Here is a 144,035-nt window from a genome sequence, read left to right as displayed (position 1 = left end):
CCGAACGGGCAATACAGACAAGACAGAAAATAGGGTAAGCTTATGTAATTTAATTAATTCAAAAAGTATATATTTCACATAAATCTGATATACATCAACAAGTCAATCATGCAATCATCCAATCATACATTTCCAACCATAATTATACGTCAATACATGCAATGACCGACACTTTACTCTAACTGTCTGGACTGTATGAATTATGTGTAGCTACGACGTTTTTGCACCCGGGTGATGTAATAGCTGGGATGCCCTCAACAGCTGCCACCTGAGGTTAGTCTGTTCCGTCCAAGTTCACCTTATGGACTAAGACCTCCTGCCATTCTCACACATGACTTACTCCTCTCTACTTGAGAATGAGTAATCACAGAATATCAGGATAAACACCAGCTAAGCTTTGTCCACATTCATACTCTACCATTCAATAACCAATCATGAGATATTCCTTCCTGGAATACTCTTTCATTTCCATATTGTTCCATTCATATACCATAATACAATCAAACCGAACCAATAGAAACAGATCCCATCTGAAACCAAAACTGAACAATAACATCCATCCCAAAGACAACACCGCACGATTCGAATGCTTTCTAGACTAACACAACTGAACACTTAGTGTAAGACCGAGCGGTCTTCCACTTATACACCGTATAGGACCGAACGGTCCATTCTAGATAAGACTCATCATAAGCCAAACACTCTTGATAGTATTTGGACGTTTACTTGTTACTCAAGAGTTACTACAGAACGTTATTTTACTAGACAGAACTTCTAAGAATGTACCGATACTAAAGAATACATATATTTTAAACTTAACTAAAAATCATGATAACTATTGATGAAACCTAAGAACTTAAACCGAACCCTACAAGCTTAAACCGAATACTATTGACTTGGACCGAACACTCTTAGTTCAAATATAGTACCCAATGGAGTATAATATAAATACCGAGCGCTTGGTTAAAGACCAACCACTATTGAGACCGAGCGCTTGGTTCAAGACTGAGCACTACTGAACTTATATCAAAATGAAGGAATATATATATACAATTACACAACACTTATTTTCAATGAAGGATAAAATAACATCTACGACTTTAAGTATTATAAAATACATTAACTAACTGATTAGGAAACTTAAAAGGGGAAACTATACTCAGACCGAACGCTTACTTGCAAGTATACTAAGAGGAAACCGATCAATCATTAACTGAAATTCTCCACAGAAGAAGAATTCAGTCCAGACCGAACACCCAAGGATAGACCGAACGGTCAATAATGACTCTCGCTAACAACACAAAATTACGCAGACTACTACAAACTCAAAAATCAAACCCTACACCTACCCAATTCACATTATTCATAAATCATCCTCTCATATAAACAAACATGCAATAACGCCAATACTTCATATTCCTCAAATGAACAAACAAACATACAACCATTCATAATAAAGAACCATAATCAAATTATATAAGCTTCTCTTACCTCTAAACATAGTCGAACACTCACAGATGCAGTATATGGCTCACCACAACCAGGAATCTTAGAATTCTACGGTCACGATTTATGAAACTAAACCAAACAAAAGACCAGAAATGCTCAGAATAAGATGATAAACTCATGCAACCAGAATCTAGGTTTGCATGTGACAAAAAACGAACGGTTTAAGAAGAGAAGTACTCACCAACTTAAACCACAACTTGATCGGTCCAAAGTGTAGCTCTTGGCACCAAGAATACTCAGGCGTTGCCTAAATGATGATCGAAAGAAGAAAAGGATGAGAATTTTCATAGAGAAGATGGAGAAATCTAGAGAGAAGGAGGAGAAAATGAGGTTCAGCAGTTTGGAGAAGAAGGGTGCATGTAGAAAGTGGGATCGAATTTCAAAAGTCAGCTTTTATACTTCCTGCACAAACCGATCGGTCCACTCTCCTGCAGTCACCTGTCTTCCACTTTCTGAAATTCTGAATCTTTTCATTGACACTTGGCTTCCACTAAATTGGAGTTTTTAAGGGTTTTGACAAATCTTAAGTATAAAATTTTAATTAATTTTGTTACAAATATAGTTATTTAAAACATTATACCCGTTACTATGTAAAAATGATTAATGTTAGGTTTTTTATTAAATAATATCACTTTAAAATATACTCATGATAAAATAAAATAAAATTGTAAAAGAAATTTAATACTTTAAATATATGTTATTCTATAACAATTTATCAAATGATCAAATAATTACAACTTATGAAAGAAAAAAATTAAAAATGAAAAAAATAGCATAGAAAAAAAGAATTAATAACTTAAATGTAAGTTATTCTTTAGTAATACACATATATTGAAAATACATTGAGAATTTTTTTTAATAATAGCTAAAATGTATGATGTAATTATTTATTTATTTTAAGAATAACTATTTCTTTTAAATAACTTTCACTTTATTTTATTTATTTTAAATATTTATCCACTTTTGAGTCTTATCTAATTTTGTCCTTAACATACAAGAAGATGAATAGAAAAAAATATTTAATTTATGTTTGATCTCGTTTTAATATAAAATTATTGGACATGATTAAAACAAATACTAAATAATTATATTTATGTTTATACAGTAAATCAGTTTAAAAACCAATGAAATAGATAAATTAAAAATAAAAATAAAATAAATAATAATAATACTTTAAATTTAATTTATTTGTAGTAATTTATTAAATGAACAAGTAATTAGAAATTATAACAAGATAAAATATAAAAAAAATATAGTATAGAAAACTAATTAATATTTTTAATAGAAGTTACTCTTTAATAATAAATATATTGAAAATATGTTAAAATTTAATGATGATTATAATGTGTCTAAAGACACACGTGAAAAATAAACATTTATTTATTTATTTTAAAAATCAATTAAATTTTTAAATAATTTTTAAGAATGCATAATTGTGGTTTTGAATATTGATATGACGATTTTAAATTTGAAAAACCAATAATTTTATTTAGAAACTAAAATTATAATTTATTAGATATTAAATCATAAATTTGAAATATAATTTTAAGAACAAAATTATAATTTATTAGATATTAAATCAGTATAAAAACCAATCAAATACATTAAAAAAAATAAGTATTTACAGAGACCATATTTTATATATGACCATGTAAATAATTTGTATTATTAATAAGTATATATTATTTTTTTAAATAATATTATGTTGTTAGAATTGAAATAAAATATATTTTAATAAATTTTATTTTATTAAATAATAAAATCATTAAAAACCATAAAAAAATAAACTAAAAATGAAAAAATAGTATACAAAATCAATATTTTAATTATAAAACATTCTTTAATAACTTATTAAATGTCTATAATTAAAAATTATAAAAGAAAAAAATTAAAAATGAAAAAAGTAGTATAGAAATAGATTTTCATTTTTAGGACAAATGATTTTAAAATTAAAATATATAAATAAAAAAGTAAAATATCTTTTATGTCCATGTGACAACAAAATAAATACAAATAAAAAAGAAAAGTAAAAATTTCAAATGATTAAAAATCTAACTTTTTATATATTTGTCAATAAAATAAACATAAATAATAAAATAAATTTTCTAAAATCTTCTTTTATTATATTATAATAGATAATATATATATATATATATATATATATATATTATAATATACTTTTATTATTAATAAATATATATTATTTTCTAAAATGATATTATTTTAAGAAATAAAAGTCAAAATATATTTTTTAAATTTAATTTTAGTGATCTAGTAGTTAAGAATCATAAAAGAATAAATTAAAAATGAAAAAAAAGTATAAAAAATTATTATTTGAAATATAATTTATTCATTAATAATTTATTGAATCATGAATTAAATAAAAACTATAAAAAATTAAATTAAGAATGAAAAATATAATATATAATATTGTTTTTATTTTAAGATAAATAAATTTAAATATAAAATAAATAGATAAAAAAAGGTAAAATAACTTTTATGTAATGCGATAGAAAAATAAATATAAATAAAAACAATTAACCACGTTAAATAACTAAAAAGCTAACTTTTGAAACAAAATAAATATAATTAGAAAATTAACAATGTTAAGTGACCAAGAAATCAACGTTGAATACCCTTATCAACAAAATAAGTATGAATAATAAAATAAATTTTCTTAGTATTACTAGTATTATTATTTAATTTTAGTTTTTACTTATATTATTATTATTATTAGTATTATTTTTTTAATTATTTTAGTATTAGCATTATTATTAATATTACCGGTATTGCTTTTAGTATTGGGATTACAAATTTTGTTATTATTAATATTAATATTATTATTTTATGTTATCATTATTATTTATTATTATTATTGTTTATTATGTTTTATCTTTATTGATATTAGTATTATTATTTATTAAAAAATTAGCACTATTAAATGACTAAAAGTTTATTGTTTAAGACACTTGTTAAAAAAATAAACCTGAATGATAAAATATTTTTTTAACATCTTATTTTCTTATATTATAATATATAATAGATGATAGAAGTAAAATAACTCTATAGAAATACGTGGCAGAGTAAAATGAATAAAAAAAAATTTAAAAATGTAAAATGATTGAAAAACTAATAATTAAGATAATTGTCAATCAAATAAATATAAACAAGAAAGTAATTTTCTTAATATTTTCTTTTTTTATATAATAAAACAAAAAATAAGTATCAAATAATTAAAAAAGTAATAATTTAAATGCTTGTCAAAGAAAAACATAAATGAAAAAATAATATTTTTAGTATTTTCTTTTCGTATATTTATAATATATTTATTATTATTAAAACCTAATATCTTTTACAAAAAAATGTGGAATGAATGGGAGTGAGCCAACCCAAGACATGTGATCCAACAATTGCGTGACATAAAGAGTGAAGAATGAGAAAAAGAAAAGAAAAGTAAAAAAGGTGTAAGAATGTCCCGTTTTAAAAGTTGGCCACGATTTATCTTCTCAATAATCTTGAATTTAACGACAGCAATTCAATTAACTTAAATTTTATTTTTTTTAAAATTAAATTGGAGAATATAATAAATCGAGGATTTAATTGGAAAACTTTCACAAATAAAAACTTCTAAAAGATTTAAACCTTGATTTTAAAAATAAATCAGATATTTTTAATTTTACTTTTATAATATGAAAACTGAAAATAAATTTGAAATTAATGTTTTAGTCGTGATAAAACAAAATTGTCATAATATAATGAATTGGTATAATAATAATAATAATACATATATATGATAATTCTAAATAATATTCAAATAATTACTACAAATTACATGTAATCTTTTATATATATATATTAAGATATGTCACGCTGATTCTGATTATATGCACACCAAACAAAATTAGTAAATAATAATTCTAAATTTTAATCCGAATAATTAAATAGGTTTGACTTTTAGTTTTTAGGTGACATTATAATTTTTATTTTTTTAATATATTCTTTGATTGCTGCTGGTTTTCAACCTAAAAGAAAAAGTGCGTGAAGAGTTGTTGAATGGCCCTTTAAACAACTTCTAATGTCCTACATCAAACACTTTCTCAACCACTCTTATTATTTCTTCAAGAAATATTTCATAGATTTATAATTAAAAGTAGTTTAAAACATGTACTCAAAGGAAAAAGTAGCATACCAAATGTATGGTTTTGTTTGGTGGAACATTTTAAATAATACTTTCACATCTTCTTTAACTTTTTTCTTTTTCATTTGTTTCAAGTTACTAATTTCTTTTTTTTTTTCACTATCTTCTTCTGAAAAATAATACTTTAAAACACATAAATATTTTATATTCATTTAATATTTTATTATTTTTTAATATAATCATTTTATTTTTATAATATACGATAAATAAATATAAATACATGTCTCTTTATCGTTATCTTTTATAACTTTAAAATGTTTTAATCTCTATATTCATAATTTTTTTCTTTAATCAAAGTAAAAATATTATGGGAAGCATCATCGTTACATTTTCTCATACTCCGTCTAATACTTTTATAATAAGTTAATAATATTAAATTTATCTTAAATTCATATGTTTTCTCGAGACTATTTTTATTAGTTACGAGACATACTTTTTAATTGTTTTTTTTTTAATTTTTTGTTAGTTTTACTTTTTAATATGAATTCAATGTTGTATATTACAAAGAAATGAAGAAAGTGAACAGTGAGAATAATACACAAGTCTAAATGTCATCGTCAGAAAAGAAATTGAAAAGGTTTATCACTGATTTAATTTTCTAGGTTTTGGATTAAGTGGGTGCAAAAGCCAATATTTGACTTGAATTGCTTAACAATTAAAATATAATTATCTAATAAATGAATAGTTCATCATTTCAACACAATTTGAGAAAAGATAAACCACTTTAATTATTTGATATTTATGTTTAATATTTTTATCATTTTTTTATGTTTTCGGATTGATAATAATAATAATAATAATAATAATAATAATAATAATAATAATAATAATAATAATAATATGTATGTATGTGTGAGAGTAGGACTAAGTTTACCTAATGTTTAAAAAAATATAAATTAGGAATATAAATAACTAATATTTATATTATTGGCTAAATTATTTTAAAGGGATTAATATTCTGAAGGATGTATTAAATTTGAATCAATATTTGTAGGTGAGTCATTAATATATGAGTTCAGAAATAAATAAGTAGGGTAAAGCATGAAAGTGAGATGTGTTTTAATAAGGACTTATAACATTGCAATGACTCATCTTTTGAAGACTGCTTCAAATTTTAGGTATATATATTTTTTATTTTTGTGAAATTTTTTATGTATAAAAGCTATTTATGAATAGATTTAAATTAAAATGATATGAAAATAAAGAATAATTGTGTGGCAATGAGAGGCTGTGCGCATCCTTCGGCCTTAGACACCGTTCATTGTTTCGCTCATTCAATGCCTCTGTCTGGCCCCCTCTTAATAATAATATTCTGCCTTTTACTTTTATTATACTCTTAATAATAATAATAATAATAATGTTAATAATATTAATAATGTTACATTTTTATGTGGATCATCAAATCATCACTGTAGAGATTATTTTCTTCATTAATATTATAAGACATCTTTGTACTTAAGATTACGAACATTTGTTGTATGATAGCTTGAGATACCGTCTTTTCTAAATTCATGAAATAAATATTATTTATTTATTTTTCTAAATATGATTTTTAGGAACTAAAATAGTGGATTTTGATTTCAGGAGAATGAAAGCTAAAGAAAAGTAATTTATAAAAAATAAAATAAAAATTCAACTATTTTATAAGGATTAAAAGTAACAATTTAAAATTTTAGAAGAATGCAAAAATTACAACTAAAATCAAAACATTTTGTGTTCTGTAACAACCATAAACACATTTAAATCATATTTTATTTCATTAAAAGTTTATGTTTCTGATGAAAGTGGGCATAAGTGTATGATAATGAGAAACCAAACCAAAATGGAATTGGGTGCTATAGATTTGGATTTGGTCCTCTCTGACAATGGAAGAAACAGAATAACCATATCTATCAGTGTTCTCTTTTCAATTAACTTTATTCGGTTCCTTTTCACTGCTCAATGGCTAAGGCTTAGAATCCATATAACGAATAAAAGCATTCTGATTTCAGTATAGTTATATTGTTGCCCCCATTTACCATTTAGTTTTCTTGATTCGTCCAGCAATATTAAAATTTTGGAGGGATAAAGTTTTGATGTGAAATAGAGAATGTTAATGACGGTCACTGATGTGAAATAAATCTACTTTTACTAGGACCAGATGAGTAATGATGATTGTTCTACAATATCCTCAAATTATTGGTTAGCAAGACATCAAAATAATTAGAGCGACTGCAACCTTTTTTTCAAATCCAATTGTGGCTATTTACAAGTTAAAATATAACCAATGCTACCCCTGTTGAGTCCTTGTATCCCATGACTTCATGCAAAGTCGATCAAGCAGAAGCAAAGCACTATGGTCATTGTGATGATATTAAAATTCCTGCTGCTCCCTTTTCTGATGATCATCAGAAAAATCTATCTTTCCAAAGAAGAAGCTCATCCAAATTTACGCACTAGCATTTAAATTCAATTTGTTGGTAACGCGTCCACGTTGTCAGTGAACATGCCATGTAGGTACCACCTAAGTTTCAAAAATTTATAGCCGGCAAAAATATCTTAATAACTTTGATACAGATTATGTCACTAAATATTTACTGACAACATATTGTTTCAAACTAAAAGTAGATGAAATTTAAACAAACTTGAAGCAACACTTACACTGTTTCATGTCATACGCCATACAATGGTAAAAAAGTATTGATTAAGTTGTATGCTAGAGCACCCGTGAACAAATAACTGTCTGCTCTGTCTAGTATTCCACCTGTGCATTGATTGGAGTTAATACAATATCCACTACCTCTCAAGTACTTTCTCATGGAAAAAAAAAAAACGTGGTGGGATTCTAACAAATGGTGTTCGATTTGGTGGCAATTTTATCATCAGTAATTACTTATTAATGAACTTGCACGGCTAAAAGAGAGAAAATTAGATTAATAAATATTATGAAGAGAGATAGATGCAAACTAATGAACATATTATTGTACGTGTATCACATCTTCGACCAAAATAACAATTTATATATTACTATTTCTTCAGTCTGCAGTAAAAGTTCCCGCATCAAACGATAATAATAAATAAGGCAAAGAGGAATTACCATGACCAGGTATTAGTGTGCCAGAGTCTTTCACCCCCGCGTCACGTTTAATCATTGATTCAGTGAGATCACCAAAAACAGAACCAAGGAAACTCAGAACACCAAGTGCTATTACACTGAAAAAATCCATGTAAAAACCACAAATTACCATGAATCAATAATCGTCCACAGGATGTAAAGATGCATGGTAAATGTATGAATGCTCATCTTAGAATAGAATAAAGTCTATTGATTAACAGATGACAAGTAACCTTGTAATGAACAAAACAACAATGATACTCAAACTTTTAATTCAACAAGAGGAACAAATCGAATAACACACTGACATTAACTTCATGGACAGGAAGGGGGTACCTCGATAAAGAAATTGGCCAGCTGAAAACTTTTGACAGTACTACAGAAGTAACTATACATCCACAAAAGCCTATAATAGTACCCTCCCATGTCTTCTTTGGACTTATACTGGTGAGTGGAGTTCTACCAAATGCCTGCATGACGGTACAAAAAGAAATTTCATAACTAACACCAGATTGAGGGTTATTTTTTGAACAAATAACAAATAAACTGTCTGAAAGGAGTCAAGGAAAACTAATAATTTGTATCATGACAGATTCATAATAATCAGTTACACACCAATTTCTTACTTAAAAATACAATAGCCTCCATTAAACACTGTCGTACAAGGAAAAAGATAAATTGTTTTTTCACTTTGTAAATGCAAGTATTAGCTCCACCAAAAGTCAGGGTTTTGTTTACTGCCAACCTACTATTGTCACTCAGAACTGTGATGCTCTAATGTTTCGCAACACAAAGCTTCAAACTTGTATCCATGAAGATTTACTCACTTATCTCATGTTTGGAGTAGAATTTTTTTAATAAAAAGAATATCCTTCAAAACACTGCTGTGCATGCCACTCTTCAAACTATTTCACACAAGATTACTAAAAGGTGAAGTCAAACTTGAGATATTGAAATAAATTATATAAATTACGTGGAGACATGTAAGACATTAATTTCTCACCAATAAATTGGGAATAATTACTATCATAGAACACTGATGACAATCAGTTATTTGGACTTGTTACCCAGACTTTAGTATATGTATATCCATAGTAGAATTATTTCGTTTTCCAGCAAATAAAATCCATCCGTAACTTCATTCTGTGGACACGCTCCAGTTGATGTGATATGAGAGGTTGTGTAAGACCAGGACATTCACTAAAAGCAATCTAATTTATACTAATATTAAGACAAAATTTTTGAACACCACTGATATCATTTAAAACTTCGTTTTGAAAAAATCTAAAGAGTCGGGAAAAAATGACAGGACAACTTGACAATCATCAAGTTGACAAGCTGAAAACTAAGTTGCATACCAATACGCTTATATACCTTGCCACCAAGGAATGCAAATGTATCAGCTGCAATTACACTACTTATGGTAATCAAAGTTGCCACAAGACCAACTGTCCAATGAGCTTGGCCACCAAGAAGTATGGGCCATGTTGCTCCTAGTCCTGCAAAATAATAATCTCTTAAGGAGATGCACTAATTCAAGACATAGAAAATAGGGAGTACAAAATTATGCTATATATAGGCATTTGATTCATTGTTGAATTCAGAGCTGCTACTGCATGCAGATAGTCAAATTTGAATGCACCTCACATCAGCATTGCACATGAAAGCGGAACAACTAGATATATAACTAAATACGTTTCTAATTCCTAAAGTAGAGAAACCCAGGTACTTAATCTATACAAGGAGGAAAAATATTAGACTTGTTCCAATGTTCCTTAAGTTCATACTATTATACTATTTGAAGTTTAATATCCTTTCAGCCACGGGCAATGACACATTTCAAACAATGTATTTAAATTTTGAACTAAACAACTACAATGAACAAAGAGTGCATTTGGATCCAGAAATTTAGGTTCAAACATGGAATCATACACAAATAAATTACAGGCACACATAGTCACACATTTCAAAGGTGAAAAGTGAAGAGTACAGTGATAAACTACATTATTCATGTGAAATGGACCTTCAACAAATGGTTACCAACAATACACCCAAACAAGTGTCTAAGCTCAATTTCCATGCAATAATAAAATTAAAGAACACAGTAGCATAAAATTATCAGAGTTAAAATGGAAAGACTACTGAAAAAGGGAAGCAAGTAATTGAGATAAAACAATTAACAATAAGAATATTGTATAGCAGCATCCAGATTCATAACCATTTTGTGAAAAAATATAGTAAAACCAAGGTTGATGTCTACAACTACTACTACCAAGAGATATAACCAGCAATGAAAGGTAGAACTGAGGACTTCAATTCAGCAGATTTCTTTTATTGCTTAAGAAAAAAAAATGATCTCATCCTCCCAGCCCCACAATCGCAGAACTAAATCTGAAAGAGGAATTAAAAAAGTTAATTACTTGTGTTCAAGGCTGGAGCTGCTAAACCACATCGAAGTTTCACCCAAAAAGAGGGAAGATATCCACAATAAAATAACCCAAAAATGGCACTACTTAGCTGTGCAAAACGGGGACTTCCTCTTTGTAAGAGCAATGCTGTAGCCAAAACAAAAGCAGCAGAAGTCACAGAAACATCAACATGACCACGATACCTGGCATATATCAGAAATACAAATCAATCAGCAAGCAAGGCCCATCAACCTTACATACCAGAAGTTATGGACTTGCAAAATACATTTTAGATGATCTCCACATAGGTGTCCATAGACATAGGTGTCCATATTACACTTATGTTTGGTACACAAACTTCATTTAGTTGTACATAACCCCCCTTAATGTATAGGAACGACTGAAATCATCACACCGGCTGTTAGAAATGACAGAATTTGGTAACACAAATGTCTCGCATGTCCCATGCAAGACATACCAAACCATCTTCATCTTCTTCCTCAACAATAATAAACAAAAACACTTCTTGAACTAAAATCCTTAAGGGTAATTTTCTTTCTCAATATAAAACACGATACTTTGTTGGAAGGTTGATATCCCTTGGATATCATTCAATAGACATAGAGGGTAATGTGGGAGAAACAATCAAGATAAGTTGGAAAAAGACACTGCCTTACAGGTATAGGTAATCTTTAGCAAATAATTTATGGCCCCCAGAAATGTGGGTTTGTGGAAGAAACAGAAAACTAGAAAATAATTGAGAGAAAGAGCCAATATTGAGAAGAAAGGGTGACATAACTGACATCATTTTTGGCTTCTACTATGGTAAATATACACCCCAAATGCAAAAGATTACTAATTTAGATTAGCCGCTGAAAAATGGATACATCCTTGACGATTCCTTGCTACTTCATCCATGTTACTCCACAGTGAAACATGAACGCATAGCAAGCCTAAATGGGCTATGTTGAACTATTTAAGGTAAGGAGGTTTATGATAACAGGTTTCAAGGGTACAGCCACTAACAAATTTCAGGTTTCCCATTTCATTCATTCTTTTAGTTTGTAGCAGGAGGGAGAGAGATTTCAGATCCCAAAAGTATGCTATTTTCTTTAAATATGCATAATGCAAATTTCATCATCACCCTTCCCTCTACCATTTTTAGTTCATTTCTATCTTAGTTTAAAACATAGACCACAACGAGCATATAAGCTACGAAATAATCAGACAAGTATAGTGATAAAATCCAGAGAACGAATTGTACTCGACATGTAAAATAAATGTCAATAACTTTTCATTGTTAAATGCACATACTAAAAATTAGCAGATGCAAGCGCTAATAGAAAATTAAGGTGCACTAACCAATCTTACATGACAAACAATGGCATCAAGGCACAAATAACTGAGCAGACTCGTGATACATAGCGTGGAGGTGGAGTCATTCCTTCAGTAATTCCACGACTCCGAACCAATTCAAAATATTCTCGTGCACCAGTGAAGACAGCAGCGGCAATGGCAGTCGCAAAGACCCATCCACCAGCCAAAACCACACCACCCACACCAATCCCAATACCAAGTCCAAAAACAACCCGATTTCTAAGCTGACTACCTTGCTGTTGAGATTTTGAGGGCAAATCCTCCTACAAGGGCAAATGAAAACCTCTGTAAACTCATCACAAATCACAATCACCCATTTCACTGACCATGTTTCGTCCACATGAATACTCAAATTGTTTACATCATCCCCTAACACAATTTCTCAATGGTTCTTCAAAGTTCTAAATAATAAAATACTAAGAAAACCTCGACCATAGAATTAAAACTCAACCAACTTCAAAACCAAAACTCGTACTTCCTACAACACACTATTCAAGCCCACAAAATCCAAACTCACCACACGATTGCAGTATACAGCATTTTACTTTATTTCCTCAATTAAAAAAATTAAAATCAATTCCACATAACAAATCGCTTAAATTTCAACTTTGTTTTTCAAAATGTTGACTCAACACACTAATGGACAACGAGATTGCATACCATAGATCCCTAAATTCAACACTTGACTGACCTAATTAACGGAATTTATAAACATACACAACCAAATGAAACGAATTCCATTCAGTGAAAAATTCCAGTTCCTTATTCTTTTGAATACCTCCCCTCCAGTACTGCAGCACACGGCATTGTATTTTACTTCTTCAATTAAAACCTTAACACCAATTGCCACAAAAACAAAAATCGCTTAAATATTAACCTCATCGGTTAAAATTATAAACGTTACTGTTTCCACGAACCGGCTCCGAACTCAGATAAGATATTTTCAGGGACGACGAAATTGCGCATAGTATAACCTAAATTGACCACGCTACTGGCCTAATTATCCGAACTCGTGAACAGTTATAAGTCAACCAAACGAAACGAAATTGCATTTGAACGAAATTTGATGTTAATTCTGGAATTGAATACCTCCTCTTCGGGGAGGACCTGCGGAGCATTGGTTTGAGGGAGGCGGTTCGGTTCGGCCTGGCCGACGGCAGCTAGGACGAGCGGCGGACCAGTTCGGCGGGCGAGGCGGATGAACGGTTTAGGTTTGGCGAAGTAGAAAGGGTGGTGTAGAATTAGGGATTGGGAAGAGACGGGAACGAGTTTCTTGGGAAGGGGAGAAGAGAGCGAGTTAGTGAGTCGAAGGTGAGCCATGAGAGCGAGTTGATAAGAGAATGGACTTCAGCTCACCTCACACAAGACATGACGGATTTTGTTGACATTCATTTTTGACGTATACCATTCGTATCGTAGGTATCGTATTGTCTTGCGTTGGTAGTACCTTACTGAGTGCATCGTATCATCTCGTTTTGGTCCGTTGACAATATTTTTAAATTAAAAATTAAAAAAGAATAATTTAAAAGTTTAATTTTTTATATTACATGGAAGAAGAAGGACTCTATTATCGTGAAGATGGTGTTTCAAATTTGTTTTTTCCTTTTTTAAAGTTTTGTAAATACGTATATATATCTTTCTTTAAGTTTTGCATTTAGACTAAGATCTATCCATCCACAAAGTTTACTAAATATTAACGATTTTTAAAATTTAACTGCATATAGTTTAGAAGTCCAGAAAATACATGTTTATATTTAAATGAAAATTTTTTAAATCTAGTTTCCAACAAAAAAGCAATCAGCTCATTCGGAATTTCATAGAAAAAATTATGAATGAAACAATCAACATAGGTCAGAGTTGTTTGTCAATTAGGCTAGTTTTTGGGCTTGTAGCATCACATAGGCCTTGGTAAGCGGGAGCGCCCCTTTTGGCTTGCTTAAGTCTTAAGTTACATTCTAGAACTTGGTTAGTTGAATGGAAAGGCTCTCATGCATGCATTTGGCTAAAGATTCAAGGGAAGGCTCTCATTCTTTGCAATTGAACATGAGAAGCTTCAACAAACTGTGTTAGTTCAATGTACCTCCTTTAGATTCATGAACTTTAGTTCCTTTCTAGAGTCACCCCATTCATCTATAAAAGCAGTGTTCTACAATTTGTAAAATCAACTTGGAAATAAACACTAGAGACATTATGTCAAATTGCATTCTATCTTCTTCTAAGTTTACTTAGGTTGTCTTCTACAAAGACTCTTTCTTACCTTTTTACTTATAGGTTGGCCTAACCTCCTTCAAGAACATCCCAAAACCCACTTTACATGTCTATTTTTCCTTCATCAGTTCATGGCTTCTGCTTATCTTTCTACATCTCCATGGAGGCTTCATCAAGTTTCTTGAAGAGGTTTCCATCACTTCAGCCCCACGAAACATTGATCACTCCTCAAAACAGTGCTTCAACCATCACTCAAACAATCTTTCTATGTCTGGTCGCAATCGCAATAATCAGGGTCGCTTTGGTGGACATAATCAACATAGTGGATCTCGCTCAAATGGTTCATTTGGTTCATCTGTTTCTCATCTTGTAGCCCATTTTCCATCATGGTAGACCTTAGTTTATTCCTTGGGATTGGACTGCCCCTTCTTAAGGCATGTTTCCTTGTCTTTTTCCCACATCTCATGGACTCACCCCATAATACCTTCAAAGCAAGTCAATATTTTTGGTTAGCGGACCCATATCGCCACTGCTTCCTTAATACCTCCAACATTATGCACACCATGTCCTTGACACCTCTTGACAACACGTGATACATGGACACTGGAGCCTCGTTCCACTCAATGAAATCATAAGGTAATCTCACGTTGTTAGAGCGGCTGTAACGGAATGGTTAGCGTAGAATAACAAACCGAGAAGGTTTTTAATACAAACGTGTGCCTTTTAATTTCTACTCAATTAAACTTACCAAGCAAATAATAATAACAAATAAAGAGAGTAAGGTTGAGAGAAATTTGCACAGATGATTTTATCCTAGTTCGGATCTTACCAATCCTACGTTCAATCATTGATCTCAAAACAAGATAAACAGTTCACTACTCACAAAACAATTACAAATTACAATCACAAAGAAACAATTTGTAAAAGTTTAGAAACCACTTCTCTTGATACCACAAGAGATGAATCTGCACCTCCTTTGAGTCTTCACAAAGGATTAAACACTTCCTCCGAATACTTCATGAAGGATGAACTTCCTCTTCCGAACACCTCCTTAGACACACCACGGATGAACCGACTATTTCCTCTGTCACCGCAGTAGCACTTCACTAGGTCCACGGGCACGAGTTTCACAAGCCGAACAAGAACACACACTTCTTAAGAGTTTTTGAGTTCTAGAGCATAAGGGAAGAGTTATTGTTGAAGGAAAAATGAGAGCCTATTTATAGATTCAAGAAAATACTCTTCCATTCTTCGTTTCCAGCCATTTAATGCTTTTAATCGATTAATATTATTGTTAATCAATTAAAATAAGTACAACGACTAGTTTTAACTGCTAGAAAACTACAACAGTCACCTTTAATCGATTAAAAGGTATTTTAATCTATTAAATCATAGAAAGTTTGAGTTTTCAACTTTTACTCTGTTTAATCGATTAATACTAGTTTTAATTGATTAAAACAATGCGATTTTGACTCTAGACATCAATTATATAATATGAAAGTACATGGAATCAAAATCACTGAAAATCTAAGTCCTAGACACTGAACTAAAATTATTACAAAAGCTTTCCATTGCAATACAAGTCTTCATAACATCTTCTTAAATCTTGATTTCTCTTGACTTGATTTGGACATCATCAAAACTTCATCTTCATCATTTTGCTAACACACGTCATATTCTAATTTGAGTCATTTAAATTAGACACTAATTGTTGATATTGGTCAAGGTATTCTAATTTAGGGTTTTGGTCACACAATCCTACTTATATCAAATAGTTATAAACATCTCAACCTTAACCACGTCCTGCACATACCTCATATTATAAAAAAATTAATTTGTGTCATAACTCACTACTAATACTTAAGTTTTTGTTTGTTTTTACCCTTTTGGCTTCTCTATTGCTAATTTTAATTATGGATCCCTCCTATGAGATGTGATAGTATTGGCAACCTATATCCAGTCACCAGCTTCACTCCTTTTGTTGGTTTAGGTTCTAGTGTTCGACACATTCGTCTTGGCCATCTCAATTTTTTTGTTTTGCAAACATATGAATAAGCTCATTCTTTGCATATTTGAATTCAAAATCTATTTGTGATTCATGTGTGTTTGGAAAATATGTTAAATTTTCCTTTTTGTCATCCAATAATGATACTATGATGATTTTTAATATTTTACATAGTGATCTTTGGACATCACCTTGTTAAGTTCTTGTGGTCATCACCTATTTGTTTTGTTTTTGGATTATTACTTTGATTTACTATGGACGTTTTTTTAGGTACTAAATCTCAAAATTTCAAAATGTTCACATCTCTCACTAATCAAATTCAAACACAATTTTCACAAAAAGTTAAATGTTTTCAATGTGATAACATGTGTGAGTACGACAATGGGTTGTTTCATTGATTTTTGTGATGATAATGATATCCTTTTCTGATTGTCTTGTATCATAATTATTCTCAAAATGGAAAAACAAAACATAAAATTCAAACCATTAACAACATGATTTGCACTATCCTCGCTCATTTGTTCGTTCCTCTTTCGTTTTGGCATCAAACCCTTCAAATAGTCACTTATCTCATTATAATATACTTCCTCAGAAAGCCTTGTCTAATCGATCTCCTACTCGACTTTTGTATCATCGTGATCCCTTTTATACATATTTGTGAGTCTTTGGTTGTCCTTGTTATCCTTTGTTCCTTTATCCTACCCTTAACAAATGACAACCACAATCGACTCTGTATGTTTTTTTAGGTTATTCCCCTATTCACAAAAGTTATAAATGTTTCGATTTGTCCCACAAAAGGTAATAATATTGTGGAATGTCATTTTTAATGAAATACAATTTCCTTTTGCCCATATGCCTTCCTCTCCCATCTCTACATAATAGTTTCACCAATGGCATACATCACTCCCTTGTTCATACTTGACCCAACCTTGACTAAAGTCTTTGCCTAACCCACAACCTGCAAGAGTACCTTCCCCTTCTTACAACACATCAACCTTCATGGCCAACCTATCTACTTCATACCAGCTTTGATAGCCTCCTCCTGAAGCTAGGTTGGGTCAAAGCAAGAAGATGAGTTTATAATGGAGAATTGTGCGGAAATTGGTGGTGGATGAGAATATATGTCTCAATTTTGATGTGTTTGTGGTGGGATAGAGGTGGTTGATGGTTCCCTTGAGAGGTTGGGTCAATTCTAGATAATGATGACTAGAGGAGACCACATGAGATGTTCTAACCTTGACTTTAGAGATAACTTTAAATGGCTTAAAATTTTGACATCATTTCATTACTAATCTCAAAGTGGTTTTACATGGGGAAACACATATAAAGGAGGTGTCTTCAAAGTGTCTAGACAAAAGACCCTAAAAATGCTACCTTGATGCAAAGCCTAACAAAAGATTTCATCTTGGTGAAGGGGAGGATAAAAGGTCATATGGCCACTACTCTAGCAAAAGTTTCCCCCATTACATGACCACTTCTCCTAATGTGGGACGCGTCTCCTTGCCTTGTCCATCAAGTTAGGTTAAAAACTTAATCACCCAAGATTAACTTAAGCTAGGCACAAATTGGTAACCAAAAACCCTATACTACTTGGCTCATGATACAAGACCTAAAAAGAAATTCTACACTACTTGACCTTTAATACAAGGCATAAATATTCCTAATCTACAAGAAGTGCTCCAGGATGGCCTAAGAGAAAGAGCTTTGCTTCACCTTGCATAGATGACTCTAACTATTCTTAAATGTGTTTGGGTCATAGCTAGAGGGTATGACATCTGTAACACCCAAATATTTTAAAGGGTATTACTGATAGTAGAGACTAAATTAATTCGATATCTCATATAAACAATCAAACTTTATTTCAATTACTCCAAAGTACAATACCAAACTTACAAACTTTAAACAATATAGTCTTCACCGTTGACATTTCAACTTTTAAATTTTACACAACATAATCTTCCCAATACAAATTTATTCTTTTTACAAAAATCCATGAAAGGTTTTCCCCGCATCTCTCTCATCTCTAAGCTTTTTCAACCACATCTGCAACATTATCTAATCACATATAACATGAGTTATATGATCATAGCATAAACAAATAAGGGTAAGCCAACCATATCAAATCAATCATTAAACTTGTAATAAGAATAGTTTAATCATTTATTTCTACAATTACTCAAATATCATTACCCCGATGTCATTAATTCATCATTATCAAAATCATCTTCCTCAATTTCATAAACCTTACAATTTATACTATGCTTACTCACGAAGCCTTATGGTCAGACCGCTCTCTGCCTGCTTCCTTAAGCCTCACCTGTATACTATGTCTTACTCTCTGAAGCCTTATGGTCAGACCGCTCTCTGCCTGCTTCTATAAAACTTATGAACCACATATTTATGTCAAAGCCTTATGGTCAGACCACTTGCTGCCTGCTTTCATTAACCTCAGGTGTTACTTTGTTCATACCAAGCTCTCATGGTATAACCGAACATACTACTTCCCGTAGGAAACATCATTTCATAAGCAATAATTTCTTATATCCACTCCAACATTTCATCACATCAACATTTCATACTCTCTTATCCACTCCAACATTTCATCAAATCAACAATTCATAACCTCTTCTCCACATAACTCAATCATGTTCATTCTCTAATCATAATTTGACAATAACCTATTTTGGTGTCAATAAATTAAACATATCGCCAGCTATCATACTTCATATTATAAACTCATTTTTGACCATAACGAGTATAACTCAACATATTTTCACCAATTAAAGATTCATAGATCAGCCAAAACATTTCATCATATCTTAGCCACTACGTATTAAAGTCTGAGCTCAATGTAACGATAAATAAAATATATATGAAGTTTTTACCATGATAACTTTATGCATCTCCAATTAACTTATTTTATTTTAATTTCATCCTATTAGAGATCTTTCTTTACCCCAATTGGTCACCGGAGAGGACCCAGATGTCTGAACGCATCAAACTCACCTTCGACGCCAACACATATGACTAGTCACAACTGACTGGACCAGGCCAGGGCTGCTCTATGATCAGGGATGTGCCAACTCAGGTTTTTTAAGGTTCCTCTATCCTATCAACAAAGGGAGGCCTTCAATAATTAACAATTTATTTATTTAAATTATCTACCTTGTTCGCTTATGCTCTAAATCTAAAATGCCTAATTTTAATATTTTTACTTCCTCTTACAACAACCTCAAATAGTATCACTACATCTATTTAATACTCATATACAAGTTATTACAGAATCCTTACTCCAGACCTTCCAACAAGATCAATTTCAGCCAAGAAACTCATTCATGATAGAATTCATACAAGATAATTATAAACAATTACCCATAATAAGATAGTACTATAAATGGTCATAGAAGAATACAATATTTGACAATCATAAGAATAATCTTAATATAAAAATTCATGGGAAACAAGAAGTTGAATCTGGCAGAGCCGGTTAGACAACTTCTAATCCATCCCAAAATACAATATAATTAAATAACAAGAACAATACATGTATGGGGAAATAAGAAGTTGAATCTGGCAGAGCCGGTTAGACAACTTCTAATCCTTCCAAAAATGCAATAAAATAAATAAGTAAAGCAATAAATAGTTTGGGGAAACAAGAAGTTGAATCTGGCAGAGCCGGTTAGACAACTTCTAATCCTTCCAAAAGTGCAATAAAATAAATAACTGAAGCAATAGAAAGTTTGGGGAAACAAGAAATTGAATCTGGCAGAGCCGGTTAGACAATTTCTAATCCTTCCAAAATACAATAAAATTAAATAAGGAAAACAATAGAATGTTTGGGGAAACAAGAAATTGAATCTGGCAGAGCCGGTTAGACAATTTCTAATCCTTCCAAAATACAAAAAAATAAACAACTGATAACATACAAGTGGCATAACATAATCAACATTACATTTTACAACTATCACACTTGGATATCAACACAAAGTATACTCTCATTTAAAATTTAAGATCATACAGAAACAAAATACTCCATATTCAAGATATAAGATCAGAAAAAACAAAATATAGCATATCCAAGACTCAAGATAATACAAAAGGAAATACTCAAAGTTAGCTCCCCTTACCTCTATTACAGACTTAATCCCCTCGTCCTCTGAAAACTTCCAGAATATCCCCTTTGAAATTCTTCCAACTCTCTTCTCTCAAAAATTTTCTAAGTTCTTTGGTGTAAATTTTCAGCCTCCCCCCCTTGGCTATTTATAGCAAAAAAAAATTTACTATTCATTTTTACTATTCATTTTAACTATTCATTTTTTTATTCATTTTACTATTACAAAAATAATTTTTTATTTGCAATTTGATAAATTCTGATCTCAAAGCTACGTGGAACACTTATCCTTTCCAAAAATATTTTTTTTTTTTTTTTACTATTCACTTTTTACTATTCACCTTTTACTATTCACAATTTACTATTCACTTTTTTTTTTTTTTATCTAGTATTTAACTTACAAATATTTTTCAAGGATCTTACAACATCAAACTTGCCCTACCTCCAAACCTTACCCCTTTATTAAGACTTGCCCTTCCTACTAGAACCATGACCACCTGTAGCATGATTGGTATCTACAAACCCAGAAAGTTCTTTAACCTTTTTGTTTCCATTGCCAACCTCGACGATATCATCTCTTTCCAAAAAATTTCCATTTGCTTTATCGAATCCTGATTGGAAATTTGTCATGCAATATGAATTTAATGCTTTAATTAAAAATAATACATGGGATTTGGTTGTGACCTTGTGATGTTAATATCATTCATTGTATATGGATTTTCAAACATATAAAGAAAAATAATGGTTGTTTTGAACATTATAAAGCTCGTCTTATTGGTGATTTAGTCCCATTGTAAAACCTACGACCATTCACATGGCCTCGTGCAAACTTTTCGCTACTCTAGTTGATACCAAAAATAAGCTCAGTACATTCTTCGACACACCATTTGAGGATCTCACTATATACCAGAGTCTTGTCGGTGTCCTCCAGTATCTACACTCGCCTTGACATTTCATATGTTATTCAACATGTTTGTCTTCACATGCATGCCCCTTGTGTCGAAAACATGCTAAGACTGAAACTTATTTTGTGTTATGTTCAGGGTACCCTACAACATGGTTTACACCTATATGTGACCTCTATTGAAAAACTTTTTTCTTATACTGATATTGATTGGGGTGAAGTCCTATCACTAGAGACTCCACATTTGGTTATTGTGTATTTCTTGATGGCAACCTCATCTCCTAGTCTTTGAAGAGGTAACACACTCTTTCTCATTCTAATGTAAAGGCTGAATATTGAGGTGTTACAAATTTTGTTAGTTGACTCTGAAATCTCCTACTAAAGCTTCATTTTCCTCTCTCGGGCTACTTTGGTTTACTATGGTTGTGCCAGTGTCATTTATATATCTGATAATCATATGCAATATCAACATACAAAACATATTTAGATGGATATCACTTTGTTCCAAAAAAGGTAACATGTGGTCAAACGCTAGTTTTTCATGTCCTTTTCCATCATTAGATCGCTGACATCTTCACCAAAATCCTATTTTGAGTACTTTTTGATAATTTTCAGACCAATCTAAGCGTTTGAGTCTGCCGCTTAGACTGCAGAGGTGTGATAAAATCCAAAATATTTTTTTGAAGTTAAGCCAAATAACAATTAATATCATATAATTAAATTGATTCAAAATCCTATAATTAAATTATTAAATCTCTTGTAATTATATTGTGGATAATTATATACTTGATTTAGATCACACTATTATGTATATATACCTATCTCAATATACAATAATACAGACTTTCAAATTATCTTGCTCTCTACCTTACTACAAGAAATTGCTTTTTAACAAAAATTAGCCTTTACTATATATATATATATATATATATATATATATATATATATATATATATATATATATATATATATATATATATATATATATATATATATATACCAAACAGTGTAACACCCCGATTTAGGCGTTACAATTTATTTTCCACAAAATACATATGTAATTTTTTTTTTTAACAAATTTCAGCACCCATAAAATATTAAGTTCTTTATTACAGCACAAGTCTTCTAAAAATAAAAGTCCACACAGTTCATAAACCTTCTGAAATTTAAAATTTCACACAGTTCGGAAATTCAAACATAGATCTATTTTAGAAATTCCCCATGTCTCCTTTTCCCCGCAGATCTCTCATCTTCTAAGCATTTTCAGAACCATCTGCTAATTCATCTGAAATAGTTTCTGCTCCCGTATAATATCACACATTATACGATCATTGCATTCACATACACAAACACAAACAATAGGGTGAGCTAACCAATTCAAGAAATATACATCATCCACAATCTTACTAACATCACAAGTGTGGCAATCAGTCAAATACATGCATCTCAAACATACTCAAAAACCAACTATTACACTGATACTTTATAATATTTCTCCAGTCAAAATCATCAGCCGATTCACTAGAGTCAATACAACATATTATTAATCTGCCTACTTACCAAAGCACAGCAGTCAACAATCCTTCTGTCTACTTACCAAAGTAGTATAACCATGATATACTGATTACTTACCAAAGTAATCTAACAAGGCGATCTACTTACCAAAGTAGTATAACCATGTGATACTGACTACTTACCAAAGTAATCTAACGAGGTGATCTACTTACCAAAGTAGTATAACAAGGTGATATTGTCTACTTACCAAAGTAGCACAATAATGTAATATTATCTACTTACCAAAGTAGCATAGCGTGGAACACTCCGCCTACTTACCAAAGCAGTGCGGTTTATGTCAAATTCACCTCTCATTTTCCCACCTACTTACCAAAGTAGTGTCCGACTTCAAACCTCTCCTCTCCCGACTTACCAAAGTCGTAGGAAAATAAATAAAATTTCAGATTTACAATTATGGCAATAATGCCTATACCACCCATCCAAATTTACCATCAACTTATTTACAATTCATGATTTAACTCAAATAATTATTACAACTCAGAATGTTCAATATAATTAAATTTTCTAATATAGAATATATTATATTACTCGTCCTCCAATCTCCAAAATACAACTACACATACAATTTAAGAATATAATTATCCAAGTTTTTACCCAATACAAATAAATTTACTATTTCGTGAAAATATTACTCTTCACTCATATCATTAATTACAGATCTGAACCAATCAAACTAATAAACAACATGTTTAACTCATATGGTAAAATTTTCAGTCCAATCCAACGGTTAATGAGGCGGAAATCATAATTTATGTATAAATGATCCAAAAACATAAATTAAGCAATATTAAGATCCCTGAGAAGATACGAAATTAATATCTATAAATCTGTATCTCCGATTTCAAATCGGAACGGTCCAAGTATGACACTATCGTTTAGAAACAACATATTAAAATTTCAGGGTAATCCAACGGTTAACTAAGTAGATATGGAGGTTTTACCGAGGTAACTCAGAGACAGAAACTTAAGTGGTTCTCGGTTAAACTCAAAATGCGGAATGAATTCCTCTAAGCACAGACATCTAATTCCAAATCTGAACGGTCAAGATCACCTAATATGTCTTATGAACTACATACTAAAGTTTGGGCTCAATCTAACGGTAAATGGAATATATATGAAATATTTACCATTATAACTTAAGAACAGAATTGCAGTGTTCATCAAATATTTCAAACTTTCGAAATTTCTTTCTCTAAACAGAGACCTTCAATTCCAAATCCGATCGGTCAAATTGTATTAATATGTCCTAAGAATCATATATCAAATTTTGAGGTTGATCTAACGGTTAGATATTAATATATTAATTTTTTAAACTGTAAAATTACTGTTAGTATTTTAGAATTAATTAATTATAATATTTGATTAAAAAGATAAGATGAACATTTAATATACGATGAATATTTTGATATTTGACAGATTTTACTCAGTTTTAATTTTAAGATATTTCTTTTAACAATGGTAATATTATATATTTTGAAAATAATATTTTATAAACAATACACTTATTTAAAAGTAAATTCCCTAAACACAATTTAATATTTCTATTAGAATGTTAATCTCTTCCAACGTAGAAATTCTCTAAGTACCTTTAGTTGTAACAAGAAATTAAGATGTTTTAATTCTTTTGGATTCAAATAAAAAAATATAAATACTCAATAAAAGCAAAGGCTTTAATTAAACTAACTTAAAGTGAAATAATTCAATTATATTTTTATTTGCCATAGTATTTCATAACTCAAAGAAAAGCAATTCAATAATCCAATTATAATATATATTGTAGAAAAGAAAGTCCAAAAAGTGAAGTACTAGTATTTTGGCTTAGGCGAGTGTAAAATGTCGTACATGCATGGATCATATACATATACAAATTTAATGGAAATAAATAACACAAACCTTTACGTCATGTATTAGTTAATTAATTAAAACGAAAAAACATTAAAATCTGAATTGAAATGTAAACCTTTTTTTAAAGAAAAAAAACTAGTTTTAAATTCACGACTCACCAGGTTGATATTAGTTCGTGTGCTTATTAATATATATATATATATATATATATATATATATATATATATATATATATATATATATATATATATATATATATATATAAAATAATAAATATTTTTAAGTTTATAATTAAATTTTGAATAGAATTAACCGTAAAAATAATTTATATATTTAGAAAGTCAATATATTTATAAAATGTAAATAGTAGATTTTGTGAAAATATAAAGAATAAAACATGTGTAAAATTATAGTAGATTTTCTACACATATAAAGAATATGGAAAAATATATAGAGTTGACTCGTTAAACTATAGATTAGTATATGAATAGACTAATATAATATGAATTTCTATACTTGTTTAACCAAAGTAATGACAAACTCATTCAATATATGTTGTTAGACTCATCTAATCAATATATGAACATATTTGTCTAATGTGTATTATTAGACTCGTCTAATTTGTATATGAAGAAACTTGTGTAATGTATATTGCAAGACTCGTCTAATCATAGAATGGACAAAGTCGTCTAATGTACATTAATAGATTCATTTAATATGTGTATGAACAAACTCGTCTAACATATATTGTTATACTAGTGTAATTAATGTACGAATACACTTGTCTAATGTATGTTAAGAGACTCGTTTGATTAGTGTATATAAAGATACTTATCTAATAATGTATATTCTTAGACTCATCTAATCGATGTGTGAAATTGTCATCTAATATTTTTTTTTCTATACTCATCTAATTAATACATGGATAGACTCATTTAATGTGTATTGTTAGATCTACTATTTTTTGCTATACTAATATAATCAACGTATGAATAGACTTGTCTAATGTGTATTGCAAGATTCATCTAAGCAATAAATGAATAGACCTATCTAATGTTTATAATAGACTCGTCTAATTTATGTATTGAAAGATTTTTCTAACATATATTGCTAGAGTTATCTAATAAATAAATGAGTGGCTCATCTAATATGTATTGCTAAACTCATTTAATCAATACATCGACAATCTCATCTAATGTTTTTTGCTTTGCTTATCTAATTAATGCATTATCATACTTGTATGATAATTTTGTTACACTCAACATATGAAATGATTTGTCTAATATTTTTTGTTATACTCACTTAATTATTATAAGAACAAGCTCGTGTAATTTTTTTGTTATATTCTTCTAATCAATATATGGAAAGATTCATCTAACATGTATTGTTATACTTGTCTAATTAATATATCAATAAACTTACATAATATGTATTACTAGACTTGTTTAAGTAGTATATAGACATACTCATATAATGTGTATTACTAGACTCGCCTAATAAATGTATATTCACACTTGTGTAAGGTGTATTACAAGACTCGTCTAATTAGTGAGTGGACAAACTCGTCTAATGTGTATTAATAAACTCGTTTAATTTGTGTATAGACAAACTTACCTAATATATATTGTTAGACTTGTGTAATCATTATATAAACATATTCGTCTAGTGTTTTTTGCCAAAATTGTTTAATTAGTGTATAAATATAGTCGTTCAATCAATGTATCTACAGACTCATTTAATTGTATTGCAAGACTTGTTTTACTAGTGAAATATCAAACTCGTCTATTGTGTATTAATAGACTTGTATTACGTATGAAGAAACAAACTTATGCAATATATATTGCTATACTTGTCTTATGAGTGTATAGACAAATTAATTTAGTGTTTGTTGCTAGAGTTGTTTAATTAGTATATGAACATACTCGTCTAATGAGTATTCTTATTCTCGTCTAATCAACGTATGAAATATTTCTTCTATTCTATAATAATTTATTAAATAAATAATTAATTAAAAGTTATAAAAAAATAAAATAGAAAATAAAGAAACAATATAGACAAATTAATTTTGAAAACAAAATAAATAGATTAAAAGATAAAATGAATTTTATGTATATGTAATAGCAAAATAAATATAAATAAATCAAATTAAAAAATAAAATAAAAAAATAGAAAAATGAAATAATTTGTATGTGTAACATCCCAAAAATATAGCATAAAACTATATACAGGAGTCATCATTTAATAATATGATAGAACACTTATAGGTCATAAAGTTAACCTTACAGTTATTACAAAATAAGCATAAAATTTAAACATTTACAGAAACTTCTTATACTACTGCAAAATTATACCCATAACCGATCGGTTAATTCAAGAGTATAGTGGTGATCGAACGGTTCACCCAAAACTATAAACACTAATATGACCGAACAATCATAAACTAAACAGCAGGACTATCGCCGTCCAACTCCTGCTCCAACGTACACTCCTCTCCTTTTGCTCACACCCAAAGGTGATCATCGCAAGAGAAAAACTGAACAGAAACATGGACAAACAGAAAATAAGGGTAAGCTAATATAATTTAATTTACTATACATACATACAGTTTCTCCAAGTTCAAACAATGCAAAACCGAACGCTACCTCAAATTAAAACCAAGCACAGGCAAACATATATAAATTAAACATTTAAATAGTTAAGACCGATCGTAATACTCATGTATAGACCTGACATCTGACTCGACCATCCGGATCGTATGAATATGTAGCTTGAGGCCGTTCATGCACTCGGGTGGTGTAGTAACTGGAAAATCATCAGTTGCCACCGAGGTTAGTCCGTTATAACTCATTCATGAACCTATGGGCTAGGACCTCCTACCATTCTCACACAATGCATTACTCATCTCTACTTGAGAATTGGTAATCATCAGAATATCAAGATGAACTCCGTGAATTTCACTGTCCATATTCATACTTTACCACATCAATACACATTTCACTGAGACATTCCTCCTTGGAATTCTCTTCCACATTACATGAAACATATACCTTATTTGAATAACAATATAATTTCTCATACCCAATAGATCAATACAACTATCTCGAGCAGAGTCAAATAGTGAAATTAGCATTTAAAGACTAAATAATAATTCATAGAAGAAGACCAAACGGTAACAACACAACCCCTGAATATGACCGAATGAAAACTCACTAATTGTGACAAAATCGAACACTTAGAGTTTAGACCGAATAGTAAGAACTTAGACCAAATACTTATAAATTAAACTAAACACTTAGTGTAAGACTGAACGATATTTCACTATCCACAGAATAGGATTGAGCAGTCCATACTAGGTAAGGATGACGAAATGGCCGAATACTAAAACTAAATATAATACTAACACGAAACCGAGCGCTATAACCTAAGATGACCACTAACAGTTTAATCTGAACACTTAAGATTGATTCTAAATACTATTTATAAGATCTAACACTTTTAAGAAACCGAGCGTTACAACAATATAACTGAACTATGTACAGGAACTACTATCCAATTATAACCGAATGCATTTAAGCCTAATACAAGTATTAGGTCTAACACTAGTATAAGAACGATCGCTAATAAGAGACTACCCAACCCGATAAGACTAATCACTATTACAGAAGCATATAAAACTAGGAGGTCAACCACTCACTTAAGACCGAGTGGTCATGAACAGATAAACTAAAGAAATCTAACCCCATTGATGACCTAGTGTCTGACCATGACCGAGCGGTTAACATCAAACGCTCAGTTTTCTGCATAATTCTGCAGAACTTCTGCAGAATTATACAGGATCATCAAACTCATGAACATAACATTTCATACAAACATCACCGAATCATCAAATCATTCAATTTCACACACACATAATCATCAACAACCTTTTCATACATCATCACCCAAACAATTAAATTAAATAGCTTATTTTACCTCTTAACTGGACAGAACGCTCATAGTGAAGAACTCGCTCACCATCAAAAATCTCAGAAACCTAAGATTCACTGATTGAGGAAAAAAATAGACCAACCACAAGACAAAAAATGTGATAAAAAATTTTAAAAGAAGAAGATAAACACATGCAAACAGAAACTTGATTTGCATATGCCAGAAAATAGACTTTCTCAGAATAAGAAGGACATACCAGCTCAAACAACCACTTGATCGGTGAAAAGAGAACTCTTGCCACCAGCCAAGCTCAGACACAATCTGATTGATGATCAGATGAAGAAGAATGTGAGAATTTGCAGGAAAAAGGAGGATAATTTTATAGAGAAGCTAGAGAGAATGAGGAGAAAAGAAGGTTTTAGAATTTTAGAAAGATGAGTTGCTTGCAGAGAGTGACACCAGATTTTAAAATTTTCCTTTATATACTACTGTAAAAAATCGATCGGTCTACTCTACTGTTCGCACTTGTCTTCCACTTTCTGAATTTCAAATACCCTACACCTACACCTGACTTCTACTCTCTACTGAAATTAAGGGTTCTGACACTATGCATGTATAGTAATCAAATTGTTTCTGCTAAAAGGGACCGGGGAAAAACTCCTGCTGCAACCGCTTGGGAACACTCCTCCTCTACCGATCGGTCCTTCTCACTTCCACCTTCTTTCTTGTCTCTTGTTCTCTCAATCTTAAAATGGGGTGACCTGCAAACAACTACTCGATAATGACCGTTACCTCATTGATTACGCATTCATGAACATTCAAACGCTGTCTCCAGCAAACAACTGGAGAGATCCGATTGGATAGATTGGGTTGATTGGGCTGTCGTTCCCACATACTCGATATTGTCTAAATGCGCCCGGTCGGTCAATCCTACTTGGTAGTAACACAAATAAATATATATTAAAAAATTAAAAATATAAAATGAATACAAAAATTAATTTTTAAAATAATTGTCGTGTAAAATAAAATAAATAATAAAATAAATTTGGTAATATCTTTTTTCCTTATATTATAATAAAAACGATTAAAACGTAAGCCTAAAGCAGTGCTCATTTACTACATCGGTGAGGTTAAATTTAAGAATGTTTTTGAAAACTATGTTAAAAGAATTTACTTGTAAGTGAAAGATTGAATATAGATAATCGATCTGAGAGTCCAGTACCAAGGGCAATGTGAATGGTACTTTGCTTGTTTTATTAGTCTTCTAATATAGTCTAATCATGTGATTAAGTTCAACAATCATTCCTAATTAAAAAAACACCATCAAGAGAATTTGGGATTCAACAAAAAAGTATAAAAAATAAAAAGTAAAAAAACGCGAAAAGAAGACGGAGTCTCCACAATTTCCCAATTCCTCGAGGACCTCGCCCTAGTCGCCCGTCCGATTCCTCCGGCGGATCGCCACCGTTGCCGGCCAGAAAATCTGATTGCCGCTCCTTCGCCAGCGCTCGTCCCGTCCACTCTCCCTCGCCGCCGGCGAGCCAAGTCGAAGAAAGCAGAGCGAGAACAAGTGCAGTCTCTTCGCTTCATTTTCTTCAGTTGGCTGCTTCAATCTCTCGGCGAATCGAATCGAGACAGTTCTGGAAACAGTGGCATCGCCTTTCGCTCCATCGGTAAATTCCGCGTTTGACTAGAGTTTTATCGAAATTTTAGCTTTGACCGAGCGTAACAATTTACTTGTGTGAGTTTGCAACTGCGGTTCGTCGTTTTTACATCGCTTTTAACGGAGAGAAGAAGAGGAAAAAGTAGGAACGTTTGATGTATAGTTGCTGCTGGTTAACGGTTAGAGAAAAAATTGTGATTTGTTTTCTCCTGTGAGTTTAGTTCAGCTCCCTGAGCTGGATCAACTCCAAGTGTTTATTTATTTATTTTTTCTAGATTAAGGAGTTTTGGTTATTTTGAGAAAACTGCCCGCTAGTCATGCGGAACAAAACTTAACTGTAGTTGCGTTTGACTTCATAAACTCAGCTTGATTGAGGACACCGATTTTGCGTTAAACGAAACTTACTTTCATCTCGATGGGACAAATACTTCCTTATACGTTTAGTGCATGGGAAAGTAGGAATTTATGTTTTAAACCTTTGAAACAGTAATCCAAACACTTTTTCTTTTTGTAATTAAATTAGTGCGTGTCTGGATACACTCTAGCTAAGCATGTATATGTAGCTGTTCACGTCAAACTGATTCAAGAGTTATATTTTCTTCGGATGGACGCTTGAAAATCTTACTTTGATATGTGACCAAACACTGTTGAATTTTGAGTGTCTTGTGTTAATCCTACTAGCCTAGATTGCTTTAGCTTGACTCAGGTGGTGTTTCAAGTTCTAGGTAGAGTGATGTTACTTCGAATGCCAATATATATTACGAGATAGAATTGTCATGTTATAGTGATGATTGGTGCATTTGCACGGCAGTATGATAGTTTCTGGGTAATAACGTTACAAGATCAGGTAGGAAAGAGGATGCACGAGCACGAGTCACATTTTTGTTTGGTTTGAGACGGGGGCAAAACCACTACTTGTAGTCGAGGGACTCCACTCTTCTCAAATTGGTATTTAGGAGTGGCCATTTCACTGTGGCAATTGAAAATTTGGAACCGCCGTATGGTTTGTTTAAATTGAGTGGATGTACCGTTACATGATGGGGTTGACACTGTGGTTTGACTTATAATAGGCCTTAATTGCCTGTCATTTAATACCAGGATCTCTTTTTCTTTCCAAATTTCCTTATTCCAATGATATCCTTATATGTCGATACATACTTAAAGTTTGTCATCTTGCTTATTACTGATGGGAAGAAGAGGCTAGTATTTTTTTTTTGGTGATAAGGGGTGATGGCTGATGAAAATGGAAAGTGGCTCGCGTTTCCTTTGGGTGAGAAGGGTATTGGGACTGCACCCTATTTGATCCACTGTCCACCACAAACAGTTGTAAATGGTGATAAGACATTTTTGTTGATTAGACCAGCATTGTTAGAATCAAATTTCAGTGTTAGAATAGGGGAGAAGGAGGGGGGTGGAGCTCTAGGATTGTTTGATTGTAAGTTCCAATTAAATTCAAGAATGATATGTATGCTCTCTAATATAATACAAATAAGAAAAATAACCTTTAAATAACAACAAACATTTGATTAAGCCTAAATTGAATGTATTTTACCTAAAGGTCATACTTTCACTATTTTTTGGGATTAATTAGAATTTTCTAGCTAATGCTGTTATACTCAATTTGCAATATAGAAGTTAAATGAACATTTATAGATCGAGAGCTGTTTCCCTCCTTTTCTTGTGTCTACATTTACTTTATTATTATTGTTGTTATATTATATGCAGGTCTTATGGAGATATCATTGTTAAAAATGATAGTAAATGGCATATCCTCGTTTTTGCATTTATCAATTTCTGGAAACAAGAGCTCTGAACCTGTCTCAAAGTATTACCACAAGGCAGAGGAGATACTTAAGCTGTTGAAGCCAATCATTGATGAGATTGTTAATTCTGAGTTAGCTTCTGATGAAGTGCTTAATAAGATATTGGAAGAAATTGGTCTTGCTGTTAATGAATTAAAGGAGCATGTCGAGAACTGGCACCTATTGTCTAGCAAAGTATACTTTGTAAGTCTCATAATATCTTAACTCTTAGTTTCTAGATACAAAGGTCATATTTGACTATGTTGTTACTTCAAAGTAAAGTGAACTAAGCTTCCATTAAGGGATGGTGAATGTGATGACGGAGAACATGCAGTTGTGGTGGTGAATGTGATAACATGTACCTTGTTTTATTTAATCAAATATGTATTTGTATTCAATCATTTCCTCATGTTTCTTTTGGTTTGGTTATGATTCGGCAATATTATTTCTAAACACATGTTTGGAAAAATAACTTATTCTGTTCTCTTTGAACATGTGTTCCTGTCATTTTATTTAACATCTTCAGAAAAGATCTAGTTTTTAAGACTGCAACTCGCTGAACTTAATTCACTTACAGTTTTCCTCCAGATTATAATTGTATATCTTGTTTGATTCAGTGTGAAGTTAAGATGCCATTTGGCAAGATATACTTTTCTTATAATAATTTATTGACAGATGAAAGTCCCTGATTTGATGGTTTTCAAATCATGATTGAAATTGTGAATCACCATGCTAGTGTTTGATTGTGAATGATACACTGTTTTGAATGTTTGAATAATATTGAAAGACATAACTAGAAGGCTCAATGTAATACTTTTGAAATAGGAATTGATAATACAAGTTAACCATTACTTTCACAAGACAACATGTCATAAAAGCCAGAACGGAATTAGGTGCATTGGTATGCTCCCTCAGTTCCAAACAGTATAAACTTTTTTGACTTTTGAAATTCTTTGACTGACCAGAATAATTGAAAAGAATTGCATATGGAAAAATGAAAAGAATAATTGAATTATGCATTTGATATTGATCATATGGAATCAACTGATTCTTGCACATATGGAATGATTCAAACCCATCTGAGATTTAGAATATTGAACCATTCAATTCAAATTGGGAGCCGTGTAATTATCAATAGAAAAATCTATCCATTCCATGGACCTACTTGCCGTAGATAGTTCTTATTATCTGATGTTTCTTAGGCCTTTTATTATTAAACAAATCATGGTCATGGTTTTCATTACTTTGGAAGGTTTGTTTTCAAATTGACTGACAAGATAAGTTGAGTCTTGGGAGATAGTTGGATTCAGATTTGACTTGCCAAATGCATGGATTAACCGTATACTTGGTTGGTTATTTAGAGATAGTGATATATTTCTTAAGGAAACACAATATCTCTAGTCAATGTTGGATCTTCAACATACTTCTTTGGAGCATGAGATTAGATATTTGTGGGTGGTCTGATATCTGTCTAGTAGCCCATAAACTTGATTGAAATAGACTCATACTATCTTAAAAAGTGAGTTTTAAATTTAACTATCAAAAAAATGATTTTTAAAATGATGTTTCCACATAATTATATACTATAATTTATCTATATTTCTAGTAAATGTGGGGTCTCCAACAATAATGAAAGTTTACTGCACAGATGTAGAATTTTAATATGTAAGTGTACATAAATACTTGTGCTTTTATGCAGAAAATGTTGTTTATATAACATTATGATAAAATGTTAATTGATGTACTAATTGAATATTATACTTAACACTAGAATCACACAAACAACGATATGCATATTGTCCGGAGACAAAATCAAAATCTATTCTCTGTCCTCAAACTACAAATAGCAATGCACTTGCTTAATTAATAGATAAATTGCCATCCGTTATTTTCTGTGCATAATTTTCATTGTGCGCTTTCTAATACAGAATTGTTAAATACAGATAAGTTATTTTCTATCACATATACTCCTAATGATTAACTACCTACAATTCCTTTAATAGATCCGTTTCTACTAGGATGGGTTTCAGTTCTCATCATCACAACCTGCTAAAAGTCATCCTTGAGGGAAAAAAATTTCTTCCTTCTTCTCATCATCTACCACAGTAACAATTACATCCCCATCATTTTGGCCTTCATTATCTCACCAAGTCTCCAACCTTGACTATTTTTCCTTGTATTGGTGCAAAGGATGGAATCCCTTCTTAAATTAAAAACATAAACCTTTGATTTTTCTCTCCATAAGTTCCTGATAAGTTAGATGTAGCAGTCCCTCATTTTTTTTGACAGAATTCATGTAATACCCCTGATATAAGACCGCTCATTAGGAAAGTGTATGTGTGAAGGCAGAACAATAGTAATGAGAATGAGGATTGGGATACAAATACAGTTGTAACAAACTAGGATCATTAGAGTAGTTATAACTAACTGAGATATACATTTGTAACTATCTAAGCATAGTTACAACTAACTGTTCAGTGACTAGTAGAATAAATAGGAGGTTGGCCAGACAGGGAAGGTTGTTGTTGTGGTTACTGGGAGACTGTCTGTGCACTCTCAAAATGCTGAGTTGTGCACCATTTTCTCTTGGGTCAGACTGACCTGGAGAAAGAATAATCCTATAAGACAATTTATATTCTTTCATTTTGTTTGGAATCCCTAAATCTTTCCCCAATTACCCTGTGAGTCTATCACCCTTCCGTCTCTCCTCTTTGTTGACCCAAAAAAGTGAGGTCTCTATTTCATGAAAAATTTGGAGTTAATGAACCAGAATCCATTATATTTTCTCCCTGCTCCAATAAATCTACAGAATCAGAAACTATTGCCAAATGATCAACTCAGTGGCCTAGCAGATCTCCCTTTCTAATGATCCTGCGTGTTGGACTGAAAGGATAGAATATCAATTGATAAACTAGTGAAATATGATACAGAGCACTGAAATTACATAGTACAGCAATACACTTGCCGTCTCAGATACAGTTTCTGTCCACAAAAGTGTAAATAACTACACATTTCTCTAGTCACGCAGCCTACTATCAGATATACTCCAAATACATAACTACCACTTGTTATTTTCTATGAATAACTTTCATTATGCAGTTTCTAATGCAGAACTGCTTTCTAATACACAACTGCTTATACAAGATGAGGTATTTTATATCACTTACTCCTTACAATTAACAACCTCCAATCCATCCATTTATGGATCCTTTCCTAATCCACTTGGAACTCAGTTCCCGTCCATATTACCTTTTTCAAGGAAGCATAGCCAGACATCAGTCCTTTCTAATAAGGTTTCTGTTTCTTTGTCTCCACCTTAGTGAATGTGGTTATGTTAGAATTGAGAAGCATGCAAGTATCTTCGGATGAGTTGGGTTGCCACTTGCCTCCAGCGACCAGTTCTAGAATTAGAATGTATAGTAACTCTTTTTGTTGTTCCTGTTTCATGGTTTGAATTTTTTCATGTTGATTGCATGTCAAGATCTCACTGCTTCCTCTTTCTTGCTTTCTAGGTTTTGCAAGTTGAACCCCTGATATCAAGAATTCGCACTTCAGGGCTCAATATTTTCCAGCAGCTGAAGGTTTCTCAGCATTCTCTCCCTGATGAATTGAGTTCTGAAGATTTACAGGTAAATATTCTACTGATCGAGTAGTTAATTTAAGATCCTCCTTCAGTTGGATTTATATTTATATCAAAAAAATAAATTGGATGTATAATTAATATAAAATTGCAGCAATGTTCACATAAACTTAAGCTTTTGGGGCATGAAGAAACCTCATCAGTTATTAAGGAAGCTATTGCAGCACAACTGGAATATGCAGGACCCAGTCCAGAGGTCCTGACAAAAATTGCTGATAGGCTGGACCTCATGTCTAATCAGGATGTTCTTATTGAGGCTGTGGCCCTTGAAAGATTGAAGGAAAATGCTGAACAATCTGAAAAGACTGATGAGGCAGAATACATTGATCAAATGATTGCTGTCATAACACGTATGCTCGAGCGTCTCGTTATGGTTAAGCAAGCTCAGAGTAGCAGCCCAGTTCCAATACCGGCTGATTTTTGTTGTCCACTTTCTTTGGAGTTGATGACTGATCCTGTGATTGTGGCATCAGGACAAACATATGAACGAGCCTTCATCAAGAACTGGATTGATCTTGGGCTAACTGTTTGTCCAAAGACACGACAAACTTTGGCTCATACCAACCTAATACCTAATTATACTGTAAAAGCTCTAATTACAAATTGGTGTGAATCTAACAATGTGCAACTAGTTGATCCCACAAAATCCACAAATTTAAATCCACCATCCGTCCTTCATGGGTATATGGAATCCGGTACGACCAGGGAGTCTCCTGTTTTTGCTCATCCCAGGAGCAACCAGCCGTCCTCACCTGAGTCAGCACGTTCTCGTTCTTTTAGTTCACCAGGTAATAACATAACTTCTGTTGGCATTCAGCTAGAGGAAACAACATCACCTTTGCATCCCCGTTCTACTTCAGAAGGTTCCTTAAGTGGTATAATTAATGGACAATACATGGATCTTGCAAGAATATCTCCCGCTGGTTTGGATGACAGGTCTGCTAGCTCTGATGAAAGTACTGCGGATTCAGCTAGCCAGCCATCGATGTCACCATCTAGAAGGGAATCATCCAGTGCTTTTAGCTCTGAACAATCTCAAACCCATATTAGAGCTGTTTCTGACTCCAGTGCACTTTCTACTGCAAACTTTCCTCAAGAAACCCAAGATGATGACAACAATGCTCGGCTATCAATAAGTCCAGGCCACAGTAGAGATGCTTCTGGTGAATTAAATGCAGGGCCAGAAACTGCTAGTACTACTGTCATGCCATCAACACATAGAGAAGCTGAGTCCCCAGCCCGATTGTTAGAGGCAAGGCGAAATCAAGGCATATGGAGGCGGCCACCAGAAAGGCTTGTTCCTAGGATAACATCTCCTGCTATTGAAACAAGAGCTGATCTTTCAGGTATTGAAGCCCAGGTCCGGAATTTGGTTGACGGCCTGAGGAGCTCCGATCTTGATACTCAGAAAGAGGCAACAGCAGAACTCCGCCTTCTTGCAAAGCACAATATGGATAATAGAATTGCGATTGCAAACTGTGGAGCCATTAACTTATTAGTTGATTTACTTAGATCAGCTGATATAGCAATCCAAGAAAATGCTGTTACCGCACTTCTAAACTTATCAATCAATGATAACAACAAAACTGCAATTGCAAATGCTGGTGCAATTGAACCTCTGATTCACGTGCTTGAGACTGGGAGCGCAGAAGCCAAGGAGAATTCTGCTGCCACTCTTTTCAGCTTATCCGTGATTGAGGAAAACAAGATTTTCATAGGGAGGTCTGGGGCAATTAGACCACTGGTAGATTTATTGGGGAATGGAACCCCTAGGGGAAAGAAAGATGCTGCCACTGCTTTGTTTAATTTGTCAATATTTCATCAAAACAAGATTTCGATTGTGCAAGCTGGTGCTGTGAGGCACCTTGTGGAGTTAATGGACCCAGCAGCTGGAATGGTTGACAAGGCAGTGGCTGTCTTAGCAAATCTTGCCACAATTCCAGAAGGAAGAAACGCAATTGGTGAAGAAGGTGGGATTCCTGTGCTGGTTGAGGTTGTTGAGTTAGGTTCTGCGAGAGGAAAGGAGAATGCAGCCGCAGCTCTTCTACAGCTTTGTTTACATAGTAACAAATTTTTAGGCAAGGTGCTTCAACAAGGAGCTGTCCCACCGTTAGTAGCTTTATCTCAGTCAGGCACCCCAAGAGCCAAAGAAAAGGTGTGCTTTCTGTCTTTGTAGTTTCCTATTTTTTAGTTGCCTCTTATTCTTTCTATTATTTTAAAAAAAGTGATGAATTTTCTTCTATGTTTAGGCCCAGGCTCTCCTCAATCAATTTAGAAGTCAAAGACATGGGAATGCTGGGAGGGGCTGATTTGAATTCCCAACCTTGTGTGGTATCCAAAGGTTTTGAATTAACTCCTATAGAATGTCTCCAATTTATACATTACATGGTGCAAATAATGTGTGTAAAGGTGTTTTGTATTGATTTTCACTTGCTTGGAAAGGAAAAAAAAATTCATGGAGGATTGATTTTGTCCCTCCTTGTGAAAAACTTTTCTGTGATGTAAAATTTTTTACATGTAAGTCTAGCTTTTGTATAACAAAAAAGGTCTGGTTTTTGTTGCTGTGGTAGGGCATGACGTTTGTGGACAACTAAAACATTTGGTTTATTAAGTGACGCTTTAACTGCCCCTGTCATCGAGATAATGTAAACTGTTATGTTCATGCGTGGATGGTTTTAAACAGGCGTGGCAAGCATGTTGAAGAAAGCATGATTATATTTCTCCGTTTGATGCCTGATCTCACATGTAGTGTTGCTGACACTTCTCTTGTAGTGTTGCTCCTCATGTTACAATATAAATAAAAGAGTTCAATCAAGAATTTCTCCTGTGCCCCTTTTTGTAGACACGGCTTCTCTTTTTCCATTTCAATGCAAGATAGTAGTGGTTCTACACATTTATTGCTTTTGGAAATTGAATTTTAAGGGAACTTAGTCAAGAAAAATCTCCATTCCGGAAATTACCAATACCGACAATCAACACCAAGCACTCAGATGATACAATAATTAACAACAGCAGCCCTAAAAGATTGAAAAGAATAATAATCTAATTGTTCATATGAAAAGCTCAGCCTTATAAAAAGGGCATGAAGATCAGACTAAAAAGTTAAAAAAGAATGCAAATGAAGACACAACTAATCTCGCAATGACCAGTTTCTCCTTTCCAAATTAACGGCAATATCACCCGTTACTGAGCCTTGAAACTTATATATTAGGAGGCAGTGTGACTTTACACTTTTCTTTATTATTAATAATAAAAAGGAATTATGGGCGCAAAGTTTGTCATAAATCCTTGGGAAGTTTACGGTTTGATTTGATTAATCCGGAACTTTTTCAATGGATTATAACTACTCTTGTTTTTACTGAAAAGAGAGTGAATCTTTCAAGGTGGAGAGAACGGTGTTTTGGAATATTGAGTCACTAATTCAGTGATCTACTTATAGAAATTTCTTTGCTTAATACGGAGACAAAACCAAAGATAATTTAAAGTCTTTCTTTTCAACAATCGGATATGTTTTTTGAAAACAAAATTGTGACAACGTTTTAAAATTAAAAACAGACAGTATTTCAAAGACAGTAATTATTGATTATAATAATCTTGTTTTAATGGAATTGAAATCGGAGTAACAGATTTTCTTAAGCTAGTCATCTTTAGTTAGAACATGGAATGAATTAAATGATGTCAGTATTTCTGTGAATTTTAGAACATTCATTACTTATGAAAGTTATTAACTAGGACTGACGAATCGACGACACAAAAGAAGTCGAAGAGAAAGTTGTAAAACAAACATAGAGAAGGAACACAAACGAATTTTTATATATAACTTACGGTCGTGATCCAGTGACAAATTGTAGTATTGGTGATGATCCACTATAAGATATACAGAAGAGAGTATGTTCGATGGGTCTAAATTGGCTAATTGATTGATTCAAGTAATTACTCTGTACAAGGACATGCAAAAGGGTAATCAAACTTTTAAGTGAATTGTTAATTTCTGCATGCATTTCCACCTAGTAAAAAAGGAAAAATGCATGAAAAATAATCCTTTATATTGTAAGTATTTTTGAGATATTAATATATGACTTTTTTTATCAGCAAAACAAATATGTAAAATTGGATATTAGGTTGTTTTAACTCATATGCAAAGCAAAATATATATACAACTATCAATGTCATATATATAATTCCTCTCCATCTCTTTCACTGAGCAAGTTAACTCAGGTTTATGTCAGTACAGAATATTGTAATACTACTTTCCTACATCATTTCATGATATTTTCTTTCATCTCTCTCTAGGATGTCCTTTGAACTATGTATTTCTTTGTCTTGTGTTTGTTTTCTTCTTGCTAAATGTCTTCTTGAATATGTTTGTTTCAAGAGGTTGCCATTCCTCATTCTGAGTGTCCTCTCCCCCTTATGCTACAGGATGTACTCGAGCAAACATATTCTGCACATATTTCTTTTTTATTTTTATCAAATTTTATCCTTCGTTTAAAAAATTTAAGGTTATTAAAATTGTATAGTGTTTCTGTAATTTTACTTGTGATGATATGAGCCTGTTTTTGCTAATTATAGTACGAAACATGAATAATTCTCAGATTCACTTATTTCGCTGAAGACTAAAATATCATAATTAATAGGTGATGTTAAATGTGGCTTTCATGATTGTCAAATGTGTACTATTGAGTGGAACACGACTTTAAGCTTAGATAAAGGACTTGATCCAATGCACATGGTTGTTTAAATGTCACATTCTGGTATGAAATTTGCTAGGAAAAACCACTGTTATTCACAAAATCAATAATACTAAAAGTGTCTCAACTAAACACAGACAAAATGATTAATTGCTCATACATATAATGGAAGGAAGAGGAGGGAAGTAATAGGATAGAGAAGAACAAAGAGAAATACCAGATAAGGCAACCATGTCTCAGCAGATAGTCCTTCAGTTTTTAACCTTTTTTTATAAGGTTGGCGAGGTTAGATGTAGGAGGTGGAATAAAATTGATCAGATGCATCATTTCTATAATAAGGGAGTCGTAAAGAAGATGTATAAAGAAATACAAAGTTAAAGTTTTAACTATTGAGCAAGTTTTTCACAGTCTGCAATAGTAAGCAATACAAGATATTATGTGAATTTAACTTTTGATATGACCTTATTACATTACATTTTATCTGTGAAAAATAATTTTTGACTCGCCTCAATTTTTACTTTTTACTCTTTTTTTTCTTAAAAAAATATAAAATTTTATATTTTTAAGACTATTTTATTCTTATACTATATGTTAAATGAACGTAAAAATACGTTATGTTATCTTGTTTATTACCAGTGTCAAATCAATGGACTATGAAAGGAGGTTGGATGACACGGCAAAATAAAAGACGTGGGACATATAATACTGTAACATAAACAGTATTTTAATTACTAAAATCTAACACATGACTTCTCAAGTTATCTGTTTATTTGAAATCAACCATTCGAAAAACTGGTCCTACAAACCTTAATTAAGATAGAAAGACATAAAATCACACAAATGTTCATTATATATACACGTAAATGAGAAAATTACATCATATAAGAGGCCAAGAATAGATGCAGATTTTACTAGACCGTGAAGCAGCTTGTAGCTCTCATACCCTAACCTAATCATTTTGACAGCTTTACGTTACATGTGCATTCGTTTGACCCACTGATAAACATCAGTTTTTTCTTATATTGGGAAACAAAACATGCACATTCTATACGATGATGTTCAACGAAGGTCCGCAATCGTTAAACGTTGACTATTATTAAACGTTGACTATTATTAAACGTTGCAAAATGCTCATGTGGACTTAAAAATTGTACTTTCAGCATTAAGAGAACATAGAGTGCATGGTTCTATGGTGTAGTGGTTAGCACTCTGGACTTTGAATCCAGCGACCTGGGTTCGACTCCCGGTAGGACCTTTTATACTTTTTTATTATTATCCAATCTTGATATTTTTAAAAATTTTAAAGATATTGAAAAAAAAAAAGTAGATGAAACGAGAGACAAATACATAAATGCCCGAGCTTGGTTGTCAAAAGTATCATTGTCTCACCCTCGTATGTTTATCTTGGTTGACATGTCTCACTCTAACTTGGTTACAAAAATATTTGTGAAAATATAGATTCTTTTCTTGCTTTAGAAATTGGAATGTGTGTGGATGGATCAAGAAAGTGAAGTCAAATAAGTTTAACCAACGATCCTGAACTTGGTTGAAATTTAAGAACTTATGGATGAGAACGACGTGTGTTGATGGATTATGCATATGGCTATGTAATTGGTTGCAATGTATGGTTTGCATATATTACTAACATTAATTAACCAAATTAAAATATTAAGTTGAAATTAACGTGTGCTGAAAAGGATGTTCTTGGTCAAGTTTGTTGTATTTATGTCAGATTATTCTTGATCGAAACTGCTATATATTCTGTATTTTATAAGACAAAGATGCTCGCACTGCAATCTTGATTATGTTGCTGGAAACAAATCAAACTTTCAAATCAAAGACATCAACATAATATATTAGGGATTAAGATGCCATCTTAGATAAGCAGTGTAGTTAATCTTAAACAATATAACTTATTTGAGTATCCTAAATGTTTCTATGACATTAAATAATAAAATTCATTAAGTCTTTTTATTATAAAACAATCAAATCATATCATAATTAATTTCGACAATTTGATAATATAGTTATTATTTATGATGAGATAATTATATTATTATTAACTACACTTATATTATATATTTTGAGATAAATATTATTTTAGTGATCATATAGGGTTATAGTTTGTGTTGATTTTATAAATACAATTAGTATTTTATAAGTATTAGTTAGTTATAACTCAGTATTATATTTATAAAGATCTAAACTCTATTACTAACTTAAGCATCAATGTTATGTGTGCCACTTATATGTGATGATGTTAGTGCTATGTGTGTCACTACCACATAACATTTTCTTGTATTCAATTTAGTTCCTATATTTGGAACCGATTCAATTTTATTTAAAATGAAACAATATTGTCCCTCTCCAAAATGAGACAAAATTAGTAATTAAACTTAATTACAACTTATATATACTTGTTAAAATAATTCTTTGGCTTTAAGAAAAAGGGAAAAACAAGCTTGAAACACCATCTTTCACAAGAATAGAAGTCCTTGAAGTCGTGCTTCTTCTATCATTCACCTAGCTCTAGTTCAAGTTGTAGTTCCTTGGATGGATCTCCATTAAGCTCCTTAGATGTGTTTCCATTAGATATTCCATCATGCATATGAATAATAAAGATAAAACATATATAAGAGTAATAAAAGATATTTTATTGCATAGAAAAAACTACAAGGAGTTTAGGTACATTACATACAACCCGAATGAAATGGAGTTTAGCTACTCCTATACATCTAGAACACGGGAGGAGATTGAAAAAGCGAAATGGATGAAGAAAGATGGATTTTTAACCCGAAAAGTGCCTCAACCTGTGTCATGTGTTTCATATGTGTTCCCTCACTAAAACTCTTTTTTCTTCAACTCTTGATATTTTAATAGTTTTTCAAAAAGTGTTTTGTTGCTGGGCGAGAATAGCCTCTCATTTAACGTGAGATAACTTATCTTACACGTTGGATTGCTCCATTTGCTGGGCCACAAGGCTTTCTCTTTAGGCGAGTGTCCATTGGTCTCACTAGGCGAGGGATTCTTGTAGCTGGGCAAGAGACTCTAAGCAACAACTCTCAATTTTTCTCCAATCTTTCATTTTTCTACAAAATAATCCATAAACAAAAAGTTATATTTATTCATCTATGAAGAATATATATAAATCATACATCTTTTCGTGGAATGAACACAAAACACAATAAAGACAAATAAGAAGTTTTAATAAGTGTGAAAAATAGATAATTATCACTCTTATCAATTTTACCATGATATGGTCAAAGTTCAAAAACAAAAACTTTTAACATCCATTTAACTGATAAATGTTTCCATCGGTAATAATATATAATTCTAAATTAGCACAAATTTTATCAACAACTTTTAATGATGAATTTATTATTAGTTGTTATTCTTTGATAATAATAAAAATTTAAATTTATTAACAATATTTGTTGACAAATTGATTACTAACTAGATGTTTTCATTAGTAATTAAAATTTCTTGTAGTAAAGAGCTTCTCTTCTCTTCAACAAATTGTTTTAGTTAACAGGTTTAGATACATTATGTAAAAGACATGAAAGACAAAAATTGTCTTAGATAAGAATTTTATTGTAGGTTTTTGAGACATAGTGACACTAGTAAAAAAATGGCGTTTTTAACTCGTACATTACGTCTCGGTTTTTATGGAACCAAAGCATATCAAAACGCGGTGACAGTCTCGTAATTTTAAAAGCACTATATGCCTCGGTTGTTAAGCAACCGGTGTCTAAAGAAAATACTGCCTCGGTTGCCAGGATGAACCAAGGCATAAACTTCACGTAGCAAAGATACTATCTCGGTTGGCAGATGGACCCGAGGCCTATTGGGCTTGGACTGTTGGGGCTTAAATCCAGAAAAACCTAGTCTGGGTAGCAAAAACTTTTCCCCCAAAACCTAGCACCTCTCCTTTTCTCCTCCTCTTCTCCTCCTTTTCTCCTGCGATGTGCGACGACAGTGGACACGGCGAGGCAGCAACGGCGGTGGACGCAACGAGGACGCAGTGGCGAGGACGCATCGGCGAGGACGCGTTGGTGAGGACGCAGCGACGAGAACGCGGCGACGGCGGCGAGGACGCGACGGTGGCAAGAATTCCTCGATCTCCCTCACCATCTCCGTTTTCTCTCCTACCGTCTTGCCAGGAAGAAAAGAACTCGTCCATGCTTTACTTTACTTTCACCCTTTTACTTCTTCCTTCTATATCTTCTTCAACTACATTTTATTTTTTATTTTCTTAATACGTTTGCTCTTTCCAAATTTGCTTCCTTTGGATATTAACCTTAAATTCTTGCAAGAAACACGCTTTTCTTGCAGCAATAATGGAAAAGAACAGGAAACTCAGCCGATTGTTGGATCTTTGTATAGCTTCGCGCCTTGTGGCGATTTTTTTATTGTTTCAAAGTTTGGGTTTGTGTTGTTCTTTGAATGAAGAAGGTACTTCACTAGTGGTGGGATTTTTGGGTTTGAGGAATTTGGATGATGCTGAAACGTGGTTTTTGTGTGCAGGTAATGCAGGTACTTCCATGTAATTTTTCTTACCTGGTTTCATTTCCTATCTCGGTTCCTTTCCTTCATTAATTCTATTTTGGCCTTTGATCGAATAATTGGAGGGTGAATATCAAATGTTTGTATTTGAATGCAATGAAAGAATTCTAGAGATTTATGACTGGCTAAAGAAGAAGAAATAAAAAAAGGACCCTACTGCCTCGGTTCAAGCTCCAACCGAGGCAGTAGAGGGGAGAAATGACTTCGGTTCATCAGGAACCAAGGTATAATCCTACCATTTTATGCTTCGATTCTGAATCGAGGCATAAAGTCTACCACCTTTTACCTCGCCTGAATATGCCTCGGTTCAAGAACCGGTGCCTATCAGCGAAAATAACCGTTGTCGTTTCTCCTGAGTGCACTAGTGTGATTAGGTTTGATTTTACATTTGCTCTCTTATAATGTGAACATATTTGTAATTTTATATATATATATATATATATTAATCCCTCTCTTCTCACTTCAATAAAGGGCATTTTGGTATTTTATTAAAGTTAATTAAAATATCATAAAAGAGGAAAAAAGATGTGACTACGGTTGACAGGTTAAATTTCTGAAAAGAGAGAAAGAAAGGTTACGTTCTCTGGAAAAGAAAAGATACTGTGACATCCCTCAGAATTTCTATATCATCAAGAAAGCATTAAAGAGAAGTAAGAGAAGGGAGAACGTTTGACAGGAAGAAACTATACAATGGATCCAGGTAAGTTCTTTTCTACTGTGTATGAAAGAATAGTGAGTATCATAAAAATTCAAGATCCTCTGTGTGTTTTTCATTCAATTGAAAATTAAAGAATTGCTTAATATATATATATATATATATATATATATATATATATATATATATATATAAGTTTGGTATTAAAAGTCAACAATAATTAATCTCTCACTTTACATATTACACTATATCTCCACCAAAATATATTAAAAAAATAAAACATGAAAATAATTGCTCATACATTTACCTTTTTTCTATTAATGACTTTAAATATATATACTATTTTAAAAACATCCCAAATAAGAAAATTAAGTTATATATTTCCAAAAATGTAAACTAAGAAATAACTTTTTACAATTAATTTACTAGCTTTTTTTTATCCCAATAAGAAAATGCATATATAATTAAAAGAAAAGTCCCAAAAGAAGAAAATGTTTTGTTCATACAAAATATTTAAAATTTTAAATGATAAAGCATCTCATAAAAGAATTAAAATATTTGTAATATTTATATTATATCAAGTTTTAGAGTAATAAGTTTATAAAATTAAAACAAAAAAGAAATTTCTAACATTATCAATATGTGTCCATTTTATCTACAGATGCAGCTTAAATATATAGGCTAAACTGTCCAAATGTCTAAACCTAAAAAAAAATTAATGAAAACTTATATAATGCGTATTATAATAATATAAAATGAAATAAGTAATATCATGTTACCAAACTTTTAAATAATGAATGCTACTTAGTCCGAGAAATCACTCAACAAGGTGCATTTCAGTTTGTAAGAGGGCAAAGAGCCTTACAATTTATTCCACATTACATTACAGTAGCAATTGAACTAAACAAACCAGATTACAATTTTCCAATGCCCCAGAAATCACTTAATCCCTTGTATTTAATTCACTCTCCTGCAATTCTTCCTAATCTCTCCTCGTGACCCAGTTAAGGGTTTGATATCTCCCATCTTGATCATTGCTGTGACAAAGTCAGAATCAAAGACATTGTTATTCTGACTGTAAGTTCTGACCAGCGAATCAGTGGATCCACCATTGAAAAGCACCTGATCAGAATTCAGGAGTCCCTTTTTGTTCAGCAGGTTCTTGAAGTAGTTGTTGTCAAAATGCTTCGGAGTTCTCAAGTCTAGAACTGCTAGATTATTGTCTCCTGTGCCATTAGTTCTAGGACACTTTCTCTGCCTCAGCAGTGCAAATTTTCTGTCAATGTTAGTTCCATTGTATATGTGATCTCTAAAACTAGTACATCTTGCTTTTCCGATCGTGTGAGCTCCTGTAAAAATACATTTTACACATAAAAATATTTTACTTAAAATTTAAAAAATATTTAATTCTATAAAGTTTTTAGTCATTCAAAGATAATGAATGATTCTCAGTAGGTTACATGTCCCTTTCTTAATGCTTAATCGTGTCATTATGTGCATGACATGACTTTTAAATTACAGGGAAAAAAATACTTGACCTCCAATAGATGTAGTTGTTTAAATGTCACATCCTGAAATGAATTGTATCAGGAGAACGTGTCTCTCCAAAAGGAGACAAGAGTGGATAAATCTAACATAATAGAGCAAGGAAAAATACCAGATAAGGCAACCATGTCTTTAGTAGAGAGTCCTTGAGCTTGAAACGTGTTAATAAGGTTGGTCAGATTAGAGGTAGGAGGTGGAATAACACCAGTGTTAGCAGCAGTGAAATTTGCTGTTCTAGAATCCCTTCTTCCAACCTTCACTTTCCAAAATGGTCCTCCGAGCTGCACCAACAAATCACACTCTAAGATAGTTATAGTAAAAGTACATGAAGATATATATGTATATATGGTTGAACAACAGTGTAAAATAATGCAGTGTTTATGAACTCACAAGGACGACAGAATCACGGGAAGCAATGGCCAAGATATCAGCACAGGAGACAACACCAGGGCACAGTTTCTCCACCCTAGACTTGATGGCATCAATTACTTCAAAACCTCTCACTGAATTGTTGTTAGCAGCTGCAGTTTTCTCTCCCAAGAACGATGCAGTGTCATCAAGCAGTAATGACCCATCACAACCCTGTTTGTTTCCAACAACACCACCAACCAATAAAAGATAGCCTTTTGGATGAATCTAAATGACAAGTTTTGATTTGAATGTTATGTTTGAACATGCAATTATAGCATGTCACACTTCCTTTTTATTTCGTAGTGTCAAAATCAACCTACTGTACTGGGTGATTTAATGCCACTGATGAAAACAAAAAGAAGTGGGACATATCTTCGATGGTTTAAATCATCATCAAAATAATTTTCATTTTTTCTTACAGGAGTAATGGTATAACTATATATATAAGAAAAGATGCACCATTTTATTACAGAAAGCGACACATGGCCAGTGACTCGATATATAAAAAGAGATAAGAAGATCAGATGAAAAAAAGTTGAGTCATTTATTTACATGAAGTAGTTTCCTTTGTTGAAAAACGAAACACATTAACTATATGTACTTGGCATGTGAGATGAAAACGAAAATGAAGTTTTGAAAAGTGATGTATATGAGCTACATGTAGACGAATAATAGAGATAAAATGAACAGAAAACACAAAGGGTAGCAGAAGATTACATTAACAAAGCAATCATGGAAGAAGAGGCGAAGAATCGATGCTCCAATGCGAGGTTCTTTTGCCACAGCAGATTTAACGACAGATTTGACTGTGTTGAAAACATTGGGACATCTCTTAGAATAGAAGTTGTTTGAGAGGTTAGCCGAAGAAGTTCCTGCAGTAAGAAGCAGTAATAAGACAGCTAATGCAACAATGTTAGCTAATGAAGAGAAAGAGGAAGCCATGTTTTTGTGTGATGATTAGAATGAGAAACTGTGGATGTGATATCTCCAATATATAGAGATGATGAAAGTGGTAGTTCATACTCCCAACTAAGCATTTTAAAAGCTTTACGTGAAAATGTGGATTGATTTGACCTACTGATAAAGATTAGATTCATTTATTTATTTTAAATAAGATGATGAAATGAAGCTGATTTGAATCAGGGGTGTCCCGTGTCCATGCTTTTTATTTTTCTACGTTGTAGGGTCTGCATTTGCTACAAAGGAGCCAACGTTGACTATTCAAAGGTTCTAATGCAAAAAACCCCGTGCTATTCATTTATAGATATACTAACAATATTTTTTTTATTTTAATAAAAATATTAATGATATTTTAACTTAAAGTTTATTAAAATAATATCATTATGATGAATTATTATAATTAAGATATTTTTATTTTACAATTCAAAGTTCTACCATCTATATGTCTCGTTGTCTTAAGAAGATTAGATCTTGTTTTTAACATTCACTAAAGAGCAAAATAGAGCTTAGATGTCGTATCTATATAACAATTACCCCTTCTTTCATATATCCACCACATTGCTAACATATAAATTTGTTAAAAAATTTACTTTTAACAATACTAATATATTAAGTTATCTTTACATAAAAGAAATGCAAATACCATTAAAGAAATTAATGTCGATGGAAAAACAATTCTAATAGCTTTTCTGGTGAAGGTTGAATCTCGTGTCGATATTATTATGAGTTAGTTAAAAGGTTTAAATCTCCATTTATGTTTGAGATTTGAGAGATTAAATATTACATATATTTTCCTTCTCGATATATATACAATTTTGTTTTAGACAAATATACACTACAAAGCTATGTTTAGTTTTAAAAAAAAAAGTAATTAAAAAATTAAGTGAAAAATGAGACGCTTTTTAATTATTTAGTTCGTGCATAAAAAAATTAAATGTGAAATTTCTATATATATATATATATATATAGGGGTTTGCTAACGCGTACGCCTGTTTTTCAGTTGGTACATTTTAGCAATGTGTACCGGATTTTAGTAGACAAAAATATCCTTATATATTATGGATTCCAAGTTTTAAAGTTAAGGGTATTTTAATAATTTTCATTCTCAAAACTTAAAAATAAAAAAAAAGAAACCCCCAAACCCTTACTCACCTCTCTCATTCCTCTCAATCCTTACTCTTTCATCTCTCTCACTCTAACCTTTTCTCTGTCATCCCTACTGTAGCCCCAATTGAAAAAAATCAGAAACACATGCCTTTAAAAAATTTTCTTTGTAAAGAGTTGAGTCATTGACATATTCACCTTCATTCATTCAAGATCTCTTCAATTTCATCATTTTCACTAACCTCTCTAATTTCATCATCTCTATTTGTTGAATCATCATCTCTAAAAAAACCCTCCAGCCCAATTACCAATTCTTTCGTATGTCATTATGCTTGTGAAAATTAGATAAAATTATATACGACAAAAATTATAAAATGAAAACTCATTATAAAGTCATTTTTTGTAAGAAATTGTTTAACAACTGAGTGTTTCTGATTTTTTTCCAGGCCAATTACTAATTCCTTTGATGTCATTATACTTGTGAAAATTAGATAAGACAAAAATTATAAAATAAAAACTCATTATAAAATCATGTTTTGTAAGAAATTGTTTAACAGCGAGTATTTCTGATTTTTTCCAGGTCAATTACCAATTCCTTTATACTTGTGAAAATTGGATAAAATTAGATAAGACAAAAATTATAAGATGAAAACTCATTATAAAATCATTTTTTTTGTAAGATTGTTTAACAGCAAGTGTTTCTAATTTTTTCAATTAGGGCTACAGTGGGCATGACAGAGAAAAGATTGGAGTGAGAAAGAGGAAAGAGAAAGGGTTGAGGAATGAGAGAGGTGAGTAAGGGTTTGGGAGTAGGGATGACAGAGAAAAGATTAGAGTGAGAAAGAGGAAAGAGAAAGGGTTGAGTGGAATGAGAGAGGTGAGTAAGGGTTTGGGGGTTTCTTTTTTTTAGTTTTGAGAATGAAAATTATTAAAATACCCTTAACATTAAAACTTAGAATCCATGATATATAAGGATATTTTTGTCTACTAAAACCCGGTACACATTGCTAAGATGTACCAACTGAAAAACAGGCGTACGCGCGTTAGCAAACCCCATATATATATATATATATATATATATATATATATATATATATATATATATATATATATATATATATATATATATATATATATATATATATATTTTAATTATTAAAATAAAATTTCGGTTTTGCCCAAAATCTGAGGGGTACTACTTGCACAGAATTTTGTTCATTCTTTATATATATATATATATATATAAATGCAATTTCCATTAAAGAAAAGAGTTCAATTTCATATTTTGGTTTCCTCTTCATCTGTATGCTTAGTTAGAGAAGAGAATAGAGAGAAATGAATAAGTGAAAGAGAAAAGATAATAGGACATAAATATGGGAGGATTAAATACGTTTTTAATTTTACGAAATATAAATTTATTTTTATTTTAAAATTTTAATATATTTTGTTCTTTAAACATATAAACTAAATTTAATGACATTAATTTTTTAAAATACATTAAATAGTGTTTAAGTTGAGTTGGATGCCAAAAGGATACAAAATATTTAAATGTCATCTAAAACAGATTTGACACATTAAAAGAAAATTAATACATTTAAATTTGAAAATTAAAATATATAAAAAAATGTGAGTGGAATTAATAGGTAGAGACTTTTTCCTATTAAAAAAGATATACTTTTTAGATACCTATTACCTACCTTTTCCTTCGCTTTTATTCATCTACCTACTCTGTCATATCAAATATTTTACTTTTTACTTCAAACTTTACGATAAAAGTAAGAGACGAAATCTTAATTGCTCACCTTTCTCCTCTCACTTATTTCACCTGAAGCAAGGAATCATCTAAGTTAATACAATATTAATTGATAGTGTCAGAAAATATTAACATAATAAATTTATTTCGTAATATCTTAGTAATAACTAATAAAATAAAATTTGACTTTATAGTACTAGGTTGGATATTGCTACAAAATAGAATGTCAAAACTTAGTATTAAGTCTCATTTGGATTAATGGGGTTGAGCTTTTTTAAAGCACATAAAAGGGTTAATTTTGAATAATGTGATTAACTAAAGTTTTAATTTTTGTTACAATATAGGAGAGTTTTTCATATTTAGTAGTCGTGTTCGTAATAAAATGTTTCAAAATAAAGATACGAAAAATATATGAAAATAAAAATCTAATTTGAAGCTTATTAAAGAAAAGGGAAATTATTAAGTTCGAAGTGGTGGAGTGGATAATCACGCATATACTCTTCCAGCGTCACAAGGTAAAAATAAAACCCTAGTTAGATTAGGTGGATAAAAAGGTATTAAAAAAAGCCTAACATTACCAACTTTTTATATGTGAATTAAGTAGTTTATGTCATTTTTTTTTTAAATTTGGTTCTTAATATATGATATAAGGTGACAAAAAAGTTAGATCATTAGATCTATTATACTAATTATCATTGTATCATGTTGACAAGAGTTATCATTATATTTAAAATTGTTAGATATTGGTTGATTTAATATGGGTTGTGTTAAAAATGGTCAATTTAATTTGATTTATTTTATAATGAAAAAGAAATTTCCTAATCTAATTTAGATTTATTACGTGTTAGTAAATTAGGTGAGTTACTCAATTAAGTTATTTTATTTTTTTATTGTTTTTCAAACATTTACAACTATATAATCAAAATGTTTAAATATTTTAGCATTACTATTATAAAGATAATAAGTAAAAAATAAACTGCCAACTTATATAATTACAAACAAAATTGAACATAAAAACTATTTGAACATTATTGAACAATATTTTAATTAATAAATCAAATTATCAATCAATATAATTAGAAGATTATATAATAAATAATTACAATAAAAAATAAATAAAAAATTTATTTTTGATAGATTATGATTCAATTCATCTTCTACTAAACTTAAATTTATTTAACACGAAAAATAAATTAGTCAAACTTAATTTAAATCACATTTAAAAATCTATATAATTTCAATTTAACTCAACCCAAACCTGCTATATGTTAAATTCACTCCTAAATTTGAACTCAATTTAACACAAGTAAATATATTACTATTCTATGTATAATATTATGTTTTTCATATATATGCTACCTCATGCGAAAGAGAGAGGTTTGGAATAATATACAACATAAAAGGAGGTGGTTGTTATCACTTTTGCTTAGACTTCTTTTTGAAGTTGAAAATATTAGTGTTTAATTATCTAATGAACTCAAAGTACAGCAAAAAGTATTGATTCTCTGAAGATAACTTTCATTTGAAGAAAAGGCCATTTCTCTCACTGGATGTTCATTTAACTTTAAATCTACCAATAAATTATTAAAGCCTTCGTGAGTCGAAAAAATCTAACCCACTATTGATTAACAAGTTAAACGAGTTGACTCATTAGCTTACTTAAGTTTTATTATAAATAAAATAAAATTATAATTTTTTAATTCAAATCTAAATAAATTTTATTCTAAAAAGCATAATAAAAAAAACAAACACAAAAGACGAACAAATAAAGTTTTTAACATTATAATTTTTGTATTACTTGTCCATTTATAATATTAGAGTTTTGAATAGATAAATCTATAATTTTTTTCTCTCTTGAAACATCTTTTTTTTATTCCTATGTACAATATAATAAAAAAAAATGATAACTAATAATATTGAAACACAAAATAATAAATAATTAAGTTAAATTAGATGAGTTGGTGAGCCAGGGTTGGTGAGCCGAGGTTGGTTCACCACGGGTTCAACCCGAATGAGCCGGATTGAAAACTAACCCACATAAAAAAATTACATTTTTTCAAACCAAACTCGACTCGAATATGTGGTGAGCCGAGTTGGTCCACGAATTACAATCCATTTTAACGGCACTATAAATAAGTTTGATTATTATGTAACGGGTAGGATAAGAGTATTTTTTTTATTTGAGTAATATTTTTATAATATATATATATATATATATATATATATATATATATATATATATATATATATATATATATATATATATATATATATACTGGAAAGATTATACTGAATACTGTTAGCCAATTTTAATTATAAAAAATATCAGTTTTTATATTTTGTAACAAAATATCTATTTATCATCAAATATAATGACTTGAACGTTTGATGAAAAGTCCATGTGAGTATAGATGGAAACACCTTTTGTTAGAGCTTAAAGTTGTTGTTCTTAAATCAGCAGGTAACGGACCAACCAAGCTAAGCTCAAAATCTCAAATATCTAAAAATTTAAATGAACTTTTCCTCTCATACATAGACTTTATTTAAATTACCATATAGATTTTATTTAAATGAAAACTTTCTATGTATAAAAAAATAGATAACAGGCTGTTTTTATGTTCTGTCAATTTATAATCATAAATTAGAACTTGATTGTAGCTGTGAACACCCAATTTCGTCCGGGTAAGTAAATATTTAAAAATAATAAAAAAATAGGATAATAATAATTAATGGTGGGTAAAAAGGGACAAAATAATGACTTTACTACAATATTTTTGAAATGTTAGTTTAATATGGTAAAAATTTGAATTAATATTATGCTAATAATCATGAACAATAAATTAAAATAGTATATTAACATAATTTGTTGCATCAGTTGCTTTTAAAGAGGAAATTATGATTTTCTGACAATAATGATAATCATTGTTTTTAATATTATTTAATTTGTTTTCTAGCAACCATGGCAATTATTTCTCTATTTTGTTTTATTGTCAATTAATTCACAATTAAGGCAAGATTTCCATAATATTGCAATGTGTATATAAATATGCACTCTGCCATAGAGAAAGGAAAGGAGAAGAAAAAATAGAGGAGAAAAATATTTTGAAATAATAGACATAGCAAGAGTATTGAAGAATATAGAGAAAAGTAAGTTCTCAGGTTAGAGGAACTCTTCCAAAAGAGATTACCAAGGGAAAACTAGGAGAATCCTTAAAGCTAAAAAGGTATGTCGTCTCTGCACCATTCTGTTTTCTCTTTTTATTTGTACTCTGAAGTCTTTTTTTAAAAGGTACGTTTTTTCCTATACACAAATAATATTTTTTTAAAATCATAATTTTTATATAAGTATGTGTTGGCCTATAGTCGGTTTCTTTCTTTTTCCCACCATTTTTAAATAAATAAAAAATATTCAAAACCAAAAAAGATGTCAATCTTGTTTAAACCAAATCTTTTTTTCGTGTCTACTTTTCAAAAATCCAAATCAATCTATAATATTTTTTTAAACAAACTCACAAACCTTTTCTACATAAAGAACTACGTGATCCTTGATTGTCCATTAAATGGATGTACGTAGGACCAAGGTCAATCTTGTCGGGTTCATAAAACAAAAAAATATTTTTTTGTTTCTTAATAGTTTTTTTATTTTATCTTATTTTATTTTATTATTTTGTTTAGGGAAAATTAACATTTTACAAAACCACGTCAACTTTATATATTTAATTAAAGGTACTGCCTTTGGGCAGGCGCGATAGGGTGCTAACACCTTCCTTACGCGTAACCGATTCCCGAACCTGAAAATCTCTTTTCGTAGACCATGTCTTATTTTTTGGTTTTCCATAGTTTTTTCCATAATAAATTATGGTGGCGACTCCACGAATCTTTTTCTCAAACCCGTTTGTTTTTCGGGTCGCTGTCCCGTCGCGATCTCGGTTGCGACAGTAGGAATGACCTACTTTATGGATAGGCATACCGATGAAGTTTATACCACTAATTAGTTTAATCTTTAGATATTTTCCCAAAATAATACTTTTTACATAAACATTTCTTAAATAGATATTTGAAATATTATTTCTCCAAATGAATAAGTTTAGGGTTAAATATGTTTTTAGTCCCTTAAGTATCAGACGATTTTGTTTTTAGTCCCTACTCAGAACTTTGATGGTTTTTAGTTCTTATTGTTTTGAAACTCTGACTATTAGTCCTTAAAATTGGACGGTGTTAAGTTTTAGTGGATGTGGCAAACGACGATGCCACGTGATCACTGATATGCTCTCTTCACTCTCTGCCACGTTGGATGTTTAAGTGTTGAACTAAGATTAAGTCAGTTAATTACGTTGTTGATTGAAATAAGATATAGGGTTCACAATTTGTCAAAGTAAATTTTTGAATTGGGGGGAAAAGTAGTTTTACTCGAAGCATTATAGTTGAAACCTTTCACAGGAAGCATTGTATCTTGGTGGTCCTTGCGGTGGTCCTTGCGGTGGTGGTTGCGGTGGTTGTTCCTATGGTCGTGAAAGACAAGCGTAAAGGTAAGCTAAGCTATTATTTTTCTGTTTCGGTTATGGTTGTTCCAATTTGTGCGTAAAGCGTTGATGTGTGAATGTAGGTCTAGAAATGGTTTTCGACATTTGTTTGCATCACATGGGGAAGTTTGTTAGTAATAAGGGGCTACAGTATGTTGGATGAGAGATCTTGATCCGGATCGTTGGTCGTATTTTGAAGCAGTTGTTTCAGGTATCACACGACTACCATTTAAAAAATTTAAATAATTAATCTTTTTGTAATAAACTTTTATAATTACAGTTGCATGTGTTTGTGGCGGTTCAAGAAAGTGGAAAAGTTTGAAGAAAAATGCTTAATAAAAACTAGGGTAGTGTTAAAATTAGTACAATTCAATTTAAAATTAGTATAGTTAGTAGTTCAGTTTAGTTTATATTGTAGTTTAGTACAATTTAATATAGTTCAGTTCAGTCCAGTTTAATAAAACAAAAAACAGTTCAGTTCCGTTTGTTTGAACTGTTTTACAGTTCAGTTTAGACAAATAAGTTTTTAGTTCAGTACAGATTTTAGTAATGCATTGCAGTTTAGTTCTATTTGTTCACCCTTAACTATAACTATGTTGCCATTCTCTACTACGCTCACTCTTTATGAGGAAGAAGAGAGAGAGAGAGTAAAACATTAAGTTTACTTTATAAAACAAGTCATATGTTATGAGAAGCTGATTTTAAATATCTTGGTCTTAGAAATTTTGATTTCAAAAGGTGTTTCGGTGGGGATTTGTGTAGGGTTGAGAGATGTACCTTTCTGACGTAATCTTCCTATCCTTTGAGGCCTAAATCACTTATACCTTTCAATTGCACTCTTAATACCGCTCGATTGCACTCTTGACGGGAGAGGTATTTGCAAAAGGCACTCTAACGCTCAAGTTATGAGTGGTTCAGTGAATTGTTTATTACAATTGAGTATTTGAGTTCTGATCGAACGTACCTGACTTTTGGCCCTGTCATTATATTTATAAGTGTTTCATAGATCAAATAAAAACAAATTCACCTTGAGATTTAGTTAGTTACTTATAAACGGTTTATCAATATCTCTAATAAGATATTTTTGATTATTTTATCGTCTGCTGGACTATTGGCCAAATAATAACTTAAACGCTGGTCCAATTATGGTCCAACATTGTTGATGTAGTGGATGGACCGAACGGTCATAGATGTTAACTGTTTAGTAGGTATTATATACAATACAGAAGGCTTGTTCTAAAAAATTCATTATTTGTTTTGAAAATCTTATTTTAAAACTTTCATTTAGAAAATTTTATTTCAGAAATCATATTTCAGAAAAATTTCAGAATAGGTAATCCAGAAGTCACTGTTACAAAGGGTAAAATGATCTTTTCAAAACTTATAGGATACAATTAGGAATTATGGAGGTGCAGAAGCAAAAGCGAAGTAAGGCCATACTTAGGCTTTGAATAGATACTTTGATGTACAGCCTAAAATGTACATATCTTTAACTAATATAATAAAACATAAATTGTCATGATTTTGTCTTACGATTAATGTGATCGAACTATAGTCATTATGCAATTCCTTATAAAAGAAACTCCAATAAGATAATTTTTTTATATATTTACTAAAAAAAACTATTCTAGATAAAACTATGAAAGACGAGTTAGAAAAAAAAAAACAAAAAAGAGCAAAACAATATTTAAAATTGAATCATAAATAAATTACTTTAAACTCTCCAAAGCAGTTACCCTATAACTCAAGTTGTACCTTCTTCCAAGCTGCAGTAATTCATCAAATTTTTGCTGGATGATTTATGAGATTATAATAAAAGGGTCATTCTTTGATGTTAAAATATATTTCCACAATGATATGTAAATAATGACATATTAATGAATAAACATTAAATTAAAATTAACTTACTACTTTTTTTTTCTTCTCATCAAGTCGAGTGTAATAACATAATATCACCTCATTGGTGTAAATTACGCTCACAAGCATTTTGTTATGTTTAAATTTAAGCCTTTTAATTACAAATTGTATAATATTCATATTTTAAGTAATGAAAACACATTGATTATAAAATCAGCATTAGTGTAAATTGATGTTAATTTAAATAAATGTTAAAAAATTATATAAATGTTAATTAAAATGACACTAATTTAAACTATTCAAATTAAATAAAATTATTATTGACTCAGTCAATACTAAATTAATAAATATTTAAAATAAATGGAATAATTATAAAAAGAAAATTAATTTTAGTTACTCGACACTTACTTTAATAAATATTATAATAGATATATTAATGCATATACTAACTTTAATAAATGTTATGATAAATCATATTAACTATAGTTAAGTTAATAATAATTTAAACAAATATTAAAAATAAATCACATTAACATCAACTAAAGCCGTATTTACTTTAAAATATAATAATGAAAACACAATTTGTGTTTACTTTTTTTATGATCATAAATATTAATAAAATTATTATTATTATTATTATTATTATTATTGTTATTATAATTATGACATTAAATATAAATAATTTTTATAATTTTATTGTAAATAATTATTTATCTTATAGGTAGTTTTATAATTAAAAAAATGGTTAAATTTTAAAAAAATGATCAAATTAAAAAAAAATTAAATTCAAGACATACAATCAAACAAATAATTACTTTAATTTAAAAAACTTGTATTTAAAAGGTAAATTTGAAAAATAAATGAGAATAAATAAAAAAAGAATCTCTTTGTATATAGATATAGACAAATATTAAAATTAAATACAAGTTGGTATTAATGATAATATAATTATTATTGTTTATTCTAACATCGAACTAGAGTGTATAGAGCCAACTCTGTAACACCTCTATTTATTTCAATCATATAAACAATAGTATTGGTTTGCACCAAATTTCTAATATTCTTATAATGATGGAAAGTATAGGCTCCACGATCATTATATAAATGAAAAGAAAAAGGGAGACTTGGTGGTGGCTGAAATTATGACACAATCACAATTAACATTAATTAAGTTAGATAATTTTATTTAATTTAAATTAATTTTAAAAAATATACTAATTAGTTTAAGTCAAGGTCAACCTTTTCCATAAAACTAAGAAAATATACAGGCTGATTTAAAAAATTTGGAAAGAATATAAAAAAAAAATTTAACTTTTTTTATCATTACTAAAATACTAACAACTAAGATTTACGAAAAAAAATAAATACTAAAAAATATTAAAACTTCATTCTTTTTTAATATTAATTCTCAGCTTCATTTAGTAGCAATTGAATTTCGTAATAATATTAAAACTTCTCATTTTGGTAAACTTTAGATCTTTCAACGTTGACTTTGGACTTCTAAGAGTTGTTTAACCGTTTGCTATTTACTATTTCAAAATAGACCTAAAATTTTCTTCAATTGCTTAGATTTATTCAATGAGTTGACATTGCAATGTCAAAAATAATAATGCAGACATTTCCTATGGCTCATAAAGCTCATAATTGCCTACAACTAAATAATTCGTTACTACAGGTGCAAAAATAAGGAAAAAAATGATTTTGACTTTTTTATAAAATAAAATTAATTTATATTAAAGTTAAAATTTAAAAAACTATAAAAGTATATGAAAGAATTGGTACGAATGATGATATTTTAATTCATAGGATAAATAATTTGAACTTTTTTTTTCTCCTTTAAATTTTTTATGAAAAAAATCTCATCCAAATACACTATATATATATATATATATATATATATATGTATATATATATATATATATATATATATATATATATATATATATATATATATAATAAAGTCATTTTAGTTACTACTCCAATTGTCTCATGTCTTACTCGTCTAAATTTCAACACTTTCTTTCTCTCTCTCTCACTATAGAATGAAAACGGCATTTATACTTTTTTGTGTTGTTTAAGAACTTGTTGATCGTTTTCAGAAGCTAGGTATAAACTTTTTTCTTTGCAATGATGATACCAAATTGATTAATATATTAGATATATGTACAGTTAAATAAAGAAATTAACTCAAAATTTCTTTCGCAACTTAAAAAATATTTCCCTTATTCAGAGAAAAAAAAATTAGTAAAAAAGAATCACCATTAAGAAAATAATACAATCACCATTAATAATATATATCCAAATTAGAGTACACAATGGTAGTCTCAAATAAAAAAGAAGATTTCAAAATGTTATATTATCTAGAAATTTTATATTGATATAAAGAGTTTTTTTTTTATTGATTATAACTGTTTTTTTCACCATCTTTCATATGCCATTAATCCACTAATAATATCAAAACATAATTTTGATAAGGATAGCTTTCAATTGAAACAAAAGTTCAAATAAGAAGATGTATACCTTATCTTATTTTAAAGAGTTTTGAACATTTGTATGTATATAATATTTTTAGTTGAGATACTTACATTTCCATCTTCGTTGAGTAAATATTAAACGTGATAAATAAAGTTCAACTCCTCTAAGAGACTAAAGAAGTGCTATTGAAATTGCCTTTTTTAAAATTTAAAAGAGAATCCAAAATTAGAAGACACTAAATTCATTTTTTGTATAAAAATCTTTTGAACAATGTTTTTTTATGTAGAATCCAAGTCATTAACTTGCAACCTTATGCCATTAAAAAGACTTTTTGATTGATCAATGTTTCTTAGAAACATAATTGACACACGTTCTTTCAACTTTAATTGATGATTTAGTATGTTTAAATATTTTATTTTATTCAAAAATTCTGATATAAATCATTATGGTTGAAGTTCTTGAATTTCGTATGATTGACAAAATGCGTCTAAATTTAAGTATATGATTTCTTCACTATTTATGAAGGATAATATGAAGTCGTTCAATTGCTTTACATATTTAATGATTTACGTATTTAATGATATAGTACGTAAAATTGCTCTATAAGTTGAATACAAATAAGAAGCAGGATAGTCACTTAAAAGAAAATAAAAAATAAAAACGAAAATAAAAAATATATTAAAAAAGTAATAAATTTCAAAACCATCTAAAACTGAAAACTGAAAAGTATAAAAACATCGGTGTTTAAATATAAAATTCTTCTTTTGCTTTAACTGACATGTATTTGGTGTTAATAATATACAATTAAAATATCTCAACACTCAATTTTAATTAGTCAGTATATATAAATGTAAATGTAAATATATAAATATAAATATATAAATCAATAAATAAATTAATAAATCAATTTCAAAAGCATCTAAAAATGAAAATAGAAAATAAGTATGCAGAACTTCAGAAGTAAATGATAATATTTATTTTGGACCTGCCAGTTTAATTGATATTTGTTCCGTTCCAGTACATAATTTGTTTTTAATTATCTAGCATGCAATGATAAGATGTGAATGATTGAAGCCAATTTTGCTTTTTGGTTAAATTTATGCTTCATGCTTTGTCAATTTAAAGAATATAATAGTGATTAATTTTTCACCTAATCCACACCAAGAACAATCATTTAACTGACATAAAGCAAATTATTTTATTGTTCGAAATTGCAGAAAAAAAGTTATATATATGTGTACCACGAAATAGCAAAGATCTTATTTTCACATGTTTATGTTTAAAGCATAATAATGCTTTGCATTAACATATTAATTATTGTGTGACTAATGATAAACTATTGCATTTATTATTAACACCGTTGACAAGCTTTAGGATAACATGAAGTTGTATGATATATGTCTCTATTTCTATGATTTTATGTTATTTTAATGTTCTCTCTTCCTATAATTGATTGAGTTCGTGGTAATCATATATAGTAATAATCTCTAATCGATACTCGATAAATTTCTTATTTACAATGAATTTGATTATGAATTAAAAAGTTTGGTTGAGCTGGAATTTATATTTTTGTGTTTATTAATATTTACTATCTTTTATATATAAATATTTTGGATTTTGAGTACTTTATTTGTTTCACTTATATATTTTTAATGTTGATAAAAATATATTTATCAGCATATAGTTTTGAATATTAATCAGGTGTTATACAAATAAACATGCTTTCGGCCTATTATTTTTATCTGAATATTAAGAGGAAAACATGTTTTGGTCATCTTTTCCAGCTCATTGCTATATAAAAAAATATTCTGCATTTGAATTCTTATTATCTTAAACTTCAGGGACGAATGCCTCCTACTTGCAATAAACTTTGAAGATTACACGTTATTAGTTAGGAGCAATTAAAGTATTTATGACAATGAGAATCATGATTGATTAAAGTTAAGGAAAATAAGATGTTAGAAAAACGAAATAATGCTTTAAAAGTTTTGTTCTAAGGTTTACAGCTTCTTTTGTACACTACAACTATATGAATATGAATATGAATAAATAAAATTAAATAAATTGAATAATTGTTATTAGATTTGAAAAACAAAACTTTATGAATACTTTACTTAACGTGAATTTATATTTTTATTTATAAATTTATAAATATATTTTAAATTTATATTTTTAATAATGATATTATTTTGTTAAAATTTAATAATAATTCATATGAAATGATAATACATTATAATAATAATTATTAAAATTTTACATGTTATTATTTTAGTTAAAGATTCACTATTTTGTGTCATTTATTTAAAATAAAAATAAATTTTTTTCATAAAAAAAGTTTAATTTACGATAAATTTACAATTTTAAAACCCAATCGAATTAATTTATAATATCACAACTTGAATCTGACTAACCTAATAAATTAAATAGTTAAACATAAAATTTAAAATATTAAATTTAAGTTATACTAAATTGATCAGGTTAGATTTTAAAATATTAAATTTAAGTTATACAAATCTGAATCTGACCCCTCGTCCTACTGCAATGGTAGAAATAGTTGGATAAATGGTGTCGACAGTCTATGTACTATAGAGAAAAAAACAAAAGCCTGATATCTTTTTTTTTAGCATAAACTATGACCTTGCTGATACTAATAAATATATGTGTATGTATATATATATATATATATATTTTTTATTTATATATATTTTAAATTATAGTTAGTTGTTTTAATGTTAAGTGATAAGATAAATATCACTTCAGTATATACTAATATATTTTATTTTTCATATAACTAAATATATCATATACCGTCGTTGTTGTTTGGTCTTTTACGTCGAATTTGAGGTCGACATCATATCGGGAGACGTTAAATTGATGTCGAATTAAAAAAATTCGAGGTTAATTGTATCCAATTTGATTAATATTCGACGTTAAGCAATCATTTTTTGATATTTTATAAAACATGAACTATGAACGTGTAGTATAATATCAACAACAAACAATGATAACAAACAACACACAAGTTCAATCAAATAACAACAACAACAACAAATAAGCTCAACCAAATAAGAACAACAAACAAGTTCAACAAATAAGTTCTTCAAAACGAAACGAAAACTAACCTTCAAAAGTTAGGTATGTCGGAATAAAGTGTTTCCACTAGTAAGAGAGAAAACAGAATGCACCTATGAAGTACAAGAACATGAAAATAATCGTTCAAAACAAACGAAAATTATAGATAAAGTAGTTAACTAACATGCATTTGTATTAAATGAAAGAAAAATTATATGTGATGGTCGTCAAACTTCGTTCGAGAAAAGTTTGAGAAGAGAAGTCGTGCACTAAGATAAAGTGAATGAATATTTAATCTCCCGCTCAAATTAAAAAAAATTTAAAAGGGTGACTCTTTGACTTTTGACTGATAAATATTACGTCAAATCCCTATAGCATTCGACGTACTATTGGTGGTTTAAAAGAAAGAAGAAATAGAATGACGCGCTGGTTTAAATAATTATCATCATTGAATGGAGCTTCGACGTTTTACAATTGCATTTATTTACAAAAATGTCACCCATCATTTTCAAGGTTGACTATTCAGTGGTTGGACGTTGAACGCGTGACGTTATACATTGTTTTTGCACTATAATAAAAGTTATAATTTAAGTACAAACTTTAATTTTATTAATTTTATTTCAATTTTGTAAATATTATATATATATATATATATATATATATATATATATATATATATATATATATATATATATATATATATATATATATTTACAGAACTCTTTCTCACTCTAAATTGACCATTTGTACATTTTTTCCTAAGACGACAATAATTTTTGGCAACATATATGTTGGAGATGGTTGATTAATGCGTGTAGTCACAGGTTTAAAATAGAATGAGTTAGAAATTTTATATTTATTAAAAATAAAACTAGTTTCATTATATATAAGTAAATACAAACTAATCTTACAAATGAGATGAAATTAAGCCAACTTATTAACAAATTATTAATTTACTTTGCTAAAATTAATATAATTTGGAAGGGTGAAAGGTATGCTTAGATGAGTGTAAAAAATCAACAATTTAGATTTTTGCATGAGGAAAAATAATTTATTTGAACAGATATTTTCTTATACGCAATTGAAACCTTAACATATATTAAAAAGACAAATGTTTACCAATCAATTAGGTTATATATGAAAATTAGGGAATGATACGAGGTTAAACAACAAATGAAATTTAGATAAGATTGTCAAATTTAAGCCTAAGTTAGTTTTGTATTTATATATTAAGTTGAAATATAAAATATGAAGATAAATAGAAACATATAAAGAATTTTGCAGTCCTAAATGGATTTTGATACACTCCTTCACCTTCAATTAAAATATACTTAAATATATGAAAGAATTTCACTGATGATGGGCAATAATAGTTGTTTAATTTCCATTTTCATAGATAAACACAGCCTGAAACATGTAACATCTCTTGACTTGATGTTTCTAGCCAACGTGGCAGGGGCAATGTTATGCACATCCAGTTGTATCATGTATAAAATATTACGTGAAGAACTAGTTGAAGCACTAAATAATAAATTTTGATGGATACCTTATTGCTACTTCCTTGTATATAAATCATACCCTAGCCAAAACAAAAATAACTAAGTTCAAAGCAGGGTAAGAGCACAACACGATGGCTTCTATTATCCAATCCCTGCTTGTGCTTGTTCTAGCCACTTTCGCCACATTTATGGTCCCTTCCAATGCACATCTCAGTGCTAATTTCTATGACAAAGTTTGTCCCAAGGCATTACCAATCATAAGATCAGTTGTTGAGCGAGCAATTATTCGTGAACGACGCATTGGAGCATCACTGCTGCGTCTGCATTTCCATGACTGCTTTGTTAATGTAAGCTATCAATTACTGTGTTATATTACTTTCAGGTTTTCATGCCATAAACTTAGACACAGCATTGTGCCCTAGTTTTCTATGTTTACTTTGCCGATCAAAGTTGAAAACTTCGTTATTACTTTGTATTATGCACAGGGATGTGATGGATCAGTTCTGTTAGATGACACAAGGAACTTCACTGGCGAGAAAACAGCCCTACCAAATCTCAACTCCATAAGAGGGTTTGAAGTGGTTGATGAGATTAAGGCAGCAGTTGACAACGCTTGCAATGGCCATGTCGTTTCATGTGCTGATATCTTAGCAACAGCTGCTCGAGATTCTGTGGCCATCGTAAGCATATATTATAGTTAATTAATTATTTTCAATTATCATATACAATATTACTAAATACTCTTTTCAACTTCTGGAATAAAACAGTAGTTTATAGTTCATCGATGGCTTATATTGAGCTCTTAAAAAGATCAAATTTTGTGTTGCTATAACAGTTGGGAGGTCGAAACCTATGGTACTCTGTATTACTAGGCAGAAGAGACGCCAGAACTGCAAGCAAAGATGCTGCAAACACCAACCTTCCCGCTCCATTTTTCAGCTTCTCACAGCTTCTCAGCAGTTTCAACTCTCACGGAATGAACCTCAAGGACTTAGTGGCACTCTCTGGTGGCCACACCATAGGGTTTGCAAGGTGCACCACCTTCAGAGACCGCATCTACAACGACACCAACATCAACCCTACCTTTGCAGCCTCTTTGCGCAGAACATGCCCTAGAGTTGGTGGTGATAGCAACTTGGCTCAATTGGACCCAACCCCTGCGAATGTTGACACTTCATACTTCAAGGAATTGATCTGCAAAAAGGGTCTCCTTCACTCTGACCAAGAACTCTACAAGGGAGGTGGCAGTGAAAGTGACAAGCTGGTGAAGCTTTATAGCACGAACCCTTTTGAATTTGCTAACGATTTTAAGGCTTCCATGATCAAGATGGGAAATTTGAAGCCTCTCACCGGCAGAAAGGGTGAGATCAGACGCAATTGCAGAAGTGTTAACTAATGCTGCATCCATCTTTCTATGGACCACAATAAAGATTCAAAGATTGAGAAATTGTTATTATTTTATTATTATAATATGTCACGCATGTGTGTTTTTAAACTGTCTGTGATTATGTTTTTTATGCTTTTGTTAAGATTAACGTGTTAGGTTCAAAGATTTGAACCATAAAGAAACCTTCTAAAGATAAAGGTCGCTGTAAGACGGTGACTATGCAACAATTTGTACTTTCTGAATTCGTGCAGAGTGAATCACCGCAAGATTTTTAAAATTTTGCTATTCGATCCAAATAAAATAATTGAAGTTGACTTGCTGAAAATAAGCATGCATTATTCTTATTCTCATTTTGTATTTAAAACTGTAATAGTATAAATATTAAATAATAATTTCATGAATATTATATGAAATAGTATAAATATGTATGTATTTGTAGAAATATGAAAGATAATAAATAAGAGCATTCTCTTATGAACAATACTATTGTTTTGAAATAATTATTTTAATAATCTATATGACTATAATAGTAACTGACGTACACTACTTAACAACAAATAAGTTACATTATGTTACTTGTTTCTCTCAACTTTTAATCTCTCCGTATTACGCGCAATTTACCAGCGGGTATACACTCATCTCCACTGTATATATGGATCCAATCATAAGCTTAATTTTAGGTCAAACATTGAAAGTTTAAGAAATATTTACTGTCATCTTTTGGCCTGCAACATAAAATAAAGGAATCTTGCTATCATATTAGCGCCTAATTATTATTAAAGCATTATTAAAGCTTTATTAAATCTGGTATAGATGTGAAAGAATATACGGAAAATAAACTCTATTAATTATTTGGAGTTGGTCTACTCCTAAAGTAACTGGGATTATTATTTTCTTTGGATAATTATTATCTAATTGACAGAGTAAGCATAGTGAATAGGAGATGCATGTCGTCAATACCTACCCAATATTAATTATTGCATGGTTACATACATGATTTCTTCCTAAATTACTTGTTGACTCGCCCACAAGGTCAGTGTGGAGAGTTTATTCTTGAAGGTAATACATGTCGATCACAATGTATTATGCAAATGTATTATATATGTTAACTGAAGTATGTCCATTTGGTAATAACTTTGAAGTTTCTATATTATGCGAAATTTTCATTTATACAAAATCATTATTTCTCTAAAAACTTTTTTAAAAATTTCTCTTTGCCTTTGTTTAGATTTTTTATTTTTGATTTCATCTTTCATCTGTTTTAATATTAAAGACTGTAAGAAAAATCTTTACAGAAAATTTTACATCCAATTAATCAGAATTTAAAATAAAGTAAGTTCATTTTTTTTAATTAGTGTATTATTTTGAGTTGTAGTGATAATCTAATTTATGCATGTAACTCAAACTAGGTTAAGGTGAACTGTTGTTTGTTTGTAATATGATGATGTATTTTGATTTTTTATTAGTATTTTATTTATATAGTTAGATGTTGTTAGAATAGAGTTTTAAAAAGTAACTCTTTAAGTTAGAGAGTTTTTTTTTTATCTAAGAAGAGAAGTTAGGAATATGTTTTTTTACAATTTAATTTATCTCGATTACCTTTGTGTATGTTGATCGTGATTGAATGGTTGAATTGTTTGATTGTAAATTACTTGATTTAGTTTAATATATGGTAAATATTGTTGAGTTAAATTTGGTATTTGATTGGTGTGTTTTGCAGTGTCTCAGTTTCTTCTTCATCTTATTATATAGCATGGGCTGTCAAAAACCGTTTTCTTGGCTTTTCCCTTACTTTCACTCCTAAGATGGAACATTCTTTATGTCACAATTAAATACCTTCAAAAGCTTTTATCTCATTAATATTTAACTCATCCTTCTAATCTTACTTTTATGAAAATTATAACACTAAATCTGCTAAGTTGAAAGCATCTGAAGATACTTTTTATTACTAATACGTATTCTAAGTCTTAGCATTACACACAAAAAAACTTAAATATCTTTTTTTCCTAATGTCACACCATCTAGCACATGTTTCGTAACAATTATATGTTTAAAATCTCAGATAAATCTTGTACAACTATTAAAACTAGGGATGAAATTGATGAGTAACTTTATTTAAGTCTTTTTGTTAACTTCAACTCCTCACTTAAACTATCCTTAACTAAAACTGAAAAATGAGATGACTCTAAACAACTCATAATCTAATCCATGTACTACAAAAACTTAAATGCTGAATGTACTACAAAAGCTTAAAAGCTTAATTTATCCATCATTTATACTAAAATAACTTTTAGTTTATAGTGTATATATATATATATATATATATATATATATATATATATGGTATAAAAGTTGACATAATCACGAACAATATTTTCTGAGGCATGTAGATTTACTGTCCTTAAGGACTTATCTGCGGTGTATTGCGCAAGTCCCCTAGGATACAACAGGAACTTCCCAGAATATCTCTGAGGATCTCAGAACTAGCAAGGATATCTAAAAAGAGTATAAAATAAACCTAGAATAATTTTATAAGAGGGAAAGAAGAAATGAGAAGGAGAGAAGACAACTTTTGGTGTATATCTGGAATGGGGAAAAGCTCTCTATTTATAGAGTTAGGAAAGAATAAAATCAATAAAACACAATAAAAGTTATTAAATATTTTACCGTTAAAACACTTAATAAAATGAATTTGAATGTTGTTGGCAATTAAAGTTTTGACCGTTGCAATCCAACGTTTTCTTTTGCAATAATCTAACATTATTACAACAATCCCCCACTTATTGCGAAAGAAAAAAGATAATAAACTTTTATTCTGGGTCTCATAGAATGTAATGCATCAAACATGGTATAGCAAATTATATAAGTCTTAGATTGAAATACTTAACACAATACACAGTGTAGTTATGAATCAGCCTTAGATTGAAATACTTAACACACAATGTAGTTAGTATAGCAAGCTATATGAACCAAAGGCACTTGACGTGTGTTAGAGGTTTCTCAATCACAATACACCCCAATAATCCTTGCGTTATCGCTGTGTTGCGCTTACTAGGCCATGTGCGTGCCCGATATTCATGAGTGCTTTAGAGATCATGCCAAGATCTCATGCAAGCGGCCCCACTCGACACTCATATAGGTGATTTCATTAAGTGTATGCTGCAAATCATACACTACCCATAAAGGATATGAAATCATTAAAAACTTTGTTTAAACTAAAATTCTTTCACCACATATAATTTTAATAACAAAGTTTAGCCTCTCAATAACGCAGTCTCTAGCACTTTCACACACACCATAGGAATGAACATAATTGATTAAAATCAATTTAGTGCTATCAGAACTAACAAGTGACTTGTTTTTACTCATATGAACCTTATTCATGGGATCTCCAATCACAAAGGTTGGGTTACCATCACTTGTTTGTTTGCAAGTGGCTTAAGTCTCATTTCGCTTGATGTTTCTAATATCATTTGTCTTCCCATGAGTTTTGTCAGAGGATCTACTAGATTCTGTTCTGACTTCACATAATCAATGGGAATAGTTCCACTCTTTAGCAGCTGCTTCACAAAATTATGTCTCAATTAAATATGTCTATTCTTTCATTGTAATTCTTGTTTTTAGCTATAGCTATTACCGATTAGCAATCACAGTGTATTGACACCAATGAGGTTGGTTTCATTCCTAGTAGAATGTTTGCTAAGAAGTTTTTCAACCACTCAGCCTCACTATCAGTCATCTCAAGAGCGACAAACTCATATTTCATTGTTGATCTTAATTGTTTGTGTGGCTGATCTCCATGTAATCGCACCACCCCCAAATGTGAATACATAACCACTAGTGAATTTTGTCTCATTTGAATCAAAGATCCAGTTAACATCACTGTACCCTTCTAGTACATCGTGAAATCCACTATATTTAATGACATAATTCATTGAACCTCTTACGTATCTTATAAGCCTGAAAAGTGCATCCCAATGTTCTTGATTTGGACATTGAGTCTACCTACTCAATCTACCTACTGCATAAGCAATATCAGGTCTAGAAAAACTCATCAAGTGCAATAAGCTCCCAATTATCTGGACATACTGAGGCTGAGACAATGATTCTCCTTTATTTTTCATTAATTTAGAATTAGCATCATAAGAGATACTCACTAGTTTGAGGTTATAAAACCTAAACTTCTTAAGAAGTTTCTCAATATATTGTTATTAGGATAGTAATATACTATCTCCCTTCCTTATTTAGAATTACATTATTACAACAATATATATGTATGTGTATATATTATATATATTTGTTTTTTTTTGTCATTCTAAAAAATAAAAACTCACCCACAGCAACATAAACCGTAAGCGTACCCACAGTAATTACAGCAACTTAAACCCTAAAGTCACCTGCAACAACTTAGAAATCATGTATTAGCAGACAGTTGTGACAGAATACTTTTAGGAAATTCGTGCAACCTTAAACAATAACAAATTCATTTATTTCTATTCGAGAATGAATTGAAATTAAATGAATATTAAATATTTAGTCACCAAGGTTTTCGCCTACACAAACGGGTAGTTGTTAGAGATATCATTAATTCAATGCCAATGTAATAGCTTTTCTTTTTATATACTTATATTCCAATAAAAATTTATATGCGTGCATGCATATAGTGTTGACTTTTGAAGAAATCATCATAGTTGAATATACATATATAAAAGTTGATTAAGAATTTTTGCAATCCAAATATACTTAATATATCCCTTTATAATTTTTTGGCAATGATGGCAATTAGATTGAAATTATGACTTTATACAAATTACGAATCCTCCTAAGCCGACCTAATGATAAGTAGTTCAGAACGAAAAAGAAACTATATATAAGATACTGTTTACTTTTGTTTTGACATTGCAGAACTGGTCGAGTTTTTCGTTTCAAAATTTTCAACTTTACATGGTTACCAATTTGTCAATATGAACTATTATATTCATGGAAAATGTTATTTTGACAACAAAAGTTTGACACAATTTTGACAACGGCGACGTGGCAGCTGTGCATTGGCTCAGTGAACCGGGGTGAGGGGTATTTTGGGTTTTTTCTGGTTTGTTTTCAATTCACTGAGCCAATGCACAGCTGCCACGTCGCCGTTGTCAAAATTGTGTCAAACTTTTGTTGTCCAAATAACATTTTCCTATATTCATATATAGAAATAATACTCATGATAAACAAATAGCAACTAGCTACTCTTACGCGCATGTTTTATGATAAGTTTACTTCATAGAAGTTGGCTTTGACTTTTCACTTGCCTCTCACAATTTGAGATGTTGATCACTAATAAGGTTTACAGAAAAGTTTACGATAAAAAAATATGTAATGTATCATAGGATCGACGGTATATTTTAAAAGATAACGATACTTTGATATAAGATTTTTTTTATGCTTTTGACACATCGCTCATTACTTTTTACTTTCTTTTTTTCAAATATATCAAGATTAACTTTTATGAACAAAGATTAACTTTTGTTTGAAATTATTTTATATTTATAAAGATTATTAAATGTTTGAGAAAAAAATAAATTTATAATATATATATATATATATATATATATATATATATATATATATATATATATATATATATATTATAAATCTTATTTTAGAAGTTAACTTCTTAATATACTTATGAGAATCATTGTTACATCTTATCTTAATAAAATTTACTTTTCAATCGTTATTAAACTTCGGATTCATTTCTAACATTTCAATGTTTAAAAAAGTTCTACATAAACTAAAAATAAGATCAATTTAAAAAATATATATAAATACACTTTTTATTTAGACTATAAAAGTTTACTTTTTTTTCTTTAACTACGGTGAGAAATAATTCTTTTTTTCTGTTTAAAAGGTGTGGGAGAGTAAATTTGAATTTGAAATCAAATATTCAAACAGTGATTGTATTTTTTTTTTTCACGAGTTTCATTAAATTTGTACCAACAAGAACTCTCTTTTGACCCTGATACGTAATACTTTTATCAAAAACCATTTTTTTCATGATTACTTTATCCATTTTATGGTTTCTTTGTGAACCTGCGTTTCTTTCGTGTAAATATCCATTATAGTTTTCTGTATTCTGAAATATTAGTCCTCAAATTTTGAGGCCAAGATTCTTAAAACAACTCTTGACTGTTTTTTGTTTAACATTCTTAGTTTTTGCTTAACATGCGACTTTTTCCCATTTCAAGCTGGCATGCATAATGTACTTAAAGTTGCATGCAATATGCATAGAAATAAGTAGCCAGTGGGGGCAATATTTGAACATTTCTCTTACGCGGTTTCGTCGATTTGTTATTTAGCAAAATCAAGTTGAAACATAAGGATCCAAAAATTTTACGTAGATTACTCTAACAAGTAAGCTATAGCTGGTTGCTACTTGGAGCCTATAAAAATGCCCTCTACCAATTGAGATAAACTCACAAATCATACACCTGTTAAGATGATGATAAAAAAGGAAATGGCTTCTCATCTCCAACACTTCCTTGTTCTTGCCATGGCCATACTTCTCACAATCCCTTCTCATGCACAGCAACTCAGTCCTGATTTTTACATGGCTTGCCCTCAGGCACTTCCAGTCATTAAGTCAGTTGTTCAAAGAGCCATATTCCGTGAACGGCGTATGGGAGCATCTTTACTGCGTTTGCACTTTCATGACTGCTTTGTCAATGTGAGTTGCATACAGATCCATGTTGGATTTTTACTCTTTCTCACTCTGAAAGTTAGACAAAAGAAAATTACAATATGAAGCATTGCAGATAGTGCAACATTGATCTGATATATATATATATTTATAGCATGTGTCTGTCTTCTAAATGGTAATCTTATCTAGCCTTGTTTTCTACATGCTGCTAGTGTAATTAGTAACAGAGTCAACTTGAAAATTATCAATTAAATCAGGTTTTTTATTCATGATCATTTTCTGACTTTTTGTTTTCCTCTCCTTGACTTCTTATATACAGCCTGCATATATACTTCATTTTCAAGCCAAGTTGACTCAGTCAAGTTAGCTGATTAATTTTCATAGGTGCCGAATTTAAATAATTGACACTAGTTTAAAAATAGACAATTTATTATATTGGTTATAATCCTTCTGTCATAACAAATAGTACGGTGACAACATTATAAATATATAAGTATAGAATTTTTTTTATTTCAATTATCATTCGAACTGATATAGAAAATAAGTATAATGATAATTTCATAATAAAGTAAAATGGGAACGTAACAATTGTAACAAAGTAAAAGACTTTACATAATGGTTATATTTGGCAACAGAAAGTTTCAGAGAACTATGTATTGGATGCAATGCAACTATTTCTGACAAATGTAATGCATGCAAGAACATTGTATATATATATTAATGTATATTGTTATCCTAATAAAGGTAATGTGTATGGCTGAAATTATAGGGCTGTGATGGATCAGTTCTGCTGGATGACACCCCAAATTTCACAGGGGAGAAGACTGCACTCCCAAATATTGGCTCAATCAGAGGTTTGGAGGTTATTGATGAAATCAAAGCAGCGGTTGACAAAGCTTGCAAACGTCCTGTGGTATCATGTGCAGATATCTTAGCAGTTGCTGCTCGTGATTCTGTTTCCATTGTGAGTGTGGACATTAGTCATACTAATCTTAATCTCATTCTCACTCTTCTGGAACAAATAAATTATGATGAAAGAATAATAATATGATTAGTAACTTAATGTATTAAGAAGTTAACTTTAAGTCTAATTCAATCTTACAGAACCGGTTTGTAAAATGAGATTTATACTTAATTTATATACTATAAATTGGTATTATTTCTAATCGATATGGAACTTTTCTGACTGACTTTGTTTATTTGAATGAATTTGGGAGAGAGTGATTGAATGGATTTGAGAGGATTTGAAAATAAATTTTTTTGTTGTTTATTTGAATAGATTTGGAGGTAGGTGAGAGTAGATTTGGAAGTAAATTTTTTTAATTTGTCACATCAATCAAATCTTAAACTAATTCTCACGAATGTTGCTTCCAAATTCACTCTCACTTACTTCCAAATTTACTCAAAGAAACAACAAAAAAATTTATCTTCAAATCCACTCAATTACTCTTTTCCAAATCCATTGGAGAGAAAAGTAAAATGAAATGAAGTAGAAGTAAATGTTATAGACGAAAATATTCAAAAAGTAACGAGTGTGGTTCTCTGATAACAGTTGGGAGGTTCACTCTATTGGTACAAAGTGCCATTAGGAAGAAGGGACGCAAGAACTGCAAGCAAGGATGCTGCAAACTCAAACCTTCCTCCCCCATTTTTCAGCTTCTCCCAGCTTCTTGCAAATTTCCAAGCTCATGGACTTGACCTTCAAGATCTCGTAGCTCTTTCTGGTGCACACACCATTGGATTTGCACAATGCTCTACCTTTAGGAACAGAATTTACAACGACACCAACATAGACCCAAACTTTGCATCTTCCTTGCAGAGCACGTGCCCTAAAAGTGGTGGAGATAGCAATCTTTCACCGTTGGATCGTTTCACTCCCTCGAGAGTTGACACTTCATACTATACTTCTTTGCTAAGTAAAAGGGGTCTTCTCCATTCTGATCAAGAGCTCTTCAAAGGAGATGGCAGTGAAAGTGACTCTTTGGTGAGGCTCTACAGTAGGAACCCTTTTGCTTTTGCAAGAGATTTCAAAGCTTCCATGATCAAGATGGGTAACATGAAGCCTCTTACTGGGAATGCTGGAGAGATCAGAGTCAACTGCAGAAAAGTCAACTAAATGCTTTCGGAGTGATGTAGGGTTTCCACAATGATGTGATCACTTCTAAAATGGTTTATATTCAAAGTTTATTTTAAAATATGTTGAATGAAGTTACTGTGTCTGATGTCATTTATTTTCATACCACTAAGGAATGCTGTTGCAGCTTCAATGTCAAAGATTTTTGAGGTTCCATGTATATCATGTAATTGCAACTTATTTGTATTTCTTTTGTACTTTTTTAGTATAATTAATTGTGATGAATTCATAATTAAATTGAATTAGTTGTATTTTGTTCGTAATTTTCAAAGAGTAAATAATTATAACGAACTAAAATAATTACAATGCGTAAGGTCAAGAACTATAGTTACGATTGTTTTCTGAGGAAGAACTTTGATTTGACATGGAGGTGAGTTCAAATATGACAAAAATCTTGAGACAGAATGAAATCTTTATTAGTCTGTTTTGGTTTTCTTTAGTAACTTTAAAAGTTGTATATTAAAACTGTTTACTTAATTTTAACTGCCTTTCTTAAGGTTGAAAATTTTTAATTGGCCATTTATTAAAAATATTTATTTTAATGATATTTAGAATTTTATATATTTTAATTGAGTTTTATTAAATAGAATGATGTATATGTTACTTTGCATGGTGTTCATATATTTTCGGAACAAAATTACTTAACTAAGTTTTAAGTTCCTTAAAAATTTAAGTATTTTTAGTGAATTAATTTTATTAAAGACTTTTGTTTTATAAATGATCAAAATATATTTATATAATTTACTTGAGTCTATCATTATCACTCGTACCTAGCACCAAACTTGGCCCTTCCAAATTCCAAAGTTCTGTTTTTCTGAACCAGAGTTGTTGAAGGCACTTTTGGTGCCATTGATACCCCATGAAGGTGCGTAGCAACTTGCACACCAGTGTTGAGATCTTGTCCTTCCCCAAGTTCTTGAAGATACAAATTTAATTTTAATTAAAAAATACTACTTAATAATAACTCTAAGTTTTATCTATTAATTATTTGGGATAAATATTCTAAAAAGGACAATGATATTTAAACACAACACATATATTATGTAAAAATGTTTTCAAAAATATCTTTTTTCTTCTAGAGAAACATGTTCTATATGCATGGTTGAAAGGTTACATCTTAGCCTGGCAAGCCTACAACTCCAAACTATAAAGATGTTGAGATAAGATATTGACTTTTTATGGTCAAACGATGCATAGTTAGTCTAATGTCCAAAAGGGATTAGTCCAAGATTAGCATCCAAAAACTTTATATAATTGTTAACATTTAGTCTTCATTTATTTTTTTATCAACAATAAAAAATATATTAATTAAAAATAATTGAAATGTTCTAATTCTTTTATAAAAACATACAAACGAAAATGCAATCATAAAGAAGTACACAAAGAAGAGTTTATAAACAAAGAGATTGAGAATAGAAATGTAATAATGTACTCAAACAAATAAATTTACTCATATTAAGTTTAAACATATTGGACTATCTTGCATAGTTTAGGTTTTATTTTTCATCATATGGAAATAGTGAAGTCCATGGTTGGAAGAATAGATAATTGATTTATTTCTTCATTTACTTTTCTGGAGGAACAAGTATTTCAATACTAATAACAAGATTAAATAAATAGCAAAATCTTGTTTTTATGAAATGAGAATTGAAATGGCATGAGAATATATATAACACTTTTTATTTAAAGTATTCAATTGATGGAGAACTACAACTAAAAGTAAACTTGAAACACACATTCAGATTGTTTGATTGTTAACAAGACTCGCACACACCTAAAACAAAAACCATAACACATAAAGATTGTGACTGAATGAGCATAATTCTCTGGCTAGCTTTGCTCAATTCATGCTCATCGAAAGTTCTGCATTTTCAGTTAACCAGGCGGCAATTTGTACGGATTTGGCCACTGGTTCCTGTTAAAGGACTGAGGTTTCCCATTTTGACCATGGCACTAGAAAAGTCTGCATAGAAAGTTGAAGAGCTTGTGCTGTAGGTAGTGACCTGAGAATCGGTGGAACCACCACTGAAGAGTTGCTGATCAGAATGCAGAAGCCCTTTCTTGTTCACCAGATTCTTGAAATAAGCATTGTCAAATAACACATTGGTGGTCACATCAAGTGGGGACAGGTTGCTGTCACCATCAGTGCTAGGGCAATTTGACTGTGTTGATGTTGCAAAATCTGAATCAATGTTGCTTTCATTATAAATCCTACCCCGGAAGAACTGGCATTTCGCTTGCCCTGTTGTGTGAGCTCCTACAAATTGTACAATAATTTTTATATAAGAAATAAAAGGATCATCAGGTTGTGCCGAATTTACATATCAGATACCAAAATGCACTAGAAAAGTCTGCATAGTTCTCAATTACCTGAGAGAACTACCATCTCTTTGGTGGTAAACCCCTTATTTGAAAAAGCTGTTATGAGATCACTCAGATCCAATTGAGGGGATGGAATATCTGTGGTGGCAGCATCTTTACTTGCAGTGGTTGAATCTCTTCTGCCTAAGCCAACAGTCCATGATGAACCACCCAACTGAGATAACAAAAAGGCCACTCATCAGAAATCATTAAAGTATCACTCTTAATATAATTATTATGAGAATCTACAATTACCATACATCAATAAATTAATGAAAATGTAATCATTCGTTTGTTATACATATGTAATGAACTTTCTTGTTTGTGTATTTTTCTTCTATATGTTCATATTATTAGTATTATGGTACTAAATTAACTTACTGCTACAACAGAATCACGAGCAGCAACAGCAAGAATATCTGCACAGGAAACAGTTCCTGGACAAGCACTTTCCAACTGACTTTTGATGTCGTCGATTACATCAAAACCTCTCAGAGAATTCACGTTTGCAGCAGCTGACTTCTCTCCCGTGAAGCTCGAAGTGTCATCTAGAAGAACAGATGCATCACATCCCTACAAGTTTCATAATAACATTTAATCAATAAACGCAAAATGTGTTCTCCATGGCATATATATACTAATAAAATAAACGTGTAACGCATTGAAACTCATACAAGCTACATATATATTCTATTCTATTCCATGACAAAGTCCAAGGGTGAAGAAATGTTTCGAGATCATGTAAAGTTGAAGTTCTTTCTCTGTTATAACACAGTATTAGCTTCTCTCCGCACAAACGAAAAACAATTCTCAAGGGTGGTGAGAATATAAGTTGCTTATTTTATCTGTATATTTTGTATGTCATACATGCATGGATGTTCATGCAGGGAACGATGAATGTATACATATATATATGCAGGCGTACGTGAAATGACTCATGCATGAGTAAGAGAGTGAAAGAGATGAAACGATGAGTAGAGAGAGAAAGAGAGAAGAAAGAACTTGCATTAACAAAGCAGTCATGGAAATGGAGCCGGAGCAAGGATGCTCCCATGCGACGCTCTTTGGAAACAGCACTTTTCACTGCAGATTTGATGGTGGAGAGAGCAGTGGGGCATGATGTTGCATAGAAATCTGAAGAAAGCTGAGAAGAAGCTATGGCAAGAAGAGAGAACAAAACAGAGAAGAAAACCACGTTGCAACGTGAATTCAAAGCCATTATGGCTAGCTCAAGTTTAACTTGAAGTTGTGGTTTTGTGAATGGACACTGCTCCTCCAGCTTAATATATATAGAAAGCCATGCGCGGTCCATTTTGGACCTTATGTGATCTGGTTCTCATCAACTTTAAATTGGTCAAAAGAACAGAAAACTAAGCACTATGCATATTATTAGTTATTGGGTTTCAACCAAAGTCTCCCATTTGGTTTATTATTGCATGGTGTGTTCGATATTAAATTAAAGGTAATGCGTTAAAAGTAAGGGGGAAAAACAGATTTATTTTCTGTAATGCTTTGACATGTGTCGATTATATAGAATGGCAAAGTCCAAAAGTTAATTTTGTTGAGCTCGATTAGAAGATACCTAATCCTGCAGAAAATAGTCACAAAAGGTAGCTATCAACTTGTATATAGAGCAGTGTGGTAGTATAAAATTATTAAACGCTAATACGAAAGAAATTATTAGAGCAATTGAAGGAATTAAGAATGTGAACATGCAATTGAAGGAATCAAGGTAGTCAAATCCTGAGCTTGGAAACCAAGTTCTGCCAATCTGCCAAACTTCAGAACATTCCACATGTCTCATTATATTAATATATATTAATTAGAACAAAACTAAACATTGAATACAGAAAAGAGTCCAAAAGGTTCATATTTAAAGATGCTTTCTGAGATCACCATGCGGATCGAATACTTATATTATTATATATAAAATATTGGTATGAGAAATGATACTTTAATATACATCAATTTTTTATATTCATTATTTTTTTTTTACTTTTAACTTTATTTTTTTAAAATATAAAAATTTATTTTATGATTATTTTACTCTTATAACATGTCTGAAATAAAAATGAAAGTATCTCATCAGATCATTACTTTATTGTTTTTCATAGGAATTTGGAAGGTGGTGGCAGCCAAAATGGAAAATATGGAGCAACGAATACTTAGGTACACAACACCCCCGCCACTAAACTCATCATGGTTGACACTTTTTCTTTTTCCGTTACCAGAATATTTAAAATAATATCTTTGTTTTACACACTTCTTTTTCCGTTTGTCTATATATTACATTATATTACTTATTATTATTATAAATTGAATAATCATTATTCTTGTAATATTTTTTATTAAAATGTGCAATGTCAAAGTTTGTAAAATTTAAGATGAAATAAAATTTGAATTAATCAATTTTTATTGATATAAATTAATTTGAAACTTTTTTTTTCTCACAATCCAAAGATAAAATTTGAATTAATTTGAATCAGGTTTAAATTATTTGAATATCCTATTATGTTAAAGCGTACTAAATTCTATTTTGTGAAGTAAAATAAAAAATACACTATTTTATCTAAAATTTAAACATAATTTTCATTAAAAAGTAGAAGCAACATATTTACAATTAACTTACATAAACTAGAAATAAGAAAATTTTCAGAAAATGAGAACACCATAAAATTCATATATAATAGTGAATAATAACACGATTGCACTTTTAATATAGTTCAAATTCATCAAAATTTAATCATAAACTTAAAAATCAAATATCTAGAATTTGGTTAATTTATTAAAGTTAGATCCTATTAAACTACATCTTAAATTTTTTATTTGATCGTGTTAAATGAGGAACACAGTTATTTCCCCCTTCGGAGTATTCAAAACTAGTTCAATTAAATAATTCTTCCCTATAATTAGCTGTATTAGGTAGCGAAAGAAAGAAAAGAAAAAGAAAATTAGCCCTAAAGTTTTTAAATGTGCAATTTTTTTTAACCAACTTAGTCTACGTAAACATGATACACACATAAACAATAGGTTGAAGAATTAAATATGAACCAAACTATGAATGTAATTCTTTTTTCACATTTGTTAAGTTTATATATATGACCATCATTATGTAAAAAATTATAACTCATAAGTTAATATGCATGACATAATCCTAAACTCAATTAATGATAATCTCAAGATCTTTGCACATCCTTCTTGGGATCCATGGCACGAGGGATAGGACTATATACATGTGAATGGAAAGAAGCATTTGAGTTTAAACTGGGAGCGATGAATAATCTGGGAGGAGCAGGATCCAAAAAATTCTTATGGTTGACAAAACAGGTCCATTACATACTGCAACTACCACTGACTAGCATAAATTCATTTTTAAGTATAATCATCTACCAATTCCACAATTTTCCGTGCTTGTAGTTCAAAACATTGACAATTTTGGAATCTTGGGGGTTGTTTTGTAACTTGACTCCTCAGTTAATGATTGCAACAAACCGGGAACACTTTGACAAATCTCCATCTAAATGAACCAATAATGACAAACCAGTTTAAGGAAAACATTGTAAGGTTTTTCCTTTAGACAGACTAGTGAACAATTAATAACTTGTATTTGGATTTTTATACAAATAACAGTCAAAATGAACTTCAAATAGCTAGGTAAGGGGACCCTTCCACAGTGGCTTAATGGACTTAACAACCTCTTTATTTGTGACTCTCTTTTCACCCTATTGGCACACGTACCCATAAATAACAGAGCACAAAAACAAGGGTCATCAACAAAATAAAGAGATAATTACAGAGATACCAACATCCAGCAGCGGAACATGAGAAAGATACTATTTAAGCTATGAATAAACAGGGTGAAAAATACTTGAACGAATTCATAAAAACAAAGGAGAACAACTTCAATCGTTTTCAATAGTTCCGGTCTTAAATCGGCCAGTTCTTAGCCCAAAGCTCTATCAATAGTTAGGGAAAAGATGAATAAATTTGTTCAAATATAGTTGTGGCCTAGATTAAAATATCTTGTTTCTCAGACTAAAACAGCTATTTTTGGTAAACTCCTCAGTTTGGGTTGAACACCCTCATCAAGAAACTACAAAATCGCTTTGAAAGTTACATGACTCAAAAAACAGTAATTCAAATTTGTATTATACAATCGCACATAAAAACAGTTTCTAAAGAATAATGAAAAACATAAAATTAGTAAAGCCGTACTATGCTATCTATGCCTTACTATACCCACAAGTTATTTTTCACTCTGTTATCGCAGAACCATTATCCACATCAACCTCGCCCATTCCTGTATCTTCTTCCTCCTCACTGTCTTCATCTCCACTGACCTCCTCATTATCTTGGCGCAGCTTAGCCATGTGCTCAGCAAGCAATTTATCATCACGTTCACTCACCTGAAACAAAATTCAGCGTTAAACCTCCCAGAGTAAGAAAGTACTACAACTCTTTTACAAAAAATAGAGAACGAGACCCAAAAGCAGATGGACAAAATTTTGTAAATCAATAGAATATATATAATTAAAAAAGGAAAAAAAAACTATTTTGACACCCTCATTTAAAAATACACCCACATGACTAATACTTTTAATAATTAAATTGTTAAAACAGGATATCTAATTATAATATTCAACAAAATAATAATAAAACCAATTGTCAAGTGGACGTAAAAATTGATGGGTGTCAACCAATCATCACCATAAAAAAATAAAGTGACACTCACTGCTCTAGGTGCCTCCTTAACCACAAGTTTACCCTTGTGTTGTTCTATTGCTTCAGTGCAAGAAGTAATGGCATTGTTGAGAACCAATATTCCTTGCTCCTGTTCAGACCATAACAAAATACACAAATTACTTTCAATAGCAAGGTTATCAATTGAAGTTAATGAGACAAATCTAGAACTTCCTCATGTAGGGTGGATATTGAATACCATGCATGTTATAGTCTCTAACAGTTGTGATCTTAATAAACCCAGTTTCCTGAACTCTCCCAATGCTGTTCTATGACAATTAGAATAGAAAATCTCTACAAAGTAACAATACAGCACCCATATATAAGCCATGACTGAAGTACAATTTGCTCAAAACAGCAAAAGTTACAGTTTCTAGAGAAATCACAACTTCTAGGTAACAGAATTTGATTCTCATTAGGTACCAGAATACACCGAGCCCAAACACTAGATATCATATTCAGTAGCTGCAAGAGATTATGAGAACTATGGGCAAATTTGGTACAAAAGGCAGAAACTTTCTAGCAGCTTCTGTTTCATGCAGATTCTGATGCATATTCTTAAGAATATGATTGAAACAATCAAGTACTCCACTAAGTTTTTATTTTCTTTTACGTAGACATCCTTTTAGAAACCAGCCACAACGGAGAAATCTAGTTTTACCACACCACGCTGACTTCGATATAATAAAGAGTTATGAGAGAATGGTCAGGCCCTCAGGGATGAATCCTATTTGGCTGTTGCAAAATGCATGGCTTACATGGCAATCATAGTAAAGTTAAACAGTTGCCAACCTAGTTCTACAACCTAAATGCCCTAGAGCATGATCTATAATACAACAATAGCGTCAAAGTCATATCTCAAATATCCAATAATTATATACACAGGAGCCAGGTCTTCAAAGGCTTACTCAATTTAGTTAAAAGAACAAATCAACATATAAAAAATCGTTTGAAGATTAAACTAACCTTGTCAAGTGTCTGAGTAGTAAGAACATAAAGTGGGGGAGCAACCAGTTTAATTTTGACAGGGCAGTCATCGTTTCCAGCAGCTTCAGCTCTACGCATTGCCTCCTGTATAATCAAATGATTAAAAAACTGAGAATACTGTGGAAGGTAAGCTATAAGCAGTACCGCATCGTATAACAAATCACACACCGGAAAGAAAAGATGAAACTTTTTATCCAAAATAGACAGGTGAAACAGAAACAATTAAGACCTTAATGTGAAGAACACCATCAAATTGGAAACATTTCATTTCAATATCAGCCCTAATTTTCAAGGGCTGGGGGGTCATCCGTCTTCTAATATTTTTCACAAGAGAGTCCTTCACTTCTTCAGACACAGCTGGGACTACCTTAGTCACCTACGGGAAAAACCAAAAAAAAAAAAAACATTCAGTCATGACAAAAGACTCAAAAAAGGTGGTAAATTTTACTCTGTAAAAAGCTTTACCTCTTGCCCATCTGGGCCAACTTCCTTGATCTCACGAGTGAGCGTATTCAAAACAGAATCAGGATCGGTGACAATTATTTTGAAAGCCTGGGCAGGGTGAAGCTTATTCAGTAACGATTACAAGAGTCAGAAAAGCATCAAACAATTAAAAAAGAAAAATTGCCCACCTCAAAAGCATGACCATATTTGCGATATAAAGGCCATCCAATATGAACATAGAGCTCCTACACAACAAACGCCATTTAAATTTAGTTAAATAAGCAGAAGAGAAACTGCGCAATGGTATATAGGAAGTGATGAGCAATGGGAAAAAAATGGGGTTTTGGTCAGTACCTCCAAATCGATGTTGAGGGTTTCAGCAACGTGGCGCATGATGGAGTGGACAAGCTTGCTCTTGTTGTACCTCTCCTCGCAGGCCTGAATGTCCTCTTCGGAGACCCTACGCTTGCTGAGATCGATGTAACCCTTTTCCTTGTCGACACGGAGGACCATGACGGGCTCGATGCGCCCCACCTTGATGAGGCTGCTGACGCTCCGAATCCGACGGCGGGAGAGCTCCGAGAACAAGATCATACCCTCGATGTTGTTGTACTCCAGAAGTGACACGTAGGCACCCATGTCCGCGATGTTCTTCACCTGTATCATCACCGCCATGTCCACCTCCGGGTACCTCGCCTCGTACATACGACATTCTAGGTTCGGACCCATCCTTCGATAATCTCTCTCTCAGCGCCGACTCAGGGTTTTCGTTTAGTTCTGGGGGAAATTGAAATTGGAAGAAAGGCGACTACCTGAGAATCCTATCTTCCACGTTCTTGGGCTTTCATTGGGATCAATCTGGGCCCAAAACAGTTGCTTACACTATATACACTCCCCCGTTTACTAAACACACTTTAACTTAAAAAAAACAAATATTTGCATATTAGAACCCTTGCTTAGAGCTCTTAAAACGGGTAACCCAACTCGACTCAGTTTGACTCACGACGGATTGGTCATTTTGTGAGTCAATTCAACTCAGCTCACTTATTAGCAAGTTGAAAAAATTCAAACTCGGTTCAACCCACCATGGATTGGTGGGTTAAACAGATTCACTCAATAGCTCACCTAATTATAAATTTCAAAATAAAAAAAAATATATAAATTTTTTTAATTCAAATCTAAATAAATTACATTTTAAAATGATGTTAAACTATAAAGACAATTAAAAAAATATCATACAATTAAAGCGTAGTTCACAAACAAACACAAAAGGTAAACAAATAAGTTTTTAATGTTGATAACTTTTGTATCACTTGTACATTTATAATATTAGAGTCTTCAATAGATAAGTCTATAATATTTTTCTCTCTTGAAACATTTTTTTTATCCCCATCTATAATATAATAAAAAATGCTAACTAATAATATTGAAACACAAAATAATAAATAATTATATTAAATTAGATGGATTGGTGAGCCAGTGGCTCACCACGGGTTCAATCCGGATGAGTCTGATTTTAAGTAAACCGGATTGAAAACTAACCTAGATAAAAAAATTACATTTTTTTCAAATCCAACCCGGTTCAAATCCGTGGTAGGCAGGATTAACTCATGAGTTACAATTTATTTTGACAGCAATAATGATTGTAATGCAAAATGGAACGAAAAGAAGATTTTTTTTTTGTGTTTATTGAAATAATCATTAAGAAGAGTGTCTGGTACGAAGGAACTATATCATGTGAAAAGTAATTTTTTTTTATATCTCATCCCTTAGTAGTAAATTTAACAAGAAAAATCTCTAAGGATTTTTCCTTGTATGGTCCACAACAACACTGTAACAATAAAAGCACCAAGCAAAACAAGATTGGTGAAAGTTTGGTACATATGTGTCTGAAGATATATAAAAAAAAGCAATAATGTGAAGAAGAATGACGTTAATAATTATAAATTGGTTGAATGTGGACGATGGATGATTGTCTTTGTCGAAAACAGAGAGAGAGAATGTAGTTAATGATGTAAAGGAGAGAATATGAAGAAAAAAGATGTTAGATTGCATGAGTTATATTATGCATGGAGCATGATGACAGTGGTTGTTCCTACTGAAGGACCAGAGGAAAGAAACAAGATAAGGGAACATGCACGTACATTGTAATGTGTCTGTTTTCACCACTTAGTAAGCCAAATTTCTATTCCTTTGATTCATTACAAAATGTTACTATAAATGTTCTTTCTCCATTTTTGTTTTCCCTCTGCTAATCAGATAAAGTGCAGAATGAATTGCTTAATGTATTTAGCTGTTTTTGGCATGGACATAAAAATGACCAACTAATGAAAACATGTTATTATAAGGATGAAAAAAGTACACCAAAATTAATTGGTAAAACTACAGTGACACACGTGATCCCTGTAATATTTTTTTCTAATATAATTTTATGAATTATTTATACTAAAAATGTTTATAAAAAGTAAGTTTTAAAAACGCACTAGTCTAACTTGTTTTGATTTGATTTGTTATTGATCTACCAGGTTAGATCAGAGTGACTCATCATATATAATGAAATGGATCAGAATTTATAATTCATCATGCTAAAGACCAAGCTGATGGATTGGTCGTTAACTTTTTTTTAACTTTTATTTTTTTTTTAATTATATATTAAAAAAACCAATATACATGTAAAACTAAAATATTTCAAATAATTAGTTGGGTAAATCAGCATTCTATAATTATATTCATCTATCTATATATACACACGTAATAATGTGCTCTGAGTTGATGTTAACTTTAAGTTATTTCTTATGTTATTATATACTCATTTTTATCCAATTGTTTCATTAACTTCTAATAATGTATGTTAGTACATATATATCTATCTATAAGTATTTAAAAATATGAATGATTAATTGAGAATATTAGTATATATTCGACTAATTCAATATCTATAAGTACATGTTATTTTCGTTTATATCTGCTAAACAAATATAATCTTTATAAGAAGGAAATAATTTTACAACAGAAAAATAAAAGCATGTAATGATCAACTATTTAGGCAATATCTTTATTATTTATTTTTGAGCCAGTGTTTTGTGATATATCTTGCTGTTTTCTAGAGCTGGTTATTTATGATTGTTAGTTCGTAGTATTCTTAATAATACATTCTTTTATCTTTTAAAATACGAATTCTATTTTAAACTTTTGGTTAAAACATATTGTCATATATTAGTCTGTGCTAGCTGTTAATTCTAATGAAATTAAAAAAATTCAGAAGAGATCAAATTATATTTGACAACAATCAAATGAGATTATTAGTTAAAATATAGATAGATTGTGCAAAACTAATAAAGTAGCATTCCAATTTCCAAACACTCCTAATATTGTGTTTTAACTTATAAGGAAAAGTGTTGTGCACTCATCCTACACTATAATTTGAATATTGAATGGAACCCACATGATAAGTGCAAACAATATTAATATAATACCTAGTCTAATTTTTTACCATTATTAGGACTTTAATTAATGAGTGCTTCTTAGAAGTAAAAAATTAATTTATTCTAAGTTAAAAAAATATAAATTTCAGAAAAAAATATTATAATAAATTTATTAATAAATTAAAATGTTAACATATAGAAAAACTAATATTTATTCTCTTATGAAATTTTTGTATTAGTAAACGCATTCAAAGAACGCCAAAAAGAGGATCAAGGTTCTATTTATCTGGAGAAAGTTAAGCATTATTATCTAATAACATTAAAAATATTCATCAGAAAGGCCAATTTCTGAACCTAATAGACACTATTACAAGAAGGAAATTCAAGTAAGCATAGTTTTTCTGATCATGATGAAAATACATATAAGAGCTGGATCATTATATCTGTGCAACTTCTCTCCAGTTTTGAATAGCTCTAGACACTACTTCTTCAACTAGTTGTGCATCCAAAGCACGACTATCTTCATTGTTCTGCAGAAACATCCATAACAAATAATGGATTCAATCAACAAAATTAAAATGGTAAATATAACAATCAAAATCACAAGATAGATATCTAAACATACAGTTTAAAGTGAAATTTGTACAGAAAATGCTTTAATTTCATCGTAAGTTTTTTGATTGATTGTACCTATATAAATCACATACTTACTTTGTTTCCTAAAGCTTCTAAACTGAAGCTGTCTGCACAAGAAACCCTAGCCTGGAGCACATCAAGACCCAACTCTTCAAAGGCTTCCAATATAAACACCAGCAACCCCTGGCAACTCCTTTGACTGAGCACCTTAATCACAAAACCCTCTTCTTGAATTTCAACTTCAAGCTATAAAATCATTAACAGCAAGCACAGATTAATCAATTATATCACAATATCTGCAGATAGGGGTAATATTGCACTACAATTTTTCCTGGGATTAACAATGGGGCGTTATACATAAATCTTAATATTTTCAATATGAATGCTTCCAACCTTAAACATGAAACTGTTTCTGGAGAAGAACTTTAACATTCTTAATGATTTAACCATCTCTAATGAAGTTGGTTTCCCCTTCTTTTTAGATGATGAGATTCTCGTACCTTAGGCATTGGATCATATTCAGCGATTTGTCGTGCCGTTGCAACTGTTAATTCGTTCAATTCTTGCAGCTTTTGCTTTAAACCTTGTATGCAATTTGACACATCCAGTAACACTGAAGCTTTAGGTGGCTGCATAAACACGAAAACGTTCGGTCAATCCGAAAGAGATGATGAGAGAGTAGATTTGTGACTGCTACTGAATATACACACAAGAAAAAAAAAAGATGAGAGTGGGAGTACATGAATGTTAGAAATATTGAGTGCGAAGAGTCCCTAGAAAGTTTTGATGAATGAGATATGAAATATATGAATTTGATGAGAGAAAGAGAATGAAAGTGATGGAAAAATGAAGTGGGGTATTGCTCCCTTTTAAAGTGGATTATGCATGAAAAGGTTTGTCAATGATGGGAAAATATGGCATGCAAAGAAGAAAGAAAGAGATATTGCAGAGTAATGACCGAGTGAGAGTATCTGATTGAACGAAGCAGCTGTAGGTTCCTGTACATGGCTGTTCTCTTGTGAATCCTTGAAACCATTCTCTCTTTATCAGACTCTCTCTCTCTCACAAGAGAACTATAAGCAAAGAAATCTAAGCATTATTTGATGGTTTATAAAGAGAATGATGATACAGAATCTTGTTGATCACATGTGATGCAGTTTTGGAATTACAAAATGCATGAAATGTTTAACTTCGATCAAGGGTCTTGTTTTTTTCCTCCTGAGATATTCATTGTCCCTGATCCAATTTTGTTCTCAAGCTACCAAAGACCTAGTGTGACACGGTATGTTTTACGGGGAAAGTACAAATAATAAATTATTGGGATTTTCTTAATATAAAAATGAAAAAAAAAGCTCATTGAATAAATAATTCATCATATACAAACCAAAAGATATTTTGTCATTAGTCCAACTATCTTTCACCACGCCTTCAACTATTACACTCATTCATTAATTGAATGCTAACTTTACAAGCAGGAAAAAAAATCACTAGACCTTGTAGCTTGTGTATTATTATTATTATTTTAGTCTCTAAACTATAATACGTATATAACACAGTTTTGGTTTTCGTCTCATCTTAAATTTTGATCAAGTTATATTTTCATACTTAAAAAATGCACATTCAGTGTTAACTTTTTTTAGTGTGACAAGTATCAAATTACAACTTTGACAAAAGAAAAACCAAACAGTTAACATTGTTGAGCAAAAATAATTGTATCAATACGTTTATTAAGTATAAGGATCAAAAGTTTAAGAAAAGAACGAAAACCAAAATTATATTATAGTTTAGGACAAAAACATAATTAATTCCTTTCCTTTTGATAAAAAAAATAACTAACAAAGATTATTTACTAATCATGTACCTGCTAGTGTTCTTTGTATACCGTATGAATATCTCTTAACTGATTAACATAAACATCTATTTACTAATTGCATTAGGACTTTTTTTTGGATAAATTTTGTAATAGCAATTATAAAAAAATAAGAAAAATAAATAAATGAAAGTTTCCATAAAAATAAGTTAAAAAAACATTTGGAGAAATTAATTGAGAAATATTTGTAAATTTATTTTATTTTTTTATTTTGGTAAAAAAACTATCTAATCAAACCCTAAATTAGTTAACGTATTGAAATTAAATTCACTCCTACAATATTATCCATAGTTACCATTTACTCCTTCAAAGACATGAATGAAGTAAGTAATTGATACAAGTAAAAAGTGTAGTGTGACGAAAAGTTAAATGATGTAGGAAGAATGGAGTTTGATTTGGCACATTGTAGAGCAGTCAAAGTGGATAACAGAGAAAGGGACAACATGTGCAAGCTGGTGAAGGTTTGTCGTGTGCAAAATGAGGCACCGATTATTCACGAAAGAAGAAGCATGTGGGGTCACAGATAGGGCAAGGGAAAACAGTGAAACGAAACATTCTTCTGCATGGGAACGTGTAAAACTGGTAAGAGTGGTGGTGATGGTGGTGGTGGTGGTGCAATGGCAGGAAGCATAGTGGGGCTATGTTGGAAGCTGGCAAAGGAAAAAGGAATCTGATGGGTCATGCATGGCAGTAGGAAGTAGCTTAGCATCTACTAACAAGTGTCAAAAACATGTTATAGCGTTAGGTGTCTTCTTTGGATGCCTCCAAGCTTTTCTCACGGGAAACCCTTTCTCTCTCTTCTTTCCCTCTCTATCTCTCTCCACACACTTCAAAGACTTTTTGGTTCTATTATCAAGTACTGCAAAAACAAAATTTAAATCATGCAATTTGTTCATTATTCTCCACTTCCTCCAAAACAAAAAGCAAAAACCCTTTGTCTTTCTCTTCCTGTCCTTTTTATTTACCTGTTGTCAATAAATTTTGTCATTGGTTCGACTTATTTGCGTATGCTCAGCAAAATTTTGAAAAATGTGCTCAAAATATCACTTAATTTGACAATATAATCAAGCAGATTAATTAGTCTGATCGCATTGCTTAGAGCACTCCACATCAATTTTCTATTGTTGAATGAAAGCCAAAAAGGGTGTTTAAAGAAAGAGGAATAGGTAATATATATTTATATTTATTTGACTCACATTATAAAATAAAATAATTATAAAAAGAATACTTTTTGTTTTTTTTAAAAGAAAAGTTGAAAATAAAAGAAAATAATATAAAATATATATGAAAATTTGTGTATAAACATTACAAGTGACATAAACAATTATGGTGATGGGCGAAATGGCGTGTTCAAGAGTAAACACAGCAATGATGACTGTGGAAGAATAACCATGACCATAGTCAATCTAGAGACATGACTGTTTTAATTAGAAAGATATTTTTGAACGATTTGATATCTTGATGGAGAGTATTAAATGAAATAAGTTAAAAGGGAATATAGATAAGGAAAGGGTATATCCTGATTAGGGATATCCCATACCTAAACGGTTGATACATTAACATTGAAACACCTGTTTTACATCACTTAAATAGCTTTTACCAAGCAAATTACCCATTAACCATGCATGTTTTTGGTATATATAATCACTTACCATTTAACTTTTTCTAATAATGTTTTTATTAAAGTGGACCACAACACAACCAATGCAATTTTATCAAAACCGACCCCAATCACAATTTTGTGTCGAGTAAAGAAATAAGAAGAGTATGGATTATGAACGATAATTATATACGTTTAAAAAAGATTTTCCTATTAGAGTTTATTAAATCAAATCTTGAAATATTAACTAGTCTAGGAATAAAACATTATAATGTAGATTACAATTCTCGTATCAAAAATTGATTTTGTGAAATTCAAAATATTACGTGGGGACAACAATCTTGCATTATGATTTATTCCCTCTTCTTTTCAATTTAGGTTGTTCTGATGGATCACTTAGATCTTATTTGATGTTGCGTTGAGATAAATAGTCTTTCTGACAAGTTTTAAATTTTTTGAAGAAGATATAAATCAAATATATTTTAAATAAAAAAATACATATCTATTTTTAAATTAAATTACATTTATATACAATGATTTAATATGCAAATAAACATAAAATATAATATAGGAACCTGCTTGAAAAAATAATTTTATTTTAATTTTTAAAAATATAAATATTACTTTATAAATGAATTGAAATATAAATCTACATGTCAACTCGGCCTAAGCTCCTTTAGGTTGTGGATCAAATGATATAGGGAAAAAATGACTTTATTCAACTTATTTCACAAATTTTATTTCTTTCGTTTTGCATATTTTTTTAGGCCAGCCGAGACTTTTTAAGTGCTTTAATAGCATATATTTTCCAACATTGATGATGACAACAACCTCTACCATGTCATCTTCTCCATTGCTCCACCGCCACCCTAATTAACCTACTTTTTGTTCTTTGTCCCTTGCTTCTTTATCCTTGAGAGTAACATTTTGGAACGACTTTGGATCTATAACCTACACTTTGGAGTTTAGAATGACTAGTTCTTTTTTGCTTGTAAGTACAATCTTAGCAAATATATTTTACCCTGAAGTTCATATTACCGACTTTTTACTAAGGGATTTACGGAAATTTTATTCCTACAAGTTTGCAAGAACAATATACGAAGATTGGTGGGGTTTATATATTATGCAAGAAAGTTAAATACAACAGCAAAGACCGAAGAAGTTACCTCATGAATTCCTTTTAGTTATATAGAACATTGAGTAGACTTTTTTGTGGAAATTTATAAGGAGAATAACAAAATTTTGGTAGATAATATTGTTTGATTGTTTTTGGATATGCAGTGAAAAAATTATGTATGTAATCTTTGTAAAAGGGTTAGAGTATCTCAAATGTTTCACAATCAATATATTTCAAAAACACATTATATCAACTTATTATATCTTATAACAATTAATTTTACGTATTTTAATGTGTATATTTTTGCTAATAGATTAACTTTTTCATAGTTTTTATCTTGTTTTACCTTCAAGTTTAATGTGTTTTAATGTTTTCTTGTGTTTCAATTAGTGTATGTTTGTTTACCTCTAATCACTAATGCAAAAAGGGTTTTAGACGTATGTTATTTTGGGCTTTTAACGTCTGATCTCAATCCGACGTCTTTATGGGTGACGTTAATGGGACGTTAGACTCTACAGGTCTAACGTCTTTATAGACGTCGAACATGGCATTAATTGATGTCTAAGGGCTCTATAGACGTCGGACATGGCATTAATCGACGTTTACTATAGCTCGTGTCTTTGGCTAGCGTAGTAACACCTTCTTCCTTTGCTAGTTTTGTCATAAGAAAAGGTTGCGTCTTTTGGACCTCTTATGGCATTTCAATCGAGAATCGAATCTGGGTCCTTTCCTAGTTCCATTCCAACCGGCAATGAAAACGAATACGGTGACATGAGAACTAGGCAAGGACCCAGGTTCGGTTTTGGGTTGAAATGCTATAAGACATCCAAAAGACGCAAGCTTTCCTTACGAGGAAACTAGCAAAGGAAGAATGTGCTACTACGCTACCCAAAGACACGAGAAAAACTACATCAAAACACAACGAAAACTCATTTTAATCGGTTCAAATGGAAGATAATTCATCAAAGACTAATTTAATCAGAGTAAAAGTAAGTTTAAAGGGTTCAAAAGAGACAAAATGCACCTAAAAATGCAATGCCGCAAAGAGAAAAGGCGAGAAGGAAGACGATGAAGTGCACGTAACCGCGGGTTCGATTTCTGATTTAACAGGAACCAAGACGTCAGACACAGAGGGCATCGACGTCTATTCTCGCCTAGACGTCGGGGCCCTCACTAATATGACATCCAAAACAACTTTTCACCTACCCTGTCAGGCCATTTAGACGTCGAATGGCTGGATCAGACGTCTATATGGCGGATAAAACAACTTTCCACCTACCTATCAGGCATATAGACGTCGGTGACAGGGAGACCAACATCTATAATCGTATATAGACGTTGGGGTGGTAGGATCAGACGTCTCTATGGCGGAAAAAAAGAACTTTTCATCTACTTGCCAGACATATACTTGTCAGACATATACATGTCTGTTAGGAGGGGCACCGACGTCTATAATGTTATAGACGTCGGTGCCCCCTTTAACAGACGTCTATGTGTCCAACTTATTTACGAAAATGTCACCGGTCAATAATTTACGTTGGTTATTTCGTGGTCTGACGTCTACGGGGTGACGTTAAAGGCCAATTTTGCACTAGTAAATCTCTATTTTGAGTGTGTAAATTAAGTTAATAGGAAGTAATTCTGGTGAAGGAAACAAGTTGAAAGTCAAAAAAACATGTTTTGAACAAATGATCAACTTGTCAAACTGTCTAGGACTAAGTGCCACAATTGTAAGGTTGAACACCACCAACCCTTGCAAAAGTAACATTGAACGGTGGAAAAGTTGCACTGAGCGCCAATTAATGTGAAAGGAATAGTGCTAAGTTATGGAAAAGTTGCGTTGAACACAAGTTAATGCGAAAGGAATAACGTTGAGCGATGAAAAATGGCGTTAAGCGGTGGTTTGACAAAAAAACCCTTTTATGTTTTAAATAATGACGTAGCAGTGTTGATATAGTGTTGAGAAGTGGTGTTGCTAACATGTCAAAATGAGTTATTTAAACATGTTTCTCACAAGGATTTGGTCATTTTCTTCCTTCCACAATTCATTCTTCACCTAGAGTGACTGTTAGAGGCCCTTTAGGGGGCTGGGAAGCTCTCTCTGGGCTTCAATCTTCATTAATGGTGTTCTTCTCTTTTAGAGTTGATGAGGGAAAGGATCAACGAATTGAAGGTGTTGATGCGAAGGGGAGGCGCAATTGGAGCATGAAGCACCTGTTAAGAACCTTGAGAGAGAGCTTGCATCTTTTGTTTGATTTTCATTTCTTCCCTATCTCTTCAATTTGTAGAATCTTAAGTTCTTTACCATGAAGGATCGTTCTTATTTATTGAGATTAATTGTAAAATATGGAACTCTTACGTAATTTTGTTTTGTTAATAATATATGTTTTTCAAATTCATGTTAATATTCAATTTTGATGTTTAATGCTTAATGTGGATTGATTCCATGCTTGATTTATGGTTCTTGATGTATTGGAAAATATGACTTGAACTTAAAACTAGAATTGAATACTTAATGGAGTTGTATCTAGGGATAAAACATGATTCATTATAATCTTAAAACTCTTAAATTTAAATTGCTTGTTGATGATTGGAGGATTGAAACTTGATGTGTTATCTTAGGTTCAAAGTCATTATGGATAAGATTTGAGTATACTGGTGAATTAATTTTGACTTAAATATGAAATTAAGGTGTTTGTTAATGCATGATAATGAAGTAGATCAACTATAATTTTAACAAGTTGTAAATATTTTATATACATTTCCGTGAGTGGGTGTGTGCCGGTTAACTATTGTAATTTAATTCAACTCTAATAATTAATAAAGTGTGTGTTAACTATTGTAATTTAATTCAACTCTAATAATAAATTATATTTAAATATTTTAAAATCTATCATGAAGCTAACATAACACTAAAAATTATATATATATATATATATATATATATATATATATATATATATAATTTTCAAATTTATATACCAATAATAATAACGTCTCTACTCTAAATTTTGAAAGTTCATTAGTTATATGCGGGTGCCCCATTATGTGAAATTATAATATTTACAACTAGTCCAAAAGGATGGTTAACATGTTGAAACTCTAACAGAAGCCAAAACTCCTAAACAATAGGTGCTACTTGAGTATTTTCCGTAGTCTTGGATTAAAATCATGTTAGGCCATGAATGCCTTTTCCCATAAAAGAAGCAATAACTGTTAGGAGTTTTAAATGCAAGCTGTTATACAGTTTTTCTGTTATTCTGTTTACTATAAAACACTGTCTGTATTACACTTTTGCTGTTCAATAATACACGTTCAATATTTCCACATTCATTTTTCTGTTCTGATATCTTCTATCAGTTTTCATTCTCTGCATTTCTCTAACAGTGGTATCCAGAGCCCAGGTTGAAAGAGGACCTAAGGGGTATCGTTTCCGAGTTCAGTACGGCTGACTGTGGGTGGTTTAGAACGATCAAGAAAGAAGTTCTTGGGCAGAGAAGAAGGGTGGACCATGGCTGATTTTTCTACGACAAACCTTCCTGTACTCACCGACAAGAATTGGAGTAGGTGGAGTACGCAAATGCGCGTGTTGTTTCGTGTTCAAGATGTGAGCAGTGTGGTAGAAGGAGATCATTCCATGAGTGATTTCCGTGGTTCAGAAGATCAGAAGGAGATACTAAGAAAGAAAGATGATAAAGCCTTGCTGATCATTCACCAATGTGTGGATGATATGCATTTCGAGAAGATACAAAATGCATCTACGGCTAGAGAAGCATGGGAGATATTGGTACGGTGTCATTCTGGTGGAGAGAAAATCAGAAAAGTGAAACTCCAGACGCTGCGGAGACAATACGAATTGGCACAAATGGAGGAAAGTGATAAGGTTAGTGATTACTTCACAAGAATTCTGAGTATTACTAACCAGATGAAGAGATGTGGCGAGTCCATTAGTGACTTCATGATAGTTGAAAAGATTATGCGATCTCTACCTCAGCGGTTCGATTACATTGTTGTGGCCATTGAAGAATCAAAAGATACAGAGAAAATGAAGATTGAGGAATTGCAAAGTTCCTTAGAGGCACATGAAATGAGATTGGTAGATCGAAATCCCATAAAGAATGATGAGCAAGCACTCAAGGCGTTGTATGTCAGAAATGAAGAGAAAAAGAAGTTCAAGAAATGGAAAGGAAAACCAGAGAAAGGAAAATGGAAGAATGAGTATAATCCAAATGAGCAAGATGAAAAGGTTGAATGTCCAGAAGGCAAAAGTGGTTCTGAAAAGAACTTAAAGAAGAAAGATAGAAGGAATGTAGAATGTTTTAGTTGTCACAAGATGGGGCATTATGCATTCGAATGTTACTCAAATAAAGGTAAGCAGAAGAAGAAACAACAAAACAAGGAGGCGTATCTAGCTCAAGAGGACTCTGACTCAGAACCATTGACGCTGATGGTGACAACAACATCTGATAATTCACAATCATTTGTAAAATCGTGGTATTTGGACTCGGGATGCTCAAATCACATGACATGCAACAAGGAGTGGCTGATCAGATTAGATGAATCAAAGAAGAGTAAGGTCAGATTCGCAGATAACAGCACACTCCAGGTAGAAGGAATGGGAAATGTGGTTATACGGAGAAAAGATGGCTCACATGCAATCATAGAAGATGTTCTACTTGTACCAGCAATGAAATGCAACCTTCTGAGTCTGGGACAACTTGTTGAGAAAGGATTTACAGTTGTTATGGGAGGCTGTGATCAGGTAGAAGTGTTTGATAAAAATAAAGTGTTGATCTTGAGAAGCAAGATTTCTAAAAATCGAACATTTCAAGTGTGTATGGATGCAGTAGGAAGCTGGCAGTGTTTGTCAACTGTAAAGGATGATGATACCTGGAAGTGGCATTTAAGGTTTGGCCATCTAAACTTTAAAGATCTAAGGCAGCTAAGTGGAAAAGGTATGGTTTCTGGAATGACAGAAACCAGCATACCAGAAAACGTGTGTGAATCTTGCATTGTTGGAAAACAAAGCAGAAGACCATTTCAAGCGAGATTGGAAATGAGATCCAAAGGATGTCTTGATGTGGTGCACTCAGATATATGCGGCCCTATGGAAGTGTCGACCTTGGCTGGGAACAGGTATTTTATCACTTTTGTTGATGAATTTAGTAGAATGGTTTGGGTGTTTCTGATACAGATGAAGAGTGAAGCACTTGAGATATTCAAGAGGTTCAAGATTAAGGTGGAAACAGAGAGTGGAAGAACCATTAAAATACTCAGAACCGATGGAGGGGGTGAGTATACATCTCATGCATTTGAACAATTCTGCCAAGACAGTGGAGTCAATCATGAAGTAACAGCACCATACACTCCACAGCACAACGGTTTGGTAGAAAGGAGAAACAGAACTATCATGAACATGGCCAGGTGTTTGCTGCGTGATAAGTGCTTGCCACGAAGTCTCTGGGGTGAAGCGGTGTCAACAGCTGTTCATATATTGAACAGGTGTCCTACCAAGAGACTCACAGACAAAGTTCCACTCGAGGCATGGACAGGTACGAAACCAAGTGTAAGTCATTTTAGAGTGTTTGGATCTTTGGTCTTTAGCCACATTGCAGATCAGAGGAGATCAAAGCTTGAAGATAAAGGGGAGGCGATGGTTCTCGTAGGATACCATTCGACAGGGGCATATAAGCTCTACGATCCTAACAAAGGCAGAATGGTGATCAGCAGAGATGTAGTAATTCTGGAAGATGAAAGTTGGGATTGGGAGAAAGGGCAGACCAGTACCAAGAAGGTGACAGTGGTGACTGAGATGTCAGATGCAACTGATAAGAAAGTTGTTGATGGAGCTGATAGTGATGATACACTAAGGAGACCTAGAAGACAGTCTAAAAGACCACCCAGACTTTCAGATTACGAGTTATATACGGATACTGGTGTAAGTGATGAAGGTGATCTGGTGCACATGGCATTAATGGCTGGAACTGAACCAATAGATGTTGATGAAGCTATGGCAGAAACCGAATGGAAGGAAGCCATGATTGAAGAACTCAAATCCATCGAGAAGAATAAAACGTGGAGTTTGGTCGATCTGCCACATGGAAAGCAATGCATTGGATTGAAGTGGGTTTTCAAGCGAAAGCTGAATCCAGATGGCACTGTTTTAAAGCACAAAGCTAGGCTTGTGGCAAGAGGATTTTTGCAAAGACAAGGAATTGACTTCACAGAGGTGTTCGCTCCAGTAGCAAGGTTAGAAACAATTCGTGTAGTAATTGCTATTGCCTGTGCTAAAAGATGGTCTATGATTCAACTTGATGTTAAATCTGCGTTCTTGCATGGACCACTGGAGGAGGAAGTCTATGTTCAACAACCTCCAGGATTTAACAAAGGGAACAAGAAGCAGCAAGTGTACAAGCTTCATAAGGCTATCTATGGCTTGCGGCAAGCTCCAAGAGCATGGAACAGAAGGATTGACGGGTTTTTCCTCGATCATGGATTTAAACGCTGTGTTGTGGAGCATGGTGTGTATGTAAGGGAGAGCACTGAAGGCAACAGAATGATTGTCTGCCTATACGTAGATGACTTGTTGATATCTGGATCAAGCCTAAAGGAGATAGACGAGTTCAAGCGTATGATGGAATCTGAGTTCGAAATGACTGATCTTGGGAAGCTTAATTACTTTTTGGGCATGGAATTTACTCAGACAGAAGCAGGATTGTTGATGCATCAGCAAAGATACATGAAAGAGTTACTGGAAAGATTCAAGATGGCTTCATGCAATGATGTTAGAAGTCCTCTTGAAGTAAATACCAAGCTGAAGTTAGATGAGACTGAAGAAGGAGTGAATGAAACGATCTTCAAACAGGTTATTGGTTCATTACGATTCCTATGTAATAGTAGACCTGACTTGATGTTCAGTGTAGGTCTTCTGAGTCGGTTCATGGGAAATCCAAAGAAGAGTCATATGGTGGCTGCCAAAAGGATATTAAGATACGTAAAAGGGACAACTAACTATGGAATTTTATTTCCATATGGTTTGCGTGAGGATGAACTGAAGTTTGTTGGCTATGCAGATTCTGACTATGGTGGAGATCTTGTTGAAAGGAAAAGTACGTCTGGAAACATATTCTTCATCAATAAAGCACCTGTTTCATGGAGTTCTAGAAAGCAGAATGTAGTTGCTCTGTCTAGCTGTGAAGCAGAATACATATCTGGATGCCATGCAGCTTGTCAAGGAGTTTGGTTGAAGGAACTAATGAAGGAGTTAGGAATAGTTGAAGAAAGTCCAGTGCTGTTAAAAATGGACAACACTTCGGCTATGAATTTGGCTAAAAATCCTGTTAGCCATGGAAGGAGTAAGCACATTGAGATCAAATATCATTTCTTGCGTGACATGGTAACCAGAGGAAGAATTGAGCTGATCTACTGCAAATCTGACTTACAACTTGCAGATCTTCTCACAAAACCACTTAAGACTGATAGAATTGAGTTTCTGAGAAAAGAGATAGGAGTGTTACCTCTGGACAGCTTGATTTAGGAAGGAGTGTTAGGAGTTTTAAATGCAAGCTGTTATACAGTTTTTCTGTTATTCTGTTTACTATAAAACACTGTCTGTATTACACTTTTGCTGTTCAATAATACACGTTCAATATTTCCACATTCATTTTTCTGTTCTGATATCTTCTATCAGTTTTCATTCTCTGCATTTCTCTAACAATAACGATGTTGGATAAGTAAGCAATTATAAGACAGAGATGCAAGTGTTATTTGAAATTATTGGACATAATTAATGCGTCTATGTTAGGCTTTTTATGTTCATCATCAAATCCCGAGGAGATTACCAAGCTAGAGAAAATTTCCAATGGGGTGCTACCAATAACAAGAGCACTTACACTCCCATTAATCCTAACCCTAAACTATGAGTAGTAGACACTGTGTGCATCATGCGCGAACAATAATTCCTGGTTAAGGCTTTTAGTGTCTATTTAAGAACTAATTGATATGAAAATAATTTACACGGCCTCACAAATGATGGATTATACGTAATTTAATTTAATATCAAATCAAGAGTTTCGCAACTTGTCTTTTTGTATTCTATTCATAGATTTCTATAAATCTATTATATACGATATTCACTTTTGGGATTTGTAATCTATGTCACATCATTGATTAAAATAGCATCTCCCTATGCACTTAAGTTGACATGATTTTCCATTGGAGGAAAAATCTTGGCTATTAGCATATAAGCTCAGATATCATGTTGCCATTATTTTATTTTCATTCTCACGTTTTATTTGTTAATTTATCGTTAAGTTCTTTGTAAAAGAGGTGGTTGTATGTTATATCTATGTATAAAAAATTTAATAGCAACAAAGAAATTATCTCTTGCCCACTTCGATGAAAATAATGTTTTATGAAGTTTTTTATATTAAATTTATTTTTAAAATTTTTTAAGTAAAATTATTTATTAAACTATTATAATTAATTTGATTTAATCTTCATACTGTTATTTAATTTCAACTCATGTTTATAGTTTATTTTATTAGAAATTTCATTTTTGTCCACCAAGCTTAACCTTAACTTAATTAATAGTTCTGAGATTTAATCTGAACAAAACTTTCCCTTCGCATCAAAATATATGTGAAATCTTTTAAAACATTAATAGAGTAGTGCCAAAAAATAAAACCAGACGCATTTTTAATTTCTAATCTTAATACAAACTCAACATATATAATAAAAATAAGGTTTAATGGCTTTTTTTTTGTCTCATATTTACTTATTTTTCTCAATTAGATCCATTATTTTAAAAACGTGTCAAATTAAATTTCACTTATTAAATTTTGCGTCAAAATTGTTCCTTTCTTTATATACTCACAAACAACGCTAACTTTCTATTCTCTCTCCTTTACTTATTTTTAACATAACAGTTTTTATCAGTTTTTGTAGTATAGAATGATTAGTTTTCATTTTAAAATATTGTAAAAACAACACCACTCTTAATTCATTTATTTAATGTTTTCTCTTAATTCATATATTATATAAAACTATATTATATAATATATAAACTCGTAATCCCCACCTTCTTTTATATATATATATATATATATATATATATATACATATATATATATATTTATATTAACTTAATATATTATCCTCTACACCTAAACAGATCTTAGATCTCTACTTTTATTCACAGCATAAATATACTTCTAACCCCTTTTTCTAATAAAATAATTCCCAATCCAAAAGACCCAAAAATTCCTCCCCTGCCAAGACAATCATGGACCCATGGCAGGACCGCCTTCACCCTTCTTCACCTTCTCTTTCCACGCGAGGAAGCCATGGAGCAGCACCAACCTTTGAGCATTCTCCACCGAGTAGAAGCCATCACATTACGTTTTCGATGTCTGCGGCATCATTAACACCACCGACACCACCTTCTTCTTCATCTTCCAAAAACGTGTAAGGCTTCTTTCTCCTCTTCCCCCATTTTCTCTACTTGGATTGATAGAAGTCGTGACTTTATTTTCAATCATGGCCATGACCAAGGTGACACAACATCAGCATTGGATTAAGAGCTTTTTCGTTGTCGATTTTGAGGCTGATCTGACTCTAAACCAATTGCATTGTTTCAAAATCTCAGGGAGAATGGTTGAAGATAGGATTGAAAATGAAGGTCAACGTGGAGGTCTATGTTGTCGTGGAAGAAGACGCAGAATGAGTTCTTTGTTTTGTATTATGAGGTATGAGATTAAAGAAGAAGAGGAAGAAGAAAAAGACTGTGTTGAGTGTGTGCAATTAAAGAAGTAGATGAAACGTTTGTGTTATTGCTGCAATGAAGAACTGAGGAATGTTTTTCACGTTTTAAGGAGTGAAAATGGAGTTGAATTGTATGCATCACTATCAGCCTATTTTAATTCTTATTATTTATTCTTTTATTTCAAATATTTAATATTTGGCTTAATAGCTTTTAAAAGTGAGGACAGATTGGTTTGCTGCGTTGCAGAAGATTGCAGAACAGAAATGTATGTTGCATTGCAGAAAAGCAGACGAGAAAAAAAAAGTCAAGGGTGTTTTTGCGTATTTAACGGAAGGGACGACATTGACGCAAAATTTATTAAGTGAAGACCAATTTGACACACTTTTAAAAAAAAAGACCTAATTGAGAAAAATAAGATAAAAAAGGCTATTAAACCTAAAAATAACAAAGAGAAAAATATATTGACAAAAAAAAAGGACAAAAGGATTGGTACACATATAAAATTCAAGAAATAAAATCAGGCAAAATTCTCAAACGCAGAAAAATAAAAATTGATCATACAAGAATAAAAATAACTAATCATTCTTTTTTTCCTAAATAAAATTATAACTTATTGAAAAAAAAGGTTTTAACTCATTAAATATTATTTTTAATAATAATTAAATTAAATTTTATTCACAAACATAAATTTATAATTAACTTAATAAAGATATAGTGGTACTAAAAAAAATTGAGTCTTTTTTTTTTTAAACATAATTTTATAACTAATTTAATAGAAGTATATTAGTTGTTTTTTACTCACACTTTAGGGTGGTTTTCCAAAGCTCCCAAAACCTCATGAAATAGGTTATTACTGAATTAGGACCGAGTTAGCCACTTGATCTGAACAAATTTTCTTCTTCACGTTAATCTTGAACCTTTTCAATTTTTTTATGCACGAACATTTGCCTAAAAGTCGAGCTCAACAATAGCACTAATGGCAGTGGACTCAACGGCAGCAAACGGCAGCACACGGTGGTACAGGTGGCGGTGATAGCGACGATCAAGTAGTTGAAATGGAAAATCGTCAACAAAGTTAGCTTTTCTTTCAAATACTTCTTATGCTTTCAGTTTCATTGTGATGTTCTGAGAAAGTGGTGACTGCATTTGCATCTGCATTTAAATTTAAATATAAAACTTTTGAGTTTGACTCATATGCTCTTTGACATGTTCTTCGAAAAACTGCATCACTTGGTGTATATTTGTATTTTGTGGTGTTCATTGAAGACTTGCATCTAGACAGTTTAGCTTATTCTGGACAATTTATTTTATTGGATTGCCTTGCAATTTATTTATGGAACGAAATGTTATATAATTTATGATTGATGATTTTGAAGTACAGGGAATATTTCAACAATTTTGGTTTATTGAATGAAAAATTTGTAATTTAATAATCCAATAGCTTCATATAACAGTTGATTTGCTATTTAGTACATTGCAATTAAGCCTTAACCTTTAGGTGACATGATAAAAGTTAAGGAAGCAGAAAAACTGAAGGTGAGATTTTGTTTCCCTCAACCGGTCAAATTAAGTCTGCCTTGTTTATTTGAATGGATTTAAGGGAAAGTAATTGAGGGGATTTGAGAGGATTTGAAGATAATTTTTATTGTTGTTTATTTGAGTGAATTTGGAGATAAATGAAAGTAGATTTGGAAGTAAATTTTTTTAATCTGTCACGTCAATCAAATCCTACACTAATTCTTACCAACTTTAATTTCAAATTCATTCTCACTTACCTCCAAATTCATTTAAATAAACAACAAAAAAAAGTTATCTTCAAATCCCCTCAATTACTCTCCTCCAAATTCCTTCAAGTGAACAAAGATTAAGGTGGTTGTTGTTGGTGAAGGAAAAACATTTAAGTACATATTATAATGTGAAGGTGATGTTGCTGCTACGTTGGAGTCTTTAAACCTTTAGTGGCCTATGTTTAATTTTTTTACATTTTTACATCTCCTATGTATTAAATGATATTTGTTTACATGGATTGAGACATTCTCAGTATTTTATTTTTTTTATTAGTTAAATATGTTTTTTTTTAACTTTACAGAAAAAACTTATTTTAATTTTCACTAAAAATTGAAAGATAAAAATATATTTATTTTATTTTTTTATTTATGTATTAGGTATTGTTAATAAAAACAATCTCACACTAGTGCAGAACTGATCTTTAACGTCACCCCATAGACGTCCGTCCACGAAAACTCCAACGTAAATAATTGACCGGTGGCATAAATGTAAATAATTGAGTGTGGAGACGTCCGTCCTGGAGGGGGACGGACGTCTATAATATAGTAGACGACAGACCCCTCTAACGGACGTTCAAAAGACTGACTGGTTGAACTACCCGGTCAGCCTCTTGAACGTCCGTCCTGGAGGGGGACGGACGTCTATATGTAGTAGACGTCCGTCTCCCTCCAGGACGGACGTTCAAGAGGCTGACAGGGTAGTGAACCAATCAGCCTCTTGAACGTCCGTCCTGGAGGGGGACGGACGTCTACTATATATGGACGTCTGTCCCCCTCCAGGACGGACGTTCAAGAGGCTGAGGGGTTGTACTACCCTGTCAGTCTCTTGAACGTCCGTCCTGGAGGGGGACGGACGTCCATATACAATAGACGTTCGTCCCCCTCCAGGACGGACGTTCAAGAGACTGACAGGGTAGTACAACCCCTCAGTCTCTTGAACGTCCGTCCTGGAGGGGGACGGACGTCTATTATATATGGACGTTCGTCCCCCTCCAGGACGGACGTTCAAGAGACTGACAGGGTAGTACAACCCCTCAGTCTCTTGAACGTCCGTCCTGGAGGGGGACGGTCGTCTATTATATATGGACGTCCGTCCCCCTCCAGGACGGACGTTCAAGAGACTGACAGGGTAGTACAACCCCTCAGCCTATTGAACGTCCGTCCTGGAGGGGGACGGTCGTCTATTATATATGGACGTCCGTCCCCCTCCAGGACGGACGTTCAAGAGACTGACAGGGTAGTACAACCCCTCAGTCTCTTGAACGTCCGTCTTGGAGGGGGACGGACGTCCATATATAATAGACGACCGTCCCCCTCCAGGACGGACGTTCAAGAGACTGAGGGGTTGTACTACCTGGTCAGTCTCTTGAACGTCCGTCCTGGAGGGGGACGGATGTCTATTATATATGGACGTCCGTCCCCCTCCAGGACGGACGTTCAAAAGACGTTTAAAATAAAGATACACACTTCAAAACGCGAACCCGCGAGGAGTTATGCGAACCTTTCCCTCTGCGCCTTGCATTTCCAGGTTGGTTTTTATGCGTTTTGGTCCATTTAATCTTACTTTTGTTCCGATTAAATTGTTTAGTGATGACATATCTTTCATTTGGACCGATTAAAAATCGTTTTCGGTGCATTTTGGTGCAGTTTGTTGCGTGTTCGTGGGCGGCGTTTTTTGGCCTACATTTTTAGGTCGTTTACTCCTCCATCTTCCTCCATTTTCATTTTGAATCTGTTCTTCAGACGTGTTGCAGTGCACAAACAAACGTTCAAACCCGTAATCCTAAATAATCCTAACCCGTAATCCTAAATAACCCTAAATAAGCCGTCTAATAAAGCCCTTTCTGCAGTAGTATATAGACGTCCGAGAGGTTCACAGCGGACGTCTATATAGACATCCGGGCTGACACAGCGGACGTCCATATAGACGTCCGGCCGAACACAACGGACGTCCATATAGACGTCCGACCTGACACAACGGACGTCTACATAGACGTCACCCGAATAGACGTCCGTTGGAGGTCGAACGTTAAAAGGCCTAAAGAACGGACGTCTATGCCCGTTTCTGCACTAGTGTCATATCGATTAAAAATTTATAAATGAACATAAAATTTATTTTATAAATAATTTTTATAATAATAAATAAATTTTCATCACAAACTGAAGCTTGTGTGATTGTGACAAGAATCATGAACCACTGAGTGAGTGAGATCCAATGAAAGCAAATATCAGTACCAAATATGCTCCACAGAAATGGAATATATATTCTAAGATTTACTACCACCGATATGATTGAGTCTGGTGACTAGAAGGGTTATGTCCTACATTATTGTACTTCAAAACATGTTGTCATTTGGCTCCTACTATGGTTGTTATTGTCAACCTTGTAAACATCATTCCAAATAAATTATATATAAAACATAATCAATTTATTTTTCTCTTCTGAACTATGTCCTATACAGTATGCATGTAAAGATTTAAATTGTAGGTGAAGGTTATAAGTCACATAACACAATAGAAAAAATATCTATTTTTTTGTTAAATCAAGCATAATAGAGACAAGGAGATAAAATTTTAAAGAAAAATCTTAACTGATTATGGTTATGAGAAATTTCTCTTTCCAATGTATACAAATTTTAAAAATAGAATTTAAGGAGAGAACTTCTCTCTTTTAAAAAGCTGTATCTAATCAAAATGAGAATCCAAGTATGAGTTTAAATCTCAAAAATAAAAAAGTAAAGCACATGAAAAACTCATTAACTCATTGTCTTAAGGTTTTGGATAAAGAGTGATATCAATTTTTTCCTTATATGATTGGACTCATATCTCATTTAGTACTGTGTCTTCCAGTAAACCTTTTATTTGTTAAATCCAACAGTGATATCAGAGTTTTTTTTGGGTATCAATTTCTTATATGACTTAAAAATCTCTCTTTTTAAGTTGGTTTTATTTTATTTTATTTTTTCTCTAGGACAATATTTGTTGCAGAATCTAACCACTTTATAATAATTAATTTTCTTTCGGTGAATTGTTGTTAATTTCGTATTCTCGTGACATCAATTCTATTATTGGTTGAAATGATGATATTGGTGGTTCGTGCGTCAAATTACCTTGGGCTCTGTCTCCGGATATGCTTGCACTCTGCAAGAATTAGTGCAGAATTTCTCTAGCAATTATACCAATCTAGCTCTCTATGGGAAAAAGGAAAACTGTACCAACAATAAGAACCATCATTTCACATCAATGATAGGAATGTTTGATAATTTTCACACTTTTGATAGACATGTTTTCTGTATTTGTATCTGTGCAGGATGGTTATATCATCAAGGAAGTCGCTGTAATTTTAATTTATCAAAATGAAATAATAATACTCTTATTTCATTATAAATAATGCTCTATGAGAATAATTTACACCTTAAATTTTTGTGGTGTAAATCTATTATTGTATGCTTATTATAGATGGTCCGATTTAGCTAATGTATGCTTATCAAATTTATTTATATTGATTTGGATAGAAATATGTAGACATTTTTGTATTTAAAGGTTTCGTATTTATAACCTTTTGTATTTATTTATATTTTTTACAACAATTAAGATTTTGTACGGTTCGAATGTGTTTTGGGTAGAAAAAAACGACATATTATCATACGATTTTTTTTGGTCCTCGAACAATGCTAGCATTATTAAAAATATTTAATAGTTAATGAGACAAGATAGACAATAGAAAGTAACTCTCTCATATAATCATGGAAGCAAAATTTCTTCTAAAAGGATATTTAACACATTGTTTTCTCAAAAGACAATAAAATATCTTCATGTTACAAATTTAAGTGACCATATCTAGGTTACCCATGTCTTCAACCCTACTCGTAGAAATTAAATTAGGAGGGTATAATTGAGTTTTGATAATCTATCACCTAATTCAATTAAAAGAATATTTTAATTAAATTCAATCTAACTCAATTAATTTTTTATTAGATTAAATCAATTATAAATTTTAATTTTTTTTCATTAAAACTTATAATGTTAAAGTACTTTCTATTAATTATTTAAAATACATTTAAAAAGGTATGTTATATCATTAATGTTTTAAAAAAATTAAAAAATATAGTATTTTAAAAATAATATTTAGTAATAGAATAAAAGAGTAAATGAATAATAGTTATATTACTATTTATTATAAATTAATAGCTTTAATAAAGTTAAAATTAAGTTAGACTCAACCTACTGTCAATTGTGAAATTAATGAATATGTCTTATTCAAATAACAATTAACTAAGTAAAGTGTATATGTATTGTAGATAATCGAAACTGATATAACTATAAAGTATAGTTAGTTTACTTTCTGTTCTTAATGTTGTTGATGTACTATACCTTTATATAAGGTCTATATTCATTTGAATGAGAATTTGGCTCAGTTTTCATATCACGTGATGCACTTACTTTTCTTCTAACTCTCTCTGCATAGTTCATTCACTGTTTCATCCACACACACCACTCTACGTTGACAATATGGAGAATCTTATAAACTTGGCATGTAGACTGCAAAAATCGTGTTAGAGTATTGATATATAAAACTGTATTATATGGCCTTTGGACCGGCTGGATGAAATGAGGGACGATCAATCCGCGATCAGTAGTATCACGCGCTACTCAACTAAGACAAGTATTATTTGTTAACTAACCACATAGACGGACGACCTCCAGCAATAAATACTTTTAAACATTGCTAACCAATATTACTAGTAAGAGTTGTTTAGTAGGTAATGGACCATAATTGGGCCATGATTAGGATTTCACTAATCATAAACTCATCTAAAAACCTATAAGAGGTCAAAGGTAAGGAGGTAGATGATTGTATTTATTGCAAATTTAAGATTTTAGTGTGGCCCTCGATTGGATTAATCTCTGACTTGAACGTCACATTGTCTTTGATAGATACATCTAGGCGGGTTTAGAGTAAGTGATTGCATTTATTGCGAATTTAATATTTTATTGTAACCCCTTTCTAGATTAATCATTGACTTAAGCTTCGGTATGCATTTGATAGTTATACCTATGCGGTTTGGAGCGTTAGCAAGGAAGAATTTTTACAAAGAACATTTAGAGATACTTAAGCGAACTTTGAATAAAGTGTGAATGACTGTTTTGTGGATATCCTCGACCCTACACCCAAACCAAAAACCTTTAAAGATCAATAAAAATGTTTTATTTTGATATTGTTTTTTCGTACTTTCTTCCATTAATGATGCTTAGTTTTTCTTATTTGGTTTCTATAGCTTGTTTTCCTTTTTAGGCGCAACCTGCGTGCGACTATGAAGTTAAAACTGAAAAGTGTGATGGAAGCATGTTATGTTTGTGGTGAAAAGCTAAAAGGGAAAAGGAGAAGTAACTGTACATACATATCTTGAAAAGCTTAAATGACAAAAAGAAAAAAAGTAGTGGTTTCATGGAATTGTTAGCTGCAAAAGAGAAAATGAATACAACAAGAATTGTTGTGATATTTATTTGTGATGCATGTTGCTGTTGATTCACGTGGCTCACAAGATGGCAGAAGAAGTTGTCTCTTATGAAACAAGTCTTACATGTTAGGTATCAGACATACAGCACAAGCACACACAACAAAATAGAGAAGAGAAAGTATAAACTAGGCAAACTTGGAAATTTTATACTAATGGAAGAAATTACAACACTCTCTTCCTTTACACTCAGAATTTCTCAATTGCTTAAAGAAGCAAGAGAATATAGAAAGAAGAGAAGAAGATGGGATGAGGAAAGGGGAACCTTAACCTCTCTTTTATAACTAAAGGAGGAAGTCCCTTACAATGTTTTACTAGATGTGGGACTTCTCTCCTTCACAATCTCCCACTTGAAGATTTTGATTAAACTAATCAAATCTTCACACCATATTTGCCATCCATGTTGCTTATGTTTTCAATAGACCATAAGAGGATCTACTCCATACAAACTTGTCAGTATTGACCGGCTTTGTCATAACATCTGCTAGGTTATCTTTGGTACAAATCTTTTCCAAATCTACATCTCCTTTCTCTACTACTTCTCGGACAAAATGATATTGAACCCCTATATGCTTTGTCCTGGAATGAAAGGCTGGATTTCTTGCAATGTGCAAAGCACTCTGACTGTCACAATATACAGTAATTTTCTTTTGCTTGTGCCCGAGTTCTTCCAATAACCTTTGAATCCAGATTGCTTCCTTGCATGCTTGAGTAGCTGCCATGTATTCAGCTTCTGTGGTGGATAAAGCTACAACAGTTTGTAGTTTAGATAACCAGCTTACCACCCCTCCTGCAAGTTTAAACACATAGCCTGTAGTAGATTTTCTTTTATCAAGATCACCTGCATAATCTGAGTCGACATAACCCCTGACAATAAACTCTGATCCTCCAAAACATAACGCAACATCTGAGGTTCCTTTGATGTATCTAAGGATCCTCTTAACACCATTCCAATGCTCTTTACCAGGATTTGCCATAAATCTACTCACCGCTCCCACTGCATGTGCAATGTCTGGTCTTGTACAAATCATGGCATACATTAGGCTTCCCACTGCTGATGCATACGGAACTCGAGACATTTCCATCCTCTCTGCTTCATTGCTAGGACACATACTTGAGGATAATTTATAATTAACAGGAAGTGGGGTAGAAGTTGGCTTGCAATCTTGCATGTTGAAGCGCCGCAAGACCTTTCGAAAATAATTCTTTTGTGAAAGCCAAATCTTCCTGTTTTTTCTGTCTTGGTGAATTTGCATCCCTAAAATCTTGTTTGCAGGTCCCAAGTCCTTCATATCAAATTCCCTAGCCAATTGTGCCTTCAATTCTTGGACTCGAACTTTGTTGGAGCCTACCACCAACATATCATCCACGTACAACAGCAAAATGATGAAATCATTATCCTCAAACCTCTTGTAGTATGTACAATGGTCTGAACTTAATCTGTTGTATCTGAGGCTAATAATGAAAGAATCAAATCTCTTATACCAACACCTTGGCGCCTGCTTTAAACCGTACAGAGATTTGGTCAACCTACAAACCAAGTTTTCTTTGCCTTGTTCTTCAAAACCTTCTGGTTGGAGCATATATATTTCTTCTTCAAGTTCTCCATGAAGAAAAGCAGTCTTTACATCTAACTGTTCCAGATGTAAATCATTTACAGCACACATTGCCAGCACTATTCTGATAGTGGTAAGTCTAACAACTGGTGAGAATATCTCGTTAAAATCAAGACCTTCTTTCTGAGCATATCCTTTCACCACCAGTCTTGCACGATATCGCTCCACTTGTTCATTGCCATCTCGTTTGATTTTGTATACCCATTTGTTTCCAATTGCTTTTCGACCTTTTGGAAGTTCAACAAGTTCCCATGTCTCGTTCCTATGTAAGGCTTCTATTTCTTCATGCATTGCTGTCATCCATTGAGAAACATCTGAAGTCCTCAACGCTTCTTGAAAGGTTGAAGGTTCTCCTTCTTCAGTTAAGAGACAGTACGCATCATGGTTTGCCATAACATAGTCTGAGTGCCAAGATGGTTTCTTCATCAGACGTGTTGTTCGTCGAGCATCTTGATCATTGACCTCATTTGGTTCTTGTTCATCGTGCTCTGGTTCTGCTTCAGAGGAATCATTATCTTTTGACTTTTCCTCTATCTGTACTGAAGTAATGTCTATTGGTGTGCTGACCTTTTTCTGCTCACTTTGCAATTTTTCTGCAAAAACTACATCCCTGCTAACAATAATCTTGTGGGCAGTGGGATCCCAAGAGCGATACCCCTTAACATTGTCAGCATAACCCAAGAATATACATTTCCTGGATTTTGGGTCCAACTTTGTTCTTTCTTGGGAGTTGTACATCACGTACACAGGACAACCAAATACATGCAGAGAAGAGTAATCAGCTGGTTTTCCTTTCCACATTTCTATTGGTGTCTTTACACCAATTGCTGTTGATGGCGAGCGATTTATCAAATAGCAAGCAGTTTTGACTGCTTCTGCCCAGAAGGACTTGGCTAATCCTGCAGTTTTCAACATGGCCCTTGTCCTTTCTAGAAGAGTTCTATTCATCCGCTCTGCTACTCCATTCTGTTGAGGTGTATGAGCAACTGTAAATTGCCTCTTAATACCTTCTTGCTTGCAGAATGCCAGAAAATCACCATCAGTATATTCTCCTCCATTATCTGTCCTCAAGCATTTGATTCTTTTTCCAGTTTCAAGTTCCACCTGTGCTTTGAATTCCTTGAATACTGGAAACACATTTGACTTCTTCTTGATTGGGTACACCCATAATCTCCGAGAATAATCATCAATGAATGATACAAAATACTTTGCTCCTCCCATGGATATTTCTGGTGATTCCCAGACATCAGAATGAATTAAGTCAAGTATGTGCTTGCTTCTAGCAGTCACTTTAGCAAACTTCAATCTATGTTGCTTACTAGTCACACAGTGCTCACAAAACGGTAAGTTAACTGTTTTGAGCCCAGGCAAGAGATTATGATCAGCAAGAATTTTCAAGCCTCGTTCTGACATGTGGCCAAGTCTGTAATGCCACATCATCGTTGCTTCTTCTTCTTTTGTTGTTGCAATTGATGCATCTGCTTCTTTCAACGTATCTCCCAACAGCATGTATAGATTGACTGCGATCTTCTCTGCTTTCATCACAATGAGGTTACCTTTCACCATTTTTAGGATTCCGCCTTCAATGTGAATTTTGCACCCAAGGTCATCCAATTGTCCAACAGACAAGAGGTTCTTCTTCAATCCCTTCACATGTCGAACTCCTTGAAGAGTGCGTATTGTACCATCATACATTTTGATTTTGACGGTACCAATCCCTTCAATTTCTAAGGCATGATCATTCCCCATGAACACAGATCCTCCTGAGACAGGTTCATAAGTGTGAAACCAATCTCGGTGTGAAGTCATATGCCATGTAGCGCCTGAGTCTACTATCCAAGCATCAGAAAGTTGTCTTCTGCCTTTAGAACTAAGTTCTGCTTCACTATACAGGATTTCTCCATCTTCAGAAGTTTTTGCAACACAGCCTTGAGAGCTTGATGCTTCGAAGTTCTTTCCTCCACTCTTCTTGTGCCAACAATCTTTTTTCAGATGCCCCCTCATGCCACAATTGTAGCATTTAAAATTCTTTCTTCCTCGAGACTTTGATCTACCATGATTTTGACTCCCACTGGAGCCACGTTCCGTTGATCTTCCTCTCATCATCGTTAAAGCTTCTACTTGCTTCGAACTTTCTGTCCTGTCTTCCTTATTCTTTCGCCTGGATTCTTCTTCAAGAATAGCTCCAGCAACATCATCAAAGGATAAACGACCAACAATGTTGTTATTTGTAATGTTGATGATGAGTTGATCATATGAATCTGGTAAACTCTGAAGTAGTAGCTCTGCACGTTCATTTTCTACTATGTTGAAATCTGACGCGGTGAGCTGAGCAAATAATGTATTCAGATTGTTGATGTGTTCCGTCACTGGCGTGAACTCACTCATTCGAAGAGTATAGAGTTTTCTTTTTAAGAAAATTCTAGTGTGAAGTGACTTGACCTCGTACAGTTTAATGAGAGTATCCCAAATCTCCTTTGCAGTCTTCTTCTCTGCTATACTAGACAGAACTGAATCTGCCATTGCTAGGTGCAAATTGGCAACCGCGTTGTCATCCATCTCTTTCCACTTTTCATCAGAAATTTCTGCACGTCTGTCTTCAATTGCATCCAGACAGTTGTCTTTTCTCAAAATTGCCCTTATCTTCAGTTTCCATAAGGAAAAATTATTTCCGTTGAATTTTTCTATCTCAAATTTTGCTGTCATGGTTTCACTCTTGAACCGGCTTATGCACTTTTCACTATGAATAGTATTGTCTACTGGTATGGTACAGGTAGACTGTGAAGTAAAGCACCAAGAAGTTCCCAGGAAAGAGAGGTGGGTCACAAACGGACACTCTTAAGTACCAAGTCTTTCCTAGCCAGAACTTTCTCAGACCGCACTTTCACACTACCAAACGTTTCCAGTAATAACTCTTTTCTGATGCGGAAGATCGGATTAAACCGCAACCACAGAGCATACTCAAAATTTTACCAATACTATTCTAATGACAATAGCAGCGGAATACAAACCGAAAGCTCTGATACCACTTGTTAGGTATCAGACATACAGCACAAGCACACACAACAAAATAGAGAAGAGAAAGTATAAACTAGGCAAACTTGGAAATTTTATACTAATGGAAGAAATTACAACACTCTCTTCCTTTACACTCAGAATTTCTCAATTGCTTAAAGAAGCAAGAGAATATAGAAAGAAGAGAAGAAGATGGGATGAGGAAAGGGGAACCTTAACCTCTCTTTTATAACTAAAGGAGGAAGTCCCTTACAATGTTTTACTAGATGTGGGACTTCTCTCCTTCACATTACAACATATACTAATTTAGGTTGACTGCCTCTGTTTAGTGCAAGTTGAACATCATAATCTTCATTGTCTTTGGGATTTACTAAAAGTACTTCAAATTTTGTTTTGACTTATAATGGATGACTCCTATTGGTGTGATGCAGTCTTAGAATCATACATCGTATAGAGGTTTTACATTTTTTAACATCCGAACATGTATTATTTCAATAAATGAAACATCTTTTCAAGTAATAGAGATTTGTGGGAGAAAATGTAAACAACAGCGGAAGTTCAAAATGAAATTTCTTTGACTTAACCAAGAACTTGTGTCTCAGTTCTTGTTCATGATCAATAATGGTCGATACTTGACAAAGTAACAACATGAAAGACTTGAAAATATCCTGCTGTTGGTCGACTCTTCTCGACAAAGATACAACATCAAATGGTCGTAAAGATATTTTGTTAGTTTTTATGATTTGTCAAGTCAATTTTGGATTGATGTTCAAGGATTAATATATATATATATATATATATACTGTGTATACGCGAGTCTTGTTTAAGACTGAATCTACATTATTTTATTTCATTTAATTTATGCCGTTACTTACTAATAGGGTGAAAACACACTCCTATATTTGTTTTCTTTACATAAAGACAAATAAACAAAAAGTGAGGAATCTCTCTTAAAAAGGTAAATGCTTAATTTTGGTGAGAAGAATTTGTATTAGTTTACTATCATTACAATTTTTTACTAAAATATCTACAAATTTGATTGTATAATGATTCATAAAACCTGAGCATAAAGCAGGAGTAATTATGGGAAGGGTTCTGATTAATCTTTGTCGTTTTTTAATTAATTAATTAATTATTGATCCATTTACTGTTTGTGAACAATACAGCAGAACTCACAAATCTGATTCTCTTGCATGTTTGTGTGATGACGACCCGTGAACAATATATTCCATTTACCACTTTCTTAGACGATGGAATTTCAAGTTTCATGAGCAAATATTAATTATTTCTCCCATAGCAAGCTAGTGGGAATTATTGAGAACAGCATTTATTATATATGTTCATAACAGTCTCTTCTATGCATAAATACAAAAATATATGAAATAAAATGTCATCGAATAAATACCCTTTTGATATATACAATATATGATATAATGTTTCCAAAATAATGTGAATTACGAACACGATTACGTGGTGGATGCATGATGCATGCAAGTGCACTTCCTCTATTCATAATATATATATATATATATATATATATATATATATATATATATATATATATATATATATATTGTTTCAGTATTGAAAAAGAAGATTTCAGAATAAAACAACAAAAAGTTTTATATATAACAATAAAGCTTAAATACTGATTTAGTTTTAATTTCTATTAAGTTTTTTTTTTTGGTTTTAATATATATATATTTTTTAATTTGATTCTAATATTTGTCAATTTTGTTCAATTGAATATTTTAACAAACATTGTTTAAATCACTAGTGCAGAAATGGCTTTAAATGTTTGTTATTGTGGGCTTTTAAAAAAGAACTTTTCACTTACCTGTCAAACATATAAACGTCTGTTAAGAGGGACACCGATGTCTATAATCTTAGAGACGTCGAGGACCCGCCTAACCGACGTCTATATGCCTAACTTATTTACGAAAATGCCACTGGTCAATAATTTACGTTGGTTATTTTGAGGTCCGACGTCTACGGGATAACGTTAAAGGCCAATTCTGCACTAGTGAATACTTAGTGACAAACAAGAATATTTTATGTTTCATGACCTTGTTATATTAAGTGGCTCATTTGAATTAACTTTAATTTATTAGTTTAATCATTTAGATAGTCTCTATTTTTTTGTGACTTTTCTTAAATAGGTTTTTTATTTAATTTTTCAATTGGGTCCTATTTCTGAAAAATTGAAGCAATTAGGTCATTGTCGTTCGTTAACGTCATTAAAGATGTGTCACGTGTTAGCCCGTGGTTTTTTTGAATTTTTGAATATTTTTAATTATTTTCATTTTCATTATTTATTTTTAGAAAAATAAAAAAAAATGTCACGTGTCAAGCTGACATTATGTCATGTGACAATGATAGTGTGACATGCCACTAACAGTGCCACGTGTCATTGTTAAGTCATGTGTCATCGCATTTGTCTCAATTTGGTCCCTATATTTTTATTGTCTCAATTTGGTTTCTGTATTTTTATTTTGTGAATTAAGTATAACTTTGTTGAAACTATGTCAACGGTTATGTGTGTTTGTCGGTATTCAGTTGTCTCCTTCCTTTCTTTTTTATGGGTTTTTGAATACGTGTCACAATGGTCCCCTGTTCATTTAAGTATATTAATATTGGACAAGATTGTTGTATATTTGTATGTATTGATGTCTGATATATGCGATGCTAAATTCGAAGTTGTAGTCCACCATGGTGATGTGATGTTGTATTGAGTAAGATTTTGAAGACTATGTAACATTTTTACCAAGGTGTTATGGTGTTTTAAAGGGAAAACTTTCTTTAAACAAGTGTGAGGATTTTTTGCATGTAAAACACATGAGTCAAAGAAGTTTTCATAAGGTTATTTACTACAAAACTTGAAGTATCTTAACATTCTACAATAATCATTTGGCACGTTCTAAAGAAGTTGTTTGACACCTTCTACATGAGTTGTCTAACACTTCCTACGAGAATTGTTTAATGCTTTTCCTAGGAGTTGTCTAACGCTTTTTGACTTTCAAGAAAAAGAGGATCTACAATAACATTAACTTATCTTTGAAAATGATACTTAAAAGGGTTCATTGGGTTTTTCATTACATCCAATTATACAAAACACTTAACATAAAAACATGAGTTCAAAATCCCAGGGAATACATCAAGAAAAACTTGAGATAAAAAGGAAAGTAAGATCTCTAGGTTAAGCTTAAATCCATTTACTCATTTCTTAGTTGTGCACACCCCCATCTACATGAACATTTGTTCCGGTGCAATCACACGGTCATTGCAGGGTAATGCCACAAAACACACAAGTAGACAAGAAGAGTAAGCTAACATATAAAATACATAAGAGTACATACTATAAGAGTACATCACTATTCCTTAGGATATCATAACCAAGCTCATGTCATCTATCATTTCATCAACATGAGTACATCAACATGTAAGCATGCATGTATCACTGATCTATTTTCCAAAAAGAATTCTTTGATTGGCTTGAGCATATCTTAGAAGCCATGCACTTGTCAAACCCAAGGTAGATTTGAGACGATGCTGATGGCCTTACCATCCACATATGAGCAAGGTTCTCAACTCAAACTAGACCCTTTACTCCATCAACATATGACAAAGTTAGTCCTCTTGTAGTACAGTTATCAATAGAACTCTTAAAAAAAACCCACACGATCAGAATCATAAGTGACTTCCATCAACATTCACTCACTAATACATTCATGTATGTAAAACTCATAATTAGTAGAGTTTGGATAGTCTCATCTTACCGCGCCCTTAGGAAATTCATATCTTAATGCACACACCCATGCAAGATTATACTCTTCCGTTGAGGCCACCAATACAAACAAACACACAGGTGAATCTTATGCAAAGTTCAATAGATTTTGACAAGGCCCTGGTTCAAACTCTACTTATCCATCCAACAAATTTTGACTAATTTACGTCCAGGTTCTACTTACTCTTCCCTTATCTAGTATATTAAAACTAGTATGAGTCCAGGGTCTACATTACCCAACCATCACTAGTGTAGAGAAGACTTTCTATGCCGGTTAAAAAGGTTTTTTTATGTCGGTTTTGGAAACGACATAAATACAGCTAGTATGGAAATTATATACCGTTAATAGTCACAGTTGGTATAGAAAGTGTCACCTTCTCAATAGGTTCACGTGCTTCTCTGACCGTGACATCTTTGCCAACATGTACCATTCATGTTCCCTTGTGAACGACGCCATGGTGGTTATGAATGCCATTGATAAGTCTTAGATAGATTCATCAAAATTATTCAAAGTCTCTAAGCGAAACTATAAAAAAATTGGCAAGACCTAAAGCAACAACAAAACGAAGAAGAAAACTAAAGAAAAAGAAGATGAAGATTTGCATGTGGAAAAAGGCGAAGAAGAGAAAGAGTATAATTACATACCTAAACCAAAAGGAAAAGGAAGGAGTGAAGAAGGGTAATGATGTTCATGGAAGTAAGGGAGAGGTTCGAGAACAACAAGGATGACAAAAAGACAATTTATTACGAAATACCTAAACTCAAACCCTAACATAGATTATGCAAGAGCAATTGTGAGAGCATTAAGGGTTTGCGAGAGGGGCACCAACGAGAGGGCCCTTTACGAGAACGAAAGTAGTCACTAACGAAAGGGAGAAGACGAGAGTCAATGTGAGGGAGAACACCAGTGTGAGGAGGATAGTGGCTCAAAAGAGGAGAAGATGGGAAGAAGAAAATTAAAGATTCTATGCCAATTATAGTGAAGAACCATCATAATATCAATTTTTCAAATTTAAAATAATAAGTGCATACACTTTCTATGTCGATTCTAGGTATAATCAACATAGAAAGTCTTATATTTTATTATCAAATTGTCATTGCGTTCACTTTCTATGTCGATTATACTGATAACAAGTTTAGAAAGTCTTTTACTTTATTATGAATTTGTCACCGCATCCACTTTCTATGTTAATTTTAGGTATAATCAGAATATACAGCTTTCTCATATTTACCATCATCATGTCACTTATTATGTTGGGTGGATTATAACGATTATAATAAGTCGTTATAGAAGGATACTTTTGCACCAGTGCATAATCCTTCCTTTTGCCATAGATACGCATAAGCACAAGCATCATTAAGACTTTGTTCACTTGAATGTATTTGGGGGAGAGTGATTGAATGGATTTGAGAGAATTTGAAGGTAATTTTTGTTGTTGTTTATTTGAGTGGATTTGGAGGAAAGTGAGAGTGGATTTGGAAGTAAAGTTTGTGAGAATTAGTGTAGGATTTGATTGATGTGACAGATTAAAAAAATTTACTTCCAAATCCACTCTCACTTACCTCAAAATCCACTCAAATAAATAACAAAAAAATTTACCTTCAAATCCTCTCAAATCCATTCAATCACTCTCCTTCAAATCCATTTAAGTGAGCAAAGCCTAACACTCATTATTGCATTCACCACAATGAGTATTCAAATAAGCAAAAACATTATATGAAACATGAAGAAGTTCAATTGAAGTTATGCAATCACCATCACAAACATACATGTAAACATAAACAAGAAATATTACTAGCTTCCCTTATATGAACAAGTTTTTCTAAGGATGCTAGGTTGTTAATGGTTGGCTATCCTTTCTTCGAGGTTCCTCAAGCTCTCACTTCTCACAAGCTCTCTCAGAACATGAAAAAACAAGATAAAGGAATGAGTGAAGAGAATGTGGTAACATGACACTTTATATTTGACCTAATGTGGTTTAGCCTCTACTTTCTAAATGAGACAAAGTTTGCAATCCCAGCATGCCTACTCCTCTGTCCCAACAAAAAGTTGCATCGCACCATAGTGCATGTCTGCACTTGACATTGTCCCTTTCAAAAAGGTGGTACATATAAAAAATGAAGGTTTCATGTCCAACCAAATCTATTTTCTCTCTCCTCCATATGTCCTCCAAGGATTAACAATACACAACCTTGACACTTAAAAGAGGATTTAACATCTCAAGTCCATGCAACCTCTCGAGGCATAGAACCTCACCTAACACATGCTTTCCTCTCATAAAGCTAGAGCATTTAATTACTTACCTTAACATCTGAGACTTATAAGGGGCGTCTAACATCCTCATGAGCATTTAATGCTTTTTTTAGGACTAATCGCAGATATAGGAAATTTACCCTGGTTATACTCGAGAGATATTGATATCTCAATGTGAAATCTATAACTCCTAAAAGAAAAGCAAAACATCACCGAGAGTATACTGGAAAAAAATTAGGCTTAATAGCTTACTTGGTCCCAATGTTAAGTGATTTTTTTCAGTTTAGTACCCGGTTTTAAAAGTGTATACATTGGATCCCAAAGTTATAAAAATTGTATGAATCAAGTCCTTTCCGTTAAATTGGCAGAAACGGAGTTAACTCCTAGCTGACGTGACAAAGGAATCTGCACTTTTTCTTCTCTCTCCTATGCTTTTCCTGCAATGCCCCAACTTTTTCTCTCTTTTCTATATCTTTATTAAATACTTCCTTTTTGGTCAATTATGGCAATCAATCCTGCTCCCTTCCCCTCTTCCCACTCTTCTCCAAGTCCCATCGTCGACTCACGCACCTTTACGTGTCCTACCCCACTAACAACCCCCGCACAACTGCCACCCCCACCACTCGCCCCACCTTCAACGAGACCACATTCTTCGACGGTGGGGCCCACTACGGCGACCTAGTGGTGAACCTGCTTCTGGGATTCACTCTCTTCTGGCTCGCCCTAACCCTAGCGGCAGTGTCACGCGCCATGTACTTGAAGTACAGGTTCACGAACCTGAGGGTGACGATGATCTCAGGGTTGATAGATGGGGATCGAAGTTACTTTGGGTCAACGTGATAAAGGAGGTGCAGGTGTTGCTACATTTGATCAGAGAGTTGGGTGACATTATCATAACCTTGAAGGACGGAACGAAGGTGGACCTTAGGAGTGTGCCTAAGTTTAGAGAGATCGCAAAGTACTGCCTGGAAATGACACAAAAATCCCAAGTTTTGAAGGAAAGTGGACCCAAAGGTTTTTAGTTTTCGTACTCCTTATATTCTTTCTTTCTTTCTTATACACCTTCTTCTACTACACTATCCCTCTTTCTATACTTAATGTAAATTTCTATTTCATTTTCTTCTGTCAAATTGCTTTATTCCTGTTTCGGTGGTTTGATAAGTTAGGTTATTTGCAAAAATGGCATAGAGAAGATGGATGAGAGTAGAAATAAGTAGAAAAGGTTGGGCGTTGCAGGAAAAGCAGAGGAGAAAGAAGAAAAAGTGCAGATTCCTTCGCTACGTCAGTTGAGAGTTAACTTTGTTTCTGCTAATTTAACGGAAGGGCTTGATTCATACAATTTTTAAAAACTTTGGGACCCAACATAAGCACTTTTAAAACTGGATACTAAACTGAAAAAAACAACTTAACATAGGAACCAAGTAAGCTATTAAGCCAAAAAATTAATTGTCTTATCAAATGAAAAGCTTTGAAATGAAAAGCAAATAGAGCTTCGAAACATTTATTGTTATACAAGTACATGAATAATTAAAGATATGTCATGTTACCAATTGTCTTATTAAAAGTAATCGATAGGCATCAGATACAACCACCCTTTTGCTTTACTGTTACAACAATTAATAATAAATTAATTGTTTTTCTTTTTCTTAATCCAGCTTTTTGGGTTTAGGATGAAGTGTGGTTTGTTAAAATGTAATTGATTGTTGAGTGGGGACCGCAATAGCTTATGAAATTGCATCAAACTTGATACGAATATAGGGTTTTCTGAGGTTGGTGTTGGCAGAGAGAAGGAATTCTCTCTTTTTGTGTTTTTGAAATTTATTTTCTTTGTGTGAAAGAGAAAGTGTGGGTCTCAATGCTTTGTTTTGGCCAATTAATTCCTTTTTAGGAGAGAAAGATTTCTCTTCTCATTTGTTTTAGTTGGAAACTCGTGGAAAAAACGTTTTAGTTTTTTTTTTTGGTTTCTACTTTCTACTTTCTTGCTAAGCTGAGAAAAGAAGAAACCATATCTACACATCGCGAGGTGAAGGTGCTGGTATCTTAGGAAGACGAACCAAGAGGAACCATAAACGAGAAAAACATTGGATTATTTGCTAGCATCTATATATTTGGCTAAGGTAGTAGCTAAGATCAAGTCAAAAGAGAAGATCAGAATGGTAGACTTATGCAGAGAATCATGGAAATGATCAAGGCTGAGTAAGCAGCCAAAGGCTACAATAGTTTTTCTTCAAACTCATTCAACAACCATGCCAGCAATCCCAGGATTTCGGTGATGCAACCATCAACAATGGCCAATATGCAGGTAATCGTAACACTCAGAGCACTACGGTGAACTGGTTATGAATAACAGTGGTACTTTCAATGGTAATGGCAACGTGGGAAATATCCAGGGTGGCTTTAGCGCCAAAGGAACTTCTACCATCGACCTAGTTTTACGTATTATATAATGATTTTGGGGTCTTATACTCAACCTCAACATTTTATAAACCTGCATAAACACTATGTGAGGAGAACTACACCATTTGTGTGAGTAAAGAAGCAAACTGCAATATCTCTAAGCATTTTATATCTACTCATTTTCTACACCCACCATTTCACTTTCCTAAGAAAACCTATCATTTAAAACAGAATATGCACATCTTTCACCCATAAATAAATTGATTTATTGTACCTGTTGTTGTTGCCGTTGCCGAAAGAATCCTGTTGTCGCCGGAAGAATATTGTTGTCGCCGGAAAAATGTTGCTAGTGTTGGTGGTTATTAAGGCTAGATGGAGCAGTGAAAAGGTTGAAGAATGAATTTTTTTTATGGGATTAGCAAGTGAAAGTGAAAATGTGAATGCACTTCGAGTAGGTTAAAAGACATTTTTAAATCTTTTACAAAAGATACAAATATAAAAATATTAAATTAAGTCGGTTAAAAAAAGCAAGAGATGTAACACATTTAAGTCGGTTAGAAAAGTAACAAATGTAAAAATACTAATTTAAGTATGTTAAAAAAAGTAACGGATGTGAAATTACTAATTTAAGTATGTTAGAAAAGTAACCGATGTAAAAATATCACTTTTATTTACAAAACTATCACCACACATTTTTTAAGTCTGTTTTTTTTCTGAACAGACTTAAATTCAAAGACTTAATAAGTCTATTTGGTACTAGTGACATGAGTGAGTTATCAAAAGTATAGAGACTCTTAGTTTTCTCAATATACTAGTCTTTCGAAAATATAGTCAAATGTCTATATTATGATTAAACTATGAAGACAAAACCATGAGGGTTGTGTTGTGTTGATTGAGCTATGAGAATTATATTATTTAATAGACATTTGATTCTTGTTATCAACTGTTGATTTAGAGTTTATTCTTTATGGTATCCACTTATAATAATCATTTGATATATAAAAATATAGAAAAATACACGAGTGAAAAGAACAATAATAGAACCGCAAACCTTTTAGTTATATATATATATATATATATATATATATATATATATATATATATATATATATATATATATATATATATATATATATATATATTTATATAAATTTTATGGTATAAACTGATAATTTGATATATGTGCATTTGGATCGTTACATTTATTACATTTAAAAAAACAATTTTTAAAACATAAAAGATAGGATTTAAGGAGAAAAGTATTACTTAAGTAAATGTAGTTACCCTAAAATTTCCTTGAAGCAAATATGCCTAATTAAACATTCAGGTGCCTTGATATTTTCAACTCCTCTTTGCTCATCGCACCCTCCACTATACATCTTTTCATTAAATTTGTTATTTTACTGTTCATTTTTGTCTCTCTCCCATTACACTCCCACACACTCCCTCGTCTCACTCTTCTTCTGCTGTTCTTTTTTTTCTTCCTCTTTTTCTTATTATATTCTTCCTCTTTTTCATACGATAGAAATTAGTTTTCAATATGTATAAAACAGAATAAAAACAAGTTTGTCATATTACTATTCTATTTTAGTATAAAATTGAACCCAACAAAACATTTCTGTGCTAAATATTTTACCAAAAATTGTAACAGATACAACTTATTTCTGTGAAAAGTATTTTTATAAAAAAAAAGAAAAGAAAAAAAAAAGCAAGGGATACAGAGAGATGAGCATGGGTATGGAAAAGTTAAAAATTAACATTCAAAGCCATATTTTAATTCCTCTTTACTTCCACCCTTTTATTGAATTTGGTTTGGTCCATTAATGCTTAAAAGCACTCCTATAATTACTAACTGCACCCTTATAATAAGGGGAAAGGATTTAAACATTCTTTATCACTCCATCACACCACCATCATCACCATTATCCCTATAGTTGCCACTAAAGTTGTTATAATAGGTCGTCTTATCCCACCATGTATAAAATAGATTGATTGCTTAGTGAGTCAATTTAAATTGATTTACTTATTAGTAAACTCAAAATATTTGAGTTTGATATCACGGGTTAATGAGTTAAATGGATTAACTCAATTAAAAAAAAAGAGAGTTGTTCTCTCCATCACCTCAAGTGCTCCTTGCACCTCCGTATTATTTCTTTTATTTCAAAAATACCCTATATTAATTTAACTTTATTTATTTTTTTAAAATCCTAAATCTTCCCATCACCTTCTACGGCAGCTTTCCTACACAGAAACTCTAATTCCATCACCACCAACCTTGTCGCCGTTGCCACCAACCTTGCTGTCGCAAACCCTATCTCCACCACCATCAACCCCGCCATCAGCCGCGAGCCTCCATGGCCACCACCATCAGAACCGGAAATCACTGTCATCTTCAACCATCACCGCGAATCCTCCATTGACGCCGCCAAACCTTAGCGTCGCCACCATCCTCACCACTAGTCCTCAGCGAGCCGCCTCTACCATTAACGCACCAACGCCTCTCCATGAGCTACCTAGACCAGGCCGCACCACGAGAACCACTTTGCGTCGCCGTCGCACCATCTACAACAACGAGATCATCTTTTTCACCAGAAACCTCCATTGCGAAACCTTCACCAACCTAAATCGCTCCGCTGCGCGAGCGTCTTCTTCTCCATCATCTCCTCCCTTGCGTCTTCATCTTCAACCCTGCACTCAGAAAAACCAGCCCAAGAACCCCAAATCAAACCCATAATAGAACCCTAAAAACCTAATGTCCAGAAGAATTTGAATGTAATAATACCATTAACCCCATTGATTATCAACTATATTCATGCTTTCTTTCTCATAATCTTGTTTAATTTTTGGCTTGGGTTTGTTTCGTTTTTGCATACACTTTTTCCTGGTTTGTGACTCTCCAAGGTTACTACAGAATCTTACGAAGTGCCCGAAGTTCCCGAATGAGACCAATTAGGGGTGATTCCTAACTTTTAACTTTTTCACCTTGTGATATAAATGACGGTAATTGTCAAATCAACCATGTTAGTAGAGTACTTGACTCAATACTAGTGAATATTGTGGAATTCTGCATACGGGTATCCGAGATGTAGCAGTTTGTATGTATGTTAATATTATCACTACTTCTTATTAAACATCTATGGTTCACTTTTAATTGTTCAATCGCGCCGTGCATCCTCCGTTTGTAAACAGATGTCGCCCATTTGTCCTTCAACGGACGTTGATATCCGTGCACGGATGTTAACATTCGTTTAAGAATCCAACGCATGTGCATATCCTTTTAAATATTACTGAAGGGTAAAATAGAAATTGGGAGGTGCATGGAGCAGTGTGTGTGATGGAGGGAGTAACTCTCTTAAAAGAATTACAACTTTTTTCTTTTTCAATCTAACACTTTTTTTTAAAATATGTAATCAAAATCCAAAAAAGTTCAAACCTTTTTTAATTGTTTTTTCTCATTTTAGATAATAAATAAATAATTCATCTTAAAAATTAAATAATAATTATAAATAAAATCTAAATAATATGAAAAGTTAATCTACCGTATCATTTTAAAATTGAAAATAGATTAAAATATGAAACTAATTAGAGTCGAATTCTTGAAGTCTATTTTTTATTTGTACTTAAATTTGTAATATTTTTAACACAACATAACTCAAACCCACAATAATTGGGTTGGTTCACATATTTTAATATACTTTTAGAGTTCTAGTTATCAGTGTTATCTTCACTGATGTTGCATAGAAAGAAGAAGTGTGAGATAACAATACATGGATAAAAGAGAGAGAAAATATGAAAAAAAAAAGTTATCATTCCCATTTATTTTTTTCAAAATTCATTTCATGTGCTCTGAAAAGCTCTTTTTAGAACACATTTCATGTACAGGTGCTTCAAAAAACTCATTCGGAAAGGTATTACATGAGTTTTGGAAATTCTATTATGAAAAAATTATTCTGAAATACATTTTATACGTTTTCGAAATTCTGTTCTGAAAATCACATTCCAAAAATTGTCTTGAAAATTATGTTCCAAAAATTTTATTCCCAAAATTTTGAAAAACTTGTTCCGAAAAATTATTGAAATATGTAATTTAGAGGTCACTTTTTCCGGAGGCAGAATGGTCATTATAAAAATTTGAAAGGGTGTGCGAAGAAATTGTGGGGGTGGGAGAAGTAAAAGGCCTAAAGATGATGCTCAATCAAAGTGTCTTTTCAGATTCATGGGTTCATTCTAAAAACATAATCATCTAAATAATGCAATATTATTTTTTAGGGTAGAATACGTTAATAATGTAGTATTATTGTGTAATAATATTCCATGCTAATGTTATTATTAATTCATTTTGAAGTTTCTGAACAAGAGATGAAAAAAATTTTATAGTATTTTTGTGAGCTCAATATTAATGATAAATACTTGAATCAATTGAATAAATATAAATATAGATAATATTTGATTTTTAAAAAATTAAATAAATAAATAGATGCATGTAGTTTAAATAAGTTTTCTACTCATTCCTATTTTAAATTATTAAAATATTATGTATTAATTAGTTATTTGTTAAGATTCTTTATAAAATTGAAAAATGGATGAAAAACTAAAAATGAAATATTTAAATAAATAAATAAAATATTTAAAAGTATATAAAATTAGAAATAATAATAAGAAAAATGAAACCAGAAAAACAAATTTAATACGCTTAAAAGAAAACAAAATAATTATCAATAAAAATTAATTTCAACATAGGAAAACGCTACTATAATAAATAGAATTGAAATTTTACATCAATGACAAGTTAAAATATCATTAAGAACTGGAAGAACTTTTCAGAAATTCATATTGTGTATTTAAGGTTTTTTTTTTTTTGGCTGTAAATTGAAATAGTATAAGAGAAGGTTTAGTATCTATCCAATATTAAATAGAAAAAAAACTCTTCAAAAATCATACACTGTAAACCATTCCAATTTAAACTTACATTTTAAAAGAAAAATTTAAATTACCTAATGCAAGCATTTGCAATAAAAACTGTTATAAAAATAGATTTATACTTACTCAAAATATAACAAAAGAAATAATCTTTCTTATGTACTCAATTTTATCCCTTTGAGGTATTATAATTCGGAATTAAAACAAAAAATAATTTATTTGATCTAATTTTTTTATTAAGAAATATTGTGTTCAGATTATTATAATTCATTAACTTTTATATATATATATATATATATATATATATATATATATATATATATATATATATATATATATATATATATATATATAAACATAGTCTCAATTAATAGATTCATTCGTAAGTTACTTGTAAGAACCATAATTAAACCTAATCTTTCTTGTAATTTTTGTTGAACATGAAGGAATAAGAAAGTGAATAAAATACATTAATTCTAATGTTGACAGAAAACTGTATTAGATGTGGAGAAGGAATGCAAAAGGATAAAGTTAATCAAATCATGTTTAGAACTCCTAATAGAATTTGTTTAACATTTGATGTTTGGACTGCATTTACTTCTAATGGATATATTTGCACTTTGTTGATGAAAACTAGAAAGTTGTTAAATATAAATAATTTTTATAATTTTATTGTAAATAGTTGTTATTTATTTTATAAATAGTTTTGTAATTAAAAATGTTTAAATTAAAGAATGTTTAAATTTTAAAACATATCAAATTGAAAATTTTAAATAAAAGATACTTAAAAAAATGAAATTGATAAAATAATTATTTTATTTTTAAAAAATAAAATTAAAAAACAAATATAAACAAATAAAACTGGCCAACCGAACTTTAATACAAGGTTTATTTTTAACAATTTTCATTAAATTTAAGTAACAAAAAAGAGAGATAAATTATTTATAATAATAAAATTTAAAATAACGCATACATATATTATTAAAATAACAGATAACCTATAAATAATTAAATACTGTAGCAGTTCATTAAAAATTATAAGTATGTTTTAGCATGCGATCCATTTATTACTTATTTATACTGTTTTATTGCTATAAACTACTGTTCAGAATTGCGAATGTGTTTTCTCAAGTTTATTAGTTTTTAAATGAATTTAAAGAGAAAAAAAGTAAGTAATGTCTGTTTCTTTTAGGTACACTGCGGGAGGAAAAAGAAACAGATTTTTTAATCACATCGTCAAGCATTTAACTCTATTTCTACCAATTTAATAGGATGAACTTGATTGATACAATTATGCAAACTTAAGATGAAATTGAGTCTTTTTTAAAAGAGGAGTTGAATTTGATACTAATCCTTCAATTTGAAGACTAATTAAACAATTAAGTCTTATATTTACTATTATTTATGTGTTTGCAACATTAAGTTTTTTGCATTGTGTTCTCTTGTTGGTGGTTTTTCTCCCAGTCAATTATGAGGCCCACGTTCAAAATGATAATTACTTTACAATGGATTCTTTCACAATATCTAATGTTAAAATAGGTGAGGTTGTTTTAGAAGATTTAGATAGGGTTACTTGTATGATGATCTGTTTTTGTAAATAAAATTTGGTAAAAAAGAAGGTCTATAAGTTGTTCTTGACCCAAAAGTTTTAGAAATATTTAATCGAACTTTTTTAATAAAGGATATTTTTTGGCCTGAGTATTTTTGATCCCAATGTGGGTGCAGACCAAATCCTATGAATGAGCTAACTTGACTGTTCTAAATATAATTAATGTGATCAAGGGTGCACATTAATAATAATGTTATTATTATTATATATAAAAAATATTAATTACTATCAACCGATATAAGAAAAATCAACATGCTTATAGGAATCAATGTAAGTGTTTGAGAAAAAGAGAAAAAACAAGAACTCCAGAAAAAGCAGAAAATGAATGAATATCAGTAGTAAGTGTAAAGTACAACGAAAGTAAAGTATTTATACAAAGAGGAAAAGAGAAAAAGAAAACATAATTAACAAAACTAACAAAACTTATTCTAAAACACTGTAATCGAACGACTTCCGAGTGTTCAGCCGTTCGGTAATCTGCAGACGTTCGGTAGTCGGCAGTCGTTCGGTGGTCTTTAGCTCTTTGCAGCCGATCGGCAAGATCCTGTTGTCCACAGCCGTTCGGTAATCTGCAAATGTTCGGTGGTCTTCAGCTTTCTATAGTCGCTCGGAAAGATCTTGTTGTCCACAGTTCGGTAACAACAGAAGAAGAGATCTGTGAAGGTCTCTATCACCCTCCCTCAAGATGAACATGGATATTATGCATGTTTAGCTTGGAAATAATAGTATTAAAAGGAGAAGGATAAAGAGATTTGGTGAAAACATCTGCAACTTGATTGGTAGAAGAAACATGAAGAAGCTGATGAGACCATCTTGAAGCTTTTGTCTAGTAATGTGGCAATCTATATCTATATGCTTGGTTCTCTCATGAAAGGTGGGATTCATGGCAATGTGGATAGCAGAATTGTTGTCACAATAGACTGAGTAAGGAGTCGGGCACGGTATATCACTAGTACAGTAAGGGGAAACGACACCAGTTATTTTCGCCTATAGGCAGCAGTTCTTGAACCGAGGCATATACAAGCGAGACAAAAAGTCCACAACTTTATGCCTCGGTTGTGAACTGAGGTAAAAAGTTTGAGGATTTCACCTCGGTTCAAAGGAAACCGATGCAGTAAATTTTTTCGTTTTTTTATTTTTTATTTTCGCAAAACTTTATGCCTCGGTTCCTTCTGAACTGAGGCAATATACTGTTGTTCTCAAAATAAGTGTATCATACTATCATCATATCCGATAGTATTCATGCATCACAGCTTGAAACCCATGACAAAATTTCAAAGTGAAAAAGAAATTAAAGCATCAGATGCAGAAGACCATAATCGACTTTCTTCCACGAACATTTTCTTTCATTCTTCTTCTCTTCTTTCTTTTCCATTAACAAGACATGAGGAGCTTTAGTCAAGTAAGTCCCTGCTCATCTTGCCCTTCATTTATCACATTTTCTATCACAATTACTTTTCCTCTTTTGCCTTTACCAGAAATAGCTTCTCTACAATTTTCTAATATCTTCTTACAATCTTTGTCACTCCAATCATGCAAAATCCACTTCAAAAAGATTTATAAATTTGTTAATAACATGAATTGAATAGTAAATTCGTATTCTATTTTATAAAAAAAAAAGTTCCAATAAAGAAAGAAGTTTAGGAAACATTTGTTTATAGATGCCTACCTTGAGTAGAACTGCATCAGCCTTGGGAATAGATTCGAACATGTCACCACCAACATATCTCAAACTGTTGGTTCCCGACAACTTCACAACCTTAGAGCAAACATTGAATCTCTAAGCGAATTTTGTTCAACTTTAAACCCAGAATTAAAGCAGAGAAACATCACAATCGAGACTTCAAGCATGTTGAGACAAAAAGGAAACTTGTTCTTGGACTCCATAAATACAAGGTATAAAGATATAGATTAAGCTTTCCAAATATTCAACAACCATAATCGGCAAAAAGAGGAAAACTAAAAAACAAAGACACCAACTTTCCCACAATTTCGCAACATCCAAAGCAGCTTCAATATAATCCATCTAACAAAGAGCAATGATAGTGACTATCTTAAAGAGACTAAATTGAAAAGCCCCTTTTAGCAACATCAGAACCGAAACCCCCACACTGCAGAGAAATCATAACCACCACACTGCAGAGAAAAAATAACCATCACACTGTAGAGAAACCCATAAAATACCTGAAAAGGGGTCAGAAAACCCTAGAGCTTTAAGGGAAGGGGACCGAAAGGAAGGGCTTTGGGGAAAACAATTTGGTCCTTCAGCACCTAAAACCAAATGGGTAGGCAAAGGGCGGTGGACGGTGGTGGCACGACAGCAAGGGCAGTGGAGGAGCGACGAGAAATGAGTGAATGAGTAGTGGTGGAGGCACAACAAGGGAGGGAAGTAGTGGTAGAGAACGCGAGCAGTGGTGGAGAACGTACGTGAGCAGCGACCACGTCGATGAAGGCGCGACGAACGTGGCGGTGGAGACGCGATGAGGGAGGCGTGAGTAGTTATGGAGACTGAGTAGTGGTGGTGGAGAGCAAAGTGCAGACGAAGAAGAAAACTGGTCGCAGAAAGTGTTAAAAATCCTAGAAAGAAGTACTACTTCGGTTCTTTGTGAACCTGATGCCTAAAGGTTTAGTATTTAAAATGTTTGACATTGTAGGTCTCGGGTAGGCACTTAACCGAAGCAGATAATGTCTTATATGTCTCAGTTCCCCAGGCAACCGAGGCAGTAACATCCTAACCAAAAAGGTTTGATATGAAAGGTCAGAATTAAGTCAAATATGGAGGGTTATACGCCTCAGGTGGTTATTTAACCGAGGTAATAGAGCTGTTATGCCCCGGTTCCATTTGAACCGAGGCCTATAAGTTTGCTAAAATTGTAAAAATGTCACCGCGTTTTCATATGCTTTGGTTTTCTACAAACCGAGACGTATTAACCGCGTTAGTATCCCAATTCTGCACTAGTGTATGCAGATCTTTTAAAAGATATTGCAGCCATTGTAGTTCACAAGTTAGAGAAGCTAAAGACCTGTATTCGGCCTCAGAAGAAGATTTGGAAACAGTGGTTTGTTTCTTTGATTTCCAAGAGATAAGAGCAGTTACAAGAAAGATGCAAAAACCAGAGATGGATCTTCTAGTGGTACTACAAGTAGCCCAATCAGAATCAGAGTATGCATGAATGCGGAAGGAATTATTAGCAGCATATAACAGACCAAAACCAGGAGCATTCTTTAAGTATCTAATGATCCTCATGGCTTGTTGCATATGAGGTTGACGAGGACTAGAAACAAATTGGCTAAGTTGTTGGACGGTAAAATCATTGTCGAGCCGTGTATTAGTGAGATAGAGTAGTCGTCCAATAAGACGCCGGTAAGAAGAAGGATCTGTGAGAAGGATGCCTTCATCAGCATGAAGTTTGATAGAAGGATCAGCAGGTGTGGAAGCAGGTTTACATCCTAACATACCAGCTTCAGAAATCAATTCAAGACAGTATTTTCGTTGATTGATACATATTCCAGCTTGAGATCTAACAATTTCAAATCCCAGAAAATATTTGAGATCTCCAAGATTTTTAATGTGAAACTTGCTGTGGAGATGATCTTTGACAGTAGTGATTTTAGACAAGTTATTTCTAGAAAGAAGGATATCATCAACATAAACCAGAATAATGGTGATAGTAGAGGGAAAATGTTTGATAAATCAAGAGTGGTCGGCAGAGTTTTGTGTATACCCGATAGAAAGTAATTCTGATGTGAGTTTGTGATTCCAATTTCTGCTGGCTTGTTTTAAACCATAAAGAGACTTTTGAAGCTTGCAAACGAGATTAGGAGTAGACGAACAGAGACCAGGGGGAGGCTTCATGTATATTTCGTCAGTTAAATCACCATGAAGAAAAGCATTGTCAACATCCAATTGATGAAGAAACCATTTGTTGATGCCAGCAAGAGTAAGAACAAGGCGAACCGTGGTGATTTTAACAACAGGGGAAAATGTTTCATAGTAATCCAATCCTTCAGTTTGAGTGAAACCTCTTGCCACTAAACGAGCTTTATATCTGTCAATAGAGCCATCTACTTTATGCTTGATACGATATACCCAATGACAACTGATGGATTTCTTACCAGCAGGGAGATTCACCAAAGTCCATGTTTGGTTTCTTTCAAGAGCAGCAAGTTCATAATTCATAGCCTGCTGCCAACATTCAAACTTGCTAGCCTCTTTAAAAGAAAAAGGTTCAACTTGTGCAGAAATATTATGACAAAAAGAAGCGTGATTAGAGGAACAATTAGCATAAGAAAGGAACAAATGCATAGGATACAGGGTAGTATGGGATGAGGTAATACCAGAAGTAGTACCACAGTAGTAATGATCTAAATATTTAGGTCTAGTTTTGTTTCTAAGAGAAACTCTTTGTTCAACAATAGGAATAATGATACTATCAGAAGTATGATGAGAAGTGTTACTAGGTGGATAATTTGGGCAGTGGAAACATGTATCAGATTTGGAAAATAAAAAAGAATAACATCATAAATATCATTATGTGTAGGACAGGAAGGTGAAGTGAAAGAAGTTTGATAGGGAAAAATATGTTCATGAAAAATGACATTTCGTGAAATAATAGTAGAATGTGATTGCAGATCATTCAGCACAAACCCTTTGGTTCCAGATTTGTATCCAAGAAAAATGCATTTGTGGCTTCTGGAATCAAGTTTTGTGCGTCCTGCAGTAACGGAGCGGGAGTATGATAAGCATCCAAAAACTTTCAGATTTGAAAAATCAGGTTTGCTGGAATAAACTAGTTCATAAGGAGATTTATTTTGAAGAAAAGGTGTGGGCATTCTATTAATAATATGAATGGCAAGCTTTATAGCATAAGACCAAAAAATTTTAGGAACCTTAAATTGAAAGAGAAGAGATTGACAAACATTGAGAATGTGTTGATGCTTCCTTTCAACAATACCATTTTGTTGGAGAGTAGCAACACAAGTAGTTTCATGAAAAATGCCTTTAGTGGAATAAAAATCATTAAGAAGAAATTCTTTTCCATTGTCAGATCTTATAATTTTAAGTTTACAAGAAAATTGGTTTTCAATTAAAAGAATGAAGTTTTGAAGTAAGGATTTAACATCAGATTTGTGTTTCAAAAGAAGAAGCCATGTGAAACGACTATAGTCATCAACAATGGTAAAAAAATATTTATATCCATCAATGGAAGTAATAGAAAGGGCCCCCAAATATCAACATGAATGAGATGAAAAAAACAAGAAGATTTAGTTTTGCTAACAGAAAACTAAAGACGTTTTTGTTTTGCAAAAGCACAAACATCACAAGCATCAATAGATTGAAAAGAAATATCAGGATATTGAGAAGCTAATGTTTGGAAAATTTTATTTGAAGGATGTCCAAGTTTCATGTGCCACAAATTATAAGAATCACTAGAGCTATGATGAAAAGCAGAATGTAAGACATTTAATTCTAAAGTACTTATGGTATTATTACTAAGAAGATAAAAAAAATGCCTTTGTATTTCTTAGCTACTCTAATCGTCTGGTAAGTATCCATCTGCACAATGAGACAACTATTTTGATGAAAGACAATGAAAGAATTATTGTAATGTAACAGATTAGAAATAGAAATAAGATGAACAAAGAAATTGGGAACAAATAGAGTATTGTGCAAAACCAAATTGCCTAAAATAACTATCCCTGAGAATTTAGCAGTAACAAAACTATGATTTGGTAAGCGTATAGAAATAGGAGTGATAGGCTATAAAGAATTAAAAAGAAATTTTGAAGAACATATATGATCAGTAGCTCCACTATCTATAATCCAAGAAGAAAAATTGAGTTTAGAAAAAGAACCTGATGACTGTGGAGTGCATTGATTAACGCTGGCCTCTCTGGGAGTAGGAGGTTGAGACTGTTTCAACAAGCCAAGAATAGCATCATACTGTTCTTGAGAAAAAGTGCATTGAACTTGGGTTTTATCAGCGGAGGAGTCATTGGAGATGTGTGAAATGCCATCAGTCAGGTTGGCAGAGGGATTGGAGATAACAGAATTTGGTTTGGTGGTGGGTTTACAACCTTGAGGAAGGCCATATTTGATCCAGCAATTTTCAGAAGTGTGATTGGTTCTTTTGCAATGATCGCAGTATTTGGCACGACCATCAAATGTAGTAGTACGTCCTCATCCACGACCAAACAACGTACCACGAGAGGTATTAGAAGTCTTGGTCTGAGGGTCTTGGAAATTGAAATTAGCCATTGAATCTTGTGGAATTTGTGAGGAGGAATTGTGAAATTCCCGTCGTTGCTCTCTTGTTGAATCTTGTCAATAAGCCACAATTGCACGGAGAATTACAGGTGCAAACAAGAATGGTGTTATACAGAGAAATTTCTTTCCAAATTATTTGAAGACGAGTGTAATACTGAGAGAAAGTTGAATCACCTTGTTTGCAAGATTGAAGTGCTTCTTGGAGATCAGCGATGCGAAACTTATCGCCATGAGAAAAATGTTGAAGAAGATCGGTCCAAATCTCGTATGCAGAATCCATCCACATAACAGATTGTTTGATGGGTAGAGCCATGGAGCGCGTCAGCCATGAGATCACCATCTTGTTGCATCTTTTCCAGGCTTTGTGAAGAACATCATCAGGAGGAGGGCAAGAAATAATACCAAGAATGAATTTGTCTTTATTATTGGTTTTAAGAGCGACAAGCATATCGTGCTGTCATTGTTGATAATTGGTGTCAGAGAGAGGAGGATTGACAAGAACGAGAGTTGGGTTCTCACCGGGATGAAGAAATAGAGGGTGGGCAGGATTAGAAAGATGATCGGTGGTAGAATTTGAGAAAGCCATGACAAGAGAACAGGAGATGAAGAAAGGGGCAAATGAAGAAAGGGGCAAAAGAAGAACCCTAATTAGTTTCTTTCTTCTGATACCATGTAAGTGTTTGAGAAAAGAGAGAAAACAAGAACTCCAGAAAAAGCAGAAAGTGAATGAATATCAGTTGTAAGTGTAAAGTACAACGAAAGTAAAGTATTTATACAAAGAGGAAGAGAGAAAAAGAAAACATAATTAACAAAATTTATTCTAAAACACTGTAACTGAACGACTTCCGAGTGTTCAGTCATTCAGTAGTCTCCAGACGTTCGGTAGACGTTCGACAGTCTGCAGACGTTCGGTAGTCGACAATCGTTCGGTGGTCTTTAGCTCTTTGCAGCCGCTCGGCAAGATTTTTGTCCACAACTGTTCGGTAATCAACAGATGTTCAGTGGTCTTCAGCTCTCTGTAGTCGCTCGGCAAGATCCTCTTGTCCACAATTCGGTAACAACAGAAGAAGATATATGTGAAAGTCTCTGTCAATTAAATATTCCGTAAAGTTTGATGAAGAAAAGATAAAGTTTACGTAATATGTAAAGTTTTCCAAAGATATATGACGTGATAAGAACATAATAAAAACTGTGTTTAATATATAATGGTTATGTAAATTTTACGTAATACTATTATTAATGTCATTATTGTTAGGAATTATTCCCCCGAAACATTTTCTTTTGTAATTTGATAAATTATATGTATTTATGTTAGAGTTTTCTCACCAACATTTATGTAACACGTAGATCAACTTTTATTATAAAAAAAAATAAATATCATATAGCATGAAAATATATCAAAATCACATTATTGTGAGTCTAAATGCAATAATCAATCATTTCTTCATCATGAAAATCAAATATTTAAAGACTCCACTCTCATTATAATTTCACAAGTACATACTCACTCACATATTTGTTGAACTTCCCTTCATTTCTATGGCTACTCAAAACACAACCTTCGAACTTGTCATGAAAGATGTTGTTCTTATCAAACCATCAAAACCAACACCTTCCTCTATTCTTCCTTTATCTACCCTAGACAATATACCTTTCAATAATAGCCTATGCCACACCCTTCATGTATTTCGATCCAAAACTCATGATCTTGATGAACCGGGTTGCCCAAATCACCAACTGCTAGATCTTGCTGATGTGATTAAAGCAGCAATTTCAAAGGCTTTATTCTATTATTATCCTCTAGCAGGTAGGCTAGTAAAGCACACTGATGGAAACTTCATGATCAACTGCAGTGCAGAAGGTGTTCCGTTCTTGGAGGCCAGTGCCAGTTGCAATCTTTCTTCTCTCCATTTCTGGGACGGCACTGACATGCAAAATGCAAAACACTTAGTGTTTGACCTTCCTTCTCAAAGTGAAAGTGGCTACCAATATCCCTTGGTGTTCAAGGTGACAACCTTTCCTTGTGGAGGTTTCACCATTGGAATGGGGATGTTACATACTGTTGGCGATGGCGTTGGAGCATCTCAGATCTTCAAAGCCGTCATGGAGCTTGCAAGGGGGAAAAGTGAGCCCTCTGTGAAGCCTGTGTGGGAGAGAGAGAGGCTGAAGGGATCAATCACTAAACAGCCATTGCTATTTGATTCAGTGGATGAGGCCTCAGCTGCTGTTTCACCCTTTCTTCCAACCGAAATTCTCGTGCAGGAATGCATTAAGGTTAACAGTGAAAGCATCAGAAGACTGAAGATGAGTTTGATGAAGGAATCAGGTGAAAACGAAAACTTCACTACTTTTGAATCACTAGCTGCATATGTGTGGAGGTCTAAATCAAGGGCCTTAAAATTGAACTGTGATGGGAAAGTTAAGCTGACTATCACAGTTGGAGTGAGAAGGCACTTGCAGGATCCTTTGCCTGAAGGGTATTATGGAAATGCTATTGTGGATACTGACGTTGTTTTAACAGTGAGGGAACTGAATGAAAGGCCACTACATGAGATCGTGAAGCTCATAAAAGAAAGCAAGAAAGTTGCTAGTAACAGTGATTATGTGAGAAACTTCATCAACACTTTAGAGACAGAAGTAACGTATTTCAATATTGAAGGGAGTGGTGCATATACTGTGTTGACTGATTGGAGGTACTTGGGGTTCTTGGAAAAGATAGATTGTGGAGTTAAAGAACTTGTGAATACTTTACCAGTCGCTTCTGACATGTTTGGATCCGTTGATTTATGCATTTTCTCATCTCTTTGCAACTTGGATTCTTCAATGGAGGGAGGGGTTAGCATTTTTCAGTCCCTACCAGCTGCTGCATTGCTCAAGTTCAAGGAGGAGATGGAAGCTCTCAGCCTTTTGATTTGAACACTTACTATATATGAAGTGAATAAAGCAACATGAAATGTGTGAGATCTGTTCATGCCACATTCCTTTTAGGCCTTTTGATTTGAGCATTTACTATATATGAAGATGAATAAAGCAACATGATTTAGATGTTATAGAGTTGGAGTGTAAAAAAATGAAAGCATGAAGGAAGTCGTTCTTTCCCCCGTGGTTGTAAAGGAGTGAGGAACCCCCTCTCCCTCCTCATTCTTTCCTTCTTTTAAAAGAAAAAAAAAATAATTTAAAAAGACTGTCGGTAGATTTGTTGAATAGTATTGTGCAAGTGGAGGAAGATAATTTGTAGTGTAGGCCATGGTTACATATAATTCGTGTAAGTGGGGAAGGAGAGGAAATTATTTGGAAATGTGGGGTATACACGGAAAACATGTTTTGTTTAAAGACAAACAATAATGATTGATGGAAAGAAGCTTTTTTTATTTTTATTATTTTTTATTCTTTTTAATTTTATTTGTATTATATTTTTGAAAATTATTCCAACAAAACTGAGTGTTGATAATCTCGTTGGACTTTGAACTAGAATTGCTTTGAATATAATTCTTCTTTGATCTCACTCCCAACCAAAGAAAATCCTAAATACATCACGATTTTCTCGACACGGTGACCAAATATAAGATAAAGATTATGAAAATGTTTTTGAACTAACTTTCTTGTAAGATTATGTATTTTAAAAACAAAGTAATTGTTGAAGGAACTCTTACACTTTAACAACATAACAAAACTCCCAGGCTTTTACTGCATAAAGAAGTTTCCAATCCAAAAAGATGGACAAAGTTGCCCATTCCAAAAGCTATTTCCAAATTCAGAAATACCTCCAGAGTCATTATGTCAGAATATATTTTTAATATGCTTCAAAATGGTAATTTTAAAAAGTATTTTTGAATTCAAAATTATTTTCTGAACTGGTCGATATATTTTAGAATGATTATTTTGATAAATATTTCTAAATTTGAAAAATATTTAAGAATCTTAAAACATCTTCCAAAATTCACAATTTAAAAATTATTTTTATACTCTAAATTGAGTATTTTGATAAATATTTTTCTTTTGAACATTCAATCTGAAATATATAAAAATAATATATTCTAAATTGAATATTTCGAAAGATATTTTCATATTTAAAAATACTCTCTACAACATACAATCAGAGAAATATTAAAAGAATGAGGTGTAAGGGACACTTTTATTTTTTTATTGTAATTATAATAAAAGGGTAATTTGGGATGGATTTTATATGGGTGCAAGAAGAAAAGGGAGAAGTGTGGGAAAAAAGCAGCCTTATTTTTTTTACAGTGTTTATACAACTTTTTTAAATTTAATTTTAGCATTCATTAAAAGAATCATAATAACGAAGCTTAATATAATATATATCACTGAACCATGATTCAAATAGGAATATTATTTAATAGTGAACCTATATTGTCTTCTGCGGATACTTATATTGTCAATAAAACGGACATAAGAGTTTAACCTCTAATTCATCTTTGTGGCTCTTTTGGTCTCGCAAGCAGAGTTTCTGAAAACCATTAGAGGCTATAACAATTATAAAAAAAGAAATAAATAAAATGACTGATGTAATTAGACGGTACAGCAAGAATTGAGGATATATGATTAAAAAATATGAAATCTTTCTTAGCCATTACACGATTTTATTTGATTTAAAAAAAATTAAAATTTATTAATTATTCTTTCTATTTACAACAGGATGGTTTACATATTAAATTGTTAGTCGAGATTTAGGTACTTTGATATTTTTATTGTCACTATTTTGAAACAAAATCAATTTTATAAAAAGACTCGTTCGTCATATATAATAATTTAGAAAAAAATATAATTGTTTTTACGTAATCAAATATACAATATGAAGGCTTTGACAAACATTTCAAACGTTCTAAATCTTCAACTTCGAGAATATTTGTCCACTTCGAAAGTATTCATTTTTTTATAGAGATGAAAGGATTCCAATGGTGATGTGAAGAGGTATGGCAAAAGGACTATACTCATACAAGTGTTTTACAAGTCTGAGAAATATTTGGTTCAGTGAGAGATAGTCATTTTTTGTGTGTTTATGTTCTATATTTGGTTTTCATGTATGTATACATTATGGTTTGTTATTCAGAAATTACACTTTGTATATTAAGGTTATTGTGTTGATCTCATTGAAATAAAGTAAGGATTAATTGAAAACAGACGTGTACAGGTCACCTTCACGTAATTTTCATGTCATTTGGTTATTTGAGCATGAGTGATCATTATCAGGTTTGATTGCAATTAGTGCAATAAAAACTGCTTTGGTTCTATGTATGAATATAATCAATGGACGGAGACCTTTGGATACGCTTAAGGTATATAATGACAATTTTGAGCTTAATAAATTTGTAAGGATTTATATGATATATATATATATAAAGGGGTTTTTGTGTTTTCAGTTGGTACATTTTAGCAATATGTACTGGATTTTAGTAGAAAAAAATACCCTTATATATCATACATTCTAAGTTTTAAGGTTAAGGGTATTTTAATAATTTTCATTCTCAAAATTAAAAAAAAAACTCCAAACCCTTACTCGCCTCTCTCATTCCTCTCAACCCTTTCTCTTTCATCTCTCTCACTTCAACATTTTCTCTGTCATTACTTCTGTAGTCCCAATTGAAAAATTTAGAAACACTTGTCGTTAAACAATCTTACACAAAAAATGATTTTATAATGAGTTTTTATTTTATAATTTTTGTCTTATCTAATTTTCACAAGCATAATGACATCAAAGGAATTGGTAATTGACTTGGAAAAAATCAGAAACACTCGTTGTTAAACAATTTCTTACAAAAAATGATTTTATAATGAGTTTTCATTTTATAATTTTTGTCGTATATAATTTTATCTAATTTTCACAAGCATAATGACATCCGAAGGAATTGGTAATTGGCCTGGAGGGTTTTTTTTAGAGATGATGATTCAACATATACAAATGATGAAATTAGAGAGGTTAGTGAAGAGGGTGAAATTTCTTTTTTTAGTTCTGAGAATGAAAATTATTAAAATACCCTTAACCTTAAAACTTAGAATCCATGATATATAAGGGTATTTTTGTCTATTAAAACTCGGTACACATTGCTAAAATGTACCAACTGAAAAACAGACGTACGCGCGTTAGCAAACCCCATATATAATCAATAAATGTGTTAAGGTCATTTATGAAGGTCATTTATGATATGAGATGTATATTGTGTAGAGGCCGATAATAATTTTAATTTGTTGAAGGAATCAAATTAAAATATTGAAGTTTAGAAAAAGTAACCAATAAAGGTTACATAAAATAGTCATGATCCCCATCTCTCATCTCTTATTATTCTTATTTCTTTCTCTCTATCCCATACGAAGAAAAAACTAAAAGAAAACCTAAAATGATCTACAGAGAAAAGATTAATTAAATACCAATGTTATTTTGTTAATTGTTTTCAATAACCAATCATTCAGGTACGTTTACGTTTTAGAACTTTAGAACTGCTTTTTTTTATAAGGGTTGAGTGCTTATTAATTTTGATATGTGAATTAATAAACCAACGTTCATAACCCTCACAATTACATAGACGTGAATAGAAAATATGTTGAAATGTACACTCTAAAACTTCTTTAATACACGTGAATAGAAAATATGATGAAATGAACACTCTAAAACTTCTTTAATAAGAAATTAATACTGATTGTATAATAGAAACATTCATCTTATTGACTTCTAATAGAAGCATTTAAGGTTGTATTTTTCTTGTCGAACAATAAAAAGGTTGTGTATGTTTTAGGAGTGAAAAAGAAACTAGCACTAGTACAAAAAATGGAATCTAACACGCCATATATGCTTCGGTTATGCAAAACCCGAAACGTAAAAATTATATGCCTCGGTCATACCTTAACCCGAAGCAGAATAATAATATTGTCTCGGTTAAAAGAATATCCGAAACCTATACTATGCTTTTTTGTCTGACAGCTTTATGAAAAGGTTCTATGGTCTCGGGTTGCCATACAACCGATGCCTATACACATGTGCGAAAGGTTCTATGGTCTCGGGTTGCGAAACAACCGATGCCTATACACCCTTTCATTTATCTGATCTTCTTCATTTCCACGGCCCAACGTCTTCTTCCCTCGTGCTCTCACTTCTTCTCCCTCCGTGCTCTCCCTTCTTCTCCCTCAGTGCTCTCACTTCTTCTCCCCCATGCTCTCCCATTCTTCCCCTCCGTTCTCTCCCATTCTTCCCCTCTGTCACAACTGTAGCCTCCGCCGGTGTAGCCTCCTCCGCTGCTGCCTCCACCGCGGTTGCCTCCTCCGCTGCTACCTCCGCCACTACTGCATCCGCCGCTCCAGATCGCCATCGCCAAGCCGCTCCAGATCGCCATCGCCAAGCCGCTCCAGATCGCCAAACCGCTCCAGATCGGCGAGCCATCCGTCGTTGCTGCCTCCGCCGCTGCTGGCTCCGTCGCTCTCGATCCACCGGTCCAGATCGCCATCGCCAAGCCGCTCCAGATCGGCGAGCCCTCCGCCGCTGCTGGCTCCGTCGCTCTCGATCCGCCTCCGCCATTCTTCCCTTGTATATCTTCATCTTCATCCACCGCTCCAGATCCACCGCGAGCCGCCGCCCTAGACCGACAATCCATCCACCGCTCCAGATCCATCGCCGTTTGTTCGTCTGCCTCTTCTTCATATCTTGTTCGTTGCAGAAATTTTACCTTAGATCTGTGAAATTTTGTAGATTTTGGCATTGTTCTTGAGGCCAGCCCAGTGAAGAAATTTTGTAGATTTTGTCATATGTTAGGTCTGTTTTGATCTTGGATTGGGGATTAAGATTTTTCGGTTGTTTGAAAAACAATGACTTCCACCACTGAAACAATTTTTGGTTGTTGAGGTTGCTGAGAACTGAACAATTTCTGGTTGCTGAGAACTGAACAATTTCTGGATGCTGGTTGCGTACTGAAAAAAAAAAAAACGATACTACCTCGGTTCTTAGATAACCGAGGCATATTCATATCTGATTTTATCTCGGTCCATGACCGAGGCATAAAATTTGGTCTTTTTACCTCGTCTACGTATACCTCGGTTGTAGAACCGATGCCAATAATAAAAAAGAACCGGTGCCTTTTCTTGTTATTGTACTAGTGTAGAATACGTACCTTTCTGCTTATGTTGATTGCATGTAGCGTCAAGCAAACCATAGTATCATTAGTAATGAGGAAATTTGGTTGTGGTGAATGAGTAGAAGATACTATACTAATTTATTTTTAAGTACGCGTGTGGGTGTAACTCGTGCATGTCACAATTTTAGGGCAAGACGGCATTAACATTTCACTCATAGTCTTAATCCAATATTCATGGCAACAACAAAAGAGAGAACTAATG

The 144,035-nt window shown here is 32.1% G+C and overlaps 8 protein-coding genes, 1 long non-coding RNA gene, 1 other non-coding gene and 2 pseudogenes across 12 annotated transcripts; 7 read left to right on the top strand and 5 right to left on the bottom strand.

The window, feature by feature from the left end:
• Window positions 1-7,818: 7,818 nt before the first annotated feature.
• Window positions 7,819-13,982, bottom strand: LOC124835089 (phosphatidate cytidylyltransferase 4, chloroplastic-like). The gene is made up of 8 exons (XM_047309966.2): window positions 13,676-13,982; window positions 12,581-12,849; window positions 11,222-11,412; window positions 10,176-10,300; window positions 9,138-9,271; window positions 8,784-8,899; window positions 8,348-8,450; window positions 7,819-8,210 (listed from the first exon to the last, which is right to left on the bottom strand). The coding sequence occupies exons 1-7, from the start codon at window positions 13,904-13,906 to the stop codon at window positions 8,359-8,361; spliced, it is 1,158 nt and encodes a 385-aa protein (XP_047165922.1). The 5' UTR covers window positions 13,907-13,982; the 3' UTR covers window positions 7,819-8,210; window positions 8,348-8,358.
• A 16,536-nt stretch (window positions 13,983-30,518) lies between these two features.
• On the top strand, window positions 30,519-39,107 carry PUB4 (RING/U-box superfamily protein with ARM repeat domain-containing protein). 2 transcript variants are annotated; one of them, XM_047309974.2, is made up of 6 exons: window positions 30,701-30,834; window positions 32,550-32,830; window positions 36,139-36,255; window positions 36,361-38,421; window positions 38,516-38,607; window positions 38,837-39,107. In XM_047309974.2, exons 2-5 carry the CDS (start codon window positions 32,555-32,557, stop codon window positions 38,573-38,575), a joined length of 2,514 nt encoding a protein of 837 aa, XP_047165930.1. In that variant the 5' UTR covers window positions 30,701-30,834; window positions 32,550-32,554; the 3' UTR covers window positions 38,576-38,607; window positions 38,837-39,107. The 2 variants fall into 2 exon arrangements, with proteins under 2 accessions (XP_047165929.1, XP_047165930.1); XM_047309973.2 differs by having other exon boundaries at window positions 30,519-30,834; window positions 38,516-39,107.
• A 3,033-nt stretch (window positions 39,108-42,140) lies between these two features.
• Window positions 42,141-42,212, top strand: TRNAQ-UUG (transfer RNA glutamine (anticodon UUG)). The gene has a single exon. It is a non-coding gene; the product is annotated as a tRNA-Gln (tRNA).
• A 4,771-nt stretch (window positions 42,213-46,983) lies between these two features.
• Window positions 46,984-49,105, bottom strand: LOC124835095 (peroxidase 4-like). Its single transcript, XM_047309972.2, has 4 exons — window positions 48,849-49,105; window positions 48,111-48,302; window positions 47,833-48,001; window positions 46,984-47,524 (listed from the first exon to the last, which is right to left on the bottom strand). Exons 1-4 carry the CDS (start codon window positions 49,071-49,073, stop codon window positions 47,133-47,135), a joined length of 978 nt encoding a protein of 325 aa, XP_047165928.1. The 5' UTR covers window positions 49,074-49,105; the 3' UTR covers window positions 46,984-47,132.
• A 16,385-nt stretch (window positions 49,106-65,490) lies between these two features.
• On the top strand, window positions 65,491-67,076 carry LOC124835091 (peroxidase RIP1-like). Its single transcript, XM_047309969.2, has 3 exons — window positions 65,491-65,721; window positions 65,860-66,054; window positions 66,210-67,076. The coding sequence occupies exons 1-3, from the start codon at window positions 65,506-65,508 to the stop codon at window positions 66,768-66,770; spliced, it is 972 nt and encodes a 323-aa protein (XP_047165925.1). The 5' UTR covers window positions 65,491-65,505; the 3' UTR covers window positions 66,771-67,076.
• A 6,183-nt stretch (window positions 67,077-73,259) lies between these two features.
• On the top strand, window positions 73,260-75,680 carry LOC124835090 (peroxidase RIP1-like). Its single transcript, XM_047309968.2, has 3 exons — window positions 73,260-73,473; window positions 74,216-74,410; window positions 74,999-75,680. Exons 1-3 carry the CDS (start codon window positions 73,264-73,266, stop codon window positions 75,560-75,562), a joined length of 969 nt encoding a protein of 322 aa, XP_047165924.1. The 5' UTR covers window positions 73,260-73,263; the 3' UTR covers window positions 75,563-75,680.
• A 1,553-nt stretch (window positions 75,681-77,233) lies between these two features.
• LOC124835082 (cationic peroxidase 1-like) lies at window positions 77,234-79,268 on the bottom strand. Its single transcript, XM_047309957.2, has 4 exons — window positions 78,948-79,268; window positions 78,323-78,514; window positions 77,951-78,116; window positions 77,234-77,837 (listed from the first exon to the last, which is right to left on the bottom strand). Exons 1-4 carry the CDS (start codon window positions 79,251-79,253, stop codon window positions 77,452-77,454), a joined length of 1,050 nt encoding a protein of 349 aa, XP_047165913.1. The 5' UTR covers window positions 79,254-79,268; the 3' UTR covers window positions 77,234-77,451.
• Window positions 79,269-81,907: 2,639 nt separating this feature from the next.
• LOC124835083 (eukaryotic translation initiation factor 2 subunit alpha homolog) lies at window positions 81,908-84,915 on the bottom strand. Its single transcript, XM_047309958.2, has 7 exons — window positions 84,467-84,915; window positions 84,301-84,357; window positions 84,134-84,220; window positions 83,898-84,044; window positions 83,648-83,752; window positions 82,674-82,772; window positions 81,908-82,347 (listed from the first exon to the last, which is right to left on the bottom strand). The coding sequence occupies exons 1-7, from the start codon at window positions 84,839-84,841 to the stop codon at window positions 82,195-82,197; spliced, it is 1,023 nt and encodes a 340-aa protein (XP_047165914.1). The 5' UTR covers window positions 84,842-84,915; the 3' UTR covers window positions 81,908-82,194.
• A 2,875-nt stretch (window positions 84,916-87,790) lies between these two features.
• On the bottom strand, window positions 87,791-89,384 carry LOC124835092 (uncharacterized). Of its 2 annotated transcripts, none has more exons than XM_088116360.1 (4): window positions 89,132-89,384; window positions 88,674-88,802; window positions 88,249-88,380; window positions 87,791-88,067 (listed from the first exon to the last, which is right to left on the bottom strand). In XM_088116360.1, exons 1-4 carry the CDS (start codon window positions 89,207-89,209, stop codon window positions 87,975-87,977), a joined length of 432 nt encoding a protein of 143 aa, XP_087972486.1. In that variant the 5' UTR covers window positions 89,210-89,384; the 3' UTR covers window positions 87,791-87,974. The 2 variants fall into 2 exon arrangements, with proteins under 2 accessions (XP_087972486.1, XP_047165926.1); XM_047309970.2 differs by having other exon boundaries at window positions 88,249-88,419; window positions 89,132-89,362.
• A 12,540-nt stretch (window positions 89,385-101,924) lies between these two features.
• Window positions 101,925-102,701, top strand: LOC148198711 (uncharacterized). The gene is made up of 2 exons (XR_015786475.1): window positions 101,925-102,225; window positions 102,407-102,701. It is a non-coding gene; the product is annotated as an uncharacterized LOC148198711 (long non-coding RNA).
• Window positions 102,702-120,087: 17,386 nt separating this feature from the next.
• On the top strand, window positions 120,088-121,520 carry LOC148198710 (uncharacterized; annotated as a pseudogene).
• A 15,578-nt stretch (window positions 121,521-137,098) lies between these two features.
• Window positions 137,099-138,896, top strand: LOC124834866 (tetrahydroanabasine acetyltransferase pseudogene; annotated as a pseudogene).
• The last annotated feature ends 5,139 nt before the right edge of the window (window positions 138,897-144,035 follow it).

The sequence above is a fragment of the Vigna umbellata genome, chromosome 5, assembly GCF_029865625.1.
Source record: "Vigna umbellata cultivar VRB3 chromosome 5, Vumbellata_1.0, whole genome shotgun sequence".
NCBI classification, from domain to species: domain Eukaryota; kingdom Viridiplantae; phylum Streptophyta; class Magnoliopsida; order Fabales; family Fabaceae; genus Vigna; species Vigna umbellata.
The sequence above is the reverse complement of the archived record's forward strand: the minus strand, read 5'-3'. Positions and strand labels throughout refer to the sequence as shown.

Excerpts from the sequence above, each read along its gene's own strand:
- LOC124835089 (XM_047309966.2), bottom strand. The coding sequence starts at position 13,906 with ATGGCTCACCTTCGACTCACTAACTCGCTCTCTTCTCCCCTTCCCAAG. Across the intron at positions 12,850-13,675 it reads AGGTCCTCCCCGAAGAGGAG|GAGGATTTGCCCTCAAAATC; the intron begins GTATTCAATTCC and ends TTGCCCTTGTAG. Across the intron at positions 8,451-8,783 it reads CACACTAATACCTGGTCATG|GTGGAATACTAGACAGAGCA; the intron begins GTAATTCCTCTT and ends ATCAATGCACAG.
- PUB4 (XM_047309973.2), top strand. The coding sequence starts at position 32,555 with ATGGAGATATCATTGTTAAAAATGATAGTAAATGGCATATCCTCGTTT. Across the intron at positions 32,831-36,138 it reads TGTCTAGCAAAGTATACTTT|GTTTTGCAAGTTGAACCCCT; the intron begins GTAAGTCTCATA and ends CTTGCTTTCTAG. Across the intron at positions 38,422-38,515 it reads CCCCAAGAGCCAAAGAAAAG|GCCCAGGCTCTCCTCAATCA; the intron begins GTGTGCTTTCTG and ends TTCTATGTTTAG.
- LOC124835095 (XM_047309972.2), bottom strand. The coding sequence starts at position 49,073 with ATGGCTTCCTCTTTCTCTTCATTAGCTAACATTGTTGCATTAGCTGTC. Across the intron at positions 48,303-48,848 it reads TCCATGATTGCTTTGTTAAT|GGTTGTGATGGGTCATTACT; the intron begins GTAATCTTCTGC and ends GGAAACAAACAG. Across the intron at positions 47,525-47,832 it reads AGACATGGTTGCCTTATCTG|GAGCTCACACGATCGGAAAA; the intron begins GTATTTTTCCTT and ends GTATTTTTACAG.
- LOC124835091 (XM_047309969.2), top strand. The coding sequence starts at position 65,506 with ATGGCTTCTATTATCCAATCCCTGCTTGTGCTTGTTCTAGCCACTTTC. Across the intron at positions 65,722-65,859 it reads TCCATGACTGCTTTGTTAAT|GGATGTGATGGATCAGTTCT; the intron begins GTAAGCTATCAA and ends TATTATGCACAG. Across the intron at positions 66,055-66,209 it reads CTCGAGATTCTGTGGCCATC|TTGGGAGGTCGAAACCTATG; the intron begins GTAAGCATATAT and ends TTGCTATAACAG.
- LOC124835090 (XM_047309968.2), top strand. The coding sequence starts at position 73,264 with ATGGCTTCTCATCTCCAACACTTCCTTGTTCTTGCCATGGCCATACTT. Across the intron at positions 73,474-74,215 it reads TTCATGACTGCTTTGTCAAT|GGCTGTGATGGATCAGTTCT; the intron begins GTGAGTTGCATA and ends CTGAAATTATAG. Across the intron at positions 74,411-74,998 it reads CTCGTGATTCTGTTTCCATT|TTGGGAGGTTCACTCTATTG; the intron begins GTGAGTGTGGAC and ends CTCTGATAACAG.
- LOC124835082 (XM_047309957.2), bottom strand. The coding sequence starts at position 79,253 with ATGGACCGCGCATGGCTTTCTATATATATTAAGCTGGAGGAGCAGTGT. Across the intron at positions 78,515-78,947 it reads TCCATGACTGCTTTGTTAAT|GGATGTGATGCATCTGTTCT; the intron begins GCAAGTTCTTTC and ends TGAAACTTGTAG. Across the intron at positions 77,838-77,950 it reads AGAGATGGTAGTTCTCTCAG|GAGCTCACACAACAGGGCAA; the intron begins GTAATTGAGAAC and ends TACAATTTGTAG.
- LOC124835083 (XM_047309958.2), bottom strand. The coding sequence starts at position 84,841 with ATGGGTCCGAACCTAGAATGTCGTATGTACGAGGCGAGGTACCCGGAG. Across the intron at positions 84,045-84,133 it reads TTGGCCCAGATGGGCAAGAG|GTGACTAAGGTAGTCCCAGC; the intron begins GTAAAGCTTTTT and ends TTTTTCCCGTAG. Across the intron at positions 83,753-83,897 it reads ATGGTGTTCTTCACATTAAG|GAGGCAATGCGTAGAGCTGA; the intron begins GTCTTAATTGTT and ends TTGATTATACAG.
- LOC124835092 (XM_047309970.2), bottom strand. The coding sequence starts at position 89,209 with ATGGTTTCAAGGATTCACAAGAGAACAGCCATGTACAGGAACCTACAG. Across the intron at positions 88,803-89,131 it reads CAATCAGATACTCTCACTCG|CCACCTAAAGCTTCAGTGTT; the intron begins GTCATTACTCTG and ends GTGTTTATGCAG. Across the intron at positions 88,420-88,673 it reads AATATGATCCAATGCCTAAG|CTTGAAGTTGAAATTCAAGA; the intron begins GTACGAGAATCT and ends ATGATTTTATAG.